This window comes from Brachyhypopomus gauderio, chromosome 18 (genome assembly GCF_052324685.1).
Source record: "Brachyhypopomus gauderio isolate BG-103 chromosome 18, BGAUD_0.2, whole genome shotgun sequence".
Classification (NCBI taxonomy): Eukaryota; Metazoa; Chordata; class Actinopteri; order Gymnotiformes; family Hypopomidae; genus Brachyhypopomus; species Brachyhypopomus gauderio.
In genome coordinates, this window is record NC_135228.1 from 19,263,144 (window position 1) to 19,404,357 (window position 141,214).

At 42.4% G+C, this 141,214-nt stretch overlaps 12 protein-coding genes, 1 long non-coding RNA gene and 5 other non-coding genes across 24 annotated transcripts in view; 7 read left to right on the forward strand and 11 right to left on the reverse strand.

The window, feature by feature from the left end:
- Window positions 1–13,613: 13,613 nt before the first annotated feature.
- nkx6.1 (NK6 homeobox 1) lies at window positions 13,614–16,599 on the reverse strand. The gene is made up of 3 exons (XM_076980154.1): window positions 15,538–16,599; window positions 15,164–15,336; window positions 13,614–14,554 (listed from the first exon to the last, which is right to left on the reverse strand). Exons 1-3 carry the CDS (start codon window positions 16,073–16,075, stop codon window positions 14,309–14,311), a joined length of 957 nt encoding a protein of 318 aa, XP_076836269.1. The 5' UTR covers window positions 16,076–16,599; the 3' UTR covers window positions 13,614–14,308.
- Window positions 16,600–18,936: 2,337 nt separating this feature from the next.
- rpl17 (ribosomal protein L17) lies at window positions 18,937–20,978 on the reverse strand. Its single transcript, XM_076980116.1, has 6 exons — window positions 20,859–20,978; window positions 20,729–20,769; window positions 20,097–20,231; window positions 19,805–19,903; window positions 19,242–19,433; window positions 18,937–19,014 (listed from the first exon to the last, which is right to left on the reverse strand). The coding sequence occupies exons 1-6, from the start codon at window positions 20,953–20,955 to the stop codon at window positions 18,967–18,969; spliced, it is 612 nt and encodes a 203-aa protein (XP_076836231.1). The 5' UTR covers window positions 20,956–20,978; the 3' UTR covers window positions 18,937–18,966.
- On the reverse strand, window positions 19,127–19,192 carry LOC143482480 (small nucleolar RNA SNORD58). Its single transcript, XR_013122242.1, has one exon. It is a non-coding gene; the product is annotated as a small nucleolar RNA SNORD58 (small nucleolar RNA).
- On the reverse strand, window positions 19,593–19,658 carry LOC143482478 (small nucleolar RNA SNORD58). Its single transcript, XR_013122241.1, has one exon. It is a non-coding gene; the product is annotated as a small nucleolar RNA SNORD58 (small nucleolar RNA).
- Window positions 19,986–20,057, reverse strand: LOC143482482 (small nucleolar RNA SNORD58). The gene has a single exon (XR_013122243.1). It is a non-coding gene; the product is annotated as a small nucleolar RNA SNORD58 (small nucleolar RNA).
- LOC143482477 (small nucleolar RNA SNORD58) lies at window positions 20,318–20,383 on the reverse strand. The gene has a single exon (XR_013122240.1). It is a non-coding gene; the product is annotated as a small nucleolar RNA SNORD58 (small nucleolar RNA).
- A 326-nt stretch (window positions 20,979–21,304) lies between the features above and the next one.
- Window positions 21,305–21,373, reverse strand: LOC143482483 (small nucleolar RNA SNORD58). Its single transcript, XR_013122244.1, has one exon. It is a non-coding gene; the product is annotated as a small nucleolar RNA SNORD58 (small nucleolar RNA).
- Window positions 21,374–23,519: 2,146 nt separating this feature from the next.
- Window positions 23,520–24,304, reverse strand: LOC143481378 (uncharacterized). Its single transcript, XR_013122017.1, has 3 exons — window positions 24,150–24,304; window positions 23,814–23,874; window positions 23,520–23,681 (listed from the first exon to the last, which is right to left on the reverse strand). It is a non-coding gene; the product is annotated as an uncharacterized LOC143481378 (long non-coding RNA).
- Window positions 24,305–39,349: 15,045 nt separating this feature from the next.
- On the forward strand, window positions 39,350–44,037 carry nefma (neurofilament medium chain a). Its single transcript, XM_076980235.1, has 3 exons — window positions 39,350–40,503; window positions 41,287–41,411; window positions 41,589–44,037. Exons 1-3 carry the CDS (start codon window positions 39,460–39,462, stop codon window positions 43,135–43,137), a joined length of 2,718 nt encoding a protein of 905 aa, XP_076836350.1. The 5' UTR covers window positions 39,350–39,459; the 3' UTR covers window positions 43,138–44,037.
- Window positions 44,038–46,347: 2,310 nt separating this feature from the next.
- Window positions 46,348–49,280, reverse strand: nefla (neurofilament light chain a). The gene is made up of 4 exons (XM_076980401.1): window positions 48,160–49,280; window positions 47,886–48,010; window positions 47,420–47,766; window positions 46,348–47,315 (listed from the first exon to the last, which is right to left on the reverse strand). Exons 1-4 carry the CDS (start codon window positions 49,207–49,209, stop codon window positions 46,582–46,584), a joined length of 2,256 nt encoding a protein of 751 aa, XP_076836516.1. The 5' UTR covers window positions 49,210–49,280; the 3' UTR covers window positions 46,348–46,581.
- A 1,881-nt stretch (window positions 49,281–51,161) lies between these two features.
- On the forward strand, window positions 51,162–53,154 carry pgam2 (phosphoglycerate mutase 2 (muscle)). The gene is made up of 3 exons (XM_076980248.1): window positions 51,162–51,679; window positions 51,924–52,104; window positions 52,738–53,154. Exons 1-3 carry the CDS (start codon window positions 51,263–51,265, stop codon window positions 52,905–52,907), a joined length of 768 nt encoding a protein of 255 aa, XP_076836363.1. The 5' UTR covers window positions 51,162–51,262; the 3' UTR covers window positions 52,908–53,154.
- Window positions 53,155–53,274: 120 nt separating this feature from the next.
- LOC143482004 (T-box protein VegT-like) lies at window positions 53,275–60,164 on the forward strand. Its single transcript, XM_076980247.1, has 8 exons — window positions 53,275–56,826; window positions 56,949–57,051; window positions 57,584–57,751; window positions 57,887–58,033; window positions 58,128–58,198; window positions 58,306–58,397; window positions 58,657–58,861; window positions 59,018–60,164. Exons 1-8 carry the CDS (start codon window positions 56,708–56,710, stop codon window positions 59,430–59,432), a joined length of 1,320 nt encoding a protein of 439 aa, XP_076836362.1. The 5' UTR covers window positions 53,275–56,707; the 3' UTR covers window positions 59,433–60,164.
- A 6,301-nt stretch (window positions 60,165–66,465) lies between these two features.
- Window positions 66,466–71,245, reverse strand: crkl (v-crk avian sarcoma virus CT10 oncogene homolog-like). Its single transcript, XM_076979497.1, has 3 exons — window positions 70,001–71,245; window positions 68,775–69,246; window positions 66,466–67,069 (listed from the first exon to the last, which is right to left on the reverse strand). Exons 1-3 carry the CDS (start codon window positions 70,309–70,311, stop codon window positions 66,935–66,937), a joined length of 918 nt encoding a protein of 305 aa, XP_076835612.1. The 5' UTR covers window positions 70,312–71,245; the 3' UTR covers window positions 66,466–66,934.
- Window positions 71,246–72,688: 1,443 nt separating this feature from the next.
- Window positions 72,689–79,765, forward strand: LOC143482283 (E3 SUMO-protein ligase ZBED1-like). Its single transcript, XM_076980614.1, has 8 exons — window positions 72,689–72,848; window positions 73,489–73,576; window positions 73,668–73,719; window positions 73,804–73,827; window positions 73,951–74,106; window positions 74,219–74,373; window positions 75,549–76,206; window positions 77,713–79,765. Exons 1-8 carry the CDS (start codon window positions 72,784–72,786, stop codon window positions 78,735–78,737), a joined length of 2,223 nt encoding a protein of 740 aa, XP_076836729.1. The 5' UTR covers window positions 72,689–72,783; the 3' UTR covers window positions 78,738–79,765.
- A 651-nt stretch (window positions 79,766–80,416) lies between these two features.
- Window positions 80,417–87,959, forward strand: med15 (mediator complex subunit 15). 3 transcript variants are annotated; one of them, XM_076980607.1, is made up of 18 exons: window positions 80,417–80,794; window positions 81,456–81,543; window positions 81,635–81,686; window positions 81,771–81,794; window positions 81,918–82,073; window positions 82,186–82,529; window positions 82,697–83,266; window positions 83,507–83,611; window positions 85,004–85,111; window positions 85,699–85,817; window positions 85,932–86,065; window positions 86,226–86,360; window positions 86,442–86,505; window positions 86,589–86,655; window positions 86,840–87,000; window positions 87,136–87,302; window positions 87,397–87,495; window positions 87,772–87,959. In XM_076980607.1, the coding sequence occupies exons 1-18, from the start codon at window positions 80,730–80,732 to the stop codon at window positions 87,903–87,905; spliced, it is 2,592 nt and encodes an 863-aa protein (XP_076836722.1). In that variant the 5' UTR covers window positions 80,417–80,729; the 3' UTR covers window positions 87,906–87,959. The 3 variants fall into 3 exon arrangements, with proteins under 3 accessions (XP_076836722.1, XP_076836723.1, XP_076836721.1); XM_076980606.1 differs by having other exon boundaries at window positions 80,442–80,794; window positions 87,769–87,959; XM_076980608.1 differs by lacking the exon at window positions 85,004–85,111 and having other exon boundaries at window positions 80,439–80,794; window positions 87,769–87,959.
- Window positions 87,960–88,104: 145 nt separating this feature from the next.
- Window positions 88,105–99,059, reverse strand: smpd4 (sphingomyelin phosphodiesterase 4). Of its 5 annotated transcripts, none has more exons than XM_076980610.1 (21): window positions 98,971–99,059; window positions 98,387–98,457; window positions 98,212–98,298; window positions 97,454–97,590; window positions 97,229–97,304; window positions 97,040–97,136; window positions 96,885–96,937; window positions 96,633–96,784; window positions 96,317–96,449; window positions 95,822–95,893; window positions 94,316–94,405; window positions 93,581–93,729; window positions 93,318–93,408; window positions 93,040–93,137; window positions 92,764–92,927; window positions 91,840–92,045; window positions 91,438–91,668; window positions 91,138–91,269; window positions 90,887–91,015; window positions 88,611–90,799; window positions 88,105–88,526 (listed from the first exon to the last, which is right to left on the reverse strand). In XM_076980610.1, the coding sequence occupies exons 2-20, from the start codon at window positions 98,423–98,425 to the stop codon at window positions 90,476–90,478; spliced, it is 2,460 nt and encodes an 819-aa protein (XP_076836725.1). In that variant the 5' UTR covers window positions 98,426–98,457; window positions 98,971–99,059; the 3' UTR covers window positions 88,105–88,526; window positions 88,611–90,475. The 5 variants fall into 5 exon arrangements, with proteins under 5 accessions (XP_076836725.1, XP_076836727.1, XP_076836726.1 ...); XM_076980612.1 differs by having other exon boundaries at window positions 98,924–98,988; XM_076980611.1 differs by lacking the exon at window positions 98,971–99,059 and adding an exon at window positions 98,840–98,956.
- On the forward strand, window positions 98,924–101,330 carry exd1 (exonuclease 3'-5' domain containing 1). The gene has a single exon (XM_076980615.1). It carries the CDS (start codon window positions 99,157–99,159, stop codon window positions 100,720–100,722), a length of 1,566 nt encoding a protein of 521 aa, XP_076836730.1. The 5' UTR covers window positions 98,924–99,156; the 3' UTR covers window positions 100,723–101,330.
- A 17,783-nt stretch (window positions 101,331–119,113) lies between these two features.
- LOC143482017 (transmembrane protein 132C) overlaps window positions 119,114–141,214 on the forward strand; it is a 91,018-nt gene continuing 68,917 nt past the window's right edge. Inside the window, exons 1-2 of the mRNA XM_076980263.1 lie at window positions 119,114–119,154; window positions 119,474–120,561. Coding sequence (XP_076836378.1) covers window positions 120,516–120,561 — 46 coding nt within the window. The 5' untranslated portion in view covers window positions 119,114–119,154; window positions 119,474–120,515. The remainder of the gene's footprint in view (window positions 119,155–119,473; window positions 120,562–141,214) is intronic.

Here is a 141,214-nt window from a genome sequence, read left to right on the forward strand (position 1 = left end):
TTTCATCTGTAAGGATTATAACATACAATACAGCACCTTTTTTTCCTGAGTAGCTTAACTACGAGCCATTGAAAGCATTAGCTACTTTTTATTCCACTAATGCTTCATTAGTGAAATGGGGTGTTACCATCATTCAGCTCACAGGCTGCTGCTAATGATGTGCGTGCTGAGTTTGGAGAGGCAGAAAAGTCTCCTTAGATGCCATTACATCAAGCTATTTATTTGCCTAGCAGCAGACTGACCCCTGCTGACCCGCGAGGCTTACATTTGACGTACAGTATGACTGGTTTATACAGCTGGATGGCTGTCTCTGAGTGCTCGGAGGTGTTAGCAGCACCCACTGGCCCCGTTTCCTAACTTGCTTTTTAGTGGCGCCAACTTTCACTTGTCAGATATTTGAGGAATTGCAGTTTTCTTGCCAGGTTTCCATTTTGTGGCTAAAGAGGAACTATACCCCGTCCAGCACTGGGAGAAGGTGAAGAATCTGACCACATAACCAGTAGTGCAGCCTTGAGGAGCAGAAGGGGATACTGGGATCATGGTGGTGTGGCAAATGAAATGTGTAATTGAAGAGCAACACATGTCAGACATTTAAGTGATGTCTCCTGCACTGTTGACTCCGCCCACAAGTCCAAGCTATTCTCCAGTTTCTTTGAGTCATTCAAAGGGCAACATTCATGGAAAAGCTAAAAGTTTTCAAATAATTTAGAGACCAGCCTGCATCTTGAACATAATAATTATCTGTAGACTAGATTGGACACACTTTATTAGGCTGGCTGTAAATTAAGTACTTTATAATATTTTATAAACTAATTTTAATCACCCTGTGAGAGTCATTGTGAAGAAATTGCATAGAACATGGAGATGATTGTATTGTTAAGTGTGGGGCTGCATTGTTTTAATACTGTCTCTTTATATAACTACCAATAAAGGCAAACTGACATATCTGGCATCTTTGCCATTAATTTTTAGATTCCCGGTCAAATATTTTTAATAAGGCTAAATTAATTGCTTTATTCTTTATCTATGATAAATCTATCTATGATAGATTCATGCTACAAAACACTAAAAACACTTTACCTTTTGTGAATATGCTTCTTTAACTTTTGTGAACATACTCACCACTGTACTACACAGATTAATCCCTTATCTTACATGAATGAGACTTTGGAAGTTTCGGAAGTGTCTGAATTAAAGCTACTCGAGTTTCTGCTAATGAAAACCTATTTATGTAGTTTAAAAAAATCATTTGTGTTGTTTCTGTTATGTTGACAAGCAAAATCACATTATTTATTTATGACACTAAATACACTATTAGCTTCTGTGTCAGAAATGCTTAATAGGCAATAATGCCTAATAAGAGGTGGGACATCAATCAAATGAACAAAGACTTGTAAACTAACTTTAAATGTGTAAAGTTTTTTCCTGTTAATCTAAAATAACTTTACATGTGATAGCAGTGAAAAAAGTTATTTTTGCACAAGTAAACACAATACGGATTCACAATACGGTTCCTCACAATACACTACTTATTCTGTTTCATGTCCAATATCTCACTTCCTCCCTCCCTCCCTCCCCATTCTCTATCTATCTATCTATCTATCTATCTATCTATCTATCTATCTATCTATCTATCTATCTATCTATCTATCTATCTATCTATCTATCTATCTATCTATCTATCTATCTATCTATCTATCTATCTATCTATCTATCTATGTTTAAGTCCTATTTAATGAACCAGAAACTTGAACCACAATCAAAAATCTTCTATTTTACTTTCTTAAAGAACAATACTGAGTTGGTATTGAAACCTGGTTTAATGGCCCTAAACATTTTGATCCTAGTGAAGTAAACCAGTGGGCCATTGGGAAGCCTAATCCATCCAAGTCTACATAATTAGTTATTGTACAACTTATTTTAGATTTTAACTCTGTGCAGCACTATATAGATTCGAGGAAGGGTTGCTTTCTGTGGACTATGCAAGCCATTGCATCCGCAGTGCATTTATTCACATGGGATTTTAGCGTGGGATTTCAGCAAGAAAGACAGATTGATCCATAAGCTACTAATTTTATAATGGTTTGCTTTAAGATTGTCTGGACTGCCTCCCTCTAACCCATTTTCATTATAATTTTTTCATCATTATATTATATATTTCCCATCTGGGCTTTACTTGGCATGGTAATCTAATTACGGATCTTCAAACTCAGTCCTTGCCCCGTGCTGTATTGTCCTCTTCATTCCCCATGACTCCTATCAGGCGGTAGAATTAAGCTGAAAGCTATAAATATGGCTGCAATAAAAATAAAAAAAACACAAAAAAGTAAAAGTTGATTTGTCTGTATGCGATGGGAAAAGGCACCTGCATGTTGCAGCAGTCTACGTGATGGAATTAATGTATACACTTTTTGTGATGTTGTTATTGCTTGTTCTGATAACTTTGTTAACATTTTTAGAAATATTGGATATATTGATCTACTTCAAGCTCTTTTATTTTGAAATTTGACTTTGAAGACTTTTAAGTGGACTGGAGAAGCACAGTTCGAAGAAATACATTTCATCAAGCTTACCTATAAAAAATCTACATATAAACTCAAGGACCTCACAATTTAGAAATGTTTTAAATTCTTCTGAATATTTTTTCAGCTTAGCCAGCAGTTAATAGAATTACAAACAATCTTTTTACAAAATATTGTGTTGGCGAGTTCATCTGGTTACAAACAGAAGTGACTAGAAATTGAGTTTACAGGCATTGTGTTATGGTTAGATAATAGTATATTTTCTTTTTTCACATTTGAAATGCTAAATTGTCTTGTGTTAAGATACCTTTGGTTTAATGGTTGGTTTTTGTAAAAAAAAAAAAAAAAATCAAATTTAAATAAATTCATTTAAATAAATACCTTCTTTTCACAGAATGGAAAAGTCTTTATTCAAAGTCATATTGAATAAAGCTAACTATAAAACAATTGTGACTAAACAGCACAAGTGTCTGTAATGTGATTACTGTATATGCAGACTGCATTAGTATTCCATGGTGTCGTTTGGGTGTTTCCAGGCTGGACCGTGTCTCAGCATCGCGGAGGAATGAGGAAGAGCAGCAGGAGGATTTGCCTCTTTTAACAGCCATTACTGCTGTGAGACAAATTGCTACAAATTGTGAATTTTCCACTTTACAGCATTACAAAGAGGCCCCATTGAGCCTTTCTCCACAGCACACTGACACACACACACACACACACACACACACACACACAAGAGAATCAGCAGGAAACTACTGTGGTGTTTAATGAACAATACAGCTTACGAACCCATCTGAGTGACAACCATTGTGTGACTAGTCCAGAAACAGCAGACAAAAACCCCAAACTAAACTCACACTTAAAGATGGAAGTAAAGGACTAAAACCCTTGTGGAAGGTTTTACTTTTTTCACATGTAATAGTATAACATGGTGTGAAAGAGTGGAGATATTGTCATGGTGAATAAAGTTAACTATGAAAGTAACTATTACTAAACAGGAAAAGTTAGTGATAAGACCATGATCATGGCCAGGATTTAGCTAAAAGACTTATCTGTTTTATGTTTATCCACCACATTTCATAAAATTTTGAGTAAGAATAGTGTAACATATCGCACATAATCAAATTTGAATACTTTATTAAAAAGTTGAAAAAACATAAGAAGTATGAGAGCACGAACATGTCAAATCACTGAAACAGTGTGCTTTGCCTAAGCTAATTGAGAACTCTGGGTTAGTGTTTGCACTGCAAGATCCACAAGAACCCGTCTTGCTTGTGAACAGACACAGCTTGTGTAGGCTACCAAGGGCCAAGGGTGAGAGAGACAAGACCCAGGAGAGCTTGATTTATGGCCACACTCACCAGAAAAGGTCTTTTATGTACCTAATCCTGCCTGGGAAAGTTAGTATATATGATAGAAAGTTGTCAGGTCTGTGTAGATAGGGTGGACAAAACAAGGCTCAAATTGTGTTTTTTTTCCCTGCTGTCAATTTGCTCACAGGCTATAATGGCATTTTCCCATGCTCGCCAAGGCCCAGCCGTTTGCTTTGGGATGTCACAATTGAGTGTTAATGCATCTTTAGTTATGTCACCCCAACCTGAGATGGTGCTACAGGAGCGTCTCAGTGTGTCTCCGCCCAATCCGGGACTGTCCCACATGGAGAATCCGACACGGTGTTACTGGGAGGTCAAAAAAGGACAACGCAGGAATCTGCTGCTCCCCACAGTGACAGTGAGGAATCTGACCAATGCCACGCAGCTAAGTATCTCATTTACGTACACCACTGCCAGGACAAAAATTTACTAATTTGGTCTTTTATATAAAATTATATATATATGCAGACTGGCTCGAGCTGATTTGAACTGGTTCGAGAACGGCAACAGTAACTCAAATAACTGCTCAGTTACAACTGAGGCATGCAGAAGAGCATCTCTGAACGCACAACACATCGAAATGGGCTACAGCAGCAGAAGACCACACCGGGTGCCACTCCTGTCAGCTATGAACAGGAAACTTAGGTTACAATTCGCACAGGCTCACCAAAATTGGACAATAGAAGATTGGAAAAATGTTGCCTGGTCTGATGAGTCTCAGTTTCTGCTGCAACATTCGGATGGTGGGGTCAGAATTTGGTGTCAATAACATGAAAGCATGAATCCATCCTGCCTTGTATCAACAGTTCTGGCTGGTGGTGGTGGTGCAATAGAGATTGGGCCCATTAGTACCAATTGAGCATTGTGTCAAAGTCACAGCCTACAGTACCTGAGTATTGTTGCTGACCATGTCCATCCCTTTATGACCACATTTACCCATCTTCTGATGGCTACTGTCAGCAGGATAACGCGCCAAGTCATAAAGCGCAAATAATCTCAGACTGGTTTCTTGACAATGAGTTCACTATACTCGAATGGCCTCCACAGTCACCCGATCTCAATAGATGCTATCATGTCAATATGGAACAGACTCTCTGAGAAATATTTCCAGTACCTTGTAGAATCTATGCAGGTCCTAGCGGCCAGTGAGTGTGTCTCCAGTACCTATATATATATATATATATATATATATATATATATATATATATATATATATATATATATATATACACACACAAACACACACACACACACACACACACACACATTTTGATCACTTATACAAACTTATTCTCAGGCAATGATGGAGGGACATTGAGCATTAGTAATATAACTACTGGCCAATATGGAAGTTCTTCACAGCACTATGAATTTATAGTAGTGTGTGACAGGAATAGACCTCCGGTTATAATAGTCTGTGCATTGCTCTTCCTGCGAGACACGAAGATGAACCCTCTCTGGAGGCTGAAGTCTTGACCCGTGGCCAACGGCGGCGCCCTGGCCCACACTCCCGCTCCCAGAGCAGCGTAACAGCCCACATTTCAGAGGGAATCTTAACCAGGGTAAACAATGTCTCTGATGCCTCATACGTATTCTCCTCACACACCCAGAACATGCGCGGCCCATTCTCACCAGGGCGGGTGGCCATCACGGCCACAGTCAGGGAGGTCCTGCAATAAAATGTGATTTTGCTGTTTCATCCATTCTCTAAAGGAGTGATTGGCCCCAACACTTAAACTCAACGCTAGGATGCAATATAGCAACTTTCATTAAAAAAAAAAAAAAAACAGTCATACCAAATGAATAGGGAATAAGTGTAAAGTTAATATGAAATTGTTAGAATCAAATAGAATTGAATCAAATGCATTCCTTTCAACCTGTTGTTGTGTAAAGATCTTTAACTGGATGAAACTTTACATAAAGTACCTGTTTGACCTTGTATTCTTCATTGCAAACAAGCAATGTCAGTTTCGATCAGGAATTGTTTTCTGTTTGGTTTATTGACTGACCACAGACCAGCGTTATACAGCCTTTGTGTTAAATGGGTTTTCATTTTTTATTGGCAGACCAATGACTGAGGTGTTTTATTGAAGCTCTTTAGAGTTTAACAGCTTGGACCAGCAATGCGTGTTAAATGGACACGTAAAATAAAATCAAAATGAAATAAGAAATCCAACAAAATGAGAGGCAACACCTCACACACATTAACCACAGGGAATTAACTGATAGCAACGAGTCTGTTGTGTTACAACTTAGCAGCCTTAAATGGTCATGTTGTTCTCATGCCCTCATGTTGTGCACTGTCCCCTCTATTACCCACATGGCATACAGCTTCACTTGTGACTGGAAAATGGTCAAACAGAATAGTTTATCATTACTTGTCAACATAAAGGAGACTCCGATACAGTTACTTAGCATTCACCAAAACAAAAACCCCCATAGATTTGGGTCACTACAGACACAGAATCTCATCATGTCCACCTAACTGGCGTAGAGACAGATCTCAGCATTCTTGTCTTTGAGCCTCATCTTCAGTTTAAAAAAGTACCATGGACACAAATAGTGTTGCCTCCGCTACAGCTGGGAGTCACAGCATTTTTGCTGTTTGATTGCCCATCAAAACCTTTATGAAAAACGAGGAAGGAGCACAGAGTGCTAACCTCCTGAACCTGATGTGTCATCGACTCGGATTACAGAAAAATGCCTGGTTGTGTTGTGAGGTGCTATGAGGTATAAACACTGGTGAAATACATACCAAAACAACTTTAACAAGAGCCAATTTAATAAACGCATCTCCAGCTTACTTGCGTTCTCTTTAAAGGGATTCCATTCCTGTTCGTATATCCTCTGTTCATCAAATATTACGTTAAGACCCAGCAACGTTCGTGGGTGAGCGAACTCGGGCGGTACATTTGACCTCTGACTTTTGACAGCAAGAAGCGTCTGGGACACTGGTCATATTGTGAGCTGGAGACAAGGAGGCAAGAGGTCAGACCGAGGCACTTACGCCCCACTCTCCCTGCCGTGCCGCCTGCGTTTGCATGGGGCCGTGTCCTTTCATTTGGCATTCAGATCAATAGATTTTCAAAGATTGACTTCATAAGTAGGTCATAAGAAGCATTTTTAGATATTAGTGCTGGCCGGAGAGAGAGGCTTCTCCAGGGTTCAGGATCTGGCCTCTCTCTAAAGCTCTCACCCCAGCAATAAAACACAAAAATATATACATGAATCATCTTCAAATTCAATAGGCCGTTGGAGAGAAAGCAGGATGTGAACAATAGCTCCTACTACGGACAATGGTCAAAATCCAGGAATTTCATTATCAGACTATTGCATTTACCCAGTACTTCCCCTTTCAGTGTGCTTATTGTTATGTTAAATTGATTGTTCACAAGCCAATATATATATATATATATATATATATATATATATATATATATACACACACACACACACACACACACACACACTCACACACATATATAAACCTAAGGGGGAGAGAACTCATAAACCAATAGGAATATTGCCCATCAGTGATGGTAATACCATATGCTGAAGTTCTCTTTATCGTCAAGAACAACAGCCAATGCTGTTAGGCGGAATGCACTGGTGGTCGCAGTCAAAACCTTGTCAATGGCCGCATGTGTCTCCTTCTCTCTATCTCTCTCTCTCTCTCTCTCTCTCAAACACACACACACACACACACACACACACACACAGCTGCTATTGAGTGAGCTGTCTCTGTAATGGAGTGACGAGCTAGGGGAGACACCCCCTGAAACACATTTGGGTAATATGCCAGGGCACTCCCTGTTTATCATGTGATGCATTCATGGGTGGGCGCGGTACATTATGTACATAATTCACTGCTTACATTTGTCAAAACATGGGTTTGTATGAGAGCTAATGATCCGCATGAAATTAATGACGCTATAAAAAAGAAAAATCCACCATTCGTGCAGGCATGACAGGATCCACTGGCCTTGATAAAGCGCTAAACGACAGAGAATCAGGGAGGAGGAGGAATTGGCCCGTGTTTCTCACCCCCAAAACACCCCGACAAACAGCACGCCGAGCCCGACATCGCATCCGATACCTGATTTCAGCTGTAGGATCATTTAAACATGTACCTTCAGATGGCAGAGTGCTGCCCTCAGACTCTCTCCACCTCCACGACACACGCAGTGCTGTCAGGAAGGCAGGTTGGGGAAATGCACGTGTTGGTTGAGTGAAAAAGTTGGCACATTCGAAAACTACATGTTTACTATTGATTACATGGTTATCACTTAGATTCGGTCTGTTCTTCCTAAACTTGACCGCGTTTATGAAAAGCTGAATGTCCGTAACTGTAGGTCCTCCTAACGGTTCTGAATGTCCGTAACTGTAGGTCCTCCTAACGGTTCTGAATGTCCGTAACTGTAGGTCCTCCTAACGGTTCTGAATGTCCGTAACTGTAGGTCCTCCTAACGGTTCTGAATGTCCGTAACTGTAGGTCCTCCTAACGGTTCTGCTCTCTCTCAGCTCACCTCGTCTGGGTCGACTAGCCTGCTGGGTTGCTTTAATCATTTCATTCAGACATAATGCATTCACAACACACTTTATCACCTCTTTATTGTCTCTTTAATTCATTGCACTGCTGGTTTTTGTGGCACCCATAACTTTCCTCCTGACGAGTAAGGGCTATGCATGCTGTCATGCAATACAGGCCTAAATGAATGTATAATAAGGCTTTGATTTCAGTAGCAGGCCAGGTCTCCTACAGCAAGCCAGGGACAAATCTATTACTGCACTGCCATTTTCCTAAGTGTTTGTACCCCACCATGACCCTACCACTTTATCTGTTGGTTTTTATTTTCAGAGTGCATTGTGTCCATATGTTACTCTAATAGTTGCTATAATTCTTGGCCGAGAGGGCTCATGTTTTATTGGACCAGAACAAAAAGAAGAAAAAAAGGGGGGGGGGGGTGTACAAGAATGCATTTTCATAAAGCAGCCTTTAGCAATACACTAATGGGCTGACACTGATGTATTTGCATAGAGATGAATTATCCCAGGCTGCCTTGACGTGACTTTTAAAATATGATTGAAGAGGTTATTATTGCTTCACTAAGAAACATGTTAACAGGTTATTTTAGCCCAGCTAACGCTAATAAAATTCAGAACAAAGGACTTGGCCAGTGTCAGCCATTTTCTTATTTTTTCATTGGCCAGAGTCCTCTACTGAAGGTGGTCATTTTGTCATTATTTCTCCAACCTTACCCACCCCCCCCCCCCCCCCCCCCCCCCGCTCCGTCTTTATAACAATAAGCAACAGTCAGTGCAGCCTTTGAACTCGGCCGTGGTACATTCTAGATTCTTCATTAAAGATTTCCTTGGTGGAGACTTTATTTCAATCATAGTTTCAAATGGTGCTAATCAACTGAACAGTGAGAAATATACATCAGTTCACCCTTCTCATCTAAAAACACATAATGCTAATCAGATTACTTTGTAAATTCTTATCTTGTCTTCTTTACCACAATAACATCTTGCTTCTGAATCTGTTTGTAAGCCACAAGGAGTGTAGACTTCCACAGGGTATGAGAGTATCATTAGGAAAGATTAGACGAGATTATAAACGTTGAAGTGTGTTCATCCCACCATGGGTGCCCGAGGAGCTTTGGCCTATAGAGATAAGAGCCCTTAGACTTCACTACAAATATCCCCCTGAGACCACACACCAACCCCAGCGCTCACTCCCAACAACCTCATCACCTGCATCTCACCCTCACCTCCAACCTCAACCACCACCACCCCCCACGACCCACTGAATTACGTGAATGATTAACCAAGTCATTCATTTGCTTAACAGATTAGGTTAACAATCTTTAATTAAGTTCATCCAGCCTTCGTTCATGCTCGTTATCGTTTGGCACACCAGGGACGGGTAGATTACATTCTTATAGAATATAAAATGTGCATGCACAGTGCTCCCCCCCACCCCCCCACACACACACATTAACAGGAATGCACTAACCAGAAAAAAATGACTACACAGAAAATATCCCAGAGTGCCGTTTCTCCAAGGTGGCCAATGAGAGGGCTGCTGAGGTACTTGTAATAGGGAACTCCCAAGGTGCTCTTTATCAGAAGTCTCCAAATGGGTGTGAAGGAGATAAGGCTGCAGGCCGTAAGCCGGGATTCATTTGCCAAGACTGCGGTCTCTCGTGACACATGGCCTTGTGCAATAATCTCTTGTAGTACATGTTCAACTGGGAGCACATCAATAGGCTCTTTATCCAAAACACACAGCAGTCACACATTAGCCGCATCCCCGAAATTCCAAACGACATCCCTATGCACCCATCTCCCAGGAAGCAATGCAGCAGTATATATGATTGAGTGCCACTATTTTACATCTTCCAATTAAGCAAGATAGCACGTTATTGTCTCTCACCATTCCCACCACCCGCAGGTTAATGAATAGGGCCATATCCACACAGCAGAAACGTCTGAACAGAAGACGTACAAACAACAGACAAGACAGAACAAGCTTCTTTCAGAGGGCTGGGAGAACCGCGGTAGGCGTGTTATTTTTCGACTAATTAACCCCGCCTCCAACAAGTGGCTGTCGGGCTAGCGGCGCTGACCCAGGTGCAGGTGGCCATCTGCAGCTCCGGGACCGGGCCCGGATCAGCCCAGCAGCCACACCAAGCGTGCCGGCACGCAGCAGATGCTACTGTCGCTCCCAGAGGAAAACGAGTCATGTTCACCACACCTGGATTACACTGATGCATCACAGGACCCACAGCCTCATAAAACCAGGCATCTCCAGCCCTGGCTTGAGCACTGGCACACAACGTTGTATGGAAAGGAAAGGCCTGTTGGACAAATACATCTACTTGATGAGAAAAAGAAACGCATAATGCCAAATGCACTCTAAATGAAGCTCAGATGACCAGGGGAACTATACACACCAGTTCAGTTAAAAACAAATGACCTAGCACTTAATTTCCTACAGATTTAGCAGATAATTTGTTTTTCATTTGCACTACAAACCTATCTGAATGTATGGAAAGGCTGCTGGTTTTGATGTTATGTGGTATTATAGCAGTGGTGTTAACCTGAAATTGAAAGCAGCAGCTACTAGAATGACAAGTAACAGACCACAAGAACCCAACATAATGCCAGTTACACTGGGAGCTATTGCTTTAGCTGCACAAACGTGACATTGGTCAGTCTTCATACCCTCATAGGCAGTTACACTTAGGAAAACCTACATCATCACTACGGCATAATTATAATAATATTAGAGAATAAAGCCATGCGAGGCATTTTAATTCAAGGTATTCAGTAGTCTGTCCTACTTCATAGCTCTACAACCTAGTATATCAAACTTGCCTTCATTTACGCAGTTAGTGGCTGTTTTGAACGAAATGCATTAAATGGTTATTTTTTTGCATTTCGTTTTGATATGGTCGTTTTAAAACAAAAAAAAATACCGTTTATCTCCTGTCAGTATATATTTTAGCATTATAATCTCTCAATTAATTTAAAGTTCCCCACCAAATGCATTTTCACATTATAATGTCTTAATGTTAAAAACATCACTATACAAACAGACACAAACACGACTGCCACTAGTGATCACGACTAATCATCCATGTTCGCCGCCCTGCTTCATGGCAAAATGAAGCCGCTCTACTTACAATGTTAATGGGATATTAGAGTTTGAAGCTATCAAAGATTAATTGTTGCATAACAGTTCATTAACTCTTTACTCCAAAATAATTTGATACCTTATTGAAACCAATTCACTGGCCTACACGTGTAGTCAACGACGGATTCATTAGAATTTGAAGAAAGCCATTACAAGCCATTAAATCAATGATGATCAGTTGCATAATAAACACAATATTGGTAGCCTTGCAGACTGCCAACGCTTAAACAAAAGCCTTAAAATTTGGGTTAAAGTCGATTATGTTTTAATGTGTTGTGCTTATAAAACATAAATACAAAAAAGGTAAAAAGTTGGTATCACGGGATACTAGAGAAAGCAGGCGATTAACTTTGGTCCACGTACGTCGAGCCCTAAGAATGGACGACAAACCACGTGTCCTTATGGCGTATCGTTAAATAAAGTTCAGATTAGTCAAGTTTCAGAACAATCCAACACCTAGCATTACGTTAACTATTTACACAAACTATTCACCAAGATTTAACGGAAGACCCGAATGTCGTAGCCAATTTATTTTAAACTAATAAAACTAAACTGTGTGTAATTGTGAAATTAATTATGTATGAACGGGTCGGACATTAGTAACAAATACTATCAGAAAAAAAACCTTTTCAGTTAAAAAAGATTAATATGATGTATTTTCATTTATCGTCTCCCTTTAAAAGCATGACACGTGCTCACACACGCGGTTTGAAATGTTTAACACCTGATCCAGTAGGGATGGCCGAGTAGAGAACTTCACATCTTTTTTCTTAGAATATATAACTCAGTGAATGATGAAACACATTTAATACATGCAATCACTTAAAATGTCCTATATTCAGATATCCTAGATGTATTATAGCTAGACCTACTAATTACAACGGAGGAGGAAAAATAATCCGATGTGACGTAGACATGTTCCATCAACCCAAATTACAACGAGGAGATTTTGAGTCCTGATGCACAGTGACCCATTACTGCTAATAGCGCTGTTTGTTCGCGAAACAAACAAACGAAAGTGATTTGGTAACATCCGTGATATCAATTAATTCAAGTTAACCACCTTAGTAACTTAATTTTTAAATAATTTAAATTCAGTAGACCCTTTATTAACCTAGTCATGTAAGTCTGTTAGTGTCTAGGTAGAAGTCTGATCTGTGGACAACGAACAGGTGCTATCTTTTTTATGACTAAAACCACCGAATATTTTCACTAGGCAAAAATATAAATAAATAAAAATCTGTAAGCATGGCATTTTTTTAACTAATCAGGTCATCCAATTTTCTGACAGGGAACTGGGCCTATACTAAGACGTCTCACCTATCGAATGGCTTTGGAGAAGTAAGTGAGATTTAATCCAACGTGCTGCATCTTTCACTCGCATCTTATAAATTAAATATCTTGTATCTAAGAAGAAATCGGTTGAGTGGTTTCCAATTTTCAAAGAACACGCTGATCTAATCATGCGAGACAGATAACATATTGAGACCGCGGCTTCACATTCCAACATAAACATCCGTATCACTTATCTGCTCTTATAATTTGCCTTTTCCGTTACAACTATAGTTTGACAAAGCATGCTTTAAAATACGATACGTAAAAGTGAAATTGTTCTGTAGAATTCAAGATGTCACAGGTCCAAATGTCTTCCATAAATGCAATTAAAATATTTAATCCATATGGCGATAACACTGGCTGAATATGTATTACAAGAAAATGTATTACACATTGCTGATAGCTATGAGGATTATACTGTAGCCTATTACCAATGTCCTCTAAACACATACATTATAATATCATTGACCATTGCTAGGTAGTTTCATGCTTATAATCATAAAATGTTTTGAATGCCCCTAGGGCCAATAAATAAATAAATAAATAAAGGTTTGGTATGGATGCTCGATCATTTTTTAATTATGTATTTGAAACTTGAGTTACCTCTACAGAAATCTACGCGAATTTTCCATGGCAACAAATAAAGCAAGGTTCATAATATTCACTTTTTTTATTAAATAAAAGTGCAATACACACGAATATCCCAAGCGCATTTTCCGGTTTCAAACACTGTTACAAACTTAAATTTTTTTTATAAATTAAGTATGGAAAGTAAAGGGAATATTCTATCATGAGACGAACACTATCCGTTATTTTACAAATATAGTTTAATTGTTAAACGAGGTTTTTTTATTATTTACATTTAAAAAGTTTTAGGCCTGATCAAAATAAAATAATAATAAATTTAGGCTAATTAATTGATCGGCAGGTATGTTTTACCGCAGCAAAAAAATAATAATAATATTTCCAATGAACTACTTTCCAAGGGCGGAAGCTGTTCGGTTTAATTTAACGAGATGCGGTTATTCACATACACTGTATGTGTATGCAAATAGCTCAAATTACAACGAACTGGGATTAGGAACGAAAAGGACCTAATTTCTTTACAAAAAGATATTTTACACATAAATATTCACAGTAATATAGTTTCTATTCAATACAACTCACGCTGTTATTTTACATGAAACAGTACCGTCCTCTTTGTGTGAAACGTCTATATTGCAGTCTGTGACCACCAAGCGGCTCCTCCAATAGTGCGCAGTTCTTTTGCTTTGCATCCTTTCGCAAAAAAACCCGCATTTCTGAATTAGGGGAAATAGCATGTTATTTATGATAGTTCACAGGAACTTCTGTATCAGAAATAACAGGCTATCGTTTTTTTACGAGCTCTCGTTTTCCGACGTGTGGATTATAAGAGCCGAGTTCGGTTTGTGTTTTTTCAGTAACTGGGTAATTTTCTCATCGTCTGAGTTTGGATCTAAAGGCTTGTTGTAGTCGTCGTCGTCGTCTTCGTTTTCTGAGGCCCCCTTTAGCCTCTCGGTCTCTGAATCCTGTTTTTTCTTCGCCGAGGCCATCTCAGCTGCGTGTCGTTTCCTCCACTTCGTTCTTCGATTTTGAAACCACACCTTTTAAAAAATCACACAAGAAAATAGGTCTTAATATATATAACGAAAAATTGCCTAGCCCTGTGCTTTATAATATGAATAATAATTATTATATCAATTATTATTTAATTATTATTCATATAAACGCAAGGATACACAAATCAAATCAAAGTTTATTTGTATAGCGCTTTTCACAACACATGTTGTCACAAAGCGCTTTAATTTTTAACATACGAGATAAATAAATATAGAGTCACTTAAATAAATAATTTAATTAAAAAATAATAATTTGTCAGTGTTTAGCTCTTCTACAATCACAACCACTCCATACAATTTGTCTATATATAGGCGTTATTGTGTGTGTTTGTATGTATGTAAATATATATAATATGTATATAATATAAAAATGTTGAATGCCTTTTACACAATCATTCCTGAATTTTTTTTATTTGCATGTAAAAAAAATAAAAGCATATTTGTCCTGTAGAATATACTCTGCATCAATACTCTGAATTCATGTCGAAAGGATAACCTTTGCATCTGCAGTATAATGACAGTATTACTTGTCAACTGTCTAACAGGTCTGCATCATATTTCGTGCACTAGAATCAAACGCTCTCAGGCGCGTACCTTAACTTGGCTCTCCGTCATCCCTAAGGAGTAGGCCAGGCGAGCTCTCTCTGGACCGGCTAAATATTTAGTTTGTTCAAAAGTCTTTTCCAGAGCGAAAATTTGCTGCCCGGAAAACGTCGGTCGTGTGTGTTTCCTCTTCCCGTCCTTGTCCAGGAGAACCGAGTTCTGATCTAGAGAAGTAAACGGAGATCGCAATTTAGCTTAAAGATACTGTAGCCACGTGCGTAACAGGTTATACAAGAACTTTTTAATTCACAAGTCTTAAGTATCTTTAATAAGTAGACCTACTGTAAATAATAAACCCACATTAAAATATAAACGATGAATTATGGATATAAATCGCTTCAAATGATCTGAATGGTGGTACTTACGAGGTGAACACGCAAATCTTGCGTCTCTCCAGTGTGGACTTTGCACAACTCCAGGCCAGAATATCGGGGTTCTGCCCGGCAGGTCCGTGAGTGGTTTGGGGTATCGGGCCACGGCCACGGCGGCGGCACCGGGGCTGAAGTAGAGCCCGGGAGGAGGCGGACTCAAGCTGCTGAACCGGGGCAGTCCGGACAGGATCCCAGCGGGGGAGGACGCGGCCACCGCTCCGGAGGACACGATGGAGGGGCGGCTGAGAATGTCGTTTATTCCGTGTGGGGTGGCGACCCCACACTGCTGGGTTGATGCGAGGCTCGAAAGTCCAGTTGACGTTTTGATCCCTGGGGAGGAGACTGGGATGCCACCCGGGTTGGGAGACGTGGATGTGGGTGATGTGGATGATGCTGGTCCGTTAGAAGAGAGCGGGTAGGCCGGGTACAGTGGTGTCTTCATCTCGGCCATGCTGTGCAGAGCGGCCAGTGGAGGAGTGTTGAGGAGGAACGCGCTCTGGCCCGACCCGTCCATCTGCCCTACAGCTAACATCACCAAGGAACCGCAACTCGCGCAAAAGATCTCAGAAGAAAAGCAAGCGCTCTGAAAATTGTACTAAAATTATTTTACACTTGTTCGGATTATTTTCTTCCTTGTCTCGTTTTTTCAAAACGCCAGTTTGACAAAAAATATGTTATTCTTCATCAGAATGAGCAAAATTGAAAACGCGAATAAAAACCATCGCAATATTAAACAAAAAAAAAACACGTTTCGCGGTTTCGTTGAAAAAAATCCGAATCAACCAGACCGCGGTGTGATGCCCATCTTCACAAGCGCAATCCAGCTGCTTCGTTAGAACATTGCAAATCTTGAAGATGCAGCATTCTTAACGGAGTCCTTCTGCTCGCAGGAGATGAACGCTGCGTAACTCTGCGCTTTGAAATCTATAAATAAAATGGCAGTCTTTCTCAGTAGTTCACATGAAGACCTGGGAGATAATAAAACATTTTCATCAACCTGCTGTCTTTTGCTGCAAAAGTCAAAACTTTGAGGATGTCCCTTAGAAAGTGGAGAGGCTCGTTCTGGTGCGATTGGACAGACCCAGTAGTGACGTGGTCTATGTCGGCTGAAAGTACCAACTGAATTTAGGAGTCTGTTTCCATTGGTTCTCCATCAGTGCTTTAATTTGCACATTAAAAGAACTGCCATCCACTATTAAATATAAAAAGGAACAAAATCAACCTAGTCAATTTGAGATCCATTTTCTAAATAAAGGGACATCTGCATGTGATCGTGATCACATCAGCTGGGAGACTTTACAAATAAGTCTAGTTCTTTAAAAAATAACCTTTAAAAGCCCAAAACATGGACAACCTCCATCAAGTCGGAATACCCAGATTTGATCGGAATATTCCGTTTATTTCCGTTGTTTTCTTTTTTCGGTTGAATTGGTCAAGAAAGTTTTAAGGTGCCAAACCATTCTCTACCCCACCGCCCGGAAAGGAATTACAGACGCTCTGATTTCGATTAAATAAATATAAATTCAGGTTAAAAAATGAAATTTTAAAGAAACTGTCTTTGTCCAAGGTACTGGGAATACCTGATGAAGATTTGAAGCCACGCAGGCAATGTACAACTACATCAAGTAGACTATTTTATAGCCTAAACATTCCCTCAACGAAGGTTAAAATCAAAACCGGATTAAATATATTGTTTTCCACCCTATGAGATAGTTTTCTCTAGGACACTGAATGGCGACCTAAAATTAACCCAGAGTCCTATAAATATAAAAACACTGAAACGATAACATCAGGCAGGTGCGTATCACAAGACCATTAGACTATAATAAAATAAGGACTATCTATTCAAATATTCTCCAACACAGTTATTTTTTAAATGCCCTAATTTCTAAAAACATCCTATTTATTATAGGATATTTACTATATCCTATTTACTTTACTACTTAATAGGGATATAAACCTGCATCAGTTCAAATCACTGACAACTGACATTTACAGATGATTTTGAAACTGGGAGCGGCCAAAACCTGAAAGCAAGGTTCGCACTGCCCAATTTTGTGGAGTCTGTTGCCCTCTGGTGGTGAGAAATTAGAACTTCACTGCCTCCCATGTATATTTTACACGGACAGCAAAGCTCCCTCCCAAAAGCACATACATGTTTTAAGGATGGAGAAAACACTCAAGCATCATTCACGCAGGGGAGGTCGAGCTTCCATCACGGGCACAATAGGAACCTGATTAATGCTTCCTGTTGTGGTTCAAGTCTGTACAGTTAACCGTAACTTGACTGGTTTGTGAACAAGCTTGACAAGTGACTTTTTTTTTTTACCTTTTCCTCCTCCACAGATAGGATGGATGTTGGACACCGAGGCCCCAAAGCTCACATTACCGACATGGTACCGGAGCTTGTATGGAGGTACCGTTACCACATGGCCACTGACGTCCAAGCACTTGAGCACGGTGGGTCTGGTTCGTAGGTTTAGGTCGGTCCTGTGTTTCATTCCCTTGTTGCTTCTAATTTTCCACATGACATTTTGTATTAAAACATGTCTGGAGATTTCACACGCACGACATGTGTAGCTGTTACACTTTAGTGTGTACAAGTTTCAAAACAGGTCAACCTCTTGCTTCCCAGTATAGCTTGCAACCTTTTATTGCAAATTTTCATATAAAAAGGTAAACTATTTAAAATCAATTTACTTTAATGTATAACACCGATCAAATCTTAATGAAATATGCAAATGGGGTGTTGTATACTTTGCAAGGCCAGTTTTTAATCTATGGACACTAATTTCTGCAAACCAGTTGTAAACATTTTGGACTTGGCCTTAAACACTGATGCTTTCAATCACTTGTACAACAGGAATAAGACCCAACCGCCACACGGGGCTTCAGTTACCCATCAAAGACGGTTGTTTTTGGCTCCGTTTAAAAACTGAAACAAGATTGCCACCTGATGTATACCCATTCTGATCAGGCAGAAATTCCCTAAACCCAAGATTCCCAGTGAAGACACATACAGTTGGCTTTTGTACCCAGTTGACAAATCATGAGTTACACGTATCCACAGACAACCAATTTCAGATATATACCCATTAACAGGATGTCAAAATTGTTTACAGGTGCTTAGTAACCCCGTACAGAACACCATACTGGCAGACAGCAATATTTGATCTTGATAACTTATTGATAAGCACATTTTAAAACTAATATTAACTAGTAAAAGAATGAGATTTATAGATATTTTAATTTTGTTCATATTCATAGAAACTATTATTTGATTTCAAAGTTGAGTAACTCTGAGCGCATGTTTAACATGTGAAACCACAGAATTAATCTGCAGCACAATGGAGGATCGGTGATTAGCAGCAAACAGAACAGACCAGGCCATCATGTGGTACGAAGGGTGGAATTTATTTACATTTACTCCCGAGCCATGAGTTTCTGCTTTTTCAGCTTCTTCTGAGAAACCTAGAAGAGACGAAACGGACAAGGTCAGATCAAACAGAACGTTTCCTGAAGATTCTCCTGACCGACAGCCATGACACACACTGAATAAAGCAGTATGGCCGTGCTGAACGTAGCTGCTCAGAAACTGGTATTCTTTTCATGTATAATCCAAAGGTGTCCTAAGTGGTCATCATTACAGCCACAAATAATAGGTGTACAGCTGGAGAGACTGAGAAATAAGTATATGCCTTTTTCTTCTGGGCCACTTCCTCCTCTGGTTTGGGAACAATCTGCTCCTTCTCAGTGAGGATCATCTCGATGTGGCAGGGGGAGCTCATGTAGGGGTTGATGCGTCCGTGGGCACGGTATGTACGCCTGCGCATCTTGGGGGCCTTGTTCACCTGGATGTGCTCGATAACCAGGGAGTCCACATCCAGACCCTTAAAAGAGAGAGCATGAAGACAAAAACACCTTAAAGCGGATCATTTATAAACACCATACAGCTGCAGTTCAGGAAGACCAAATTATGCAGTTTTTCACCCTCCCAACCAAGATGGGAAACAAAAAGATCTTTAACCCAAACCCATATTCTGCAAGAAGCTGCTCAGAAACTGGTATTCTTTTCATCATTAATCCAAAGGTGTCCTAAGTGGTCATCATTGCAGCTTTAATACATGATTCTACATGCGATTGCCAGCGGAAACATGTGGTTGCCAAGTAAACTGGATTCAAATGACAACTAGGATACAGACAGGATTTTTAGGCCACAGGACAATCATCCTAGGAAAAAGACCCGGTGTGCTGGGATTACCTTAAGCTCAGCGTTACTCTCTGCATTTTTCAGCATATGCAGGAGGAACTCTGCGCTTTTCTTGGGCCAACGTCCCTGGGTCCAGTTGTGCTGCTTAGCCTAAGAAACAAAAGAGAAAAAAAACCCACTACATTCAAAATGGACCAAGCCAATATGCATCTGGGTCCTTGCAATGAAATAGGTTGCTCAGATTAACGTTTTTTGTATTTTCATGGAGAACTCCAAAGGTGTCCTAAGATGGTCATCATGGCAACCAATCCCACAGCGGTCTCATCACAGAGCTCCAGCTCACCTGGGCGCAGCGGCCGACGCCTCCGTTGTAGCGACGGAAGGGAACACACTGGTGCTGGATCACAACGTCCTTCAGGTACTTGGTAGCCTTGCGAATGTGCATGCCCTTGATGGCCTGGGCCGTCTCACGCGTGTTCTGGGGAGGGAACCACACTTAAAACATGAGGAACCTGCTCAACTACATGAATCTAAATTTTTTACCAAACCCGTATTCTGCAAGAAGCTGCTCAGAAATTACAATTCTTTTCATCTTTAATCCAAAGGTGTCCTAAGTGGTCATCATTGCAGCTTTTATACACGATTCTACCGCATTTAGGGAGCTGTGACGATCAAGGAGCAAAATAGATCTACGTGCAAGAGCTGAAGCTTACCAATTAATTTACTGTAAAGTTGAATCAAAACAAGGTGCAACACCAGCACAAACGTGGCATTTAAAGAGACGACTCCTGACGTTACCACTATTTAAACATTTTAGATATATACACTTAAAAAGTGTAAACAATGATTTAAAAGAGTTCAGCATACTCTGGATTTGATGTTCATCAGCATCAAGTCTCTAGCCAAATAACTCAATTTGGCAGTTGAGAGATTTCCCAACTCAATTAGTACTAAATCCAGGGAGGGGGATTTTACCTTGAAGTGAACACGAAGGTTGGAGCCCCGTGACTTGCATGCTGTTAAAACAAACACCAGAAAGTTGTAAATCACAATTTTTCAATGAAGTACATCTTCCTGACAACTCAAAGGAAGCGGAGTTACTCACATTTAGTCGGGTTCTCGGGGTCTAGCGAGTAGCGGACCATTTCTGCCGGTCTAGAGAAGGAATGGCAGTTAGCTGGACTTAGACACAGTTTAAACATAAGTTATCTACATTAGACCCAGTTTAATAACAGGAGTAGTGTCCCTGGCCCTCAGATTAACTATAGACCCAGTTTAAAACAGAAGTAGTGTCCATTAGACCCAGTTTAATAACACAGGTAGTGTTCCTGGCCCTCAGAAACCCACAGGCCGCTCAGATTAACTATAGACCCAGTTTAAAACAGAAGTAGTGTCCATTAGACCCAGTTTAAAAACACAGGTAGTGTTCCTGGCCCTCAGAAACCCACAGGCCGCTCAGATTAACTATAGACCCAGTTTAAAACAGAAGTTATCTACATTAGACCCAGTTTAATAACAGGAGTCGTGTCCCTGGCCCTCAGAAGCCCACAGGCCGCTCAGACACACTGGTTTATTTTCATGAAGAACTCCAAAGGTGTCCTAAGATGGTCATCATGGCAGCCTGTATCAACGCTAGCTCACCACTATTCCTACAATATTAACACTGGAGCGAGGACGAGTGCGTTTAACGTTACCCCATTGGATCATTAGTACTGAACACAACCCGTAAAGTCGTTTTTACTAAATTACTTTGAGTAAATGTAACTGCAAACGTAGAGAAACAGCCAACAGGGCGCTAGCTAAGACATGGCAGACCCGAGTTAAAGCACAAGACCGCAAATACAAAAAAATGCTTCGCTACACAACGTCATAATCACATGTGTTATTAGATATGAGTTAAATAAACATATAAGTATAACACGCAAGTGTAAAAACCTTAAGATGAAATGGATATTGATTGGATATTCCTGTACATTGTATTCGCGGCACCATTTTCTTACACTTACATTCTCGGGCCGCAGAAAGGAAGAGGAAGCGCAAGGCATTCTGGGAGAACAAATCCGCTTCCGTCTTCTTCGGGGAGAAATAGCTGTGGTGATGGGCGTTCTTTAAGAGTGCTAGCGCCACTCAGTGGTGAAATATTATAACTCGTAGTACATAGGCTTTAAATATTTCTAAATGCCTTTTAAACGTTGAGGTCGAAAAACGTAATCTCATATAAATGAATAAACATGTTGTATCATATTTATAATTCATTCAGGTTTATCATAATATTCTCTAAAAATAAATAATAATTCTAAAAGTTAGGTCATTAACGGTAACACGCCCTTGTGATGGGTCCATTGTAAAGTTTAAATGAGCGCTTGCGAACGCCCATTTAAACATTTAGCGGATTTAATGTCAAAAATGTCATAATTTACACGATACAAGTATCTCTGAAAAAGTTTTGTTCATTTGAGAGTGCAAAGTTCGGACGGTTGAGGGGGAAAAACATGCCAATTCTTTGGTGTCCACTAGATGGCCGCCAAGGATAAAATCAAAACAATGTCATCCATAAATAGGCCCATTACGTCTACAGTTTACAACAGGGGTGTTATTTATAAGTCTAATTATACGGTTTTATAGAGGGTGTTGACAATACATTTATCTTATTGTATCTTTATGCCTATTACAGTAGTTCACCACTTACAGCGGTGTACTATGGTCTTTTGCATCTTACATCTCAACCCAAATGACAGTTCATACACACGTGTGCTGACTTGTGAAGAAAGCAGACACAGACTTCTTTCTACCATTGTCCACCTTTAAGTACCCTTCTCACTCTGAGCACAGAAACTTTTATGGCTACTATTAGAAGTCTATTCTGTTACACACTTGACAGTTTCGTGTAGGTCAATAAAGATAAACACTTAATCCTGAGAGACATGGGTCTCGATTTAACGTGATGGCGTACGAGGCATTTCCATTAGGTTATTTCATCAGAATGCGTATCTACTCAATGAATCAGAGCACTTATGGGGCAAAAGGTGTTTGGCAAGGGCTCAGAAATTCTTTCAGAGTGATCCCACTGGAATCAAGACCTCAATACCGCAGCTTTTTCCTGTCAGGAGAAAGAATAGTGCAACGTCTCTCGTTTTCTCTGCACAAGATGCTGATTGGAGGAACGCTGCGTGGCACTCTGCTGCATCGGTCACACGCAGCACAGGCTCCTGTTTCCTGCATCTTCCCCTTTTCACCCTCGGCCTCTCTAAAGCAAACAGTTTAGGTTGTGATTTAGGCCACACTATGCAGTTCTGCTGGATAAACATGGATATTTTCTGTATTCTGTCTGTGCATCTGTGTGTGTGTGTGTGTGTGTGTGTGTGTGTGTGTGTGTGTGTGTGTGTGCGTGCGTGCGTGCGTGCGTGCGTGTGTGTGTGTGGTCCCCAAACCAACCTAACTTTAGCTTTCTGGTCTTACAAGAGCTTTGTGCTGATGCACTGAAACCGATGCACTATCGAACTGCTTTCGTATCCTGCCAGTAAATTTGCTGAACCTGGTAGGTTGAATTACGGCGCCCTATGAGAACCACCCCAGAGCACCCTGGGACAGCATTATCGCAGCTCCTGATCAATGTGCATGGGGCCTTTTTTTTAACAAGCATTACATTACAGGAAATGTATTTGGCTTGCAAAGGCTTACTCTGTATTATGACAGTATACTGATGTCTGAAAGAAACAACGCAGTTATTATTGTTCAGTCTTTTAATTTGCTGATGTAAAGAGTCTTCTTATACAACACCCTTTTTCTCCATCAAGCATTTTCATACATTTACCCTCTGAATGTCATTGAGATGAAGTAAGAAGGATCCAACAGGTTTGTGCCACACTGTGGCTCTTGTCACGTTTTTGCTGAGTTGTGACCTTGTGTTGTCTTTCCAAGCCAAGCACTGTGGAGCAACACCATTTGTTAGAAGCAGCACATTTCAGTATTTTTTCATCAGTGCTTTTCTCTGAGAAGAGCCATTGGATGAGTTTTCAAAGGATTACGCCATCCATTTTAATGAAGTTTCATGAAATACCTTTAACATACGTTTCCATATCTGATGGCCGTGTCCTTGGTGCTGATCCGATTTAGGGTGCCTGTATTACACACACATGCACAGACCCACACACACACATACACACAAGCATATGCACAGCCATACACACATCAATGCACATGCACATATCCGCATACACGCACACACACACACACACACACACACACACACACACACACACACACACACACACACACACACACACACAGGAGACGACAATTAAGCTGATTGATGTGAAAGGTGCTGAGCAGGCGTTGATGTCATCACTCACATGCGTCTCTCTGCAGGGCTGGGGGGTCATGGTCCCACTCTCACCTGCCGAAGGTCAGACGCAGTTAGCCGGGCACCAGAAGGACCGGAGTCAGGGAGCGGCCTGCTGTGTGTCTGTGCTGCTGGACCGTGCGCTGGTAAGCGGAGAGAGCAGCCTTGCTGTTTAGCTGCGTGTGGGGGCGTGTGGGCACACTGCTGCAGTGAGCATCACTGTTTAGTGCAGAGCCCAGCCCCCCCCCCCCCTTCCTCCTCCTCCTCCTCACTGCAGAGAAGCATAGAGGGGAATCGGGGGGAGGGGAGAGAGTGTTGGGGAGGGAGAGACTGCAGCACTGCAGAAGCGGGGCGTTGGCTCTGGATTACCAGGAGACGGGTTGGGGGGGGGGGGGGGGGTGTTGCAACAGGACAGACACATCTAGAGCACTCGCTGGGGCGGGACGGTGGATGGAGGCCGGCTGGTACTGGAGCAGCACTGGTAACAGGTGCAGTTGTCCGTCATCTCTGTGTTCACCGAGCACATCTGGCAGAGAGATCACCCGCCAAAGCAAACAGGAGTCATGGCTCATTGTTGCTGTTCGCTGGTAATCTTTAATAAACAAAAGATGGTCAGTGCTACGTCATGCCAGCACAGCGATGTACACATGCACTGCGGAAAGAAACGTGGAACCCAGAATTCATTTTTAGCTTGTTGATTGTTTTGAGAACAACGTGATGTCCAATAGAAATGAAGGAAAAACGTGGGCATACGTTTCTGGCAGACGTGATACTAGAGCTGAGAAAAAGACCTGCATACCTACAGAGCTCAAGACTTGGATTTAGTTTGTAGATTTTTACAGAATTATAAAAAGTCCAACTAAATATTCAAGCAAATATTCTGGTTAACAGACACACTCTAGTCATCAAAACTGGGCAGACCTGGGCATATTTATTGCATTTGTTGTCCATAAACTCCAGCTGATGACTATAAAACAGTGGCTTAGGAGGGAGACTGTTTCAGTGTCAGTGTAGGTGCAGTGAACGTCTGATCTGTGTTAATGAAAATGAGTGCACACTCAATATCTTACTAATCTGTACAAAAGTGCTGTATGTGCAGTACTTTTCCATAGGAGTGCAGCTTCATTTGGACACAGTCCTTGGTATTAAGTTACTGCAGAAGAGTTCATAAACCCTTTTTGCTTTAGTGGAATTTCTCATGAGTTTGCAAGATCTCTCAAAAATGTGAATAAATCAGAGAATGCAGTATAGTGGGAGAAAGAGAAATGAGATTTTTACCCCGCTAGAAGAATGACCTGTCACTCGACATGTTCTTTAATACGGAAGCACAGGCACTGAAAGGGTGACCTTTTTAATATAAACATCTTCTTTCAGTGAAATACCATGTGTACAATATGTAATCCTGCCAATTGCAACTTTGACTCTTATTGCACGTGAAATCTGAAAGTGCCTTGTGTTCTCTGAAGAATGAAGCAAACCTCAATTTTAGTTTCCAAGGAAAATAAATGGGGAAACTCTATTTAGAGGGAGAAAGAAGGGGAACTCTACTTCAAGATTACTGAAAGCTGCACTTGGAGTTATTAAATATTTAACAGGTGGTGTGTGCAGGGGCTGAATGCACGTGTTGGCTTTCATGCTGTAGGGGTTTGGATGTTTCAAGCCTTTCTCTCATGCTCTCTGAACACTCCCCCAGGGGGGCAGGACACACACGACACGACGCAGAATCTCTCCACCACTGCGGACTGTGTGGAGTGAGCACAGAGGAGCCCTGTTTCTCCCCAGAGAAACCGAAGCTCTGCTCACCCTGTGAGAATCTAGTTCTCAACAACGTGATGCATAAATATCCCTCAGAACATGCAGAAATGTGGAAATGGGCTATGCATGTCCAGAGCTAAAAACAAAAAAACACAACATCTCCCTAAAGAATCAGTTTCAGAAAAGACAAGAGAGACTTTTAGTGATGACAATGAATTTGAAACAAAACTCTTAAATATAAATATAATAACATTATTAATTTTGTTCCTATTTTTAGTTTGGGTGTGACCGGTTCCCAGCACATATGCATATCTCTCCCCGGTCGTAAGTCATCACGCAGCCCCTTCAGTGTGGAGCCAGTTCATCTGTGCAGGGTATGTACAGCACACCAGTGTTGAACATTACTCCCGTCTGGGTACTCAAGACAGATACTCCGCTCACTTCTCCATCACAGTGAGAACATGACTAGTGCACCAAGCAGCAGCTCCAGCAGGACTGATGCCCCCAACCCCCCCCACACACACACACACACCCTCCGGCTCTGTGGCTCTCTCACAAGTCTACCTTTAGATTCTGTATGACTTTAATGGCATATTCATGACTCGATTGATGGATTTGCCATACATGACACTGGCCAGTTTAGGGCAGTTGGGTATTGTTTCATGCTTTTAGGTTACTGCTTCAACATATTTAAGATTTCAGTGACATTTCCTGCTAGGAGTCACCGGTCTTGGAGGACGCTTTTGCAAAGCAGTTTTCCATGAGGGATTCTGATCTTTCAACAGACCTTCTTCCCCCCTTCTGCTCTGGTGTCCTTCTAAAAGACACAAAACCTTTAATTATGTGCTCTTTTCTTGAACAGTAAATGTGAAAGTTGATCAATACATTCAACAGAGCTCACATTTATCATCTCTCTACACCGCTCTCTCTCTCCATTCTTCTACTCATTGTTCTCGCTTTCTTGTGTCCAACGCTTTCCACACTAACACACACACACAGACAGACACACACACACACACACACACACACACACACACACACACACACACACACACACACACACACACACACACACACACACACACACTCATATGCACACACAGAGCCTTTATAAGCGGTTCCAAGGTCACTTCAGTCTATAGTAGTCTATTATCTAAACTAAACAGCAATGGCTGTAAATAGGAAACATACAGTCACCATAAACTAACTCCATTTATGGTAACAAAGCCAAACCTTCTCTTCTTCACAGCTGAATCAGCAATACCTTCTGGCCAAAGACAGTCAGCACTTTACGGGGAAGCTGTTTCAGCGCTTGTGTTTTTACTGACCAACAGAGGGCAGCGTTATCGTTGCAGCAACGTAAAAGCGCATCACCAAAAACAAGCACACACACACACTCTGTGTCTTTCACACACGCACACACACACACACACACACACACACACACACACACACACACACACACACACACACACACAAGCACACACACACACACACACACACACACAGTTAGACCAGCATACAAACGGGGTGGGGGGGTATGAAGGAGCTCTGCGGTGCAGAAACCCGCCCGCACCGTTATCAATTACCCCTCCATCTTTCCCATCACAGAGCAGGCAGCGGGCCTGCGGACGCAGCACATTTCACAAGCCTGGCAGCCAGGACGCTACAGGATGCTGCAGGACGCTGCAGGACGCTGCAGGACTCTACAGGACGCTGCAGGACGCTGCAGGACGCTGCGGGACACTACAGGATGCTGCAGGACACTACAGGACGCTGCAGGACGCTGCAGGACGCTGGCTGGTAATACGAGGCACACAGCCTGAGTTTTCGGGCCGACCACCACATGTTGCAGCTGGCAAAGCAGGCGTGAGCTGCTGGACTTTGACGTGGGGCGTGGTGGCCACCGGCCCAAACCCGCCGTACTGCAGCGAGGAGCAGTGCGGTCAGTAGCACCAGGGTGAGGAAGAGCACTGCACCACCACTGTACTTAAAACTGCCCCACTGCGCTAAAACTGCCCCACCCTGCGTACACACCCCACGAGGTACTAGTGTACGCTACTCAGCACTAAAGGTACCGCATGCAATTACAGTAAGTCCTCTGTGCTATTCATATAGCGCTGCAGATGACAGCTGACACACACACACAAGCGTTACGTAATAGAAGCAGGAGAAGAAACGGTCACGTGGCCGCATGAAGCCACACGTACACCTGCACCATTATGAAGCCACATGTCTGTGGCCTGCTTGGCTGGTCATTGGTAAACTGACACACTGACCACGCCATTCTCCGGCCATTACAAAATTCCAGGGCTCCTGTTTCATTAAGACTCTGTGTCTCTGTGTTGTTCTCTGCCTTCTCTGGCTGGCTTCCGTGACGGCACTAATGTCAGTCAAGAGTTACGTGGTTATGCTCTGCTGTCTTGTCAAAAGAATCACATTTATAGACCCCAGGCTTTAGGTGAGAGTTACAAAGTTACGTAACGGCCTCAGATAAGATTCCATCTTCTGTATCTGCAGAGGGGAAGAATATGTGTGTGTCTGGATGTGTGAGAATACAGTTGTTCTTCCTCACACTCTGCTGCAGAGCCTTTAACTCCAGATAAATAATGACTATCAGCACCAATCAACGCTCGCCTCCCCCCCAGCCCGCGTGAACTCCTATACACCCATCCTATATACGTCTGCAGCAGTAAGCACTCACACCACCGAGACCACTGACAGTCGGGGATGAAGACCTCACCTTTTTTGTTAACTTTAGCTTAACCCACACACCCTGCCTCTGTACACACCGCAGTTCATTTCCAGTGCAAAGACCCTCAGTGCGGCGTGTTTGTGTGTGTGTGTGTGTGTGTGTATATATGTATGTGTGTGTGTTAAGGGGGGGGGGGGGGGGGATCTGACTCCTAACCACACCTAGCAGCTGCTGACATGCAGAAACAACTTCACGAGGACATTAACGCATCATCCACCCTGTTTTCTCCCCTCCGCCATGAAGCTGCAAACAAATGCGACATAACACAGCAAACACAGTCATACAGCAGCAGACAATATTGACATAGGCTGCAAATCATGCTTCCTTTCAAATCCAATTAGAACGGAAGGTCCTACGTTCACTTTATAGCCAAGTATTCTAAATGCGGCGCATATCTTTACCAGTGTTTCCTACAGACAGTCATATAATATAGATTATTTTAAAGCTTATCCATTACTTGTGGCACCAGGTGTTCATTACTGCACTATTAAAAGCTATAGGCAAGAGAAATGCTCGATTCTGCCCAGCACAACTACTATATATTTGATTATTGCTGATTCAGAGGTTTGAAAGACAAGCCAAAACAGACCAACATAGCGGAATTTCAGAGGCAGACAGAGAAAGAGAGAAAGGGTGGGGAGAGAAAAAGAAAGAGAGGAAGAGATAGACCCAGAAACAGAGAAGGAAAGAGAAAGAGAGGCAGAGTGAGGGAGAGAAAGAGAGAGAGAGAGAGAGAAAGAAAAGTGATATGGAGAGAGAAATAGAGACAGATAGTTAGAGAGATGAAGAAAAAGAGAGTGACTCTGCAGAAAAACTGTGATGCCAATTTACTTATTGGCAGACAGAGAAAATGAAGCAAAAGGAAGCAGATGAGAAGAAGAGTTCAACACCGTCAATAATATAATCATCATCCTCAATAATATAATCATCACCCAAAGTTCTCACTAGCCATTTTTTAGAATTTTACTGTGATGCGTGGGAAGAGAGTAATTGTATTTTAAGTCAATATTTGTATGGGAGAAAGAGGGAAAGAGGGAGAGAGAGAGAGAGAGAGAGAGAGAGAGAGAGAGAGAGAGAGAGAGAGAGAGATTAGGCAGTTTTCATGTCCTCATTGACCCTTAGATAGAGATAGAGAGAGAGAGAGAGAGAGAGAGAGAGAGAGAGAGAGGAGGAAGGAATACTCATTGGCAGACAGACCTAGTTTGACAGACAGACCTAGTTTGCTCGAAGCTAAAGTGAACCCATGTCATTCTTTCAGCCCAAAGTTTTACTGACTTTGACACACATTGTAGCTACATTTCTGGTGTGAAGCATAAGAATGCACATCTAGATCACCATGGCTCCTCCAGATTCTGCTGCATTCATTCAGGCCAGTGCACAAATACACAGCAACATATACTGATGCATACGCCCTCACCCCTTACACCCTCACCCCCTGCAGCCTCACCCCTTACGCCCTCACCCCTTACGCCCTCACCCCCACGCCCTTAGACAACTTCCTTTCAGACAATAGATAGAGCATATTTTTTATACACACCCACACACACACACACACACATACACATTATGCATGACCCTGTTTTTATTCTAAGAGATTAAAATAAACCAAACACTCCAGTATTCACATCAAAATGAACAAAGCAGGTGAGACGGCACTGTGGGTGGCACACGAGTGTAGAAGCAGAACATGACAGGCCAGATCTGTCATCTATGAACCAACCTACAGAACTGCTTCAGTGCATTCAGACTACTCCACTGGCCCAACTGCCCTCAAACCCAGACTACTCCACTGGCCCAACTGCCCTCAAACCCAGACTACTCCACTGGCCCAACTGCCCTCAAACCCAGACTACTCCACTGGCCCAACTGCCCTCAAACCCAGACTACTCCACTGGCCCAACTGCCCTCAAGCCCAGACTACTCCACTGGCCCAACTGCCCTCAAGCCCAGACTACTCCACTGGCCCAACTGCCCTCAAGCCCAGACTACTCCACTGGCCCAACTGCCCTCAAACCCAGACTACTCCACTGGCCCAACTGCCCTCAAACCCAGACTACTCCACTGGCCCAACTGCCCTCAAACCCAGACTACTCCACTGGCCCAACTGCCCTCAAACCCAGACTACTCCACTGGCCCAACTGCCCTCAAGCCCAGACTCTCAGTTTACTGCTCAGCCGTGTCACTCACACAAAATGTTTATTGCATAACACATGGAGTAAACATACACCTACCCAACAGATGTAGGACAGGTAAGCAGTGGGAGCCACAGAGGTGGTGTGTGTGTGTGTGTGTGTGTGTGTGTGTGTGTGTGTGTGTGTGTGTGTGTGTGTGTGTATGCAGATGTTGGGTGGCTTCTCAAAACAACTTGAATGCAATATTTGTGAAAATAACCTATTTTCTATGTCTATGCCAATGTACTATAATATATTTAATATGAATCCTATTCTATATGCCTTGTTACTTCCTAGAGATGCATGCAAAAATCTTAGAATAAATGTATAACAATCTCACATATATACCTTCAAGAAGTGATCCCTGCACAGTCAGTAGACAGTAAGGAAAGTACTGTAAGTAGTCATCATTTTAATATAGTAAAAATTCCTCTAACTGTTACATTGAATCAGATTATAATAAACCAAAAAAATCTGTGTATGTCAAATCAGAATGAACCAGACTTAGAGGAGTTTTGCATTGTGACACCATTTGTGTTACTATATTTTAAACAAAACACAGATTATTTTAGTTTCCCCCTGTCTTCACTTCAGTAACCATTATAGCACCCACAGAGGTCTATTTGTACCAAGCTAGGCAGTCACTTCTCTTCAGAAGGCAAAGTTTTTGTCTCACAGAGAAGCATTATCTGATCCAAAGAGCTTGTAGATACCCTGGGAATAAGATGATATAGACCAGTACAAGCATTTGAAAATATGAGTGCCACCCCCAAGTGGCCAATTCCTTACACAATGTATGTCTGAACATAGCATTCGATTTCTGTGTGGTTTGGCCAATTGAAAGCCTGTCAAATGTGTGTTGAAAGCATCCAGCATTTTGTAGATATGATAACACAAACAAAACATGTACTATACATGCATATGTAAGTTGTGTACCCACTCAATGAGTACTTCCTATTGATACAGATGTATCAAAATTGTTAGCCTGGCCCACACTTTGTGGTGCCCATCTGTGAAGTTTGGTATCATTTCATCAAAGTGTTCCTACACTGGAGCTATATACATACGGTATGGATCAGTGAAAGCTCCACCCCTATTTTTGATGACCATCTGGAAACTAGATTTTTTAGATTTTTTTTCCAATAATTTACACTGTTTTGAATGACTGGAAGCCAGAATTGTGTTGGTCCCATGACAAATCTATGATTTGTGGTACAAAATGTGTGATATGGCTTAATATGAATTACCTTGTAATTTCCACTGGCCCAACTGCCCTCAAACCCAGACTACTCCACTGGCCCAACTGCCCTCAAGCCCAGACTACTCCACTGGCCCAACTGCCCTCAAGCCCAGACTACTCCACTGGCCCAACTGCCCTCAAGCCCAGACTACTCCACTGGCCCAACTGCCCTCAAACCCAGACTACTCCACTGGCCCAACTGCCCTCAAACCCAGACTACTCCACTGGCCCAACTGCCCTCAAACCCAGACTACTCCACTGGCCCAACTGCCCTCAAACCCAGACTACTCCACTGGCCCAACTGCCCTCAAGCCCAGACTCTCAGTTTACTGCTCAGCCGTGTCACTCACACAAAATGTTTATTGCATAACACATGGAGTAAACATACACCTACCCAACAGATGTAGGACAGGTAAGCAGTGGGAGCCACAGAGGTGGTGTGTGTGTGTGTGTGTGTGTGTGTGTGTGTGTGTGTGTGTGTGTGTGTGTGTGTGTGTGTGTGTATGCAGATGTTGGGTGGCTTCTCAAAACAACTTGAATGCAATATTTGTGAAAATAACCTATTTTCTATGTCTATGCCAATGTACTATAATATATTTAATATGAATCCTATTCTATATGCCTTGTTACTTCCTAGAGATGCATGCAAAAATCTTAGAATAAATGTATAACAATCTCACATATATACCTTCAAGAAGTGATCCCTGCACAGTCAGTAGACAGTAAGGAAAGTACTGTAAGTAGTCATCATTTTAATATAGTAAAAATTCCTCTAACTGTTACATTGAATCAGATTATAATAAACCAAAAAAATCTGTGTATGTCAAATCAGAATGAACCAGACTTAGAGGAGTTTTGCATTGTGACACCATTTGTGTTACTATATTTTAAACAAAACACAGATTATTTTAGTTTCCCCCTGTCTTCACTTCAGTAACCATTATAGCACCCACAGAGGTCTATTTGTACCAAGCTAGGCAGTCACTTCTCTTCAGAAGGCAAAGTTTTTGTCTCACAGAGAAGCATTATCTGATCCAAAGAGCTTGTAGATACCCTGGGAATAAGATGATATAGACCAGTACAAGCATTTGAAAATATGAGTGCCACCCCCAAGTGGCCAATTCCTTACACAATGTATGTCTGAACATAGCATTCGATTTCTGTGTGGTTTGGCCAATTGAAAGCCTGTCAAATGTGTGTTGAAAGCATCCAGCATTTTGTAGATATGATAACACAAACAAAACATGTACTATACATGCATATGTAAGTTGTGTACCCACTCAATGAGTACTTCCTATTGATACAGATGTATCAAAATTGTTAGCCTGGCCCACACTTTGTGGTGCCCATCTGTGAAGTTTGGTATCATTTCATCAAAGTGTTCCTACACTGGAGCTATATACATACGGTATGGATCAGTGAAAGCTCCACCCCTATTTTTGATGACCATCTGGAAACTAGATTTTTTAGATTTTTTTTCCAATAATTTACACTGTTTTGAATGACTGGAAGCCAGAATTGTGTTGGTCCCATGACAAATCTATGATTTGTGGTACAAAATGTGTGATATGGCTTAATATGAATTACCTTGTAATTTAACTTTGTATACTGGAAAACTAGTAATCACTGTAAACATTTACTTTATATGATTTACTTTATATGATATACATTGTAGGAGTTCTGCAATGTGTTTGGATGCACAATAGCACTACCTACTGTCCAACTGGACTGGTGTGGTTCGCCCAGATCGCAGGATGGATCTACCTATTGACCAGGTTTCATGAGTGATTCTGCTTCATGTACACCTGGAGTTAGGCAGTAGTAACTGCCTGAAGTGAAATCTTGGTGTTGTCAACAATAAGCTCTTGAATGTTTGCTATATTTTCATGCACTGCATAATTCCATATGTGTACTTGCATTGTTCTGCATTTTCACTATTACTCTAAAATATGGAAGCGTAAAAATATGTGTGCATGTGTGTGTGTGTGTGTGTGTGTGTGTGTGTGTGTGTGTGTTGGGGTCTCTGCTGTTTTCTTTGTTGCCAAATGTCATCCAAATGTCATGCAGTATTGGCTACTGCCAGGAACAGAGAGAAAATATTATGGTCCCCAAGAGGTGTGTTGTGCTGACACAGACATCACTGATGTGATCTTCTAAAGCTCTCACCTGATCCCAAACTCCAGCCCTTATTGGTTTTGCTAAATCATGTGGTCACACAACCCATTGCTCTAAAATATACCTCAACACACGATGATGATGCAAGGTCAAAAATATATATACCCCTCCCGCCAAGTGTGGCTGTCTACAAACAACTGTGGGTTCATCTCCAAGCCAGCAGCTTTTCAGGAACGCAGAAAACTTCATAGTTCTCATTATTTGGGCTAATGATTTTTAAATTACTTAGAAGTCGATTATCAATAATTTTTTTAGGAAACTGAGATTAGAGGACTCTAAGGACACTGGCAGAGTGTTTATTCATATTCAATGTTGTTCAGATGTCTCGATGTCACGGCAAATTTAAATGTAGCAGTTTTTGCATACAAATTCCTAAAATAAGGAGAAGAGTAAGAAGAGAGAGAAGAGGAGAGAGGGAGGGAGGGAAAGAGACAGACAGAGAGAGAAAGAGAGAGCTGCTGATGCATTGCAGATAAACTGCAGATCCCGGGCAACCCCTCCCCTCTATCCCTCTCTCCTCTTCCGCCCAGACGCTCCCTATGACATCATCACTGCCTCCACCCTCATCTCCAGAGCCTGGCTGAGTGTGAATCACTGGCTCCCTCTGTGTCCAGAGGCCCAGACTAATGGCTCTAATGACACCTTAGCACACTGCCTAACCTTGTCTGGCTGTCACGGACCTGTCCAGGTCTTCCTTCTGTGACTTTAAAGCACATTCATGACATGTGGAGACATTCGGCTGCAGTGGTGACTGACCAGAGCGGCTCGGTCACCTTCAATCGTGCGTCGGTTTAATAATCAGTGCACTGCCTATAATCGCGAGAGCATATAATATTCTCCTGCTGTTACTAGCTTTATTCCTGCACTGGTCCTAAGACCCTTAAGCTCTGATGTCTGAGATCTTGCATCAGCTTCAGTCAGGGGCAGGATGAAAGCCTCACAGTGCTCCTCTCACATCAGAAGAAATACCTCTGACAGGCAGGGCTGCACTTTAAACACACTCTGCCATTTATGTAGCATTTAGCAGAAGTGACAAGTGTCTGTCTTGTACACCCCGTCAATATATTGTTAGATGTCGTCAGTGCAGATATTTTGTTTGTTTTTGTATTGTCATTGGTGACATTGCCGAAAGAGGTCAAATTTGAATTCGTTTGAGATTTTCCATTAGTTAGTCAGATGGATTTGATGACTCTTCTTATGCTTTGCATATTAGCAGAAAAAGACTCGTTTTTCGAGGGTGAAAAATGCTTCATCATGGTCCTGCATGTGCTCAGCCTCTAACATCTGTACTCCATACTCCAGTCATTGCAGTTCAGACCCCTCTAGAATATCTGGTTCCTATAAAAAATAAGCAATATTCTGTCTTGTGCTGAAATAAAATGAGTTTAATAATTTTCTTCCTTTTCCTTATTACAATATGGAAACTCCATTGTGACAATATAACCACATGAAAGTACAATCCAAAGTACAATCTTAAAGCATCCAGCAGCAGTGAAGGTGTGCCACATCATAGAACATGTGATTTATTGAAGCCCTCATTTCCCAAAATATCATCAGTGTGACTGCTGAGAACACCTAATGCTTTATGCACTAATTCCCAGCTGCATGTTCTCAACAGTCTTTGTGCTGGTGTATAGAGAACCCTCCACATAGACACGTATAGAACCGCCTTCGAAATGAGCTCACCGTGGTGTATGGTCTAGGGTCTTTAACTTGGTTAAATAATTCAATACACATTTGCACACTTTCTCACAGGGCAGGAAAAAAGAAAAACAGGGAGAAAAAGACAGATGAAGAGAGAGAAAAGGAGAGTGAGATGACAGCAGATATTTTAGGATATTTACAGCTGCCTGAGTCTGGCCACCTTTCTTCACACAACTCAATTTTTTTTATCTTTCATTCCATCTTGTCACATTTAAGTACACTACAGTTTCAAAACAGACAAAATGATCTGACACAGCCATGTCCAGAACATTAAAGGGACATGATGCTTTGAAGGCCCATCTTACTTACACACGAAAAGTTTGTGTTTCTGTTTGTGATGCAGTTTTACTCTGCCTAACACTGTCAGACCTTTTTAACCCTACACCCCATCGACTGCATACCTACACATACTTGTCTGACTAATGAGTTTGGGTACTGTTCATGGTATTGATTGTTGCCTTGTTCTCTTCACTTCTGGGCTCCTGTATCGATGTGCTGATTATGTGTCTTCATCTAGACACCAGCCCCTGGGGGACTCCAGTAAGGTACAGCTATATATCACCATCACATACACCTGCAGGACTATCTCTATCCCTACTGTCCCTTATTTTCGTTCTTGCTCCAAAACACACACACACACACACACACACACACACACACACACACACACACACACACACACACACACACACACACACACACACACACTTACACACATGTACATAAATTGTGTTATCCTCACTGTGCCTCTGTAAAGAAATAAAGCATGATGGTCAGAGATCTTTAGCTTAGGCAGGTTGGGTCCTGAGATTAAGACAAGCTTCATCAGATGATTAAATTTGCTTACCATCTTGTCTAGCAAGGTTAAATGTATTTCTTCATGTGTCTTCATTTTTTGCTGAGTCACTGTATCTTGTTTGAATTGAGAGGAGCACCAGAAGCCCGTTTAATGGAAGCTATCGTGGTGAGACTTGAATCCAGAGCTAACACGTCTTTCTCTTCATTTACAGTAGTTCAGTGTATGGCCAGAAACCTTATCTTGCAACCTACAACTCCTGCAAGCCACACTGCAACACAGAGCCAGACTGCAAATCTCTCATAGCCATCCGGTTTTCAGAGAAATAGTTCTCAGAGAAATAGTTCTCAGAGCAATTACTTTCTCAGCAATTCTACAAAAAATAAAAAATAAATTAACATGAGCGAAAGAATCACTGTAGTGGCAAATAAGTAAATATTTAAAGGAAGTCCACGTTTTCAGATTTTTGAGATTGAGTTCAGTTTAGGCATACACTCATACACATGTGAGTGTCTTTTTGATCATATTCTAAGGGCTCTTCCTTGTATCTTCAGTCTCCATTGATATTCCATGAATCTGCACTGCTTGCTGCAGCGATAAATCAGGTCTCTCCCTCTGTGCTTGCCTCATCACTGTCATGCTGATCCCAGACCTGTATCGCCACCGGTCTAACGTCACATTAGCAATAACTCATGGACCACAGCCCGGTTGCATCAGTCAGGTGTGTTTCTGCTGCAGACCCATCTGAAACACTTCCAAGCGCTCTGCAGTGTTCACAGTGGGCCTGCATTGAATCCTAAAGCACTCCAGCCCTCTGCCCAGGCGAAAAGCACCTTGAGCTGGGCTGATCTGCACATTCGGTGGGGGGGGGGGTTGATCCTTGGCCAGGGCTGACAGAGCAGGCAGAGCCACTGCTGAGGGCTGCCTAGAGCCATGGAGAGATGTGCAGTGTCATCAGCCCCAGTGCTTCTGCTGCACCCGCCCTACCCCCAGACCCCCCCCCCCCCCGCCCCCCACACGAGCACTCCCAGACTGCCCTGCCTGGGACCAGGCGGATCTCCCAACCACGCCAGGCTCCTGTTACCAAGGATTAGAATATCACGAGGAAAGGCTACGACGGACATAACTGAATCAACCGAATAATTTGAGGGAGACGTCTTGGAATGTGAAAGACACGCAGGCACTGCCAAATGTAGAGGCCTCGCCTGTATTGAGACGAGGAGATCAGGACGTCCCTGTCCACCAACACTACGCTACAACAGCCAGGCCGTGCTCATCACATGTGTTCAGACTGAGCCTCTCACATACAGTCTACTCACACTGGCATCAACACCAAGTATCAAGGGTTTTTTAAAGATTTTTTTTTTGGGGGGGGGGGGGGTTGTTTGTTTGTTTTTTCAATTAAAAATTGAGCATATTTTGTAAGGTTTCCATGGAGAGATGGGAAGAGTTCAACATGATTTAGATGCTTAAGAATGCATATATCTGTGAAGAGTCTACAACTGCACTTTGCTTGCACAGCTGATGAAGGGTCCCTGTCCAAAACGTCCTGTTTCTCTGGAAACTTTGCGTACTTTAATACAATTTTTAACATATCTCTATCTTTTCTCTCTCTCTCTCTTTATATATATATTTTTTCTCCTGCAGTCAGAAGAGTAATTCATCAGTTTGCTTATACAGCCAAGATTAGAATGTTCATCTACTGAAAGGTAATTACATGGGATTCGGTGTTCTGGAATTAATCTTCCTGTTCCCCCCACCCAACCTATCCATACCGAATCTAATTAAAGTTGACACAATAAACTTGATGAAGGACACTCTGGCCTGCTCGATCTAGTCTATCCCATTTTTATGCCCATATTTTATTATGTAAAATTTAGAGACTAGTTATGCCCTTTGTGTTTGTAAGAGGAATGATATTTGTTGGTTATTTAACTTTATGTTTAACATTTTAGCATATTAAAATATAAATCAAATAAATAAATAAAATTTTGTATAATTCAATTGACTATTGATATACACTATAATAGAGTTAAGGAAAGTGATTAGATTATGACTCTTCAATATAATTTTTAACATTATATTAAATGATAGTACAACTTAAAACGTCCTGACATAAAAACGTCCCATATTCTAGACACTAAAAGCGTAATTGTTACATATATCAATGCGTGCTATTTTATATTTTATTAGCTATTTAAATATTCGCTAAAACATAAGAAGGGTGACTGAACAGTAGTTGCTGTCCTTGGTGCTGGACACATGCTCAGGGGTGTATGTATGTGTAGACGCTGTCCAAGGTATTCGTAATACCAGGCTCTATAACTCTCATTAACGCTTCGGTTAAATCTCGTGGAAGCGTGATATCTACATTCCGCATGTTGCTAGATTCAATATGTTAACTATACCAACCCATGGGTGTATAAGTATTACATAAAATATATGTTAAAGCATTCTCTGTTCTCCTTTATGACATTTCGCTGCCTCAGAGACGGGCCCACCCACAAGACCGTATTCCGCTTGACCGGGGTGCTGAACCACTGATAAAGTGAGTCTATGGATAGCTGTCGGGTCCCTCCCACTTCGGTGGATCAATGGCCCAGTCAAAATAACCCTACGCTTTTTTCGCAATAGCGCCTCCGGTATATAAAGTCTGCAGACGAGCTACCCAGCGCTGTGAGAGCCACACACACCGGCACGCATACACACCACACGCCTCCACTTCACACTGCCCGTTTCATCTGCACGGTAACACTGCGTCTGTCCGGATGAGTTACCCGGTAGACACTTTAGGAAGTCCCTTCCGGAGAATAATGGATACGAGGACAAGCTACAGTCGCAGCAGCGGCTCCCCGTCCAGTGGTTTCCGGTCCCAGACCTGGTCCAGAGCTAGTCCGAGCTCCTCTATAGCTTACAAGAGGACCGCCAACGTCCCCGTCGCGAGAGCCTACAGCTCAGGCGTGCTTAGCACGGCCGACAGCGTTGATTTCAGCCAAGCTTCCGTTATCAATGGAGACTACAAGCGCGTTAACGAGAAAGAGCAACTCCAGGGTCTCAACGACCGCTTCGCCGTGTACATTGACAAGGTGCACTACCTGGAGCAACAGAACAAGCAGATCGAGGATGAGATCCATGCACTGCGGCAGAAGCAGGTGTCGCAGTCCCAGCTGGGCGAACTTTACGATCAAGAACTACAGGAGCTGCGTTCCATGTTGGAGCAGATCCACCATGAGAAGGCACAAATTCAGCTGGACACGGACCACATTGAAGAGGATATTCAGCGACTTAGGGATCGTCTCGAGGAGGAGGCGAGGATCAGGGACGAGACAGAAGCTATTATCCGTGCGCTGAAGAAAGACATGGGAGATTCGACACTAGTTAAGGCAGAGTTAGAGAAAAAGGTCCAGTCGCTCCAGGACGAGATCGCCTTCATCCGCAACAACCACGAGGAGGAGGTGAACGACCTGCTGGCGCAGGTGCAGGCGTCGCAGATCACCGTGGAGAAGAGGGACTACCAGAAGACCGACATCACCGACGCGCTCCGCGAGATTCGCTGTCAGCTGGAGGGACACTCCATTCAAAACCTTCAACAAGTCGAAGACTGGTTTATGTGCCGGTATGCTAAACTGACGGAAGCCGCAGAGCAAAACAAGGATGCCATTAAATCCGCTCGGGATGAAATCGCAGACTACCGCCGCCAGTTGCAGTCCAAAACCATCGAACTGGAGTCCGTGCGCGGAACCAAAGATTCGCTGGAGAGACAGCTGAACGACATAGAAGACCGACACAACTCCGATCTCGCCAGCCTTCAGGTAAATAGCTATTAACTTATTTGAAACATTCACCCATTCAATTGATAATTAAATGTATTTATATTATCAATGTAATGAATTTTAGCAAACGATGTCTAGAATTCCATGAAGACTGCTAACACAGAAAATCAGTTAGTTACATTATTTATAGATGTATATTTGTATAGAGCGTGGATGTTTTTATTCACGTAATAGGCCTCTTCTCAGTTATAATTAAACTAGTTAAATCTAAAATTATAACCAATGCTTATTACGTATATATTGGTTGGGCGTCCACACAATTTGAGTCGTTAAAAATGTGGGGGGGAAATTCTGCATAGCCGAACCCAGATCACGAAAGAGGTGCAGTGGTATCATATTTCAGAGGGTTTAAAGGGGAGGGGAGGGGGGAGACAGCGCTATTGACTCCACTGTTCCGCTGAGTCAGAGCAGAGACGGCGGTTCCTTATTGGACACGTCCTGAAATCACCCCATCCATCCAATGCTTTGCATGCATTCAAAGAATGTCCTTCAAACATTGTAGTTAGTACAGTAATGTACAAATGAAATTGTGTGCTATGTTTAGATATAAAGTCTAGAAGATAAATACATAAATATATAACTACAACGAAAATAACCCTTTGTTCAGTCACCAATAAGTAATTAATCAAATACAGGCCTACATGTAATGACGCATTTTCCTTGGATGAAAACATTTTCAGCAATATATTAATGCATTTACCACCACCTTTTCTCTTGTTTTAAGCGCTTGCTAAACTTCGTATGTTGTGTTTGCAACGATAGGAAACTATCCACCAGCTGGACAACGAGCTGAAAAGTACGAAATGGGAAATGGCCCGACACCTACGTGAATACCAGGACCTACTGAATGTCAAAATGGCGCTTGATATAGAGATTGCCGCTTACAGGTAAACAGCAAAGAAACATAGCAACAGAATTTAAAGGAACATTTATGACAAAATGTAATAATTTAATATGTTTGAATTTTAGGATAATTTCCAAGTCTAGTGTTATTCCTCAATTTTCTTTAAAATGTGTCTTTTTTGCGTACGCTAAACATATCAGTTCCAAATCTGTTCATTTAGGAAACTACTTGAAGGAGAGGAGAACCATTTCAGCACCTTCCCATACCGCCAGGTTGTCTCCAAAGGGCCTAAGGTCAAATCTGAAGCCCCCAAACTGAGGGTGCAACACAAGTTTGTGGAAGAGATCATTGAGGAGACCAGGGTGGAGGATGAAAAATCTGAGCTGGATGAGGCTTTGGCAGAGCTGGCAGAAGAAACCGCCGCAGAACAGAAAGATGATGAGGGCCAGGATGAAGGTGAGGGTGAAGAAGAGAAAGAGGAAGAGGAGGCTGAGGGAGAAGAGGAAGAGGAAACTGTTGCTTCAGCCCAAGCTGAAGTGAGTGCCAGTGCTCCTGCTGAGAAGGCTGAAGATGCAGAGAAAGAAGAGGGTGATGAGGAAGAGGGGGAAGAAAAGGGTGATGAGAAAGAAGAGGATGAAGCAAAGGAGGAGGGAGAAAAGGGGGAAGAGGAAGAGAATACTGAAGAGGGAGACGGAGAACAGGAAGAGGAAGTAGAAAAGACAGCAGAGAAGGAAAAGGCTGGAGAGGAGGGAGAAGAGGTGGCAGGTGAGGAAGAGGGTGATGAGAAAGGTGAAGCTGTGGAAGAAAGTGACAAAGCAGAGAAAGAGGTAGAGAAAAAGGATGAGGTTGAGAAAGAGGACAAAAAGGCAAAAGATGACAAGGAGGACACCAAGACAGAGAAAGACAAAGCTTCTGAGACCAAGGCAGAGTCCCCAAAAGCAGAGTCCCCAAAATCATTGTCCCCAAAGATCCAGTCCCCAAAATCATTGTCCCCAAAGGTCCAGTCACCTAAAGCAGAGTCCCCAAAGGTCCAGTCCCCTAAAGCAGAGTCCCCAAAGGTCCAGTCCCCTAAAGCAGAGTCCCCAAAGATCCAGTCCCCTAAAGCAGAGTCCCCAAAGACCCAGTCCCCTAAAGCAGAGTCCCCAAAGATCCTGTCCCCAAAAGCAGAGTCCCCAAAGATCCTGTCCCCAAAAGCAGAGTCCCCAAAGGCTTCATCTCCAAAGAGCGAGACCCCAAAGGACATACCCAAGACAGAGGCCCCAAAAGCAGAGGACGTGAAGAAAGAAACCCCCAAAGCCGAACCTCCTAAGCCTGAGTCTCCAAAGAGTGAGAGCCCCAAGAAGGAAGCACCTAAGGCAGAGCCCACAAAGACAGAGGCACCTAAAGCTGAAGCAGATGAAAAGGTGAGCAAAAAGAACGAGCCAGAGGAGAAACCCGAAGAAAAGAAGACAGACGAGAAGGAAGCTGCTCCAAGTGAGGACAAAGACAAAGTGAAGGCAGAAACGAAAGAGGCGGAGAAGAAAGACGTGATCTCTAATGGAGTGGATGAAAGCCCCACCAAAGATGACCAGGGCCAGAAGGTGGTCATCACCAAAACCGTAGAGACCATTACCACTGGTGAAGACGGAGCCAAGCACATCACCAAGTCTGTAACTGTCACCGAGACAGTGAAGGAGGTGGACGAGGTGGTGCAGGAGAAGTTGGTGTCCTCAAAGAAAGTGGAGAAAGTCTCCACCCAGTCGGTGAAGCAGGTCACAGAAACCGAGTGAAGAAGCACGTAACGATGACAGACGAGGAGCGGAGGAGGACAATAGCAATCAAATCAGAAGTAACATTACAAAAAACCATAAAGCTAGATAAAGATGTACTTAAATACGTTAACCACTCTCAAGACTTAAAAAAGAAAAAAGAAAGAATTTAAAAGCATAGAGAGAAGCCATAAGATGCGGCAAGCTAAAATTCAAAATGCATGTTGAGTTGCAGCTTTAAATTGGTTTTGCTGCAGATGAGGTAGGAGCATTAGGGGCTTAGATCTCTTTCCTTCTGTCTGCAAAGCTGGGCGGGCCACTAGGGGTGGGGCATCTGCAAAGCTGGGCGGGCCACTAGGGGCGGGGCATCTGCAAAGCTGGGCGGGCCACTGGGGGACGGGATGTCTGCACGTCAGCTCAGGGTGGAGCACCCTCCCCACTCCGTGGGGTACAAAAACAGTATGTATGAAAGTAATATAGCAATTTGCACAGCGTAAGAGTGAATGCAGAGAGAGTGACCGGATTGTATGAGAAGTCGAATAACGCTGAAGATATGTGTTACAACAAAGTAGCCTTACTAATACAAACGCAAGGACACCAACTGAGCCAAATAAAACAAACAACTAAATACAGTTATATACAAGGATAACAATTCTCCAGTGAGCCCATGATCATATACATACAGTACATAAAGCAACTAAGAAACTCCTAGCCTTAAACACGCTTTTTACTGTTGTTGATTATGTTTACCTAATGAGTGCAAATGAATATAAACCTGATTGTGTGCACACATACATTCTTGTATGCATAGGATGGACTTGAATTTAACATATTAATGAGGTGCTACTGTTTGCAGGCCCATGTCTTTATTCATCACGATGAATTTCAGCATTTGCTCAATAAACATCATACTAAAACACACCATGTTGCAGTGTTCTACTTTACTGTGCACGCACCACGAAACACCATAGCTACATTTACTCAGAATCATTTATACTGGACACATTTCTAAATATACTACTTTCTCCTGACATGAATTTGTGTTGTTGAAGATTTTTTTTTGAAAGGCCTTACTATTAAAATTTGGGCACCTAAGCTTTGTTTCAGCTTAATATAGTTTTCACATGACACAATGTACTGAACATGTGGTGATGGCGCAGGAAAAAACATAAATGCTCCTGTTTGAATTCTTCAGGAGTCAAGTGGCATTCAGCCACACAACATCCTGCAACGTATACAATATACAAAACATATCTCATGCACTTTGTGAGTATCAATTTGGAGACCAGATGAATTCCCTCACTGAATTCCTGACTCTTTGTGCAAATATGAATAAATCTATTGAAAAATAAATTCTCTAACTCTTAAAAAACATATAATCTGAAGTGTATCTATAACTAATCAATGTTTTCAGCAATTTGTAAACCTGATTTCTAGGTATAAACACTACCTAAACACATTTCTAGGTAGTCTGACTACCTGCTAGATAGCATTTACCTGGTGTAATAATAGTCTGTTATGGACACAGGGGTTGTACTTATGGTCACTTAACATATGTTTTACTGCTTACCATTATTATATGAATTTGCACAATGATTACATTAAGGCCTGCTCTGCTGTCAGAAACAGGTTCCTTATGAACGAATATAAGGTAAGCTGTCATAACCTGCACATGCATGCTATAGTCTGACAGGTCAAAGTTCACTACCTGCCTAACAGCACTGTAAACAAACACTTCCCCCATTTCCCCAAGTCATCATTATGTGAAGATCATCTTAACATGGACAGAAAGACCATTTATAAATCATCTTTAATTTATGATACCTCTGGGAATCCCAGGAAAGTTTACAGGACCTTTCAAAAACATGTTCATGTACACAGGCTTGCAACAGAGTACACAGGTTTTCAACATAGAAAAATACTGTAGAGCTGTCTTGTGTATGCACTACTAAAAGCAAGTTGGCAAGGACTTATCAGATTTACTTAATTAATTGGCCTTGTATTGGCCTATCAGTGAATCCATTAGTGTTATTGGACACATTCAATACAACAATTCAAGGTCTTATCTCATCTGATTCTCTCTCTCTCTCTCTCTCTCTCTCTCTCTCTCTCTCTCTGTCAAAGTGATCACATTTTTTTCACGTAACTTGCATGTTTGTTTTTTGCATGTTGGGTTATGAGTTGACATACCCCAAAACGTTCTTCATATTCAGAAAATGCAAACCATGTACAGTTATTTTATCCAAGAAAATTGCAAGTAAAACGATATACATCGTGATACTTAAACTGTATGAACTGCAACATAAACTGATGAAGACTGCAACATGGTTTTTTTATGTAATGCTGGAATTTCTATTATCTTTGAAGTCTATATGACTGTAGTTTTATTATCATCTTGGAAGTCTATATGGCAGCAGTTTTTATTTTCTTTGAAATACTGTATATAAGACTGTACATATTTTTAAGTCTATGTGACTATAGATTTTTATCTTTGAAGTCTATATGGCTGTAGATTTTATCTTTGAATTCTACTATATATAATTGTAGTTTTTGTATTATCTTTGAAGTCTGTATAACACCAGTTTTTTATTATCTTTGAAGTCGGTATGACTGTAGTTTTTATTAGCTTTGAATTCTGTATGACTAGTTTTTTTTATCTTTGAAGTCTATATGACTATAGATTATTATCTTTGAAGTCAGAATGAATATTTTTTTTTAATCCTTGAAGTCTATATGGTTATAAATTATTATATTTGAAGTCAGAGTTACTTTTTTTCATCTTTGAAGTCTATATGATTGTATTTTTTATCTTTGCAGTCTGTATGAGTAGTTTTTATTATCTTGGAAGTCTATATGATTGTAGTTTTTTTTTATTTTTCAAATCAGTATGACTAGGTTTGTATTATATTATAAATCAGATTTGTATTTTTTGCAGTTTTGTATTTTCTTTGAAGTCAGATTCACTGTAGTTTTTAATTATCTTTGCAGTCAGTATGATTACGTTTTATTTATTATGTTTGATGTCAGATTTGGTGTTTGGTGAATGACAGACTGTTTTATTTACTGCAGTTCAGTTTCCTGCAAACTGAAATTTACTATCACCATGTACTACTGGCATAATATTTGACAGTACAGTGATGAATACTAAAATGACACATACTGATCAAAATTTTAAATTATAGAGAAAGAGTGAGACATGAGGAAGTGAGTGAGAAATAACTAGTGAGTCTCTTTGATGCTCCAAAAGCATAGTTTTATTACATTTCATTTTGTCAGACTATAATAACAACTGACATCTCCATTCAAGCACTGGTTCAACAGGATAATACATCATTATGCACCGTTTTGAGAGCAGCTAGCTGATTCTATTCTCATCATTGCACTGCAATTTGGACTGAGCACCTTCATTAAAGCACAGAGGTAAATAAGAGCAGGTTAACATTTCTATTCTGCTTGACATCATGTCTACTTCTTCTCTTTGGGCTTCTCAGTTTCTTTCTTTTCCTGCTCTTGCTTTGCACTTTCCTTTGTCTCACCTTTGGCTTTATCACCTTCTACTGCTTTGGGTTTCTCTGGCTCCTCCTTCTCTTTGGGTGGGGCCTTCTCTGGCTCCGCCTTCTCTTTGGTTGGGGCCTTCTCTGGCTCCTCCTTCACTTTGGGTGTGACCTTCTCTGGCTCTGCCTTCTCTTTGGGTGGGGCCTTCTCTGGCTCTGCCTTCTCTTTGGGTGGGGCCTTCTCTGGCTCCTCCTTCACTTTGGGTGTGGCCTTCTCTGGTTCCTCCTTCTCTTTGGGTGGGGCCTTCTCTGGCTCCTCCTTTTCTTTGGGCTTGGCTTTCTCTGGTTCCTCCTTCACCTTTTCTTTAACCTCATCTTTGCCTTTGTCTGCCTCAGGTTTGGGCTTCTCCTGGTCTTCAGTGGTTTCCGGTTCTGCCTTTGGCGTCTCTTTGGCCGCACCAGCGTCGTCTTTTTTCGGCTCTGCGGCTTCCTTCTCGTCTTTCTTGGAATCTGCCTCGGTCTCCTGCGTCACGTCCCCTTTCTCTTCCTCCTTGGCTTCTGTCTCCTCTCCTTCATCCTGGCCGGCCTCCTCCTCCTCAGCTTCATCCTCCTTATCCTCTCCTTCCTCATCCTCTTTAGCTTCATCTTCCTGTTTGTCTTCTTCTTTTACTTCCTCCTCTGTAGCTTCAGCTTCCTCTTTGGCTTCTGTAATACATTCAACATAAAAGTAACCAAATGTTTTAAAAATTATGTACAACAAAAATTACACAGCTAATAATTAAAAAAAATGCATCAGATATAATATTTACCCTCTTCTTTTTCTTCTTCTTCCTCTCCTCCTTCCTCCTGTTCCTCTTTTCCCTCCTCTTCCTCCTCTTTCTCTTCCTCTTCCTCCTCTTTCTGTTCTTCCTCCTTCTCTTCCTCCTCCTCCTCCTCCTCCTTTTCCTCTTCCTCCTCTACTTCCTCTTCCTTTTCTCTCTCTGCTAGGAGAGTTGAGGTGACCATGCGAGAGCTGAACATATAGGGTGCAGCAGAGCTCACACTGGACTGCAGGGCAAACATGGGTCTAGAGTAGGAGGGGCCCATGGAGTAGGCACTGGTGAAGCCTCCACTCACACCCACATTGAACCGGGATTCCTCGCCCTCTAAAAGCTTTCTGTAAATGTCAAGAACGTCAAGAATTGACAGATGGTTAGTAAAACTGTCCATGAATGGCACATAAACAATGCACATGTCTGTAAAGAGGTCAGTCTTCTTCCCTGACCAATTTCCTACCTGTATGCAGCTATTTCAATATCAAGGGCCATTTTCACATTGAGAAGATCCTGGTACTCCTTAAGATACCTGGCCATCTCACCTTTAGTGGCTCTTAGATCACTTTCTAACTCACTGATTGTGTCCTGTTGAAAATGTAAGGGACAGATATTGCATTATGAGTAATCTCTAGTCAACAAAACATAGAAATGTCTGAGAATATTTAATAAAGTGGATGTTTTATCAGATTTTCAATGTGCATTAGTTAGAGTGGGAGTGCAGTGGTGAGACTGACCTGCATGCCTGCGATCTCTGCACTCTGCTTGTCCTCCACGTCTCTCAGTTGTTTCTCCAAGGAATCATTCAGGCTCTTGCAGGCATCGATCTCCAGAATTCGGGCCTGCAGCTGGCGCCGGTACTCGCCCGCCTCGTCCTTCGTGTTCCTCACGGCGTCGGTGTGATGGGCCACGCTCTCAGTCAGGTGACCCACTTTGCCACGGAACCAGTCCTCGGCGGCCTGCATGTTCCGGGCCGCCAGCCTCTCGTACTGGGACCGGATGTCGCGTAGGGAGCTGGACAGGTCGGGTTTGATGGTTTCGGTCTCGACGGCGATCTGTGCCCCGTACTGAACCTGCGCCTGCAGCTCGGATATCTCCCCCTCGTGGACCTTCTTCAGGAAGGCCAGCTCATCCAGCAGTGAGTTCACTTTCTTCTCCATCTCCACCTGGAACAAGGCTCCCTCGTCAGCCTCCTTTCGGGCCTCCAGGAGCCGGCCTTCCGCGTTCTCTCGGGCCAGCACCTCGTCCTCGTAGTGGCCCTGCATGATCCTCAGGGTGTCTTCAGCACGCTCCCTCTGGCTCAGCATGGCCTGCTTCTCCAGACGGGCCTCCTCCACCGCGGCCCGCAGGGTGCGGGCCTCCTGCTCGTACAGGGCCCTGAGGCGGGACGGCTCGCCGTGGCGCTGTCGGAGAAGCAGCAGCTCGGCCTCCAGGGCCCGGTTCTGCTGCTCCAGCTCGTGGACGCGTTCGATGAAGCCGGCGAAGCGGTCGTTCAGCTCCTGCATCTGGGCCTTCTCCTGGGTGCGCACCGCCCGGAACTCGGAGCTGACCTGGGCCGCCTGGCCGAGGTCCAGCTCCACCGAGCGGGCGGGGCTGCTCAGCAGCAGGACGGAGGAGGCGGAGGTGCGGCCGGGGGAGGCGTACTGCAGCCGGGCTGTGGACAGCGGAGACGAGTGGCCGGCGTAGACGGCGTGGGAGCGGCTACGCACCGGAGGCCGGGCGCTGCTCTCCACATACCAGCGCCGGGAGGAGGAGGAGAGGTACGGGTCAAAACCGATACCACTCATGGCTTCTAGGACAGGATTCCCTTCGCTTCCTCTTGCAGACAGCTTGCTAAAGACTGATCTGCTGCCTCTGCTGCAGTACCCGCCGCTTATATAGCCAGGAAGGGGAGTTCTGACGCATGCGGTTTTCTAAACTCTGACTTTGCAAGATCGATGGGAGAGAGAGGGAGAGGGAGAGAGAGAGAGAGAGAGAGTCTATGAGAGGGCGAGAGAGAGATATAGAGAGACACTGAGGGAGGGAGGGAGGGAGGGAGGGAGGGAGGGAGGAGTGAAAAGCAAGAGAAAGAGAGAGAGAGAGCAAGAAAGGAAGAGGGAGGGGAAGGGGGAGGGGAGAGAGAGATGGAGCAAGAAGCAGAGACAGGGAGGAACATAATGAGAGGGGGAAACACTCTTTCGAAGGCAGAGCCCAGGTCAGAAAACAAAGATTTCTGCAGAATAATACTATTCTCATTTAATCAAAGAATTTTGAATATTTGGTTGACCATGATGTTAAAATGGCATCATGACACGCTTGTTCTCACCATTTTAATCTACTGCTTCAAATCTTCTCAGAAGTAATTTGTTGCTTTTTAAAAGAGTTTGTTATTAAAAGCTGGTTTTCTTCATCTTAAATGGTAATTATGTGCTCACAGCCTAAAGTGTATGCCAGTATCAGATAGAGATGGGAAGATACCAAGCTATGCTCATTACGCCCTCTACTGGTTCTTCTGAGTAGTCCATCCAACAATCTAAATTAAACTAAATCCAAAGGGCTTTGCTCATCTCTTCACCTGCATGCTAATCAGGTGTAATGCAAGTGTTTGTTTGATGCTTACAGTAATGTGAATTTACAGTAATGTGATAAAAAAAACTTGTACATGAATGGACTGAAAAGGAAACATAATGTAGGTATTTCATGTACAGGCAAAAGAGCAACATCATCTTATCTCTTCATGTACTGAGTTCAGATAATTCTATACTGCCACAGATCCGGCCTGGTTAGTTTCGCTTCATGTTCTGGTTTTATAGTGTAGTCTAGATCTGAGAGCAAACTGTGCTAATAATACTGAATTCATTGTCCAATATCCTGGTCCGTTTGTGACCCCTGCAAGGCGATGCATCACTGACTGCACCAAATCTGACAAGTTTTCCATTTAGAGGAGCTCTGGAAATGTATTTGCATAACGTGTGTGGCCTGTGTCTTTTGTTCAGTAGTTCCTCGAAATTTCCCGTGGATTCCTACATTAGAATAACTGCAAATCATTCATCAACTAAAAGCCTTCTGCTACACAATAGTTTTTATATGGCATGACTTTCATAAAGCTCAAAATCTGTTTTGTTTTTTTTTGTTTGTTTCCTTTGCAAGATTTCATTATTATCTTTGTCGCAGCACTTGGCTTTGATATATTTGCAGTGTCTGTTCTCTGGGAGGGTTGTCTGACAGCTCCATGCCTTTGCAGATGCAGAACACCAATAAGCAGGTGATACAGTAGCTCGTCTTCACTGAAATTCTGCCAAGCTCAATACTTGATGACTCGTGTCATTCACAGACACTAGCACACGAAGAGTTAGGAGATTCTCATGACTGATTTTGAATATTAGGCAAGATTCTCATCATTGCCTTCACAACATTAGATAGAAATGGAAGTGGTTTTGTCAATAAAAAAACACCAGCTAGTGTTTTTCCTTAGTCACCACAAGCAAACGTCTCTTCAAGTCTCCTCAACTGTTTGCTCAAGTCTATCTGTGATACTTGTACTTTTATTCTGTGGCTCTCAGCTTAAAAGTCATGTTGCTATTTTAAATCTATTGGTAACCTTTGCCCTTACAGTGCATATCCAGCTTGGAAAACAGTCTAATTGGCCAAGCATGGCTGTCAATCTTAATATGAGCTACTTTGATTGGTTTAGAGCGAGTGGGCCTCTGTAGTCCATGCGGTCCTGCATTCCGGTGTGTTATAAAAAGGGGGAGGCATGTGGTCTCAGGGCTCGCTGTCTGTCACAGTCTGTGTGTCCAACAGTGCGGAGGACTTGTGCTCAAGGTTTTCCTCATCAGCCGAATTGAAACACACTCCACCATGACTACCGTGTACCGTCTGGTCATCGTACGCCACGGCGAGAGCTCATGGAACCAGGAGAACCGCTTCTGCGGCTGGTTCGACGCCGACCTGAGCGAGAAGGGCGTGGAGGAGGCCCGGCGCGGTGCCCAGGCCATCAAGGACGCCGGCATGAAGTTCGACATATGCTACACCTCCGTGCTGAAGCGCGCCGTGAAAACCCTCTGGACCATCATGGAGATCACGGACCAGATGTGGCTGCCCGTGGTGCGGACCTGGCGCTTGAACGAGCGCCACTACGGAGGCCTGACGGGCCTGAACAAAGCCGAGACGGCAGAAAAGCACGGAGAGGAGCAGGTGAAAATCTGGAGACGCTCCTTTGACATCCCCCCTCCCACCATGGACAAGGACCATCCCTACCACAAGATCATCAGCGAGGTGGGAGAATCAGACCCTCTATTGTAATAACATCCTTCCTCTTGGAAGAGGTGTGACCCTGAAGCAGTCACGTGACTCAGCGGTCTCAGTCTGCCATGTGATATCGGCATTTATTTCACTAGTTTCGGTATAAGAGGCGTTAAAGCCAAAGGTTTGCTGTGCTATATTGACATCACAGATCTCACAAAGCCCAGGTGTGTGCTAAGCATGTAATGATCGGGTGGCTTATTTCTCCTTTCATCAGTCAAGGCGGTATAAAGATCTGAAGCAGGGTGAGTTGCCCATCTGTGAGAGCCTGAAGGACACCATCGCACGTGCACTCCCCTTCTGGAATGACGTCATTGTACCTGAGATCAAAGCTGGCAAGAACGTCCTCATCGCCGCCCATGGCAACAGCCTGCGTGGCATTGTGAAGCATTTAGACAGTGAGTCCTCCCTGAAATGGTATTGAAATGTAATTTCAATAATAGGATGTTACACCAGTATATATTGTACCTGCAGAATGACATGAAAGCAGATTTCTGAATTTCTGAGTGAACAACTCAATAAGTTGGCAAAGAAATATGAAGCTTACATAAACCACTCAACTGGCCTTTCAGCCTAATGTACGGCGAGTGGTCAAATTGCTCTCTCAGACACATAGTATACTGTAAATCTGACCGTGAGCTTTTAACATTCCCAATGACCCTGCATCTAAATATAGACCCTCTAGCACACAGAGGGAAAGGCCATGGGCTAGATTCCTGTTACAGTCACGACCTTTCTGCAGAAAGGTCCTGCATGCTCTGTCTGGGAGACGTAATGGGCGTAGAGGTGAAGAAAAGATCAGGGCTGCCTCTCAACTTCACAGTCAAAAACTTTATTTACACACACAGTGAGTAAAGTGGAAGACTGAAAACGCACCAGGCACAGATGTGTTGGACTTTTGAGCTCTTGAAGTCTTAAAAATCTGTCTGGCTAGCTTTTCTGATGAAATTTAGGCATCGCATAGCAATTGAGCTGATGCACTGATTTAGGGTCCTTCTCTAATTAATGTGAGCTAATTAATGCGTTTTCAGACATGTCGGACGCAGCTATCATGGAGCTGAACCTTCCGACCGGTATACCCATCGTCTACGAGCTGGACAAGGACCTCAAGCCCGTGAAGCCCATGCAGTTCCTCGGGGACGAGGAGACGGTCCGCAAGGCCATGGAGGCTGTGGCCGCCCAGGGCAAAGTGAAGAAGTGAGACACAAACCGAGACCCTCCTGACACCCGATACACTCCTCCCCCAGTTCATTCCATCGTGGACCCACTGTTGACTTTATCACAGAATCGTATCTCTTCAGTGGCACAGGAAGAGTGAGCCGGTCTGCGGCTCTTTCTCCAAACTCGCGTTACATTCTGAAGCACAGTCCACTGCTGATTCATAAATCCCTTGTGTTGGGGTGCAGTCACTCTGACACAACAAATAAAACTCACAGCCATTTTGTGTACATCCATTTTTCTTTCCTTCGTCTTTTTCTGCTTAAGTCATCCCCCCCCCCCCCCCCCCCCTTCATCTCCTCCCAGAGTTTAATGGGCAGTTTCAGCAGCGCAGTGCAGTGTAAGCTAAGACAGAGGGCACTGTGGGAAGGTTGCTGGGTTCAGTCTGGCAGATGGCCCGCGCTGCAGCGTCTCCTCAACACCTCCCTGTGCTCCCCGCCTGCCTCCTCTCAGACCTCCCCCAATCAGAGTGGCCCGAGTCGGCCGGGCGACGTGCCAGCACTGCGATTAGCATCAGCTGAGGCTCTCAGGTGGCTAAAGGGGGGGGGGGGGCTACACAGATGTGTATGTGTGTGAGTCTGTCTGTCTGTGAGGTGTTTGTGATTGGACAAAGGACAAAGTTAGAACCAAACACTCTCTCTGGGCATTACCAGAACCACAGGATCACTTTAGGGTCTTATTCATTATGCAGGAAGACTCAGTTTAGCTCTCTCCATACTGAGTTTATGACAGTGGCATAACAAACGAAGATGCACATCCATTTAGAGCTATTAATGGATCAATGCCCAAAAATAAGAAATGGGGGGAAAAAAAGTTTGGGTTACCTTCAATTATCTGATACTTTTAGATGTTCATTATGCAGATCCAAGTTCAAAAGGGGACAGTTATTTTCTTTTTATTATCTTGTTTCTGTTGAACGTGGGGTTTGTGACCGAACTGGTAAGAACTAGAAATAAGTTTCTATGAGTCACTGGATGCTCATCAATAAATATCACACAGCACTAGACACAGCGGAAGCTGTGCTGGACACCACAAAGACTCTTCAGCAGAACCCTAAAAATAAACCCAGCACTGCCATCTGCTGCTTAAATGAAAGCATCGCTCTCTGCACCATCATCAGGCTGCATGCTTAACCCTAAATACATGTTCCTTTTTGTATTTGTTTGAATTTATCTAATGGTACTTAACTTGTCAATGCGACACTTCTATCTTAATCCTATTATTGGGTAACAGACTGTTTGGCTGATGACCACTAGAGGGCGCTGTTTCTTTACCGAGTGCATGCCACGGGAAATATTCTAGAACTTCTAGGATTTATTTATTTATTTATTTATTTATTGGCACGCCTCCCTCAGAATCATCTGTCATAGTTATTTACTTTTACTACTCAGACGTGCTCATGTCCTCTCCCCGTCTCCTAACTCTCCTAGCTGGCTCTCGTCTTTGCTGGATTACGTCTTGTAGTTGGTCACAGAATATTTCACAACGCTGCTTTGTAAAACCTACTTCTTCTGCTTGAACCTCAATCTCATATGAAGAAGAAGAAGTCTTTGCAAAGCATTTACGTGACTCGGACAAATGGTCTATGACCGACCTAAAGACTCATCCCAGCAAAAACGAGTGTAAACACGTCAGGAGATGAGGGTGGAGGTAGGATTTATGCCCGTAGGTACAAGCTGAATTCCAGAGCACTTGCTGAGGTTGACTTTAGCAGCACTGAAACGCCTCTACTTGCTGCTACAAGGATCTTCGGTCTTCGTTATTCAAACATCCCCCCAACACATGTTGAGAAAGGTAGCTGGCAACCTTTCAAAGGTATCTTGAATGTGAGCATTTGGTGTGCTGTAAAATGGAACCAATAAATAGAACCATTTGCAGTAAATAGCCCACACGGAGGTGTGAGGGCATCCTGTCACGGCCAGTGCTGGGACATTTCTCTGGTTACTAGTTTAGGGGGAGGGGGCGTTTTTAACATTGGGACATTGCATAATTTGAAATGACAATCTCCTAATTTAAGGTTCACAACCTTTAATACTCCAAATACTGTGGGAACCACTGTTGCCTTCACCTTTAAAGGAAATGTATTTTACCTTAGATTACAGAACGACATGCAAACATGTATATATATATAAGGAGAGGGAGAGAGACATTTAAAATTGTAGTGAAGTAAAGTTTATAGAGAAACAGGATATTTCTGATAGAGGTCCTATCTGTGTGTATGTGTTCTTCCTCCTGTACATGTTCTAGAACATACAGATGATCTGAGGTATGGCGTTAATGTTGAAGATTCAGTGAACCCACCATATCTCATATATTTGACTCTGCTGGCTGGCTAAATGGCAGAGAGGATTTGTTGAATGTGTGTGAATGAGCCATTGCAGCTACACCATGTCACCACTTAGCATGTGTATAGACCAGCAACTGAGAACTCCAGGCCTGCACTGTGCTCACATATCAGAGGAGCCAGAGTTACATGAAGACAGCTCTCCTCCACCATCTGGTCCTTGGGCACTAACAGGCCGCTAAGTACCAGGCCAATAAGATCTCTCTTCCAGCATGGCTGCGTACCCAATAGGATTAGGTGGCCCATCTTCCCACCGTCAAGAGAAGACAGTGTCTAATACACAAGTGTGTCTGTCTGTAGGGGGAGGAGATCTCAACTATAGACACGGCCTTGCTAACAAGTATGCATGCATATATGAAGGGTGCCACTACTAAAGAGATCATGAAAAGAACCTCAAGACAAACAACCTTAAATATCTCGGGCCAACATCAGGAAAAGGCAGCTTACAGCTCAAAAGAATACATCCTGTAGTAGTGACCATTGGTGAACACAGGGGGGCATGGTTTATTCAGCTTTTCAAAACAGAATAATGACTGAATTTAAGGAACATTTCTGAGAACATCTGACCGGGTTTTTGATATATGGTGTTAAAATATTCAGGTTATGTTCGATCTAGTCTTTGAAGTCTCTGAGTAAAAAAGACTCAATAAGAGTCTCAGCACGCTTGCTCGTGTCCCATCTCTACATCAAGTGACACAATTCAGTCCTGTGAGACTTCCTGTTAGATATCTGTTTAGATTCCTTTAACCTCTAACTCCCCCACCCACTAAACAACTGCAGACATTAAGCCTCGTTGCTAATAGAGCACTTCAAAGTCTGCCAATAGGACCCCTAAACTCCCTCTCACTTTTGTGAAACAGACACTATTCCATGGTAGGCATAGGCCCTGCCCACTCGGCAAATGTCTTTAAACTCAAGGCTGAGCCAAGCCCTTGGCCTTTGTCATTACTTTTAGATAGTAACCAAAAATTCTGCACCTCCTCACATCTGCTGCATATTATCTGGCTTTAGTTCACAGATTCATGGACTAATTGAAGTAAATGGACTAATTTTTTACCACAATTTTAGCGCATATTTAATATTCACATAAAAATCAGGACCAACTGAAGGGTGGAACTAACAGAGGCTGAAGAATGCAGCAAATTACAGGTGAGCACCTTTCTGGAGTATAGATCAGCTACTTCACAGGTGAGCACCTTTCTGGAGTATAGATCAGCTACTTCACAGGTGAGCACCTTTCTGGAGTATAGATCAGCTACTTCACAGGTGAGCACCTTTCTGGAGTATAGATCAGCTACTTCACAGGTGAGCACCTTTCTGGAGTATAGATCAGCTACTTCACAGTGGAAACAGATACACAGTCTAGATTTACACAGCTATTTCTGCACTAAACTGGTTACATAATATCTATATTCTATATTCATCTGTATTGACCCTCCATGGCTTGTGCAGCTCATGCCTATCAGCATGGAAACATCAGAGTGAACCTGGAATACTCTGAGCTCTGGAGGTCCTTTCACCAGATTGGGACTGAAATGGTGATAACCAAAACTGGCAGGTAATGAGCTCTGTCGCTAACCAACCAAGCAGATCACAATTTCTTTAGTTTTTGTTTGTTTTTGGAGAGTTCCAGGACTGTGTTCAGCTTTAATGTTCATGATATCTCTCCATGTAATCCAGGAGGATGTTTCCATACTGCAATATCAGTGTGTTGGGACTAGTACCCTATGCGAAGTACTTCATCATGGTGGACATGGTGCAGATGGATAGTCATAGGTACAAGGTAAGATGGAGTGAAAGCTTAAATCATTGGTACAATTACAAGGTCTTCAGATACATCTAAACCTGCAGATCTGTGCACACACGAAGTTACAACTTACAATTTCTGAAATATACATGGTAAAGAATAAGGTAAAAGATAGGAGTGTAATAAAACAGGAATTTCAGAGAATGAAAACCATCAAATCCTCAGGTACAGACTGTGGTCTTCCTGTGGAGGGCCAATTACTGCAGACAATGAATAGCTAAGGCCGTTATTACTGCCTGTTTTTCTCCCCTCAGCTGGGGGTCCCATCTAGCCCAATGGCTCCACTCCCCCAGTCTATATAGGGCAATCACCTCACTTTACATAAGGCGATCACCCCAACATAGACATGCAAAGAAGGAAGAAGAAAATACACTTAGCAAATACTCATACTGGAAGTGAGAATTCACCACATTTTATATCCAAGAACTCATCAACAGGGTTGAGCATATTCTGAGGTATAATCTGAGACCAGATACATGCGACTAGATTAGTGTTGCTTGGTTTGCAGTGGGGTAATGACGAGCGCTGGGCAGTGGCTGGAAAGGCGGAGCCTCCACCCCCCTGCAGGATGTATGTCCACCCAGACTCCCCTGCGCCCGGCAACCACTGGATGAAGCAGTCCATCTCCTTCCTGAAGCTTAAGCTCACCAACAACCCACTGGACCAGAAAGGCCATGTAAGAATCCCCTGCCGTATAAACTCATTAATGCAAACTCCAGGATTAGTTGAATCCTTGTGTGTCGAGTAGTGAACTGCATATTCATGATGTGAACATGAATATTCATTATTGAGTATGATTCATCGTTTCTAGATCATTCTGCACTCTATGCATCGTTACCAGCCACGGTTCCACGTGGTGCAGACTGACGACCTGTGCTGCAGGCGATGGGGGGTCTTTCAGACATTCACGTTCCCTGAAACCGCCTTCACTGCTGTCACGGTCTATCAGAACAGCAAGGTCAGGTCGCATGCTACACAGATACAAACACATTAATTTTTTTGTTTTTGGGGCTGCTGAAACCTTTTATTAACTGCTAATTTCTGCCCCAAAGATTACAAAGCTGAAGATAGACCACAACCCCTTTGCAAAGGGCTTCAGAGAAGAAGGAACCCATGGCAAAAGGTGAGGAGAAAGGCGACGTCTGGCATGCAATAAATCTGTTAAGGCAGAAAATGCTTCAGTTTGTAAAGGGGAAGATATGTAAAAATATATATTTTATTCTCCTGCAGGCACAGAACTCAGAAAAGTCAGACATGTCCTGAAAGTTCAGCAAAGAAACTGAAGTCATCTGTCAAGGAGCCAGAGCTCACGTGTTTTTCAGGTGTTTACTTCATATAATCCCTGTGGGGAGAATTATATATATATATATATATATATATATATATATATATATATATATATATATATATATATATATATATATATTTTGCATGTAGTTTGAACTGTAAAAAAGAAAAAAAAAAGACAGACATTTCCTTTAAACAGTAATTACAAAACAACAGACATTTCTAAGTGATATTAAAGCGTGAGCGGAGTAATATAGTACAATGTTAACAATTTCGCATCTTCTTCACACACAGATATGCCCAGGCTCCCGTATGATCCTCACAGAGAGGAACCTGAAGGCCTGCTGCTCCCCAAAAAGGTCATGATGGCTCAGCACGACCACATACCTCCATGGGGAAGGGAGCAGGAGACGCTCCAAAGTCTGCACAGTGAGGAAACGATGGAATACAGCACCTCAGAGCAGCTGGTACCGGGCCAGGCCTGCTACCAAGCCCAAAGGTACACGCCACACTGCAACACCACGTACTGGGAATACATCACTTAATGAACACCCAACATTTAAATCGTGAGCCTCTGAGCCTAAACCACTGTTGCAAATCTATTGTCATCTCGGTCTTACCTCGTTTCCTCTTCATATCTGTGTTCTCCGTGCAGTAATAATAAATTCAGGAAGGTGGCTTCACCCTCCTCCTCTGTAGACGATCAAGCCGATCACCATAGTTTTGAGACTGGGTCTACAGACATGGCCACTGTTCCAGAGTCAGAAGTATCCAGACCTCTTCCAGTCCTGAGCATGGATTCCCTACAGTGCGCTGCCATGGACGTCTCCGTGGCCCACGACATCCCCAGTGGTTCTAAAGGCAGGCCAGGCCTTAGCGGTCACGCTCTGTACGGCCATTATAACACAGATATGCCATTAGGTCACTGGAGCGGAGCTCCACCGGGGCAGTACTCGAGCCCGGCCTACACTCATCCCCATCCTCATCCTCACCACCTTCACCCACCTGGATATCGTCAGGGCAATGTGACGGAGTGGAGTCAGCGCTCACTCTTTTCCTACTCCTGCTAAGTAGACAAGGAGCAGAAAAGCCAAGCAGCAAACAACTGGTGAGACGATGAAGAGGGGAAAGAAGCCTTGCCTTCTCCCCAGGTCTCTGCTGTTGGAGCATTCAGTAGATGTTTTGGACGGCTGAAAAGACGTTGGGATAAGGGGGTTTTGTGATGCCGGGATCGTCAAGCTTCCACTCAGGCTTGCATTTCCTTTTCTTTTTATGCTCATGTCTGACTGAAACGCTGACAGCAAACAATGACACTCTGACAACACGAAGGACTGTATTGAACAGAAGACTCAAGAACAAACACAACAGTGAAGGCAAATGTGTGGGTACAAGTATTATTTAAGATAAACCGAGACGTATAAAAACCTAATTTCAAATAACTTCAGTGAAACATGGAAATATTTCATCTTTGCAACATGTGAGTAACATTATAGTATAGTTGACTACCCTACTCGTGCATTATTTACAAGAAGGCAATGTAGAGAAGGGGTAAGTATGAATGAAAAGCCATCATTGCCTTCACTGTTATGGCAATTATGAGCTTTGTGTTAGATCCTAAATAAGAGTCAGTTATGACCCTGTCTTTGGTGGGTAATTGTTAGTTAAGGCTGAGCCCTGTTTTACTATAGATATACCATTTGTCTGGATGAGTGTCTGCTGGTCTTCTTTAAGCAGACTTTTTGATCAGCCACCCACAAATCTGAAAGGATAACTGAACCTTTATGAAATATCCAAATGTACATGACAAGGCACAGTACATTGATGAATTTTGTCTTTGAATTAAAGTTTACATTTCTTTGCAAAGCAAAAACAGTTGCAAGACAATATTTATGAACTTATGTCATTATCTGGATTTCTGAATGGCTGCCATCTGAAGCCAGCTGGCATTTCCTGCCACTTGAGCAGCAAGAAGGCGGCATGATGGATAGCGTGGGTACACCAACAAACGAAAGATGTTCCATCACGTGTGACTGTAGGGGAAAGGGCTCAAGGAGTCAAGTGTGGTCATATTTTGCCTACATCGCTGATGAAGACTGTATGCAAACAGATGCAACAAAACCAGTAGGCAAAACGTTTAAAATCTCTTTCATGGCAAATAGTCACCTACATGGATTGATTTTAGACTGTAGCATATTGGTGTTTAAAGCGGAGCTTTGGGTGTACAGTTTAACCTCACTACACCCAGGTTGGCTTCCTTTACATATGTGCTAGACACAAAATATCAAACTCCAAAATACAGCGGACGAAACTTGTTCTCCATAGAGAACAAGGCACATGGGTTCTCCTAGTTGAAAACTTTACATGCTTTATTTAGCAAGATTTCATTAAAAAAAAATCTGTATTCAGTCCAATAAACATTTAACATACAGACATTAGAAGGACTGTCTATTTTTTGTGGGGTTATTTATACCGAGGTGTGGTATTGGTGTCGCAATACTGTGACAAGCCTAGTTAGTAATTAGTGGTCCTTCTTTAAAGGATTAGGGTCGTTTTTAGCAAACTGAAGTCTGGCAGCAATGTTTGTATGGGAGAGCAGTGTTTTTATCCTGTGTTAAATCTCAACAGCACTCTTCCATGGTTTTCTTATAGTAGGCACATTAATAAAGATGTTATCAGTTGCAAAGGAAGTGTGCATAGTCTTAGCCGTCACTGTGGCGATCTTTGCACTACGAGTGTGTTCTAATCTTCGGCATCAGTGCTGAATTTCTTCCTTTTGCCAACTACCTGCCTTTTAAACAAAGATAAGTAACAAAATACACATTTATTCTCAAATATTCTCTTAAAGAATTGCTTCTAAAACATCATATAAGTTATATTTATTGTTTAACTTTTTTACCTTTACATTGAATTCACATTATGTAATTAAACTCCTAAAATACAGCTATAGCCTAGGTTTAACTTTAGTCTTATCTTTTGATTCCTTGTCAACAGCCTACATTGCACTATACTGCAACATATTGTATAGAACAGATAACCAACTGTGCTGTTTATTGTTTTATATGGCAGGTCCACACAAAATCATATGAAGTTCCCTAATTTGAAAAGATAACGTACCTGGAGATACTTGCATATAAATAAGTTGAAATATTTATTATTATGTGGAGTTAAACAACACCCAATTCATATTTTCTGGAGCAGTGCTTAGTAAGGACTAAGGACTGGCTGTACATATCTTAACCTCATTCTTACCTCAGCTCCCTAATGAAGACAGTGACAACGGCAGTGTGAGGACAGGTATTGGAGGAGAGACACCCAGAGATGAGTGAGCTCTCTGGAGGATGAGTCAAAGCCCTGCTGTGCCCCAGATCCCACAGTGAGAGTCACACGATTACACCATGGCCTTGTTTCCAAAGCAGGCAGCAGGAACATATGTTGGTATTAATGTTTCATTGCTCACAAATGGGGCATAAAGATTTAGAAAGGGTTCAAATACGAACCAAAGAAATTGAGTACATCCATAAAATAATTTCACCTGTAGATAATATTTCATCCATTTGGTACAACATAAGAAATTAATATAAATTTATATCATTTTTGTAGACTATTTTAGATAATTTTAATTGGGTTTATGTCGAATTAACAGATCATGCATATTCTGAACATCCAGTAACAACTATATGTTGTCTGTGCTTGGTTTCAATCAACGTATGCGACAGATTTGGCTGTTCTAGTTAATATGCTACTTAACAATACTTTATTGAGATGTAGCATGAACTCTTGATTAAATCTAACTCGATTAAAACTAAACAAAAAGGAAATATTTGCCTCGGTTCTATATCAAAAATACCCAAAACTAAACACTTGACCAGCCCATTTAATTCTATCAATTAAAATCCTCAGAAATCAGAAATAATATGCAGTCTAATATGATTGGATGTGTGCTTCTGTACTGAGCAAAGATCTGCTGTAAAAACATAGTGATTACAAAACAAATTAGTTTTGTTTGAATATCAGTATTTTACTGAACTTGAGAGAGTATATTCATTAAATCCCGGTAAGACATGGATGAATCAGAATTAGGTTCCCCACAAGTGCAGTGTGCATGCAAAATGCAAATCTGCTGGGGTTTTGTCATACTATTCTTTTTATATGCTATTAATAACTAGTTTGCGAGGCTCATTAGACTGTCTAGTCATCTCCCGTGTTGTAAAGAACAAAGATTAATCACCATTATGGGTATTTCATATCCATTTTCATATGCTAGCTCAAACATTATTATACATGGTTTAATCCAGAGCCATTTAGTGGACTATACTTTAACAAATACCTCAAAGTTTAAGACCTCACTACAAAAGAGTGAGAGAGAAATGGGCAGAAATTTTGACTAATCTAGTAGCAACTATTACAACAGTCATGGCCTGGGCAGTCATGGCCTGGCGGTTAGGGAACTGGTCTTGTGACCGGAGGGTCGTGGGTTCGATTCCCAGACAGGCCATGACTGAGGTGCCCTTGAGCAAGGCACCTAACCCCAACTGCTCCCCGGGCGCCGGGCTAGGGCTGCCCACCGCTCTGGGTATGTTTGATCCACAGCCCCCTAGTAATCACTAGTGTGTGTGTGTTCTGACTGCACAGATGGGTTAAAAGCGGAGGACAAATTTCGATTGGGGTGTAAAAATCACAATTGACAAAATATGGCACATTTCATTTCATTTCAACAAAATGCAATGAGCTTGTTGGGTCTACAGCACAGTAAATCTGTGGTCCGACTGACTAAGGTCACAGTTATTTTATTGTTACTGCAGTATATTACTGTATAATTAATCATTAAAAGCCACTGTTATACAGTGAAATACTGTACGGCGTACAAAAAAAATGGGTGGCTATGCACAGATAGTGACATGCTGTAAAGGTAAGAAGGGTTTAAAACTTGACAGTCAAATGTTGCCCAGCCTTTATCTTTTCAGTGTCTATACATATCATGGCAAGAGATGTAAGCTGACAAAGTGTAAACATTTGGTAGGAATTCTATGACCGATTCCTAGGCCGCAACTTTCGGCTCGGTACTGCCGAAATTTTGTAAATTAGCTCTATTCTTTTGTTGGTAAATTTTATGAAAAAAAGTGTTTGCATCTAATTTTCAATGTACTATGAGACTGAAATGGATTTGAAAATTACTGCGCACCATGCAAAATAAGTGTAACTCGAATTGTGTTGGGCCCAAGAGTTGAAGGGAAGAAAAAGGCACCTCAAATGCACTAAGCAAGAAACCCTCTACAGGTAGCTTCCAGCATCATAATCAGCATCAGATCTATTTAATGGGTTTTGCAACATGCTACACACCCAGAGTTTCTGAAGAGCTGTGGTGTTCACTTGTGGCTCGAGTGTGAAACCATTTTGAAAAACAAACACACCATTTAAAGTTGTGCAATGAATCATCAGATCATCCATCATTCGTCTCTCTCTATAATTGTATGGAGAATCCTCATAATAAAAATAATAATAATAATTTAATTAAATCCATAAAAGTCCCTAAAGAGTCTTAATAAAATAAATAAATCCCCAATTACAGCATATGCCATTAAGTTTGACTGAAGAGTAAATACTTATTTGTTTTCATTTGGCACCTGACCTTTGTTACTAATAAAAGAAAGGAAAAAAAACAGATGTGCAAACAGTATTATTTTTAGCTTCACCAGTGCTGCACGTCACCCTACAAAAAAACAGCTACACTGGGTCCCAGTCAGACGCTATCATGCTTATCTGCACCTGTTAGCACAAATCATCAAAGCGGCACTGACAAATTGACTTGACTGCATTAACCTCTTCAGAATCTTGTTGTCAAACAAAAACTGAATGAATCCCTTTCAGAATTAAAGCACATTACACATGCGGACATTTCAAATATTCAAACATTTGCCCTCCGTTATGGTTTTTGTGGTGTGTGTGCATGTGGGTGTGCACGCTCGCCATTAACAAAATGTTACCATCTTCCAAAAAAGAGAAACATAGTGGGTAAATGCGTCCTCCAGGGGGCAGCGCACAGACCTTGCATAAATAATATCCTTCTGTCACCAGTTGCTACACAAAGTTCTCAGAAATAGTTGAGGCAATCTGCCATGAGATATTCATGCCAAAATGACTAGAAACACAAGCACTGTATCAAATCCCAAACACCCATCCAATGAGGTCTCACAATTAGCTGCAGAGAAAGACTCTGCACTGAGTTTCCAACTAGAAGATCACTTCACACTTGTTTGTCTGAAAGGCACACATGAGCAGTTTATAAACTGTGTTACACAGTGCTTGCGACTTTAGTGCCAACAAGTACGAGCACAACATAGCACATATCCCCTCCACCCCCAACACGACTGAAGAAATAATCCAACTTTACTGAAATCCTGACCTTGAGAAGTTTCTCTAGGTCATCAGGCCACAGGATTCTTTTCTTAGCACTTCATTAAGCTACTCTAATTACTTCCCTTCTCCTGGGCACAGCCACCATCACAACTAGCGCTAATAAAAATTCAGAGATTGAGTAACTGTCCTCCTGTTCCAGATCCAAATCTCTCTCTCATCAAAACAGCCTCCATTTAAAAGTGATGCATTTTAAAGATTAACATGAGAATTAGTTTGTGCTTTCATAACATGGCTCTCACAAACAATGAGATCCTGTTGCAATTCAATGGGGCACTGTTTAGAATTTACATTCACAAGAAGCAGAACAAAGTCATTTAAGAGAAGTAAACATAAATTTTATTTACTCACTCTGTACACGGGCCATTCCCAGCATGGGTGTTAACCATGGGAAATGTTAATGTGGAAATGGTAAAGAAAATTAAAAGGCATGTTGAACTAAGAAGACCTCCTATCTACTAATGTGAAACTATAGCACGGTAATACTGTTAATGTATTAAAAATATTAAACGTTTTTGGAAACTTAAATTATTTTGACCACTTTTAAAAGGACTGGGCTTGATAAAGATTAGCCTAAAACTGAAGTGGGCAGAGAGAGAAACCATATGACGAGATTTTCTTCACTGATGTAAATAAAAAAATAAGTTCAATGTCAGGACAAAACAAGATGACAAAGCAGCAATAGGCTTCAGAGGGAAGAAACCTCTTGGTCAGGAGGTCATGCACACAGGCCACCAGCAGGCGTTTTGTCCCTTTTTTAGAAAATTACCCTCAGTTTATTTTAAACACGCAGTAAATGCTTGATTCAGTGGCTGGCTGGCAAAAAATAAAATAAAATCCAGGGATATTACACTGAAATCAAAATTTTACAAATGAAAGGACATAGATTATGTTCACAATATTTTTGCAGAGAACTGTTCATGTGCAATATCAGCCGATAAAGCAGGTGACACTAAACTGACACTGGGTGAAGTGTGTGTGTGTGTGTGTGTGTGTGTATGGGGGTGCGTGTGTGTTTGTTGGGGGTTTGGGTACAAGGCAGAAAGCAGTGTTTATCAAACAATCTTCAAATGGTTGCATATACTACAGTCATGATTGCTTGTGCGAATGTTCCTGCTTACATGAAAGGCATAGATTAGGTAGAGAATTGTCCTAATAGTCCAAGCTAGGTAGAGAAATTTGTCCTAATATTCCAAACCTACTCCCAAATCCCCCAAGCTAGCATGACTGCATTCAAGAAACTTCTCTAAGCCCTTCACCAATCTAATGTTAAAGCCTCCATGCCACAACCATCAAATCACACTACCTCTGATATTTACAGATTCCGTGTTATTATGGCACAAACGAAAAAAAGGCTACAACTGTAGACTAGTTTCACACACACTGCTTCTCAGGGAACAAAAGAACCACTGAAGTAGGCAACTAGACTGTTTCTGGCGCGCACACACACACACACGTTACAGAATTAACATTTGATGTGGTTGTCTCCACTCAATGTAGCTCCTCCAGGGCTGAGATGTCCCAATCGAGCCTGCTCCCTCCACATGTCCATGTTGCTTTGAGTGCCAGAGACCAGGCAGTCTCCCTATAGTTAGGCTTTTCAAAGGAGGAGACAAAAGGTAGGTGCGTGGTGTGATGGGCCACGCAGGTAAGGGGCTGGCAAGAACACATTTACTACAGAAAGCACGATCTGCTCCTCACTTTAAAGAACTTTTAATTCCCTTTTTTTAAATTGTCATGTTCTCTCAAGTGTTTGGCTTGCAAATAATCAAAGCTTTAAAAAAAAAACTAAAACATCTCAATGGATAAAAAAAAAAGAAAAGGAGAAAAAAAAGTAAAATGGAGGGAGGAAAAAGACAAGAAACACTAGGCATCACAGAGAGCCACAGCACTCGGACCTCATCTTGGCACACGGACAAACGGCCAACGGCGTGGAAATAACAGGACATTTAGGGCAGACAAAAATACCGATTTGCCTGTGACCAGGGAAAGGGAGTAGAGAACCGTTTGAGTTTGGAGCTGTAAACAGTCAGAAGCCGCGCAAATGGTTTGCTGGAGAGATGCTGTGGCAGGGCCTCAAGCAGGCGAGCACAAACCCCGTGGTGCAGACGTGGGTAAGCCAGCAGGTCGCGTGTGCGCTGACGGAACAAGGCCCAGGTCATTCACTCTCGTCCAGGTTCTGGGAATCCAATATTTTCACGTGGGTGAAGGGAAACAAACCTCTGCGCCCATTCACCTCTCCTTCCCACTGGCCACTGATGTTCATACGAGTCACTGTCACAATATCGCCCACCTGAGGAAACACAAAAAGGGGAAATTACACAAACACGTTTTTTTAAAGAAGATTTAAGAGATCCCTTGATTACTCAAAAGACACATGTAAGAAAGCTTCAAAGACAGGTGCTTCATAGACATAACCAGGAATATGGGAACATTATAGAACAAACTACACTAAGAAAAAGTATAGCAATTTAATACAATGGGATAAAACAACTATATTCTATGGGATGCGAAAATGCAGATGAAAGGTCAAGGTAGAAATGTGCATTCTTTACAAACACTGCTCATCTAAAAAATAGGTAGTGTACAAAATCACTGCACAAAACCATTCAAATATAGATCAGCCCTCATTACTTGGTTTAGCAGATAACCCAGAAGAGACAGCATTCGTGAATAAAACAAACCCAAAAATAGATGTTCCAATTTGAAGCCTCTCTCTTTAGGTCACAAAATGCACTAGGCTGTATCTTTTCTGTACTCTCGGGGAAAAGGCTAATACATATAAAACCTTTTAAAGTGTTGGATCTATATAAACACATACATGGTTTAATTTGCATAAAGAATTTGATGAAAATACACGCTCATTTTAATTAAGTAAATTTTTTTATTTTAATTTTGAATAAAGGGAAATTAAAAGAAATTTAGTCTTCATGAACTGATTCTACTCATGTATCTAATCAGTCAGGTAATACCTTCCTACATTTCAAATCCATGACAAGAATCCTAAAGTGGGGAATGTTGTGTACCACTACACTGTCCGCAAGTGAACACCAACACAAAAGGATGCATCAAAAAAAACATGGTCCACATCACTAAAATAATCACATAAATAGGACTCTTCATGACCAGAAACTAACTTGAGAGCAATACAGACAGCAGCCATAATGACACTTTTTGTAACTTAAATCTCAACTTCCTCATGTCAGCATGAGCAGAAATACATCTTCTCTCTCCCTCTCTGATTACTAAGAGAGAAAACAGAGAGAAGGGTGCTGCAACATGACGGGGTGAATGACTTGAGGAATGGAATTCCACTCAACACACAAGCCAACCAGTCCTAAACTACACCATAGCATCACTATCCAATGACTGCAAAAACCAACTCAGTCTGCCATTATCAGAATGTTTCATTTTAGTTTAGTGAAAATCTGCTAATGCTGCCAACATTAGACTATGCACATACATCAAGTAAAACACATTATTGAACATTTATGTTTTTAATTATTTATATTTAAAAACCTGCTTAAACAAATATTTTCTGAGATTAAGTCAGCACAAAAAAAAAAGCTTTGGCTGATGGGTAACAGTCAAATAGAAACAAGAAGGGAAAAAACTGCAAAAATAGAGAGGCAGCGTGATGACTGAACAGCACAACTAGATATAGCTCATGTTGGATTAGTTCATAGTTCATATTCACATAACACAGACAGCCATTCAACTAAAAGGGCTGGTCCTCCCCAAAGCAGTAAGATTATAATTAATCAGAGTTGAGAAACAACAATTTGTGACCAGTTTTTTTATTATTATTATTTTGTCAACACTGAGTTTGAACTGTGCAAGTGATGTTCAGACATCAGCGTATAAGATCCTATCACCAACTTCCCCTTAGGCAGTAATCACTTCTAGAAGGTAGTTCGAGAACTCTTGAAACTGAATCAGGCATTCATGGATAATTAACACCCAACAAGTACATAAGGATTAGCAGTTAAAGGGTCTACCTCTAGCGCCAAGGCCGTCTTGTCATAAGCACAGGGTACCCGCTTCTGGATGGCTCTGGCCTTAACAGGCCCGTTCTGCATGGATGGCAGTGGGTTGATGACTGCACCAGGCGTACCAGGGGGCAGAGGAGATGGCGTCTGAGGCTGAGCGTAGGCGTGTGCGGGCTCGGGGATGCCGTAGCTGTTGGAGTTGCGGGATCCGTGGCCAGGCTGCCCAGTGTGCGGCAATGGCCTGACCAGCTTCTCTACGTACGGCACAGGAATCATACCAACGCGGCCCTCTTTGCTCTTGGCACTCCACCACTGCTCCTCGGGTTTGTCCAGGATAATCAGGATCTCGCCCTTCTTGAAAGGAAGATCTTCTGCATCACTGCCAGTGAAGTCATAAAGAGTCCGCACATACTCCAAATTCTCATCTCCAGGCCCACCAATTGTGTGAATAGGACCGCTGGTTAGAGCTGTGCTGGGGTACCTGTTGAGACATATGGTATATACGCTCACAAAGACAGACAGGCACCTAGGAATGGAGTCATAAATTCAGTTGTCTTCATAATGCAGGAGATGGGTGGGTGTTGTGTCTAGTGTAAAATCAAAAGTTGTGCTAGTCTTACTAGTACTTTTCAAGTTAATCTACTGCAATTACCTTATATATAAAAGGTAACTATAATAGAGGGCCAGTGGTGGACATAAAACTTGATTGTGCAGAAAAATAAATGTGGCAGCACATCCAATATAACTGTATAATTTGGACATGAATTGCATTTCACCGACCAGAGTCACTGGTCTCATTAACCAGGACTTAAGTGTTTTTAGTCAAAAGCTTGTAGCCTACATGAAGAGCACTTTTCATTTCAGAGACAGTCTCTACATTCATTAGAGCTGCACAGAGCATCAGCATCACATCAAAGTGAAAATGAACGCGCAGATCACACCCATAGCTCTGCTAGTTGTTCCTGATGCGTTTGCTCTGCCGATTAAAACGCAAGACATCCGACACATCGAGCACCTTTAACCACGAGAACTGTAAAGTCTTCGCAAATACACTTTAACTACATCAAAATGGGAATAAGTAGCAAAAAAATCACCCGGGTAATTTTTTGCTAGTGGCAAACGGGGGGGGGGACACACAACATAGTTCATAATGTAAGTCCTTAACAGTTAAAATATTAAAAGGACATGATTATTCATCTCAATTTCCAAAAACAAGCAAGAGAAGACAGTCTTACCTCGGGGCGGGCTCTATCAGGGTGGTCGTGTCCAGGTAATGGATCTTGTAGAACTCCAGCAGCGCGGGCAGGTGCTCAAACTCCTGGTCGCCGATCTTGAACCTCTTGCTCGGCAGAGAGTTGATGATATAATGGGAGACCTTGGAGTTCTCGGACACCGACAGCACGTAGTCCCCGGGACATGTGGACGAGTCCCTGACCAGAAACATGCCGTGCCTCTGCCCCTGTAACCTACCCTGCGTCTCCTGCCTCGACAGCGACCCGAAGTACCAGCTGTTTCGGTCCGACGAGTCGAACCGTGCCGACGACATGGTCTGGGTTGAAATAAATAAAGACTGGGGCTATACTCCAAACTGTGTTTAACACCGCGCCCTGAATCACGAGTCGGGTGTTTGCAACGAAATATTAGTTAAATTTAATAAGATTAAACAACCGAACACGTCGTTAGCTTAGCACAAGAACCGCGACCTGACGTTTCACACGGAGGCTGCGACCGCCACCAACCAGCAACTTTGTTGCATTACGACAACTTGGCCCAACAAACCGATGTTTTCGGATTAAAAATTACAAAAAAGGGCCCACCGTCTACACGTTACCGACACAAAATCAAGAGAATACCCCCATTAAAACTCGAAAAGTTCCCCTTTTCCGTCTCCCTCTTCCGCGAAAGTACGCGGCAGCTAGCCCGCCTAGCCTGCTAGCTAACCCCGGCTAACGAGACAATATGACGCTCCGTCACCCTCACCACGGAGAAACGGTCGCCATCGCCGATAAAGTTAACCGAACCGGGTCTACATCACGACGCCGAACGACACACGGCGGACGACTCCATTAATAAGTCATTATAAAATATTTCACCCACGTAAGGCGAACAAAAAACGAGGTTTAAACGCGTGCGGTGCGGCTCGTTAGCTCGAGGCTCCGCCGACAGACGTGAATGGCGAGCTGTAACAAAAATGGCGGCCTGCAACACGTCCTCACACAAACGAATACACAACTAAGTAGATAATACTTGAAAGTACAGATTTTTTTAGGACCTTGAGAAAATATCCCGTTGCGTGTGCGCGTTTTATCGTCTAACGACGACCAAAAACGCGGTGTGCTTCGTTAAAATGTCTTTTTTTTTCTTCCTGTTGTAGCTTAAGTATTAAGGCGGCTTCGGAAACCTCGTCAACCAACGGGCTGCTAAGGTGGAGAAATGGCGTCTGGAGGGCGGGTCTGCGGATCTCCCTGTCTCCCTGGGTGTCGCTTCAACACGAGGAGGGGGTTAAAAAAGCATCTGATGGAGGGCTTTCTTAAATCAGTGAGCTGTGCTGTAGTGGTTCTGCACGGAGGTCCATCGTGAACGTACACTGAAGTGATCCGTGCCCGAGAGTGAACATTAAAGCTTGCAACTGATACACTTCCAGAACATGTTCACAGGCACAGGTGCCCTGGGGCACATGTTCACATATATAATGTTCCACATTTATATATATATATATATATATATGTGTGTGTGTGTGTGTGTGTGTGTGTGTGTGTGTGGAACACTTCCCTTCCCACTTCCCGCTAACAACCACCTTTTTTGGGAGTCATGGTATCATGGACCCTGTCAGAACATGTAGATCATAAGAACACTTAGTGGCCTCTGAAAAAGCTCATAGCAAAAGCATCACATCCATTCTCTGCTAACAAAACAAAGCAACCTTCTAATTTTTCTAATTAATCAAACTGTGTAGCTTGTATGACAGTAACAATGTTCAGATTTTTGATGATGGAGTCTTTACCAATCCTGCTTTTGGTGTTGTAATATATTTTATGACAGCACTCTCACAAGAATAACAGTCATGAGAAAACTGTGTTTATATGTGATGTATGTACCATTTGTTCCTTCGATCTTTGAGACCAAAAGTGGGATTTCAAAGCAATCATTTGCCCTGACTAAAATAGTGAACTATTAGGAGCAGTAAAGTTACCACACCTTTTCTATGATGTATGTATATGAAAAAATCTCTACGGGGCAGAAGCTGCAGTCGGCAAGTCCTGGCAAGCGTTGCAGAGTCCTGCCTGTTAATAGTTTAGCATTCATTTCAACATGCTTCCACTTCCGTAAATCCTGGATCAGTGGCGCAATACACTGGAAGGAACATATAGAATGTAAAGAAGAATGTAACAATGTAAAAAGAATGTAAGAATGTAAACTAACATCATTCTCTGTACGTCATTTCGTGAACAGATGGCAAAGCGTGTAAGTCGTTCTGAATAAGAGTGTCTGCTAAATGCCCAAAATGTAACTGCAATGCAAAATGTAACATTACACAGCAAAGAATAATTACAGAAGGCACAGTTTTATATTTATCTTATTCATTTGATTGCATACATTTATTCTTAATAATATGCTAATGTGGGTAGTTGTGTTTAAGTTCTTTTTTAATCTAACTTAATTTTTATCTAACTTAATGTGTGATTTAATAAAGACTCTGATAATTAATTTGCTCTCTTTCCATCTATTCATCCAAGTGATCTAAAGAGGCCCAATCATATGTGCCAGGATAAACGATTTTTATCTACACCTTTGCTTACTTGATATTTGAACACATTTGTGGTGTATACAAACATACAATTTTAAGTTCTGATTTTGCAATACAACCCATATGACACTGGACACAGCCTGTGATGGAGAGCTCTGGAAAGAGTCAGTGAGCCAGCTAACTTTACTTCGCCACAGAGGTGGACATTCCAGGTTCAGGAAGTAAAAGTCCTCACCATCATTGTACACCGCTTGAGATACAGTGTCTGCTATGGAGGTCCCGCCTTATAATGACTGGCCTAGTTCAGGATTTCGACAGAAAGTGGTGGCACAAATGTAAGTGTTTATTTAGACACAACTGGACAGTCCAGTGGTGTACGTTAGTTTAGTCAGTGGGTCATCTAGCTGGATAACTAATATCGATAGCACATCGGTATTAGCGGAACTGCTAACCAAACAGGATTTGGTCTTTACAAAATATAAACGGATAACGTATCTGTTAATCTATTAGACAGCCGACCTAGCTAAATAATAAACTTATTTCAGATTTCAGACAGTTAGATGTTAAGAGAAAATGCTAAGCGAGGTGCTATCATCCGCAGAGTTCCGTGTAGTTCGCTCACCAGAGCTTAGCTAACTACATGTCTTTGGGCCAGGGCAGGTCTGCCTAAATTACAGGATATCTTACATAATATCTACGTTTCTAGAGCATTAACTGTGTACAGAGAGAGAGAGAGAGAGAGCTGTTTAGGAACTGAAGCTCTTCAACAAAGTAAAGAAGTGGGAGTCTTGACTAGGCCCGTGTATTAAACAGGTCGTAGGTGAAGTGCCTCAGCTAACTTGATGTAACTCGCTTCATTAAATACATTGTATGTTACTATCTACATGTGGCTTTAGGCATTTAATTTGTTCATCATTTTATTCGAGTTTACGTGACATGTTTAGAGTACGGCTTGACACAGCTGTTTTATTGCAGCGAAGAAGCCATGAGGAAGGCTGGAACAGCACATAACAAGTCCAGCAATGACATGGAGACTCATGTTTTTACCAAGGCTAAGACAAGGGTGAGTTGGCTGACACCTTTGTTACCACACGTGTAATGTAGTGCGTTTCTAAACATTTAGTGATGGGTTTGAAATGACTGTGTTTGTATAGGAGGAGTACCTGTCCCTTGTTGCAAGGCTGATCATTCATTTTAGAGATATCCGTATGTACTGTTTTCATCTTGGTAATCAAACTGCCTGTATTTGTACTTAAATGAGCAATAATCGAATGTTGAATATTTTTTCAGATAAAAAAGCACAAGGGGGACCTGGTGAGTTAAAAAACCGTCAGTGAACTTTGACGGGGTATAAAAGGAAGTTAAAATCTGTGCAACATGAAGTGCAAATTAGGTAGTAAAATGTATTTTATTTATTCTCCTATCTGCCCATATCAGATCCAATGAATGCTCTCCAGACTCTAACAAGTGTAGGTGGTGGTGGTCCTGGTCCTGTTGGCATGGGCCCTCGTCCTGGAGCCCCTATGGGGGCCATTGGGCAGATGCCAATGGGACCACACGTCATGCAGGGAGTGGCAGGAAACCAGCAGGGTGGTAAGTTAACCTCTGCTGGCATGTGCAGATGTATTTTAATCAAACCCACCAAGAAGCAGGTTGTTTTTTTGTGCTTGAAGAGCTTCTTCCAATCACGTGCACTTTGTGATAGGGGGGCCGGCGGGTCAGATGCAGATGCAGATGTCGCAACAGCCACAACCGCAGCAATCCATGCAGTTCCAGCAGTTCCCACAGCAGCAGCAGGGCAACATGCAGGCGCAGGCTCCCACGGCCATGCAGCAGAGCGTCAACCAACGGGCTGCTAAGGTGGAGAAATGGCGTCTGGAGGGCGGGCCTGCGGATCTCCCTGTCTCCCTGGGTGTTGCTTCAAGATGAGGAGGGGGTTAAAAAAGCATCTGATGGAGGGCTTTCTTAAATCAGTGAGCTGTGCTGTAGTGGTTCTGCACGGAGGTCCATCGTGAACGTACACTGAAGTGATCCGTGCCCGAGAGTGAACATTAAAGCTTGCAACTGATACACTTCCAGAACATGTTCACAGGCACAGGTGCCCTGGGGCACATGTTCACATATATAATGTTCCACATTTATTTATATATATATATATATATATATATATATATATATATATATATATATATATATATATATATATATATATATATATATGGAACACTTCCCGCTAACAACCACCATGTTGGGAGTCATGGTATCATGGACTCTGTCAGAACATGTAGATCAGAACACTTGGTGGCCTCTGAAAAAGCTCATGGCAAAAGCATCACATCCATTCTCTGCTGACAAAGCAAAACAACCTTCTAATTTTTCTAATTAATCCAATTGTGTAGCTTGTATGACAGTAACAATGTTCAGGTTTTTGATGATGGAGTCTTTACCAATCCTGTTTTTGGGGTTGTAATAGGACTGGGCGATATATCGAGATTTTGAGAAATATCGATATATTTTCATACGAGATATAAGATGAGACAATATCGTTTATATCGATATAGTCTATGTCGCGTTAGTTACACGTGTAAATTCCAATGTTCATTTACAGTGATGTCTGCCATTCATGACACATAACGTGAACTAATTCACGTTCAAGTTCTTTATTTAAAAATGTGTTGCGTTCAGTTCAACGTTCACGAAACAATGAGCGTGTCCAATTTACTTGAGTTTCTTTTTTAACAACGTCCGCCCTGCCCCGCCTCTCTTCCTCGCGCAACTCACCCCGCCCCCCCCCCCCCCCCCCCCTCCCCCAACACACACATGCACACACACGCAGCATAGAGACAGATAAAGACACGAAAGTTGATAATGAAGTACTGGTTAGTAAAACGAGAAACAATGGCTCAATTATTTGGAGATGGTTTGTGTTCAGAGTGTCAGATGAGCAGCAGAACAACGTTTTCTGCAGAGAATGCTGAAAACAAGTCCCAACAAAAGGTTCGAGCACTACTAATCTTTTCCATCATTTCCAACAGCACCATAAAGTGCAGTATGAAGAGTGTGTGAAACTGCGCGCTGCAGCCCCGACCGTGAAGCCTTCTCGGCCACCTGCCCCAAAACAAACGACGTTACAAAACTCATTTACATGTGCAGTGCCTTATGAGAAAAAAAGTGAGAAATGGGGTGACATTACTAAAGCAGTGGCATATCATATCGCCAAAGACATGGTGCCTATCTCAACTGTGGAACAAAAAGGCTTTGTGCAACTGATAAAAACCCTTGACCAAAGATACCAGTTACCTAGTCGGAATTATTTTGCGAGAGAAGTACTGCCAAAGATGTACACTGAAGTTGGAGAGAGTCTCGCCGGCCAACTCGCCAAAGTGCCTCACTTCGCACTGACCACCGATATGTGGTCCAGCAGGACCTGCGAGCCATACATGAGTGTGACAGTACATTTCATGGAAGACTGGGAACTGAAAAGTGCCTGTCTCCAGACCAGCTACTTTCCTCAGGACCATACTGGAGAGCATATAGCAGAAGCCCTGCAAGATGCCCTCACAAGCTGGAAGCTCAACTCGATGGGACTGGTTGCTATAACTACTGACAATGGGGCTAATGTGGTCAGGGCGGTGCAACTGAACAAGTGGATGAGAATGCAGTGTTTTGGTCACAGACTTCATCTGGCCATTGGTGAGTGCAATTTTCAATCAGTTGATTTTAATTAAGAAAACAATATGCAAGGATGGATGGATACTGTCAAGTATAAAGTTTATATAATCACTTACAGAGCTAAATACATCTACTGACTAGGGATGTCCCGATCCAGCTTTTTGAACTTCCGATCCGATACCGATATTTATTTGCACTTCCAATCCGATACCGATATCGGCCGATACCGGCTTATCCGAGCATGTAGTTACGAGCAGTTATTTAGCCAACTTACTTTGTTGTCAAACTCATGTTGAAAAGCGTTTTACTCTTGATAACAAGTAGCCAGCTGAATTAGGTGTGTTTGAATAATACACAATGGTTGGTAAGGAGAAACTGACCTGTTTATTTAGCAATTAATAAACTCAAAATAGACAAAATATTAAATAACAAACAGAAATAGCATCAGTAAACCAAGGATTAAAAAGCCACAAGTGCAAATAATATTGTAAATTTTATATATATAAAAAAAAACACACAACCTGAGTGGAAAATAGTCTATTATTAACATTAACATCCATCAGTGCTCTTGAACAAGTGTAAACCAAAGCTTAAAAAAAAATCCGTGCACATATCGTAAACTAATTAAAAGCAAAATGCCTTCTACTCCACACTTTGCTGCTCCATCCCCATCTATACACTCCCTTCAATTCAAACGTTTCTGCCAGTGTTAGTTGTGTAGGACCTTTCTTTTTGTCTTCGGTTTTCATTAGAAACTCGTCATGTTGTTTATGGTGGTATTTCGCTAAATGCTTGATTAGATTGGTGGTATTAAAAGTTCTTACAGCTTTACCACAATGCTTGACTTTACTGTGGCATATGTTGCACTCTACCTCTTCGTCTTTGTCATCCTTTAAGGTAAAATAATCCCACACAACTGACCGATAACTTCAAATTTACACTGCGGTCTACGCTTGTGTGCTGAAGGTGTGCTGGAAAATGCGGACCGGATTTTACTCTCACTAGCAAAAACTGGAATGGATTATCTAAATGGGTGCGCAGGAAAACCGGGATCGGACTTGAAAAAACTGGATCGGGAGTCCGATACCGATACGCATTTTTTGCTAATATCGGCGGCCGATCCGATCCAAATATCGGATCGGGACAACCCTACTACTGACCACAAGATAATTTATTTTTATAAGTGATAGCTGGCTTATACATCTGCTACTTATGAAACTGAAACTAAATAAAATGTGAATTTGCTTATATTGACATTGAATGAGGACCCCAGCTGAAAAAAAGACAGATGCATTTTAAATACATAAGTTTGTGATTGAAAACATCTAAAAATATGCATGTTTCAGTCATTTGCTCATGACTTTACCAAGATAGTTGATCTAAAACCATTTTGGGTTACATTTTAAACAATACTGTTTTCAAATGTAGTTTAATCTTACACATCCTTACTAAACAGATGAACGTTTGCCTTTGCATGCTTTGCCTTTTTATATAAAAATGAAAGTGTTTTTATTTTGTATGATATAGGACATGGTATGGATGATGCTCGTATCACCCGGGCCATTTCTCTGTGCAAGAAGGTTGTTAGCTGCTTCTCCTACAGCTGGAAGAAGAGAAGAGACCTGGCTGAAGTGCAAATGCAGCTGGGTCTTCCAAGTCACCAGCTCATCACAGAGACCACCACTCGCTGGGGATCAAGGCTGTTAATGATAGAGAGGGTTCTGGAGCAGGAAAGAGCACTTTCTAAAGTCCTGTCTGCTGACATAAAAACCAGGCCTCTTGTTCTTACCCGGCAGGACATAGAGGTCCTGGAGGCAGTCCAGAAAGCTCTGAAACCCCTTCAGGACTTCACTGATGCTCTTTCAGGAGAAGAGTATGCGACCCTGTCATATGTCAGACCTGTGCTACACCTATTTAACACTAGTCTCCTGGCACCTGGAGAAGAGGAAAGTGAGCTGTGTAAATCCATCAAGACCAGCATTGTGGATTACCTCAACAATAAATATACATCCACCAGTGACTTGTTGGACATTGCTTCATTGGTTGATCCACGGTTCAGGGCCAAATACATCCAGAGTGAGAGAATGGATTCACTAAAACACAAAATCATCTTGGAGGTGGAATCTCTGCTCAGCTATCAGGACAGATGTGTGTCTGAGTTGCCTGCACTAGCTGCTCCCGAGTCTGCAGACCGAGAAGAAGCAGCAATTGCACCCACAGCTAAAAAGAGACGATCACTTGCAAGCTTTTTCCAGCCCAGCCCAGCAACCAGCACTACTTTCACACATAGGGAGGCAATAGAAAGTGAACTTTCTAGCTATCTATTGTCAGTTTGTGTGGAGAGTGATGCCAACCCTCTTAAATGGTGGAAGGAACATGCGGTTACCTATCCAGCACTGAGCTGCCTGGCCAAGAAATATCTTTGTGTGCCAGCCACCAGCTCCCCTTCTGAAAGAATTTTCAGTTGCAGTGGGAACATTGTAACCTGCCACAGGGCATCCTTGAAGCCTGACACTGTTGACAGGCTAGTTTTCCTAGCACAAAATCTATAAGTGTTAGTGTTAATCTTTAGTAGTGTTATTTGAGATTTGCTCAAAAGTTGCACTTTATTGATTTTATTCATTCTATTTACATGTTTTGTTATAAATAAATAATAATAACGAATAAAAGTGCCTGTGTGACATTTGGGACGTAGATTTGACTTATTACTGCCTCTTTGTTATTACCCTTTGGGAAGAAAAAATATCGAGATATATATCATATATCGCCATTCAGCTAAAAAATATCGAGATATTTTTGCTCCATATCGCCCAGCCTTAGGTTGTAATATATTTTATGACAGCACTCTCACAAGAATAACAGGCATGAGAAAACTGTGTTTATATGTGATGTTTGTACCATTTGTTCCTTCGATCTTTGAGACCAAAAGTGGGATTCCAAAGCAATAATTTGCCCTGATTGAAATACTGAACTATTAGGAGCAGTAAAGTTGCCACACCTTTTCTATGATGTATATGAAAAAATCTCTACGGGGCAGAAGCTGCAGTCGGCAAGTCCTGGCAAGCGTTGCAGAGTCCTGCCTGTTAATAGTTTAACATACATTTCAACATGCTTCCAGTTCCTGCATCCTGGATCAGTGGCGCAATACACTGGAAGGAACATATAGAATGTAAAAAGAATGTAAACTAACATTCTCTGAACATCATTTCGTGAACAGATGTCAATGCGCTTTGTAAGTCGCTCTGAATAAGAATGTCTGCTAAATGCCCAAAATGTAATTGCAATGCAAAATGTAACATTACAAAGCAAAGAATAATTACAGAAGGCACAGTTTTATATTTCTTATTCATTTGATTGCATACAATTATTCTTAATAATATGCTAATGTGGGTAGTTGTGTTTAAGTTAAACAGGTCTCTCTTGTAAATGAGACACCAAGTCTCAATTACATTACATTACATTTTTTTTATTTACATGGGACAACCTGTATAAATAAATGTCTGATGAAAAAAAGTTCTTTTTTATCTAACTTAATTTTTATCTAACTTAATGTGTGATTTAATAAAGACTCTGATAATTAATTTGCTCTCTTTCCATCTATCCATCCAAGGGGTCTAAAGAGGCCCAATCATATGTGCAAGGATAAACGATTTTTATCTACACCTTTGCTTACTTGATAGTTGAACACATTTGTGGTGTATACAAACATACAATTTTAAGTTCTGATTTTGCAATACAACCCATTGCGCAAGCGCAATATGACATTGGATACAGCCTGTGATGGAGAGCGCTTGAAGGAGTGAGAGAGCCAGCTAACTTTACTTCGCAACAAAGGTGGACATTCCAGGTTCAGAAAGTAAAAGTCCTCACCAAGACTTTGCTCAGGCTTCCTGGATTGTGATGATTGCACACATTATACCTGGTTGCACTAATTACAAAAATCCAGCAAGCTTGAGTAAAATCCTCAAAAGGAGTTTTACTTTCTGAACCTGGAATCTCCACCTCTACTTTCTGATATACTTTATTAATCATTGTGCAACGAATGAGATAAGATGTCTGGCATGGAGGTTCCATGTCCTGATAATCTCTGTCGGAGTCCAGTAGCCAGTGGGTCATCTGCAGGAATCCATGCAGTTTTCCACAGTTCCAGACGTAGCAGCAGAGCAGTATACAAGCGCAGTTAGTAGATGAAACGTGATTTAATAAAGACCCTGCCAATTCTATCTATATATCCATCCATCTAATCAAGATTTTGTTGCTTCAGAATTCAGACATGGGGCTTAATCATATGTGCAAGGGCCATGGAACATACATTTGCTAAACTTTGTTTTACATCTTTGCTAACTTTGATATTAGAACACATTTGTAGCAAATACCGTACAATTTTAAATTCTGATTTTGCAGTATAACCATTACGCAAACGGAACAGGACATTGAAACATTGGACAGAGCCTGACGGCTGTTCGGAATCGAGCCACCCGTCGTTACTCCCCGACGATAGTCCCCATTAGTCATTGTACACCGCATGAGATACAGTGTCTGCTATGGAGGTCCCGCCTGATAATGACTGGCGGAGTCCAGGATTTCGACAGAAAGTGGTGGCACAAATGTAAGTGTTTATTTAGACACAACTGGACAGTCCAGTGGTGTACGTTAGTTTAGTCAGTGGGTCATCTAGCTGGATAACTATTTATTATGCTAACACTCTAGCTGGGGTTAGCATAGTAGCACATCGGTATTAGCGGAACTGCTAACCAAACAGGATTTGGTCTTTACAAAATATAAACGGATAACGTGTCTGTTAATATATTAGACAGCCGACCTAGCTAAATAATAAACTTATTTCAGATTTCAGACAGCTAGATGTTAAAATGCTAAGCGAGGTGCTATCATCCGCAGAGTTCCGTGTAGTCCGTCCAGCTCACCAGAGCTTAGCTAACTACATGTCTTTGGGCCAGGGCAGGTCTGCCTAAATTACAGGATATCTGACATAATATCTACGTGTCTAGAGCATTAACTGTGTACAGAGAGAGAGAGCTGTTTAGGAACTGAAGCTCTTCAACAAAGTAAAGAAGTGGGAGTCTTAACTAGGCCCGTGTATTAAACAGGTCGTAGGTGAAGTGCCTCATCTAACTTGATGTAACTCGCTTCATTAAATACATTGTATGTTACTATCTACATGTGGCTCTGGGCGTTTAATTTGTTCATCATTTTATTCGAGTTTACGTGAAATGTTTCGAGTACGGCTTGACACAGCTGTTTTATTGCAGCGAAGAAGCCATGAGGAAGGCTGGAACAGCACATAACAAGTCCAGCAATGACATGGAGACTCATGTTTTTACCAAGGCTAAGACAAGGGTGAGTTGGCTGACACCTTTATTACCACACGTGTAATGTAGTGCGTTTCTAAACATTTAGTGATGGGTTTGAAATGACTGTGTTTGTATAGGAGGAGTACCTGTCCCTTGTTGCAAGGCTGATCATTCATTTTAGAGATATCCGTAAGTACTGTTTTCATCTTGGTAATCAAACTGCCTGTATTTGTACTTAAATGAGCAATAATCTAATGTTGAATATTTTTTCAGATAAAAAAGCACAAGGGGGACCAGGTGAGTTAAAAAACCGTCAGTGAACTTTGACGGGGTATAAAAGGAAGTTAAAATCTGTGCAACATGAAGTGCAAATTAGGTAGTAAAATGTATTTTATTTATTCTCCTATCTGCCCATATCAGATCCAATGAATGCTCTCCAGACTCTAACAAGTGTAGGTGGTGGTGGTCCTGGTCCTGTTGGCATGGGCCCTCGTCCTGGAGCCCCTATGGGGGCCATTGGGCAGATGCCAATGGGGCCACACGTCATGCAGGGAGTGGCAGGAAACCAGCAGGGTGGTAAGTTAACCTCTGCTGGCATGTGCAGATGTATTTTAATCAAACCCACCAAGAAGCAGGTTGTTTTTTTGTGCTTGAAGAGCTTCTTCCAATCACGTGCACTTTGTGATAGGGGGGCCGGCGGGTCAGATGCAGATGCAGATGTCGCAACAGCCACAACCGCAGCAATCCATGCAGTTCCAGCAGTTCCCACAGCAGCAGCAGGGCAACATGCAGGCGCAGGCTCCCACGGCCATGCAGCAGAGCGCCCTGCAACAGCAGCACATTCAGGCCCAGCTGAAACTCCGTCAACAACAACAACAACAACAACAGCAGCAACAACAACAGCAACAGCAACAGCAACAACATCATCCCAGTCAAGCACTGCAGCACCAGAACCAGCAACAACAGCAGCAGACCCAGGCACAACAGCAGCAACAACAGGCCCAGGCACAACAACAGCAGCAGCAGAACCAGGTGAGGAAAGGTTACTTGTGTCAAAGAGAAGGGGGCTCTTAGAAGCTTCTTGGGGCTTTGTGTCAGTCTATGCAGTGTTTTGTGGATGAGTCGTGTAGCTTTAGTTTCTGGTTCAGTCAGTGGCGAAATTGAATGTATAGCTGTTCCATGAAATGTGTCTTTTTCAGTTGCACCAATCCAGGTTAGCTCAGCTACAGCATCTGCAGCAACAGCAAGCCCAAGCGCAAGCGCAAGCTCAGGCCCAAGCGCAAGCTCAGGCCCAAGCTCAGGCCCAAGCTCAGGCCCAAGCTCAGGCCCAAGCTCAGGCCCAAGCTCAGGCCCAAGCTCAAGCTCAAGCCCAAGCTCAAGCTCAAGCCCAAGCCCAAGCCCAAGCCCAAGCCCAAGCTCAAGCTCAAGCCCAAGCTCAAGCCCAAGCTCAAGCCCAAGCTCAAGCCCAAGCTCAAGCCCAAGCTCAAGCCCAGGCTCAAGCCCAGGCTCAAGCCCAGGCCCAGGCCCAAGCTCAAGCCCAGGCTCAAGCCCAGGCCCATGCACAGGCCCAGGCTCAGACCATTCAACATTTGCAGCAGCAACAGCAACAACTACAGCAAGCCCAGGCCCAGCCAGGCCAGATGCCCCCCCACTCCCAGCCACAGATCCTCGTCCCCCAGTCTCTAGCCGGACCAATGCCTCCCGGGCAGCATCAGGCAATCAGTTCACTCGGCCAACAACCACAGCACCCACAATTGTCTTTGTTCCAGGTGAACGCTACATTTTATTCTTGTTTAACAGTACTTCCCCATTGCAAAAAGATTTTTTGTCGAACATTAAAGTACATATTGCCACATAGTGACCTCAGAATGCAGAGTTTAGGCATTAGGTTTAGAATACATTAACCTTTATTGGCCAGGTAATACATTTTCTTATATGTTCTTCAATTTACCTGTGTGTGTGTGTGTGTGTGTGTGTGTGCGTGTGTGCGTGTGCGTGCACCTGACCAGGCTAGAGTGTTGCAACAGCAGCATAACCATCAGGCCCAGCAGGCCCAACAGGCGGCGGCTCAGGCCCAACAGGCGGCGGCTCAGGCCCAGCTTGGAGCAGGATCGGTAAGAGCAGTAGAGTCTGGAGTGGGGAAACTTGGATAAGTGAATGAATGAGCCCGGAGTGAAAGCATGACACCAGAGTGAACGTTAAAACTTGATGAATGGTTTCCTTTTGGTTGTTGTTGAAGTTTTTTAATTATCTTATTCAGTAAAAAAATAATGTTTAAAGGAAGGAATGAAAGAAGAGTATTACTGGAGAGATAATTTTTTCTTTAATTTATATCACGATCAGAGTCTGTGCCCTAGTGACAACAGGGACCCATATTTTCCAAAGAATTGGATGGTGTAGTGGATGGAGGGCTTAAGACCGTGAATCTGAGACCCAACACTCCCAGCTGATATCCCAGAAACCGCCATGATTGATTTCTGTCATCAGCAGAATATATGACCTAAGGAAAGAGACCAAAGAGAAGAACCTTCTGGAAAGATGTTTCTTCTGTTAGCCACCTTTCCTTTAACAAGCCTCCCGAAATGCCAAGCGCGCTGAAATGCCTCCCAAAAACATTCACTGTGTGTTCACATTCTAGCTTTGTCATTCCTCGAGAGGGAATGATGACATCCATGTTGCTTTCATGCATTCGTATCGTCCCGTACATGTGTCTCCGGTTTGACCTAAACGCCGCAGAGATGGAAGGTGTAAAACACCAGAAATGCTTGTTGTATATTACAATCTAATTTAGTGGAAGAAAGCAATGCAAACATGCAGAGATTCTCAACGTGTTCATGGCCTAAACAGGGTCCTGTTCTCTCTTGCATTATGCGTGCCATGTTTGTAGCTAACAGGACTGTGTGCTTGCTTCTTCTTTCTCTCCTGCAGCAAGCCTTCACTCGTACATTATCACGAACCAATCTAGTGATACTATATTTATTTTAGCTTTGCTAGACAGTATGCTATTACTGTCATTGTCAGTATGCATATAACATTCCTTTCCCAGTCATTAAAATGCATCTGTATTCGCTAAGACAAAGAGTCTTGAAGGTGTTGAGAAGTTTATATATAGACACATGCATCGCATCTCCTCCCGTTCTGCATGTGTACTGGGAGAGAGCATGCAACACTTGGCTTGCAAACTGAGCAGCATGCAGCAGCACTGATCTGATCTGTCAAGGACTTTTTTTTTTGTGTTTTATACCTTTTGAATGAAGAAAGACACAATAATGTCATGTAGGCATGTCTTTTTATTTATGTATGTATTTATTTTGCATAAATGAATGATTGATTATTATATATATATATATATATATATATATATATAAAAGAGTATGCTGCTTGCAACCCTCATGAAACAGTTCCTGTTATGCATGTGTGCATGTGCTCACTCTCATATCCGCTGATGCACTGCATTTATTGTTTTGCTTGTGACATATCTGTTGTCCCCTCTGTCCTCCTCAAAGATGATGCCCCGTACTGTGATGCAAATTCCACCCCGGCTGCCTCGTACCGCCCCGAACACTGCCATTCCTCAAAACCCTGCTGCCATGGGAGGACAGCAGATGCCACAGGTACTTACCCCAGGGCCGCGTGCTGGCCAGCCAGTCCACGGCCACGTCTGTGGCTTTGGCCCGGAGCCTTTACCACACAGAGGCTGTCCATGAACCAGCCCCCTGTGCCATAGCGGCCATCTGCGTCCCTTTCTGCCCGTCTTCGCCCGACTGGTGCTCACAGCGAGAGCCTTCTGTTAATAGTTACCCACGTGCCCCAGTGGGGAAGGTAGTATAAGAGAATTTCTCCCCTGTTGGACGCTAAGGGGTGATGTATCTGCTTCTGAGCAGAGCATGCACACAGTGAAATGTGTACATCAGCAGGGGTTTGTTTTTGAATAAAATCATACGGTGCAGGTAAGTGGAAATGTGAATCCCAGAGTTGTCCTTATTCAGATGGAGGGGAGCGTAGTCCTCGGATGATAGAAAACATACCTGAACTGTCTAAAGAGCACCAGAATGTGGTGTGTCCCAGGGCTTTAAAAAACAAGAGGGCTGACAGGCTCTGGGTTTCTCTGTGTCTCCACCGCTGCTGTAACTAAGAGGCTGTTGCAGTCACTCGTGCTCCTTGTTCATTCTCCTCGTTTTGGTCTGCACCTTCCTCGTAGGCCCAGCAGATGTCCTCGCCCTCCCCCGTCCAGGTGGGGGGGGCTCAGCCTGCCATGCCTCCTCCGCCCCAGCCACAACCTTCGCCCCAGCCGCCCACCTCGCAGCCCAACTCGGTCAGGTACGTGTCCGGGTGCAGCTCGGGGAAACGAGACCAGGGCGAACCAAGAGGGCGGTGGCTCTCGTATGTCCGCTGATGAGGTGGTGGTGGTGATGAAACGTTTGTCTCCTTCAGCTCTGGACCAGCCCCTTCACCCGGAGGCTTTCAGCCCAGTCCTTCTCCACAGCCGTCCCAGAGCCCGGCCACAGCCCGCACCCCTCAGAACTACCCCCTCCAAGTGCCCTCTCCAGGACCTCTTAATACCCCGGGTACGCTCGCTCGCCCCTGCTCCTTTCATTTAAATTATTGGCATTTAGCAGACACTCTTATCCAAAGTAACATACATCTTTAACACTGACATGTTTTTGATGATCATATTAAATCATTTTACAGCTTAAAGTACACGTGTGTGTGTGTGTGTGTGTGCAGGCAACCCTAGCTCTGTGATGAGTCCAGCAGGTTCTTCCCAGTCAGAGGACCAGCTGTATATGGACAAGCTCAAACAGCTCTCCAAATACATAGAACCCCTGCGAAGGATGATTAATAAAATCGACAAAAATGAAGGTATTTGTTCATTTTTATATTTTCATTGGCATTACTTTATTTGTTCATGTTCAGCATCTTTGTTTTGGTTTTTTTTTACAGACAGGAAGAAGGACCTGAGTAAGATGAAGAGTCTGTTGAACATTCTCACAGATCCCAACACAAGGTAAACACAGTCACGCTTTATACTTCTCTGTTTAGGAGCCGGGTGGGCAGGACTAACCTGTCATTACCTTTACCTTCCACTAGATGTCCCCTTAAAACACTACAGAAATGTGAAATAGCTTTGGAGAAACTCAAGAATGACATGGCAGTGGTGAGTTGTTTGCAGTGATTTATGTGATTTATTTTTCATCCATGGTCAGAATGATCTGTCTAGACACGAAGCTGTGAAATGAGGATCGGTATGCAAATGACGTCCTGTGATTGAACTGAAGGACCGTTTTAATTGGCTGTCCAGATGGTTGTGATCATGTTCACTTCTCTCGTTCCTCCTGCAGCCCACTCCGCCTCCACCCCCAGTGCCTTGCACCAAAAAGCAGTACCTGTGCCAGCCTCTCCTGGACGCTGTCTTGGCCAACATCCGCTCGCCAGTTTTCAACCATTCCCTGTATCGAACGTTTGCTCCTGCTATGACGGCCATTCACGGACCGCCAATCATGTCAGTGGAACTGCTTTTAAGTAGCTCAAAAAAATGCAGCCGCCTCGGATCCTGAATTTGTTAATTTAAACGAATAACGGTATTAGTTATAACAGTAACAATAATCTGTTGATTTACCTCTCGCTTCATATACAGAGGACCCATAATTCCGACTCGTAAGAGGAAGTACGAGGAGGATGATCGTCAGACCATCCCAAACATACTTCAAGGCGAGGTAGCACGTCTCAACTCCAAATTCCTGGTCAACCTGGACCCCTCCTTCTGCAGCAATAATGGGACTGTGCATCTCATCTGCAAATTGGGCGAGTTTGCATATGACATTATGCAAATAACTTATACAAATGTATGCCCTTAATTTGCATAGATTCTGATTTCTGTTCTGTTGTCCTTTTTCAGATGATAAAAATCTTCCCAGCGTTCCTCCTCTTCAACTGAGTATTCCAGCAGACTACCCTGACCAGAGTCCTCAATGGGACAATGATAGTAAGCAGTATGGTAAGATATTGCAGTTTTGTTGTTGTTGATTCGTTTTCAAGGCCCAGGACCACCTGAATAATACAACATCAATCTGCCAAGAATGCTATTAAAGTTAGTAAGAAGTGCATGCTAGTTAATCCCAATTATTATGACATTGTATAACTTGTTTTCAGGGGCCAGTGGATTTCATGCTACCCTGTTATCGTGCAATACCCTAGTTAGTTACCCTGCAGTGAAAGACCAGGCTGAACTGACCAAACAAATAAACACCCCCCTCCCCCTTCTCCCTAGAAGCCAACCCCTTCCTGCAGACGGTGCACAAGACCATGACCTCCAAACTCCTCCAGCTTCCTGACAAGCACTCTGTGACCGCGCTGCTCCACACTTGGGCCCAGAGCGTGCGGCAGACGTGCCTGTCTGCAGCGTAGGGAGAGCCCCTTCCCCACCAGCGCTTCTTTCACACTGTAACTCCAATGTCCTTCCACGACATGTTCACTCATAGCCTTTATATGAGCATGATGAGTGGAATATGTTGCTTTTTTGTTTATATTTGAATCAGTAGAGAATATGTACACATCCGTAAATGATTCGCTTTTTAATTTACACATAGTTTTTTCACTCAAGTAGATTTAGCAAATCCCTGTGTTTTTTAAGGCAACCATTAAGCCAAGATTTTGCATTTATAATTTGAAATGTGTTCTGTACAAATAACATTGCATACTTGGCCAAAACCGTCCAGAAACACAGTTGGTAACTGTATGAATGGTTCATGTTGGCGCTCTTTGTAAATGACTTCTTTGAACAGCTCGATTTCTCCGCTGTCTGTCGGCATAGCTGGTGCTGAGGCTGTTTGAGAGCTGGAAGTATCACTCACTCTGGCACGTTGGCCTGACACACGGGTCTGTCCAAGAGAGTCGGCCAGTGAAAGTAACTTTAAGACAGGTAGCCATATTGAAAGATACTTAATATAAACTGGAAAATGGCAACACACCTTCTTTTGGGCAGTGGGAAGAAAGGTAACTTGGGGAAACTTCTCTGTCTCTTCAAGTCTGTGAAAGAGTGAAATTGTAAAGAATGTAATTTGACTTTTATTGAAGTACATTAAAATGTGAGAAATAGAAATATTTGTTTACCTTTTCATCTCTGTAAGATAGGCTTTGGTCAAAATTGTAATCCTCTGGGCTGATTTTCTTGTTGACGACAATGTTTCTGAGAACAGCCTTAAGGAGCGTTATCTGGTAAAGGCACAAACCACTCCTGAGGTGTTTCTGCACAGCATGAAAATGGGCGACGTCAGGGATTGGTACACTCACTTCCTGGGACTGCAGGCTGTTGGCATTGTAGAGGTGCTGAATGATAAATGCATTCTCCTGCAGGGCGGGTGCTCGTGGGGGCTGGGCTGAATTGTAGTGGATCCGTAGGGGGACTAAGGTGACGATTCTCCTTTTGGCCTTGGGTGCTTCCTCGGCCTGCTGCAGCAGAGCGCTCTGATGTTCTGTGGCCTTGCCTCTGCATCCTGTCTGACTGCGAAAATGTTTTCACAGTCATTGACAATGTGCTAACAAGCCTGGGTGTAACTCAGTAAACACAACTGCACCAACCAGTTTGTATATCATATCATTTCACATTTTTGACATTCTGTGTTAATGTATTGCATTGAGCTTGCATTAGTTACCCAAGGTCGGCATCTTGGGGCAATGAAGTGTCTTTTAATGTTTGCTCACAGAACATTCCTCTTGCTGACTGCAGTGTTGTCCTGGGTCCAGTATTTTTGCCCCTTGTTAATGGACCCTAAGTAGCTGGTTCCAGTTTCCAAGTAAGAATGGCTTAGAAAAAGCAATTGGAGCAAATGGAGTGCTAAAGTCTCCACGATCATCCTGAAGCAGTTCTAATAACATACGGCATTGAAAGGGCCACTAAAGATTTACGCCATTGTAAAGTACGTTTTAAAACCTTATCAGTCAGGCGACACGTCACCCTTTTTCCAAAAAGGCAATTTCATGTAAACATCTCATGAAAAATCTTGCGACGGTGTCTGTGGTTTGTCAGTTTCGTAAAGTGATACCAGACGAACCGTGGGCTGTGGCTACATAAACCCTTTTTGCTGATTCATACTGGGCCGCCCCACAACCATCATTATACAGTGGCATTCAGTCAACATGAAGCTCTGGTGTTGGGGCAAGTTGTATTAACGCTAATGAAAAATTACTTTAACCAAACCTGCGGTATTAACTGTGCAAAATAATCTAGGTTCCACATTTCTTTCTAGTAAAAAACGACTAGAAAGAAATTGGTACGCGTTTGACAGATTTAGTGCTACTTGAAGCTTACCCGTTTGAACTGGTCTATTTCAAGCTGCACGAACGTTCCTCCTGCAGCGCGTGCGTCTGCAGCCCCTTAAAAGCCTCCAAAATGTGCTTCAACACATTCTCCCCATTTTAAAATCTTTGGTGTGAAAAATCCTGGCAGTAACAGTCTAAATCTAATGGTAGAAGATGGATCTTTGGTGGAATAAAAAAAAATTCATTGTTTATTTTTTAAAATTAAAGATTCAAGAGTGAGACATTAGGCTCAAATTAGAAAGTCTTAACGATACTGGCTCTAAGGTCAGCTCTGCATCTCTTAGCAATGAAGCACATCTGAGTTATATCGAATTACCAACAACGATCATGCCACCCTGTTCAATGTGCATATTTATAGTGAATGTGAGAGATGGAGGCAAAGTTTTGATCAAATTCGACAAGACAAATGTATATGAGCAGTACAAAAGACAAGAACATCTGGACTTAAATCATAAGTAAAACTTCAAAATAACAATGAATAAGTATTGAAACAATTCACACCTTCCATTAAAACATTTAAAAACCTTCTGACGTCCAAGTTCTGTTCGATCTCTGGCATAATAAATATTCATTCCTTAAGTTTAGGCAGATGCATCTCCCTCCCATGTACAACAATGAAAGGAAAAAAATAATAAAATAAAAGAAACACTGGGTAGTTACTGTACTTTGGGTTTATCAGCAAACAAAATCAACAGCAGTTCATAGAGAAGTCCGACGAGCAGAATGAGGGCGGTGCTGGAGAGAGGCCCGAAGGAGAAGAGAGCCAGGAGCAGGTAGAACATCAGTAGCGTCAGCAGCACGCGGTAGCTGGCCAACGGACGCAGGCTGAGCCGTGCTCGCTGGGGACATCCAGGCACCCGCCGGGTCACCGGGCTCCTCCGTCGCTGCTCCGGCCCTGCGGACGCGCCCTTCAGGTAATATCCGGCCACACGGCCCAGGAAGTCCCGCCGAGAGCACAGCGCCTCCATGTGGTCACCCAGCTGCGTGAGAAATAAAAGTACGTGAGGGACATCGGCGACGGGTGCGAGGGCCGTATCCGTGGTAAAGGAGAGATGGAGCAGTCTTACCCTCTCGTTGACAAAAGAGGAGACCCTGAACATTAGCCGCACCAAATGAGCGTTTTCATAGCTTCTTATTGGCTGAAGCTCTGGATCTCCTTGATACTCTATCTCAAATCGACGAAGACCATTAATGATCTGCAACAAAACAATCACAGACAGAAGATTATACACACACACACACACACACACACACACAGCTTAAACCCAAGTTCAACGAGGGGCAAGTCCTGGTATAATTGCCCGTTCTAAAGCCTTACCTGTAGTCTACCCAAATCTGTGAGCACACAGCCATTTTCGGTCTGGATGCAATCTGGCAGCTGCTTGGATCCCCCTTCATCTTCTGATGATTCCAAGTTTGCCATTAGCTGAGACAGCTGCCCTGAATTCAACTACAAAAACAACCATCACCAATTACAACGGAACCATTAGGAAGATAAATACATCAAAGTGTACGTGATGGATCCCATATGCTCAACTGATTAAAATGGTCAATAAAACCTGCGAATGTTTGCATGCAGACAGATCATGCAGGGGCATTACGTCGTGAACGGACCTACCCGAAATATCTGACACAAGTAGTCCAGGGCCTTGTCCAAGAATTCATGAGTCTTTTTAACACATTCTCCCATATCTTCGGCCTCTCCTCCATTAAACGTGTAGCTGGGATCTGAGGAGCTCATGCTAAACCAGGAAAGAAAGGAGTTGTTTGCGGCCACTTCAGCCGAGTGATCAGAAATTCGCTTGGCAGTCTGCCGGGCCTGAGCTATGATCTGGACCAGCTTCAACACCTGCGGAGGATCAAGGGAACGACAAACAGAAACCAAGGCCCTCTTTCACACTACAGTCCACCTCTCCACGCAATGAGTTTGTAAAATACTGCGATCAAACATTTAAGACTCTCGTTAACTCCGTGGTCGCGTCTCTGTACCATACTGCCGTGTCCACATTTCTTTGCTCACCACTGCACGCAGCTCACTGCCAAACATCTGCTTGTACTGGCAGTCCTGCCCCTCCAGGCTGTATACGTGACTCTTGACTTTGAAGACGGCGTCCGTCCCTGAGGGCTGGCGGGACGACAAGAAGCTGCCTCCGTGTGCAGGTGTGAGGAACACCCGGGCCTGGCGGTGGTGGAGCACATGTTCAGGTTCCAGGAACAGCTGTTCTCCTGAAGACAAAAGAGGCAAAAATGTATTTCCTTGAAAGCACTTCAGGATGGATCTTCATGAGAGTGGTACCTCCATCTGTGCCCTTTTTCAGCACTGATTTATGAATACGCAATAGCGTTTCCGCTCCACGTAATGAATGCAGTGTAGCCCAGTGACTATTTTAAATTTCAAGTGCCATTTCTTTGAATTTATAGATCCTTAGCGATTATTCCCCCAAATAACCCACACTTTCCCCCCCCCTCTTTTTCTCTCTCCTCAACACGAGTGAATCAAATGAACAAAATGGAACACATCACCATTTACCAATCACTAGTGGCTCAAACTACGCTCTCCAACCCCAGCAGAGTACACTTGCTATATATTCCATCTATATATCAAAACTCACTTCAGTGTTGCTGAATGCATGTGTTTTTCCTCAGGGGGAAAACTGATGAGGTACCACGCATGTGTAGAAAAATGAAATGTATTGTAGATCTTGATTGCAAAGAGCAATGAATGAATGTCTTCATAATTAAATAACCACGAGCAATATATATTAAAGCAGTGAACAACTGAAGACTAAAAAGAAATAAGACAGAATCTAGATATTCTGGCACAAAAACACAAAGACTAAGGTAGATGTAAGCAGTGGTCAGAGGAACGCCCTGCTGAAGCAGCTGGTGCTACAACAGACACAAAAGTTCACTAATGAGCATTAATGGGCATCTTTCCTCTCACCTTTCTGTATCATCTCTGGTAGGTTTGGCTGAGCAAAGACTTTGGCCACCCTGAAGACCATCAGTGCATTTTTGGCATTGACAAGATCGGTGCGTATGGCTCGATTGAGGAAACCCTGGAAGAGCTTTGTGTACATGAGCAGATTTTCCTGAACAAAGGAAGCCCTGTAAAAATAAATGAATAGCAACTAGCAACATGACTGCAAGCAAGCAGTCTTCAGTGATTGTCAGTGAAATACAGGTCTTATTTGACAGTGCGGGCGGTCACAGACGTTACCATTTATCAGGGACAGTCCTGTTCTGGACATCTGGCTGGGGGTTCTTCTCTCCTGTGTACCTCCAGGGCTGGATGTAACTCAGCCATGTTTCCAACACCTGCAAACATGAGACAACAATAAGCTTGACATCCCATAAATACTGAATTTCTACCTGAAAACTAACAATACAGAATACAACAATCCATATTCATAAAACAGAAGATTATATAATAACTTGTATTCTACAATACTTCCTAAAAGGGGGGGGGGGGGGGGTCCATATTGTTGAAACACTTACCGCTCTGAAGGAGGCATCAAGAGGCCAGTGACCAAAGCAATGTTGCAGGAAGACATACAGCTTCTGCTGAACAAATCTCTGTACTACCACTCTGGTGGACGAAGAGAAGCAATAAACATATTGACAGAGCAGTAAAGGCAACCGTACTGCATCAACTCTGCTGCTCCCAGAGGGGACAACACCTCCCCTTATGACTCTGCATTTAATAGTTACGGCTAAGTTGCATGTTTGCAGAGTTGGTGAGAACCACCAGCGAAGCTCACCTCTTGAACTCCTCCAAGGGGCTGGCGTGGGAGTGCGTGGAGGGAGAGGAGGAGGCCTGCTCCTGTTTCAGGCTGTTGGAGAAGGCATGCAGGTGTTTGACAAGGAGACGGACCACCAGAATGTGCTCCTCTGTGGGGCTGAACGGCTCCTGGGGAATTGCCGCACAATTACACAATCACAAAACGAGTATAGGCTTACATAGCCATATCCTTTACATTTTATATATTTTTATTCAATTTAGAATCACACTTTAATGTATGCGTCTTACAAGAATTAATATTGTGCAAAAATGCTAAATGTGCAGAGGTTTAAAACCATCTAAACCTGTTTGGGCAGTGTGTAGTGTGAAGTGTAGTAGGATTTGCATACAAGCTATAATTAAAAGAAAAACTGAACACAAACCACAAACACATAAGACATGTTAAAATCACAACAAAAACCACACATGCACTCCGAACAAAGAACTGAGATCAGAAAAGCCCCCCCCCCAGATCACCACATGGCCCTTAGAACCACACCAAAAACGGCTTTTTTGGTAAACCACATTCACAGCAAGCACCACGTCCACATGAACAGTAATCCTTAGCTATGACAAACACCCCTGTCTTGTGTTTTTGGGCATGAGTAGTATACAAGGGCACTGTTCCCTGCTCCTTCTTCAGGAAACCTGACCTTCTTGCCCTCTAAAGTTACCTCCAGGAAGCCCTTACAACCAAATGAAAAGGTAGAAGTACTTGGTATGTGTGCAGGGTCCCAGAGCCTGGCGGGGCGGGGGGTTGGCACAGCATGCTGGACATACTGAGGCGGTACTGCAGCAACGCCAGCTGAAGGACCCATCATCACAAAGAGGGAAGGGGGGACACAGAAGGGGAGGAGAAAAAGAAAGAGAGAGAGAGGGAGGGAGAGAGAGAGAGAGGAGGAGAGAGAAGGTGTGGGAAGGTGAACATGAGGGGAGAAAAAAAAAAGGATAGAGTGCAATCCAAGAATAGGTTGGATGAGGTAAGAATCAGAATGGAAGTAAACAAAGATAAATGACAAGGAAAAAACAAAAACAAAAACAATATTGACCACAGAGACACAAATGGCATGAAAATGATGCAGCAGTCCAGTCCTTTTCACACGGTACATTTACAGTGGCTTTTATAATGCAATCGCTATCGACAACACTATTAAAAATAAATACAATTAAACCCACAACCTTCTGTACATTATTGAAATACTGCGCCAGATGACTCTCCCCAAGACAAAACGCATCCCATAATTTTGGCCAAAGAAGAAAAGGAGGCACTGCATCGTTTTTTTTAAATACAGATGAACCATAATGGAGGCAGTCGCCAGTTTATGTTTGTCATAATCTTTAATAGCTCCATCATATACACTTCATAAAACAGGCTCTGTCCAACAGAATCATAATGAAGATACTAGATTAAACTGGCGATTACCTATTAATCTCTGCTACGCAGTAAAATGTGCATAAAAGCAAAGCACCTAGAACACTTAGGTGCTTAGGGCTGACTGGAGGCAGTCTAATCTTAAGAAACACTGACTAGATTAGCGGACTCACAGAGTAAATGGTCACCACAGCAGCTCAGAATCCAGCAAGCAGAAAAAAAACAACTTCAAAACGATCCACAGCCAAAGAGAGGAACGGTCAAGGAGCCAAGACAACACATCATGCTCAAGAAAAGGAGACGCTGAAGCAGAATCACATGCCAAATTTGTGCAATGCAGCATGATTGCTATGCCATCTGCTACACAACCCAAAGGGAAAGAAAGCCTGCCTTTAAGTAATGGAAAATGGTCAGAAACTCCAATAACCAGTCCACAGCTCGGTTAGGCCCTCTCTTAAATCACAAGTGTTTGATCTACCAGCAATGAGAACAAATACAGAGGAATATCCTTTATATGCTGAATTCAGCCCAGTTGAACCTTTGAAGCATGTAGAGTCTTAAAAAAATGGGGAAAGAAAAATGAAAAATGCCCCCAGTAAATTGATTGACATTACATTTGTCTAGCGGTTACAGAAGAGAGGCCAAGAGGAGACTGAGCAGGAGACCGAGGAGGAGAACGTGCCGTCTGCCCATGTCTAAATATGTGCGTGTCGTCATGTAGCATATGAGGTGGGGAAGGGCGTGTCTGTGTGGGAGGTACTCGTGCTGTGACCCCCACGCAGCGGGGAGGAGGGTGAAGGTGCCCAGCCAGCCGTGCGGTGGTGGAGGAGCAGTGGAGAACACTCTTACCTTCACCTGAGGAGACTGCAGCTTCTGGTACATCTCTAGAGAGTAGTGATGGAGCCACATCTCCACAAACACCTGTGCAGCCAAACGGGGAGAAGATGATCTGAAGCTCGCATGCTGGGTCTCTCAACTCCATTCATCATCAACAGCAGCGTAAGTGCATAATAGAAAGTAAATTATAGTTTGGAAAAAGAGTGTCAAGGAGAAATGTAACAGCGTTTCAAAATGGGAAAAGGATTCAAGAACATGATTACACCTCCACTGGAGATGTATCCCCACCCCCTCCCCCATCAATGTCAAATAAACACCCCACATTCATTATTTACTATCTCCTCCAACAGTGCTCTAGTGCGGTAGGGAACTCCTCCAAGGAACCATAAGGAGCTGAAGTTAGAATTTATTGAAATTCACAACCTTCACAGGCCCCTCTTCACACAACTATAAATTCTTGCTTAAAGATTAAATGTACGCCAGAATGTGATGTGCACAAGTTTTTACCTGCAAAAGAGTTTCGGACCTCCAGATCTCCTGAGCGGCAGGGTCAGCATTTACAGAGGGCTGATGGGAGATGTGACGCTTCAGGAGGCTGGTGCTGTGCCCACCATAGCCAACGAAAGGCACGCTGGGGGGCCTGGGACACAGAGCAACAATAAACACTCCACCCCCGTTGTGCCCACATGCAATCTTTCAAATGCAATTCAAATTGCACCCTCCAATTGTCTAATGTCAATTTGATTTGGTCATGCCAAATCACCAAAAAGGTTTCCATGCACCCAGGTAACTAAGATTGAACTAAAACTGAAGAGTAAAATACCTCGGAGCAGGCGGTGCCACAGACCCCCTAGGATCAGAAAACGGAGATGGGGGCACGTTGCCCTCTGTAGGTAAGAAGTGCTTGAGGTAGGCATCAACAAGAACAAAGTAAGCACTATCCGAATAGCTTCCTTGCTGCCCAGGAGGGAAGTTCTGCAATTTGACAGTGAAGCCCTATTAGAGCTAATACAATATATATAAGAAAACCTCACATGTTAAAGCACCATCACTCACAGACATCAGAGAAAGTTACCTTTGGTGCTATGAGACTGGAGGCAAAGTTGAACATGTAATATTCAAATGGATCTTGGAGAGATGAAAGGATGGCGGTCATTTGAGATACAGACTGATATAATAAGCATAAAATATTAAACATGGAAAAGAAGAAAAAGACACTAAGAGGCATACTTAGTGTTAGCAGGCCTGATAAGGGGAACTGAAGCTTGTTGTGAAACAGGAGGCAATCGGGGAGGACACCCTCCTGAATGGACGCCTTTACAGGACCCTAAAGAGAACACAGCCACATTATATCAATTTTTCAGATAAACTGATAATGCAGAGCAGGAAATCTACTATCCAAGTACTGTTTAGACTTACTGGCAGATAACTAATGGGGATATCATATTTGTAGTCCTCTGCTTGCAACTTGTAGACCAACTTCATCATGGGGCCACTGTTGAACAGATATTACATACCCACTCGTGTTTAAAACCTACACACTAGCATTACCATACTATATTTTGTAAATCCATTTCTGGCAGGCAAAGGTCACAGCTGCTAGGACAAAACAGAGAATCAATCACACAGGCATGCAGAGCTGACCTTGGTTCAAGGAATTCCATGACGACATTGTACTCGTTCATGCGGGTGTGCAAAAATCGAAGGTTCCAGCCCACAATCACACCATCTAGGCTGCCAAAGATACTCTCAACCAGCCAAGGGAAGACGAGATGCAACTCCTATTCATTCAAGAGAGTCTAATTTAGACATGAACACGTATGCTGTGGCATTTTATCCACCGAGTGCCAAAATCACACATAATTACTCAATAGTAAATACAAGGGATTGAGCATGTGCACACAATACATGTGACATTTCACATTAGATGTTTATGATTAGATAAACAACTGACTCTTGTGCCCAGTAATGTAGTCAACTAATTCTTTGTAGCACTGATGAATTTAACAGCTGCATCACTGAAAACTAAAATAGCACTGTTTATCCACGGTTCCCACTGGATTTTTGAAATCACAATGTCAAGCTCACTGACTTTTCCTTTACTTTCAGACTTAAAAGTTTCATCTCCATGACCTATTTTGTATGTAAAAATAGACCACTCAAATAACCATAACAACCACTCACATTGCACGTGGAAAGAGTGAACATAACATTTTGATAAAATAGATGTAAAAAGTAAAAGATGCAACAAACAAAATTCCCCCAATATCCCCAATCATGTGACCCAAAAATGATACCTTGGCTTCTATGCTTGTGATATTAGAGAAGCTTCATCAACAGTGGGAACTGCACATTTTAGACTGAAGCGGAATGCTATGAATGCACAACGCACTTATATTTACCTTAGCAGGATAGTCATCTATTACTTTCACCAACTCCTGACATCGCTGAATAAGTGGTTTGATGTTCCAGTCAGCTTTTAGATTCGCCTGCACGACACGTAAGGAAAGTAAATGAACGGTCTGCCTGTGTTTCTCAAATGGTACTTCACACAAGCTGTCATTCTCCAACGTTTACCAGAAGATAACTGGGTTGCTGTACGGCTGGCGCAGTCATCGCTGATCACAAACTGCAAACCAGTGCCTCCCCTGAGAACAGATAACAGGTTAGATACCACAGCCTTACTGAAATGATACAGCAATTCAGAGAAGTCAGTGTCAAGTGATTTAGTTAACTGACGAGCTACATGTGCTAGCGAGGCTGGACTACCCAACAAGCTGCCACGCTATTGGCTGTCTGCTTTTACACCCTGACATAGCTAGACGGAGCGGCTAGCCAACCGAAAATATTGTTTATTTACAGATTACGTCTACGGTAATTTACAAAAAAAGTACAACTTTGACTGAAATGAGGCACGTTAACTAGCCAGCAAACTACACCGCTGATAGTTAGCGAGCTAACCAGGCTAGCTATCCGTTGGTGTTAGCTTAGCCGTTACTGTTAGCTAGCTAGCTGGTTAACCAACGTTACCTCAGTCTTGGTTAAAAAAAAATCAGCAAACTAACGTTTTTTTTTTGTTTATATGATAAAAAACACGTCATGAATATTCATTACCCCACTACTAAACAGTGAACAATTTTAAGCATAAAAGTCTAAGATACCGCGTTCAGGTCTCAAATGTTTTTAAAACTGGAGGGGTGTCGTGACGTCACTTCCGCTCAAGGCCTCCATTCGCTGCAGAAACGAACAGCGACGTCGGTCGCCGGTAACGTGAAGTACAAAACCATCAAACTGGCTTATGGACGTCTACATTTGTCCATTAATTTACATTATTGCGATTAAAAAAAATGGCGTCTTTGGATGACTACCAGTTTTTAGATTCCTTTAAGAGAAAGTGTATTAAGCTTACCACGAGCAGTGGTGCGTTTGTTGGCGTGGTGCGACGCATTAATCTGAACAAGACCATCATTTTAGAGGACGTGGTTGAAGTTAAAAGTGGCACAAAGCTTCTCGGGACGAAACTCTTTTTGGGGCACGAAATTCTCAACGTGGAATTTCCCAGCGCTTTAAAACAAGACCCTGCAAACCCCAATGGAGACCAAAACACTGGACAACTCACTGTAGCAGAGTTTCAGCCATATAGGAGCAAGCTAATAGTTGATGATGAAGATGAGCAGTATGTAAATTATGTGGTCATTGATGAGTTCCATGAGAAGTTTGGCCCTGCGGTGATGCATATTCAGAAACAACAGGCAGTTGGAATTGGAATCGATGGAATTGGTGCATTTCAACACGAAAGACTTTGTTGGCTGCAAATTGCAACTAAAAATAAGGTCTACCTATTTGACATCTTGTTGCTTGGGGGTAGAGCATTCAAGAATGGACTCTCCATGATTTTGGAAAGTAATCACATACTGAAGATCACGTACGACTCTTGCGGAATTGCTGGGTGTCTGATGGCACAGTTTGGAGTGAATCTCACCAATGTGTTTGACACGCAGATTGCAGACGTTATGTGCTTCTACACAGAGACAGGTGGGTTCATGCCAGACAGGCTCAGCACACTGGAGGAGGTGGTGAGCCTTCATCTGAAAATGCATTCATCCCACCTTTCCTCTCTCAGGATCAAAGCCCAGCTCACTAGTGAGGATAAAGAGGCTTGGTTTGTCCGCCCTTGTCCTGCTCCCCTGCTGAAGGTCATGGCCCTGTCAGTCATCCATCTGCAACCCCTGCGATTAGTGTTGCTTGATGCTCTCATGTCAGACTACACCGGCATGGTGAACTCCTACCTGCGCTGTGGTCGAGAGGAGTCGGTGCATACGCAGCACATTGGTAAGAGTGGACTGGCACTCCCCAGGGAACTGCGAGAGCTGGAAGTGACTTGGAAGGAGAGACAGGAGTGGGCTAAAAAGCACTACCCTGTAACAGAGGATGGTCTCCTGGAGCGCTACAACTGCAAACCTGCCTCAGAGCCAGACAAGGAGAGTCAGAAGCACGCTGGCCCAGGAAAGGCCACTGTTCCTGGCCACGCTCTTCCGGAAAGAGCCTCGGCCTCTCCGGAGCCGCTCGTAGGCCGTTTCGCCACACCGCCCGAGTCAACACAAGATACCATTAATTTCACAGCACTTGGGAGAGGCAGTCTGCCAGGTAAAGAGATTGCCTTCACCATCACAGCTGTCCCTGGGTTAGGGAGGGGCCTCACACTTCCTGCACCTGTAATGGCTTCCAGAGATAGCCTGGTGTCCACGCAGAGTCTAAGAAAGACCAAGGTAGACGGAGCTGATTCTGATGGTCTGGAGTCAGTCTCACAACCCCTCTCCATCATGGCAGGTGTGGCCCAGAGTGCAGCATATCCTCCTGCAGTACTGACCATGGGGAGAGGACTCTTCAACCTCCATAGCAAGCCATGTTAAAACATGGTTAGGATGGTTCATAGTTATAGTATCACATGTTGATTTAAGTTATCAGTATACATTACCTTTACAAAAGCTACAAGTCCTTGGTTGTATTGCTTATAAATGATAGTTTCAGGTGTTTGACAGTAAGTTTCATTATATAGTTCAAAGATGTAATAATTCTGGTTCGTGAATGTATGCTTGCAAGTTCTTGTCAAAGACATATTGGTGGTTTTAACATGAGTACATTTAAAATGGTAAAAAAAACGTATCACTAGAAAAAAAAATCTTGTTTTGTAATATAAGAAAAGCGTGTAATTTTCACTTATTTACATTTAACATTGTGATGCAAGAGGTTTGGATCATCGTTTTTCAGTTTTTCAGGTCGTTTACGTTTATATGACTAAACTGCAATGCCCTTTTATGTAGATGGATGGCAGTATTATCTACAAAGTAAACAAATAGGGCACGTGGAAAATTTCATCACCTTAGTTAATGAGTGACAGAAGAATAATTTGTTTTGATTGTTGCTTTTGGTTATCTAAGTGACACAGAATATATAGTGTGAATATTGCTTTATACCCATTTTCATTATACTGTCTTGTTACAATAAACATGTGCGTCACATTCAATGATGTGCCATTCAGTCATGGTAAATAAGACCAGAGGTCTGTAGTTACCTGAAGAAAGATGGGCTCCCCGCTGTCTCATCAGCTCTTACAGAGGGAGGATGAAAAACAGGTTCCATTATATAATGAGCCTCAAGGCATACTTTTTTACAGCACAGTTTTCTTTACACTCGAAAGTGTCAGAATAAGAGCATCCAGACTACACTTTACATCACACACTAAGACATGCACTCCGCTATTAAGGGACTATGAGAGATGTCAGTGAGCAGACGCTTGAGTGAACATAACGGATCCCGTTTTTATTTAACTTAAGTCAAGTGTGTTCATCCGTCACAAATGTCTTTGGAACCTATTGTGCAGTTGGAAAATTAGACACTATATCAGAGTGATTAATCAATGACTTTAATTCCGTTACATTACATTTCAGCTCTTTAATTGTAGTGTTTCTGTGCTGTGATGTTCTAGTTCCAATTATACAGTGAATGCTGTGAGTTTGATGGACTTTTAAAATGTGGAGTCTCTAGGTACTCTTCCTCCCCACAGGGTCTTTTGTTGCAGACTAATTTGCTTTGAGCACTTTAGTCTGACTGTGGGGGGTTAAAAACGATGAAGCAAATAGCAACTAGTGATGACATAATGGTGCTCAGCACTGACATGCTCACACATTATGACCAGTGTGACACTGCTGTCAAAATGTAATTCATGTATGCAATATTGAAGTTTAGCTTTGATAATGAGCAACACACACTCTTCTGCTGTCATTATCCCTTGGCTTCACCATTATACCAGTGTGGTGTGGTAAATTATGCATTACATAGAAGCCCTGCTGAACCATGTCTTTGTAAAAGACTTTCCTTTCATAGGTTATTTTTTATAACCTCGGGCATTAGTGGGGGGAAAACATTGCTGTCAGAAAAGCTTCCAATTCCGGAGTGACCATGCTGTGTTGTCCTTAAAGAATAAACAAAAACAACAACAAACTTTGATGCAAATGAGCAAGTTATAAAATGGAGGGAGACAAGTGTGAGAAAAGTTTTGTCAGCGCAACAACAGCCTTCGTTATGCACTTGATGCAGTGTCATTCAAGCTGATGTCATTAACAAAGCCATTGTCTGCACCACACAAGCCTGTCAGATTACACAAAGCAGAAAATGGAACCAGAACCTGGTTAATTAAAAAAAAACAGCTCATTAATCTCAAAGAGGACGATTCATATAAAGTTCAGGGATACATTATTATTAGATAATTAGCACTTCAACATCTGCAAACCTGTTCATGAAGTAATACATCTCACTCTAAACAGGTGGATCGCAAATGAAAGAAAGTGGTATGCAAAAATAAATAAAGATATCTATTAAAATGTAAAAATAATGTACCAGAAAATAATTTTTTCATTATTTTGTTGCATATAAAAAAATTAAAGGATATCGGCAATATGTCAAAAACATCATACATCATACAAATCCTTCAGTTAAAAGCATGGGCATGTGCATGTCTTTTAGAAAGAGTCAACATCATTGTGTTTGTGAACTGAAGAATATGAAAGATATGTTGTGGACTGGTTCCTGTATGCGAAAATAGCTGTAGTGTGTGTGTGTGTGTGCGCATGAATGTGTGATGACTTTATAATGTAAATATTATATACACTATATTGATCCATAGGGTTCAATATGACGTTGGTTCACCCTTTGCAGCTAGAACAGCTTCAACTCTTCTGGGAAGGCTGCCCACAAGATGTAGTGTGTTTATCGGGATTTTTGACCATTCTTCCAGAAGCGTTACATACTGATGTTGGACGAGAAGGCCTGGCTCTCAGTCTCCACTCTAATTCATCCCAAAGGTGTTCTATCGGGTTGAGGTCAGGACTCAGTTCAGGCCAGTCAAGTTCATCCACACCATCCATGTCTTTATGGACCTTGCTTTGTGCACTGGTGCACAGTCAAGTTGGAAGAGGAAAGAGCCAGCTCCAAACTGTTCCTACAAAGTTGGGAGCATGGAATTGTCCAAAATGTCTTGGTATGCTGAAGCATTCAGAGTTCCTTTCACTGGAACTAAGGGGCCAAGCCCAGCTCCTGAAAAACAACCCCAGAGCCGGAGTGGCTAATCGGGAGATTCGGGAGGATTCCCGATGGGCCGGCTCATGTCAATCTCTAGTTTGGGCCGATTGGGAGGGGAAAATAATTTTGGGCCGGATTTGGGCATGAAACTCCCGGGCTGAAAAAGTGTCCCACTCCGGCCCTGAACAACCCCATACCATAATCCCCCCTCCACTAAACTTTACACTTGGCATAATGCAGTCAGACAAATATTGTTCTCCTGGCAACCTCCAAACCCAGACTCGCCCATCAGATTTCTAGAGAAGCTTGATTCGTCACTCCAGAAAACGTGCCTACACTGCTCCAGTGGCAGCATGCTTTACATCACTGCATCCGACACGTTGCATTGTACTTGGTGATGTATGGCTTGGATGCAGCTTCTAGACCATGGAAACCCATTCCATGAAGCTCTGCGCACTATTGAGCTAATCTGAAGGCCACATGAAGTTTGGATGCCTGTAGTGATTGACTCTGCAGAAAGTTGCCGACCTTTTCACACTATGCGCTTCAGCATCCGCTGACCCCGCTCCGTCAGGTTACGTGGCCTATCACTTTGTGGTGTCGTTCCCAAACACTTCCATTTTCTTATAATACAGCTGACGGTTGACTGTGGAATATTTAGGAGCAAGGACATTTCCTGACTGGATTTGTTGCACAGATGGCATCTTATCACAGTTCCATGCTGGAATTCACTGAGCTCCTGAGAGCGACTCATTCTTTCACAAATGTTTGTAAAAACAGTCTGCATGCCTAGGTGCTTAATTTTATACACCTGTGGCCATGGAAGTGATTGGAACACCTGATTCCGATCAATTGGATGGGGGAGTGAATACTTTTAGCAATGTAGTGCAAGTGATTTTGAAATGAAATATGAACAAATGGTTGTGAAAGAACTCCAATTAAGCAGAAAAACGAATCTGATCATTTTGTTTGAGAATAACCCCTATGGTGATTTTAGCAAGGTGCTTTGAGATTCAGAAACAATATGCACAAAAGAATAAACCTTTATCACTCAGCACACGTGGTGTACATGTACATTATCTCATTTATTTTATCATGAGCTATTCAGCTTTTGTAAACGCAGGCTATATTAAGTCATACTGTATAAACAGAGAGTAACAAGATAGTTGATGACACATTGACTCTCTCTCTCGCACTTTGTGTGCAGAGCTAATGGCATTTCATGTCCATGGCCTTCGTCCTCCCTTATGATCTAATTAGGGAGATAGGAAATTACATACCTCCATGCCATCGTGTTTACTCCACCAAGACTTGTGCTTTCTACCACAGCACGATCCCAGAAGATTTCCACTGAGACGTGCTATCGCATGGTCTCACTTGCACAACATTCTGTTATTTGTTTGCCACAAATCCCTTGTGCTGAGGGTTAAACGCCTGAAAACTCCCCACAGGCAAGACTCTTATTTAATGAAGAGATACCTTTGTCTCTGGCCCTGATAAGAAGACAATTGTTATTTAGGTTTCCTCTCCCTCTGACTTTGTGTTATTTTTCTCACTGTTTTTCACCTCGAGTTCTTTCCGAATTGTAGGACGGACCAAATAAAGGCGACTGCTGCAGTTCCATCGCCATTGCCCCTGTGGCAAATTGGCTCTTTATCAAAGGCAGGCCTCATCTATCAGCGCAAAGACAGGTATTGAAATTGCTCTGCTGCCCACAAATCAGGCCAATGGATCGGACCCTTATCTGGAACAAGGCCGTCATCACTCTGGCACTGGCGAGAGCACAGGAGGGAGAGAGGAAGGGGGCATGAAGACCTTTTTCCACTGGTGATAGATGTGACCTTCCCTTGACCCCTTGGTTGGCCAGATCACTTGATGTGGAAGCAAATCTTTGGTAATGAAGACTATCCACTCTTTTTTCTGCTTTGTCTTCTTCTTGTCGATGTAGAGAGATAAAAAAGACATTTGGAAAAGAGGGTGTGATGGGAGCGTATATGTCGGTCTGTATATCAGTCCATAGTATGGATCAGTTTCTTTTTAATTGGGTTATACTGTAATTAATTCATGATCTATCCCTATTTTACCCCCAAAATAAAAATAAAAATCAATGCTTTGCAACCATCGATGTAAAGCATAGATGAAAAGAAAATTAAAATGTCTGTTTATAGGAACTTCTGAAGATTAAACTTTGAAATCTCTTATAACTGGTATACTTTACAGCATACGCCAATGTAAAGTAGTGGTGGCATTGCTCAACTAGTAGAGAGGCCTATGATCTCAGTTGGGAGGTTGTGGGCTTGAATCCTGGCTTTGCCATGGAGGATGTATGAAGAGAAGCATTTTGTTGTACTGTACACTTTATATGCATGTATGACCAAATATAGGTGTATTCGAGTTTAAAATGACAGAACATTTGTGCAAACACAGAAGTGCAGGATGATGTAGCATGGACTCAAGTAAGAAAGGTTGAAGAAAGATAGATGGTTTACGTCCCTCATTTCAGCTGGCTTTCCATCAGACTACCTGTTGTGCCTGTCACGGACGTTTGTGTAACGGTAATGTCGATCTGTGATCTCAACAACAATTTTTAACAACGTACATGCTTAAGTATAAGTTTAATGTTACTTGTCTTGTATTTCAGAATTTGCATTTTTATTTTTAACATCAAACTATTTTATTTTAATAAGGATAGTGACAAGTATACTTTTGATACATTTGCAGTTTACACGATTGGGGAATTTTACATTAAACAAATAACAAACATCTGAGATATTTCCAGCAATATTCAAATACATATATCAGTACTTCCCAATCTAAAGTCTGCAGATGAAATATGTTCACACCCACTTTCCAAAGACAGCTCTAGCCAGCCATGGTAGAAGACTACTTGAACTAGAGCAGTGAAGTGTGACAGGGCCCTCACTTGCCCTTGGTGCTTAGAGATCACTGGAATTATTATGGAAATTCAAACAGGCCATTCTGGGAAGCTGTACCCATTTCTCCTTCTTTGTGCGAGGTGTTATCAGTCTCTTGGGATTGGAGAAGGACCTTCCCTCTTTTCAGTCTGAATGTGGAAGGGAAATGTGTGGGGCAGAATTTGACTGGCAGTGGTGCCTGCAGAGAGTTACGCAGGTTGTGACTCAAACTCACTGATAACAGTGGGATTCATAAATGAGAGCAAGGCTCAAAATACATCTATTTTCCTTTTCTATTCTCTTATCGGCGCTATGGCCTGCCATTGAAATTATCTTCTGGGGGGTGATAGCAGGTCCGTCAGGCACTCACTTCTCCACAAGTGTTTCAAATGAATAAGGGCTGAAGGGCAAAGAAACTGTGACTCAATTCCATCACACTAATGTGCAACGTATAGATGTAATTACACTGTGATGAAATGTAAGATATTCTAATTTCTGCATTTAGTCCTAATACAGTGACTTTAAGGGTAGGGTTGCTATACGTATCATGACAACAGTGTCTTATGGTGTATTATTCTCACTGCAAGTCATACTCACATGTGCACAATGGCCTTTGTGTCATATGCAGTTTGTGAGGGCTCAAGAAAATGTGGTGATAATTGAAAAATGTGGATTGCAATATGTGATTTGGGGTTCACCCACTATTGCAATACAGTCGTTTAGACCTAGCATGTACATTAACACTAAACAATTGTCTTGGTTTGCCAATAAGATTAAGGTAGCTTTATTGGCTGTATTTAGTTAACATTCAGTGTTGTATTAAAAATCCCACAAAGCTGGAATAAAAAAAAGAAATCTGTCACAGTAATCCTGAGTTGTGCACCTGTGGAGACCATGTGGAGTCTGCTCATGGTTAAGGAGCCCACCTCCTGCCTTTGGGGGGATGGTATACAGCCCAGTATGTAAACCCTGGTAAGGGACAAAGGTGTGACCCTGGATGATGAAGAGGTGGAGTGCAAAGGACCCACAGAAGGGGTGAAGTGGAGGTGTGTGCTGCCCAAAGGGAAAAGCTCTGTGGTGAACGAGACTGTCACCCCTGAAGGAGAAGGTGATTTTGTGCGGATTGTCACTTCAGGCAGGTGAAACGGGAGCTCTGACTGCTACGCCAGGGAGCTGGCTCTTTGGTTCGGTGCTCAGGTCACATGTTTACCACCCGGATTTGAGACCTGTGGGGTGGGTTGCTGCTCTCTGCCACAGTGCTGTGTTGTGCTGTTTACCCTGGTTCTGGTTGATCCACTGTCTACTTAAAGAAAATCGACTTGCACATCCTGCTTTCACAACTACCATTACCTGGTTAAGTATGATAAAACACTACTTGTCTGAGAGTGTAATATTATACTGTGCATATGTGATTGGCATCCCAAGGACAAGGTGCTTCAGTGGCAGCCGAGTAGAACTACACACAATAGTGGATAGTGAATCAGGACTGTTGACCACCACATGTGCATGGACCTTCCATTACCTCCTAGTGAATGTTGGGGCAACACAGCAAACATGAATACAACTTGCACAATAGTGGATAGTGAATCAGGACTGTTGACCACCACATGTGCATGGACCTTCCATTACCTCCTAGTGAATGTTGGGGCAACACAGCAAACATGAATACAACTTGCACAATAGTGGATAGTGAATCAGGACTGTTGACCACCACATGTGCATGGACCTTCCATTACCTCCTAGTGAATGTTGGGGAAACACAGCAAACATGAATACAACTTGCACAGCAAAACACCTGGGAGGCACTGGTAAGTCAGCAAATGTTCATACGTTGTATACATTCTATGCTCTCAAAACCATATTACTGTGAAAAGCAGGCTTTGAAGAGCTTTTTTAAATCCAGTGCATAAGATATCAGTGCAGATTAATTGAAATTTGACAGTATATATTAAGATACAGAGAAATTATAAGAGAACTGATTGCTAGTACAGCTAATCAGTTAAATTTGGAGGAATAAACTCTCAGGGGAAATAACTGAGAACTGCTTTGTGATAGAAAAAAGATCACACATGCACACACACACACACACATATATATATATATATATATATATATATATATATATATATATATATATATATATAAATATATATTCTGTATATATATATATATATATATATATATATATATATATATATATATATATATATATATATATATATATATATATATATATATATACTAATGCCTCTACTCAAGTCGCCAACCTTAGTCAGTCAGTTTCCAAGCAAAGCCGAAGAAGACTGCATTGATCTGACTCTCTGGACTTCTAACTGCCTGTTTCCTATTTCCCCAGTCACCAAGAATGCTATTTAAACAGATCTACACCTCCCATTTAATCTTTCAGGCATTTCTCAGGCTCTGCCTAGTGCCTACTCCTGAAAACCTTGGAACGGAACAACCATGAACTTAGACCAGCCCCCTGTTGAGCTCTTCCTTCCATCGTACTCACTTGAGTTCTTGAGCTCCATACCAAATAAACTCATTCCTTCTAGAAAAAACACCCCTGGCACACCTTTGGATCCTGTCTGTTTGTTACAGCTACAAATGCCTGGATATTTACCAATCACACAGGAACTATGAGGCAGAAATGAGAAGCACAGCAACATTTTAATAGATCCATGGTAAGGTAGATCGTGAAGAGTTGAACGGGAGCAATCAGATCATAGCCATAAACATGAAAGATGCACAATGCTGACCAGGAAAACAAGTGACAAGGATCATGGACAGGCATGTACGCATTTGGACTAGACACCCTCAAGTCCACATGTAACTGCTCAGAGTTGTGGAGAACAAGGCTAAGATCCTGTGGGACCCCCAGATCCAGACAGTGATAAATCTACCAGACATTGCGATTAGAGACAAGAAGCAGAAAACAGCAGTGGTATTAAATGTGGCAGTTCAAAGTGATGGACGCATTCAAAGGAAGGAAAAAAAAAATCCAGGGATTGAAATAAAGAGAAATACAGAGAAGATGGAAGATTAACACCATGGTTGTCCAAGTGGTGACAGGGACACTTGGGGTTGTGACCCCTAAGATGGAGGAGTGATTCCAGAAGATCCCTGACATGACAACATCATTATCAGTCCAGAAGATAACAAGCCTAGTGTCACGATCACTTATCACAGCATAAGGATCACGATCACGATCATTTATTCTTCACCCCCTCCTGGGCGTCGCAGTTCACGCGGAGGTTGACATGGAGATTCAAATGGCCACGCCCCTCGTGTCTTTCCTTTAGTTCTCTCTTCATTCATCCATGTGCTTCTGTTTTGGTATCTGTTGTCACGCCTCTCATTTAGTTCTCTGGCCCTCGTAATCGATCATACCTGTGTCTAGTTTACTCTGTCTTAGTGTATTTAAACCCTGTGTTTTTCTTCACATTTTTGTCAGTTATTGTCATATCTTCTGTGTGTTCATAAATATGAAGTTATGTTTGCTATTTGTTGCATTTCTGGTTATTGTTTCTTTTATGTGTCTCTGTCCTTTTCCAGAGTTTACTCATTAGCGTCTCAGCTGATTCTGTTCTGTAGCTATATAATGTGCAGTGTAGCGTTAGATGTCCTGTGTTAGTGTTTTGTTTCATTATTTTATTAAAAAGGTTCCTGCACTCTTGGCTCAATCCCTAGTGCATATCACACCTAACTACAGCAAAAATGCTGCACCACACCCTCTAAATCCAGAAGCCCTGTGTAAGGACAAAGATAAGTTCACCCACTGGAAGGTTAGACAGTTTTTCATAGGAGGATATCTAGAATAGAGTTAGGCATAATCTCCAGTCATTGTATAACTCCATATGGAATACATCACAAATGCTACAAAATACTCTACAAAGTCTAAGTGAATTAATCGGAACACTCATATGTAAACTATATGTCTCAGTTTGTATGATACCTATCCACTAGCTATAATTAAAGAGCAGAAAAGGATTGTGGAGAGGAGACTTCCATTGTTATTAACATTGGTCCAGCATCTTAGAAGATATCTTTATTATTATTCATTACCCATTACATGCTAATCCTATATTACATGCTAAAGAGGCAGCCATCCTTAAGCCCAGTTATATTAAATTGCAATACTTAGATCAAGATGTGATTATACAATAACATATTCCTCCACTTCAGCAGCCATGGTACTGAATAAATGAAATGGATTTTATTTTGGTTCAGCAGTATCAACTCTTTGTAATATTTATTAGTGATACATTAATGCATGTATGCTCATTATCCAGACAAAAATTCAAAGCAAGCCAGAACTAAAAATGAACTGAAAACCTTGACAATTTTTTTTTTTACTGTTTCTTCAGAGGGCGATGAAGATCTCAACATCAGAGCAGTATGCATCGTAGGTAATGGGACAAGAAGTGTCCCAGAGTGGATTTATTTTACAAAAGAATACAGCACAAGGAACAGGTGTTGCTGAGGGGATGCAGAAGTACTAGGGCACTAGGACCATGTGGAGATCATCTCCCTTCCCTACAGTGCAGAGGTGAGAGTCTGATAATGCAGCCCAAATGGGACAGAAGGTGGGGGGTGGGGTGGCTGTGGGGGAACAGGTAGTTCATCTTCAGCCAGTAGTGATTATTTTAGCAGTGCAGTGCAATAATTGGGTCAGACACTGCAGTGTGCTTGAATTGACCGGACCACGGTTGTCTGAAGGTTGAGTGCAAATTTAGTCCACAAAATCTGCTTTGTCTCAGACTGTAGGAATAAAGAAGACACAGAATGATCGCGGAGCGTCAATAATTAACACCAACTGCTGAAATGTGGTGTTCCTTTGCTTGGACCACCCTAACAGATACTGCATCAGCATTCCACCACTGCATGGAAGCATCTAGACCTGTCACATTAAAACCTTCTAACATGTTCGCCTGAATAACCTGAACAGACCTGTCCCTAACACCTCTGCAAAATGAGAGGTCACTGGATGTTGCTGTAGTGGTGTCCCTTCATGCATTATAAGATTTCTAAAGGTTGAATTCTGAGTTCAAATTGTGTTAAACGTCATTGTTGTTTCATCAGCCAATTCATAGAGTCAGATAGAATTTCTAAAAACTGGGAGTATGCTGCTTTCTCCTTTTTTCTATCTCCTCACCGGTTGAATATTAACAGTAACTGTGGAACTGTATTCTACATTATTCATATATCAGTGTGGCTATCTCTAACAGTTTATTACTTTTTGGTTTTGGCATGTCACCACCTCCCCTTCTCTGGAGGACAATTTTTTTAAACAAAAGATTAAAGATCAAATATCAGTATGGTCAGCACTAACAACAATGTACAGAATAACAACAAGTTAATGATGAGTGTGGTTAGTTTTGTGTGTGCGTGCGTGAGTGTGTGTGTCAGTGTAAGCACACAAACTGAAATGGACAAAAGACAGACTAATGGACTGACAGGTAGACATGCAAACGTAAGATAAACACAGCTTAGCATTACATTGTGAAACGGGTAGTGGTGGAAAAACTTTGTATGATGGAGACTAACCATTATATATGTGTCTCTAGAATGCAAGCCATGCATAGGTGTATAGGTAATCACTATAATTTGTATCCGTTGGTCTATGAATATGCAAATGATAATTGATGTATGTGTTTTAGTTTAGATTTTGCTAGAAAGGGAAATTGTCATCATTAAAAAAAGTCTCAACATTACCGGTACTTACTCTGGATGCTCATCAAAAGCAGCTACTGTATTCTGTCTGTATACTTTATACACTTTTTATAACTTTGTAAAGGCAATTAAGTGAATCAAACGGACCCCGGGAGCATAGTGAGACCAAGCAAAAGAAAAATTTTTGAGTTTTAGAAGGTCATCTGGTTCTGTTGACGGACAAACAAAGTGGGGCCAAGCCTGGGGGACATTATGAGTAAACAGCCTTTGTAATGGGCTCTTAATCGGACCAGGCAATCTGGAGAGAAGGCCCCCGGGCTGTGCGGCACCAGCGGCATGCCGGAGGTGACTGTGTGCCGGAGGTGACTGTGTGGCAGTTATTATTAGTGCTATCATTGATCAGATGGGGGAGCACTGCGGATGAAGAGCGATGATGGATTTTGGGGCCCCGGCCCAGTCGCAGCAGCTGTCAGGCACCAGTGAGGGTTTGCAGGGAGGAGAGGAGAGAGCTCAGAGCAGTCCTGGGCCTTGGGGAGAAGGTGCCCTCCATAAGGTAATCCTGCAGTGGTGGCAAACTTTAGATAACGTGAACCGTGTTGATCAAAGGATATCAGCTGAGGGTTTTTTATTCTCTTTTTTGAGAATTAAAAGATATGCTGTTCATTTCTTCTCTTCTGTTTCTGTGTCAAGCCTTTGAATGAGTATTGGACAGCTTCACCTCTCTGACTTTAGGACACAGCATCATTATGAAAGGCACAGATAGAATTGTGATATGATGGGCCAATTTTAACTGAATCATTTTTGAAGCACCTCACTTCATCACCAGTGTCACAACCAAACAATCGTATGATGACAAAATTATCATATTTCAGTATTGGTAAAATTCTCAGATGTCAGTATTGGGTTTCATTGGTTGCCTTATAAATGACTATAACTTGTATATAATTAGCTATAACTTGTTCAATGTATTTGTATTTAAGCTTAATGTACTGTATTTGAGATAAAACAAAAAAACACAACATTAAAAATCATACTCCCCACCCCCTGCTTTTATATTTATGCATTAAATCAGCAAAGTCAGGTCTTCACCATTAGTCTACTAACTAACTCTTGGTCAGACTTTTGGCCTGCTTGATGGCCTCCAATACAGAGCAAAATATACTATAAAATACCCATTATATATTTATAGCTGAAAACTCCTCATTCATACCAGACTCACTAGACTGAACAGGAGTTCATTTATTTTAAATAAACCAGCTCAGCAGTATGATTGGTTCAGACATAGATCTAGTATTTCTTGGCAATTGAATTTTTGGTCACTGAGCAAGACTGACTCAGCTCCATGGGTATTGTCTTATAGGGCATGGCTGAGCTCTCTTACAGTCAAGCTAAAGTAAGGGTCAGATTAGATGGATTTTTGGGATTTTAATAGATCATGCTACTGTGCTCTTCTGTCATTAGCCTTAATATGAAAGGTTTTACTCTGGTTTATTTTAGGGATGAATCTGGGCATGCATATAACTGAACTGTCATTTCTACATTCAGAGTTATTGTGGGAATTTCAGAAATCAACCTTTTTTATGCTTTAGAGACCCCAGTGGCTGGACTTTATATCACTATATATTACTGTTGTAAAATTCCAAGCTGTGATTTTACATACTGATGTAGTATTCTTAAGCCTAACTGATCAAACCTTAAATTCTTAACAATAGATCTGCATAACTTGATAGTCATCCACATTTAACTCAAGTTGATATATAATGTGTTACAAGATAAAGCCATCTGCTCACAGCTGTCTCGATAGCAGTATTTCACCATTATAAGTGCCCACTTTCAAAAGTCCTTTTATAAAGCACACATGCATCAGTGTAGTCAATGTGGAATGAAATTAGACCCATTACCACAGAAAGAGACATCAAAGTGATATAGCAACATATACATAAAGGGGAATCCATTTGATATAAAAAGAGATGCCTTTATTTGCATATAATTTCCATTTTGAAGGCCACTTCATTATTCCATTCAAGGCCCTGCTTTTGCCATTCAGTTGAAGAGATGTTCGCTGTGATGAAGTAGAGCTTTAATTACATGACAACTTATGAACCAAATTAATCATAAGATACACTGAACCATGTGTTAAGGGATCATTTATGGATGATTGAACAATGGGTGTGATTACCTCACTATTTGTAATGGTGATCAGACCGTTTGTATATGCACATGAATGTAACGTTAAAAAAAATGGATGCAGTGCTGTTAGCAACCTCTGTTTATTGTTTAATGTCAGGCCTGATTAGCCTAAATGGTCTCAGAGAGAGAGAGAGAGAGAGAGAGAGAGAGAGAGAGAGAGAGAGAGGGAGGGAGAAAAGGATGTTCCCATGATCCACTGTTCTGCAGTTGACATACAGTACATAGACTGATCTTTTCTAACATTAAGGCAGATTAACTGCAATTGTTCACTGAGATGAAAATAGAAATGAGGAATATGTTAAACCTCTCTGCTGATGCAGTAATTAGATTTTCTTCTAAAACTCTTGTGCGTTGTGTATTGCAATAACATTCCTTTCCTCTAAAAATATTTCAGTTGCTTATTTGCATGTCAAGTTGAGGTGCATCTCTAAAACTCATTCTTATTCAAATTTGTTAGAATGTGTGCATTTTGTAATGGGCCAAACAGGCTTTGTCTATGATTATCAGTAAACTGCCTCAGAAGAAAAAGAGTAGAGGATGTGATCTAGGTCTCTTGAAAGTTTGAAAGATGGTATTTTCTTTGTGAATTTGATTAGCTAGGCAGGAGTTTATTGCCCACTGTAAAACATTCAGCAGCCTAATGTGCAATAGACTCTCTTCTTTATGCTCTGCAGTAGTTCGCACTCCTCATTATAAACATGCAAGCCCTGCAATTCAACACCCATTGGGTTCTCTCCAGTTTCTTCAGCTCACCAAGGTTAAGCACTGGTATATTTCACCCTGACAGTAGCCAGGCCCAACTTGTAAACACCTCATCCGGGCTACGTGTAGGATGCAGACCACAAATGAATTTGTTTGATTGTCGAATGCAAGTGAGAAATTGAGGTGTGAAAGAGGAAACTTCTAAAAGCAGTCCTCGAGCCAGGAAATGTGATATTATATGAGGTGAAGAAGAAAAAAAAATAGGTAAAAAATATAAAATGAATTCCATACAGTGCTCTACACCTGCACACCTGAGCTCTTTTCAGTGTTATTCCCCTCCTGGTGCAGGTCTCCGAAGTGCTTGGCTAGTATAAGAGGCAGTCCTTCCACACTTTAAGAGGTGTCTCCATTCTGAGTGTTACTGATTGGCTTAGTGAGGGAAAGTTTTTTAAAGTTCAGGAAAGGCTATGAGGGGCACAATGCAATCTATTTGTGTCCGTATTAGTTACGTCTGTGCTGGATTACAAGCAGGGCAGAGTGAAAGGCTTCTATGAGTCAGAAAGTGCCACAGCTAGCTCAGAGCACAGCGCTAATCTGCTGGCCTGCTTTTGACAAGGCAAAGAGAAAAAAGAGGAACCAGCGTAACCATGAAGTCCTTCTCCAAGCTCCTAAGGCCTCATGGTCCTTATTTTTTGCTGAAAGCAGCATGTACTATTTCCATTTTGATTTGGGTTTATTACACTGGGAACATTTTGTAGTTAAGTTGAACATGGAGTAACTTTGACACATAAGTGTGAGTAACTGACTCTATTGTAGAGATTTGTAAATTGCAGGCTTAATGGTTTAGAACTCTTTCTTCATATAGGTTACATGACGTTTCATTGAGATTGAAGTTATAATGATGTTGGATCATCATCTCTCCATAACATTCTTAAAATCTTTTTTTTATTATTAACATTAGAAATTGCTAATTGACTGATGTATTTGAAAGCGATCAGACTACAAAGTGTATAGCAACTAGTCCTGATTTATTTAATTTAAAAACTTAGTAAGAGATTAACAATAATGATGTTAATAGTCAATTAGAGGGACCTTACAAATAAACTACATACTCTAATGATTCATTCACATTTTAAAATCATTTACTTTTTGTAGTAGTCTAAACATTGTTTTAATTAATTTTTCTTTTGTAATACTAATTGCTATATGCCAAGGTGTAATTTCTCAATGAACAGATATCATGCTTGTGATAGTCAGTATTTATTTTACTTGAATACCTTTCCCTCTAGCGGTTCCCAAAGGCATCATGGTAATTGGCTTATGTAAGTTAGATAGAAGTAGCTTCAGGGAGTGTGTATTAAATCCTGAACAGGACAGCACATTAATTAGCTAATGTCATTAAGGTTGCCTATCTTTATAAGACACTGATAAAATAAACAACTTTGGATGCTGGAGCATGGTGATAACAGTTATTAGCTGAAGTTTGAGTTCTTTGAAATCACATCATAATGACATCTATACAATGTCTATAATACTTTTAAATGGATGAAACAGATGAAATGTGACAAAAAGTATAATGGCCATTAGACTGATATTATCAATGCATTGTTATCACCACCACCCTCAGGGTGGCTGGCACATAGCACAAGAAGCTTTTCAGCAAACCTTTGTAGGAATAAATATTGTCTGAATAATCTCACTAGAATGTCTTACAAAGGCTTATATTATTTAATAAAGATTAATTTAACTGAGCATTTACATAAGCATTACCATGCTATGTCTAGCCTACATTAGCAAATAGGCCTATTCCTATTTACTCATGTAGATTAAATAAAACAAAAAGAAAAAAGTTTTAAAGGAGTAATTTTGTAGAAGTTCTAACACTAGACATTTAACTGTGAATCTGAGAACAAGTAATATAGATTTAGAAAATGAAAATCACATACAATATTTTGTTTTGCTTGCTATTTTTGGTCATAGTGTGTTTTCTATTAGGAAATTCAATGCCAGAACCACCCAGAGACCAGTGGTGGACAATAACGAGGTAAATGTCATTCGTTACTCTAGTAATTTTTAGTATGTTTCTTTATTTACTTTACTTTTTTACTTTTTACTTTAACTCTACTGCATTTCAAAGTCAAATATATAACTTTTTACTCCACTACATTATGCAAAATCTGTCGTTTCTTCAGGCGCTTGTGTTAATTAAAAAGTAATGTAAAAACAAAAGAAGCGGGAAGCACGCGCACCAATCAGGGTTCGGTTCAACGGCAACGCAATAGCGTAACGGTCAATGACTTAGTTACCTTGAACAAGTACTAAAAGTTACTAAGTAACACGTTACTGACATCACTGGTAACGCTTAGGGAGAACAAATCCCTACATAAAAATGGACGAAACTGTCACTCATCGCAAAACCCATGGCCTTGTCTGAGTGAAATTCATTTTTGAAGTAGTCGAAAAGAAAAACGACTCCTTGCTAACTAACCAAGTTAGCTAGCTAGCTAGTCCATAGTATTTGGAGCTTGTAGATAGCTAAATGCATTGATATTGTGCAATAACAAACTTTTGAACGTAGCACTTTACGCTTATAAAACAAATTCTATTTTGGCAGGTTTTACATGATGCTAAATATTAGAGCCTTAACTTTAGCTTAAATACTTAAGCACATTTGAAGGCCAGTACTTTTGTACTTTTACTCAAGTAGAGGACTAAAGGACTTCTACTTGTACTGGAGTAATGTTTTACCTTGGGTATCTGCACTTTAACTGAAGTATGTGGGTTGTGACCTAATAGTTTTCCATATAGCATATGTTAAAAATGTGATTCTGATCTCCAGCTGGTTCACAAAACAAGCCAAATCCAATATCCTTAGAAGTTGTTTACTAAAAGTAACTAGAGAAACACAATAACCATCTCCTCCAGATGCTTTAGTGGTCGCTACATTCACTCTCTGAGAAAACAAACAACAACACCAGCGAAAACATACTGTATTGTGGATTGGAAAGGGCATGGCATGAATAATGAGATCAGCAGTCTTTCTCTTCTCAGGATTAACAAGGTAACGAGAAACCTGAAATCAGACCTGTGCCGTCATCCAGTTACCCACCCTAATATGTGCATAAGACAGTTGTGCGGTCTTTTCGCTCAAAGGAGGGCTAGTAACGACTGAAATGCAGGCCAGGGATGCTGGAAAAGAGCAGGTCAGTCGAGACGTCTCTTCGGGGGAAAGGTCTTGCTCAGAAACTGATAAATGTTAATTACCTGACATTAGCGCTAAGAGACAAGGGTCACGGCAATCAGCCTGGGGAACGCACAGAGACGAAGGAGAGACGATTCAGTGGTGGGAGTTCAGGCTGAGGTATGCCGACGTTTGGAGAGATCTGCCAAGTGTGTGAGAGGTTCATTTCTTACTTCATTTCTTCATGGCTGTTCCTGCCATTACGTGCATTATTCCACACACTGAGAAGCAATTCTTTTCATTACATGAAACATTCACATGGGTCCATTATAAGATAACTACTCTAATACACTAAATAGCCTAATTTTGTTACATCGGTGGGAGAGAGCGCTCCGTGTCCTCAGTGTGGACTGTTTAATCTTGTTACTTCCACTAAGTGACCTGCTTGCAAATGTGGTCCTTTTTAGACTCCTTTTCTCACCCAAATCTAGACACATCCTGTGACCTGACATTAATTGTTCCCTGGTTGTTTGTGCCAGTGCATTTGGCACCGTCTGTAATAGTACATTCTCCCCATGTTCAGCAGAACATTCTGGAGACAGAGGCTTACTTGCTATGAATGAATTCAGTGACCACTTATGGCCTCATGGAAGAGATATGGATTTTAAAAAAATCAGTACTTTTGCTGATTCAGTTTTAACATTATATATTTAACATTTTTACAAAACTCCATTTGAAATTTTTTTTTCTGCCAGTATAAGTTTGTACAGCACAGTAAAGGATTTGATTCTGTATTTAAAAATGTTCTTTAAAAACCATTTGATTTATTGATAGAATATATTTTTATGTTATTTAACCTTTATCTGTAATACACAGCTGCGCAATGTGAGCTGTTGAAGAAACGTAGGCTACATTTTGTGTGGCAGGTTAATTTAAATGCTTTGCAAAATAATTCTTCATAACTTGCACTAGTACACACGGGAAGGCGGACAACAATTGCATTAATGAAGGATCTTCAAATGAGCTCCACTCCGTTTTTATTTTATTTTTTACACTAGATGGCGACGTCGTTTCTTGGGGCATCTTCAGTCGGCGACCTAAAGGTAGGCTGCCTCCAGACCACCAATAAGAAACTGTTTTAAACCTCAAACATCAAGAATCTAAACGACAAGAAAAGTGTTTTCGCCTGAAGAAATAAACCGCATTATTGCAATATTATTAAGTTTAAAAATCGGCGTAGATTTATTATTTTCACAAACACTTGCAAGTATTTGCAACGAAGTGTTTCGGTGAACGTAACAAACGTGTGGGGAATTAAGAATGAATGGATTGGCAAGTTATTTTAGCTACACACAGACGTGTATTGGTTTTTTTTATTATTATTGGGATAGGCTGTTAATGGCATTATTCATGGACCCGCAGTGTGGTCTCTCCTTGACGCGACGCCCCCAGTTCAACGTTCTCCAATCCAAGTGGTGAGGCGCACTGGGCTCGGTTCTATCACAGCGAACCCCCCCCCCCTACCATGACTCACTGTGGCTGTCGCTGCCAAGCAGGAACGCCAGGCGAATGTGTTTGGAATAACCCGGCGTGGACTTAATGGACGAACTGAGAAGAGAAGAGAAGAGTGAGAAGAGGAGCCTATTTGTACAAACTTTCTGAGCAGCTCGCGCTCATCCGCGCCACGCGCCCGACGTTTGTTCCACAGCGCGCGACGGAAGAGCGACAGCCGATCATTTCTTCAGATATACTACATGAGTGAAAATTGTTTTTTTAACGTCTTTTTTCTTATAAGTTAGGATATTAAAGATGTAGGCTACTAAACGTGCTTCACATTCTCCAACTGTCATATATCCTGGTGAAAGTCTGGAATAGACGTTTTTGTTTTCCTCTCAGGCGAGGACGTGTCGTCGGGATCTGGAGGTTGTATCGCCTACGCACGACGCACTGGCGACTTTAAATAATTGAGCTGGGCAGTTATTTAATTAATCTGTGGAAATTGTACCGATTCCCAGGAGTGCTTATGAACTTTGCGCTCAGGTCTTCTCAGCCCCTCCTGGCGTGTAGGCTCATCAGGAGGTTCAGTCTTGAGCGCCTTACGGATGCACCTGTTATCACCGTCAAATAGCGGACACTTGTGGCTGTAAGCGGTTCCAGGCGAAAACTGCTGCATATAAGATGAACAACTAATTGGTATTTCGAGTCATTGTTACTCACTGCTTCTATGGCGCAAGACTTCCAGGCGTTTTCATCAAACACTAGTCTTTAATGCAAATAACAACCGTGTAGATCTTGCGGTGTAAGTAAACTCTAAATTGCTTTATGTGAAAGACCAGCGTTTTAGTCACTGAAGCAGAAATGAAAGCCTCCTACATCACCTTGTGAGCGGGGTTGGGTGGCGTGAGGAGGAGGGGAGGCAGTAATCGGACCTCTGACCTGTTCTTCCAACTTGGGGGTGAAGAAGATGCGCTTCTGCATAACCTGGCTCATCCACTCTCTGCTCTGCAGAGGTGAGTCTGCTTAAGTGTCTTTCTGTTCCAGGTATCGGCCTACTGTACCTGTAAATGTGTTTCATCTCCCTAACTGCTGTACTAACGATTAATGCATGTGGCTCCTTTGACTGCATGTGAGAAACAGGCTAAAGCGATTTAAAGTGCTAGACCACGGTCTTTACTATGTACTGCGTGAAGCACTGTATTCTGGTAATGGTTTTTCGTTGGTAGTGCTGCTACCGTATGTTCAATTTACTATTAAAACGTAGAGCACGCAGTTCTGGGTGTAATGGCGGAAATAGTTCTGCACAACTCTTCACTTAATGCCAATAATAATGAGACAGGGTGTTACCTCTCTGTGAGTCACCACGGGTAAGCACTGACAGAAATGTTCATTCTGTGTTATTGCTGATGTACGCAGTACCACAAGTGGCAAATACTTTGCAAATACCAAATGCCATCAGATGGGCTGGACCTACAACTCTTGCTATAAAGATGATAGAACTTTTGAGTTACCTCCGCATATAAAATGCGCTTTCCAAATAAGCTTGCCTAGCCTTGCTCAAAGTAAAAGGCATGCAATTTTAATGGAAGTACAGATTTCGTGTATAGGGTGCTCTAATTAAGGCAAACTGGGTTAAGGCAGTGTACATAAATGTGGGATCTGTATTGCAAAATTTCTTTCCGTGACTCTCTCCAGAGGTCATACTGCAAAAGCTCGATTTTCAGTTGATGTTTTGGTGAAGGAGGAGACAATAATTCATATTCTTAAAGCAAATGAATGTCACTGTAAACCTAACTCACATAAGAATTTTCAGTTAAGAAATGGCCTTTATATACTGGATATGACATTTATTTGGCAGAGAGTAGACAGTGGCTCTATATTTCCTTTAGACATCATCATTCCCTCATTCCAGAAATAAAGGTGTGAATCATTTTGCCGGTATTTGAATCTCACTCACTTTATTGAGTGCTCATTTCCTGTACTGGGCTTTGATTTATCATCTGCTCTAAATTGGCCTAAGACCAACTCATTAGTTGTGTTGCAAAATACGACTGGTTAAATACATGCCACAATGCTTTAGACAAAATGGCCAGTAGCTTAAAATCATAGAGGTGGTTTACAAGAGACAAGTAAAGCAACTAGAAAGCCGGCTAGCAAGCGATTTGATTCCCATCATTAATTTAGCCAACAGCACTACCTACAGTAGTGAAACAGTTTATGAGCTTCATAATATGGAAATAGAGGTCGTAAACATTGGATGCAGAATATAGAGGAGTACATTACTCTGATTGGTCCTCTTCAGATTAATGCCGGATCATAACGGGTCGTTTCCCCGCCACAGTGAGTGGTGATGAGCATGGTGAGAGGGGGAAAACACACACGCACAAACAAGCCAGCCCCACGCAGGCGTGCAGAGGAAGGCCCACCACTGCGCCGGCTGCCCCAGAGCGTTGCACAGGCACCTGTTGTTCTGCCAATGCACGGCCAGCAATGCGTCGAAACGATAGTGGCTCCCCTGTGAGCTGCAACCAGGGTGCCTGCGTCATTACCCACACACGCTCACAGAAACAACAAGGCTATTAAGAGTGATTACAAGAGCTGTCTGTCTCTGTCTCACTGATCTTTGGCTATGGAGAAACGGGGGCTGTAATCACCTTCCTCATAATGCAGGGCAGCTGCCAGCAATCTTCTGCTGCTTCCTGTTCAGTACCAATAAAAATAAACACATAAGACAGTGTGTGGTTGGACCCGGCCCAAAGAAATCAGCAGCCACCTGACGGCCTCCTTAACGGCTCTGCGCAGCAAAGCTGTGCAGTTTGTTTGCATCACACGTTTTCCATGTCCACATTTTCCATGGCTGCATTTAAGCTTGGCCCCACCCTCCTTGTGGGGGCGAACATGTTGGTTTTCACCATCAATCTTTTATTTCTTTATCTTTGGATTTTGAGAGCATTAGACAAAGTGCGCGCTGTTGATCAATCTTCAGAATTTGCATTATTATATCAGAGAATAGATTTGGCCTACAGGTTTTGGTTTGTGAAGAATATATTTTTCCACTGTGAATTTTTTATCAAAAGACATTCCACATCTTGTTGAGTTGAAAGAGCTAGCAGTGTGCATGCATTAGCTTGACGGTGTGTGTGGACCCCTTCCAGATTGCTGGAACCAGTAGCAATAGGGGAGAGGAGAGCATGTGCACACACTCATCACCACTACAAGACAACACCAGAGCCAGCGAGACAGGCGGCACTCAGCAGGCAGCCTGGACACATTACCATAGCTAACTCAGCATTAGTCAGACAGCTTACCATTTGCACTTCGCATGCCCAGATCCAGCATGGCCTGGGAGAGGGTTCATGCTCGCCTTGCTCTCTCTCTGTCTGTCCATCTGTCTGTGTGTCACATGTCTGTCTCTCTCTCTCTCTCTCTCTGTCTGTCTCCCACTACTGAAATCTATCCTCCTCTCCACAGTTTCCTCATTGCGATTCTTCTCTCTTTCCTCCTTCAATTCTCCCGTGATTCCAGTTCAAATATCTTTCTTAACTTCCCCGGGGAGGGGGCGTGTTTAAAACAGCATCTGTCAACCTTCTGTCAAACTTCTGGCAGCAAGATGACATACTAATATCCCAGCATCCTTTGTTAAAGCAAATTAAGCCACCTCAAAAGTCTTCCTAAATCCTCAGTAATGAGTGTGGTAGGGAGATGAAGACACAAACACAAAGCTGACCCGTAGCTAGCTATCTCTCCCAAGAGGTGACTCAGAAGGTTAAAAGTAAGCTATACATGAGGTGGTGTTGCTGATGCATTATGGTGTGAGTTGTTTGAAATGTATTGTGTCAACGGATTCAGTGTTTTTTCTGGGATTCACAGAGACAAAAACCTATTTTAATTAATTTAAACCAAACTTAATTACCCGTCACATGTCTAGCGAAAGTTTCGCCGGATAGTGCAACACGAGGTAAATCTGGCATGCTGTTTGCAACCAACTAAAAAATCTAAACCACAGGAAAGTACTGCAGAGTATTAAAAGCTTTTTCCCAATTTTCAGCAACACTGCCTAAAGGAATCAAATAGCAGCTAAAGCCTCCAATTTAATCGGAGAAAATGGAATTTCTCTCACTAAAACTATACAAATTAATTAAGTTTCTTACCCCGCAAATATCTGCTATATTTCATATAGATTTCAACATTTACAAGTAAAAACTCATTCTAATTTAGCAGACCTTGGAGAAAATGGGAGGTGTCATGTAGTCTACGGTGTCTGTTCTCACAGTGTCGTTTGGTGAATTGGTTTGCCAGTATTGTCAGAAAATTGATCTCCTGATCAGAGACAGAACATGTAAGAGTGGGCAGACTTGGACTTCCTCCATACAATACAATTCCTCCAGCGTACCGCAATATGCTGTATTGCTTCTGCCATCTTGTTACGTCCTTGTGGAGTTCATCTGTGTGTTGATATGATTAAGTGTGCACACATGTACGTTGCCCAATGGATTTCAAATTATAACTTAGGCTTGACTGCAGTAAAAAAACCAAAAGATCTTCAATTGAGACTCCATTTTATACTACATCTCTGTTATTCAGAGTTGTTAAGCTAACTGCAAACGATCTTTGACTCTGCACAGCAATTCCAAAATTCATCATTTAGCCACACCCACTGGGAAATCTGGCCAAACTTTGCATCATTTATGTATTCAGTGTGGTAGGTTGTGCCTTATAAAATATGCCTCCTCCTCTTCCTGTTTGGCCTTGTCTCTGCCCTTCCCCTGATTGTTGAACTGAATGAACAGGAGGAAGGTGGCTGCTGCAAACCTGGAGCCTGGCCGCATCTTAGTGGAAGCGAATGGTTTCTGTTTCTCTTTTGAGTTACATGTTACAGCTCCGTTTATACAGCTGAACGCCACAGCAGCACAAGCAGCGTGGCACCTCACGATGCAGTGTGTCGCTAATTTCCTCTGCCACCTGCTTCCTCCGGATCGCCCACGGTCGGCGTACCTCTCCCCCTCACTGCACTGCACCTAGCAAAGCCTCCAGTCGGGATTGTCCTCCAATCAGGACAGGCCAGGGCTTTGTTAGATGCTTTCCTACGCCTTACAGTGCAGCGGGAGCCCCAGGTGTCTCTTTGGTATTTCCTGTGTGAGCCTTTTGATGTTTGATGTATTTGTCGCCTCCTAGTCCATCTGATCCACTCGCCATAAGAAAACGGGCCATTCCCTCAGCAGCTTTTGGCCTAACTCATTAAGTCCGGGATGACCCCCAGAAGCCGTACTAAGCAGCAGGCTGTGGTGCCTCTGGCTTGCCTTCAGGTCTGCTTTAAAACCAAGGAGATAAATCAGATTTTAAAAGGCACACGTAGAGGGGCTGGAGACAGGGCCAAAGCCCCTGGATTTAAATTGAGCCGTAAAATCCCCTTTTGTTTCACTGTGGGCTGTGGTGGACTGGAGCTTCATGCAGTGCATTTGCTGCAGGTAATTGGGCTCTCTGCACCCGTGTGTGTAATCTCCATAAACACAGCGCTTTGGTCTCTCAGGAGGATGGATGAGGTTGGGGGGGTGGGGGTCCAGCAGGTGGAGAAATGGTACAGTGGCTTTGTTCATACTAAGTGATGAAGAGTGTGCTGTCCACTTATCCTTGATTTCCTTGATTGCGTGGTATTAAACAGCTGTGGTTGGTTTAATTGGTGTGTCGTTGGTGTGTCTTGTTAGTGTGTGTGTGTGTGTGTTTGCCCCCACACACATTTACATGCTTGGCTACAGTTAAGTTTCATATTATTATAGGCTACATGTGGGAAAAATATTAATTTGGAGAATTCTGATTGAGGCTTCAGATATACAGTCAGAGAGTTTAAAAAGAAATGTTCTAAATGCATGTTATGATTTATGGATAAATACTGCATCCAGTTAATTTTGATTCATTGCTCTGAAGTAAGACACTCTACACATGTTCAGGGGTAATTAGCTTTTTTTCCTCCCATGCCATTGTCGTAGATTTCCAAACCTCTTTCATATGTTAATTTGAATAATTTAAACCGTAGTGACTTGTCAGGTGAAATTTACATCCGTGGGAGATTGACTCATCCTCTTCTGAACACTGTTGCGTATGCAGAAGCAAAACACTGACCACAGATCTGAGATCAGTCACACCAGTGCCCTTTTCATGCATGCAAAAGAGAAAGAAAGGTATGATTTCCCTCAGGGCTTTTTTTTGGTACGTTCTCCTTATTAACGTTAACTTTCATGCTTGTTTTGTTTGGGTTTTAATGACCATTTCTGTGACAAAGTTGTAGAGATTGTGTGCACGTCCTGCAGACGAATCAGAAATACTGAAATCTCAGTTCTCAAAGTCTAGCAGAGTGTAGCTGAGCAGAGTTCCCACAAACCCCCCTGTACCTGGGAGGCACATGTGACAAAGTAGCCAACCAGTTACATTAACTGTTCAATTAACTAACAGTGATTACAAAATCGAGAACCAGGCCTCGTAAATTAGAATGTAAATGAGAATGAATAGAGACTGCAGATTGGGGTACTACATCATATCTTTATGCCCACTTTTCATTCAGACTGCTGTCTCACACTTTCCCCAGAAGCTGTGCATGCCAAGAATATAACTTAATAAAAATATGGCTCAACCGGTATGAAAAGGTTTGTGAAAAAAACAACCAAACAAAAAATACTTACACAACACACATGTGTCTTGTCTGGTTACCCTTGCAAATGGCCCATGGCTCTGTAAACAGCAAGCAGGGACTCCACCATGGACCATTTGCAAGGGTGACCATATGTCCTCTGAATGGGAGAAAATAGAATATATATGATTTTGTATTTGTGGAATGATCATGTAAAGGGTTTGATTTAGCATTAGAGTATAATCACAGAATCCATTAGTTTCTAACCTCTCTTAGGAAAGTAGCTCAGTGCCAGACAGCTCTGCTGTATGCTGTCATTAACACATTCTAGAGCAAGTTCTCGTATGACCCCAGACAAAATACAGATACCATAGGCGTAAGCATCTAAAGAAACCTCTCCACTGAAGAAGTTGAAGACATCATGTAAGCTCTAGGTGGGTACAGGGACAACGTTTAGTGGTGATATAGAGATATTAAGAGTAAGCCTGACTAATTAGATCAGTCAAGAGACAGTGATTAGGAGAGAATTCTAGCCATCAGACATTGGGAGAATGCTGCCCCTATGTAAAACCAATTGAATATTTAAGATTAACGCAAAACATTAAATGTTAGCTTTTCCTCTCGAGACTCAACTGCTCCTTGTTTCATAGAACGCAGTCCTGTCCGGACTCAATCTCATTCCTGATTAACTGGATACGGACCCAAAATAACCGTAGCATTTATTTCAGGGCTATTGAAAAAACACTCCGTCATGAGTGTTACGTTCGCCGCCACCCCCCCCCCGGCTCAATAACTTACGCTCGCCCACCCCCCCACCCCCCCGCTCAAAAACTTACGTCCGCCACCCCCTCAACAACTAACGTTCGCCACCCCCGCCGCACCGGACCTCAGGTCACAGGTATCTGCCAAAATTGGACCGCGGACCGATTTAGTTGAGTACGCCTGTTCTATATGATCTATTGTATGGTGCAGAAACAAGGCTTAAAAACACCCAAACACTGAACTGATGGTGTTGCTGTGAGGGTGGCCCTGTGTTTTAACAGTGTCTGAGTCCATGTACGTATATAACATGCATGTTAAACAACTTGACATAAATCAGTCTCCTTATACTCACACCTCATCACCTACATTCAGATTAAAATATTTTTAGGCTTGTATGTCTGATTAAATAGAAATTTTAAAATAAATCTGCCAGAACTGTAGATGTGAAGTAGGCAGCGTTTAAAATCTAGCATTAGACTATGTTCCCACATGTAGATTGCACATCTGCTTTGCTAAAACTGCAATTTCATATGTAATGCAGATGGATCTTCAGATGGACCTGGGTACATCAGAACTGCTGAAGTGTCTAGTGAAGTAATGGATTTTTATGGCAATTGATTTTCATTTATTCTTTGACCATAAAAATAAATAGTAAGTAAGTATTTTATTTACAAGGAACAGCTTAATGGAGAACAATATGAATATTTGGACACATAGACTCTAAAGTCAATCGTTGTTGGTCCTGTAAGTAAGTCAAATAAATGATGCAGTGGCTAGCTGTTGGGTCTGTTTTATTCATAATCTAAAAATAAAAAACCAAATAGATATACATGATATATTAATACATTATTTCATCATATGTATTGTAAAGTATAGCTTTAAATAATATATAGCCTAGAGGTATTATTATAATTTATTATGTTATAGTCATAGTCAGATAAGGCATTGTATCTTTTGGAAGCAAATGATGGTGAAATTCTGTATCCCATCTTCTCTAAAATATTGAGAAGTCACCACATAAAATAAATCTTAATCAACATATATTTGTATTATTACAAAATGAAAATATGTTAATAATATTTAAATCTGCCCTCAAATAAAAACAATTAGTTCCTCATCCAGCTGTGAACATACTTCTGAGTTGTCTAAGGTCTGTTTCCGCTCAGTGAGAATAAAACTGCCCAGCTAATTAATGAATAATCAAACTCAAACTAAGCAAACATTAAAAAAAACAAAACTTGAAATTCACAGAGATTAAAACAAATGCTAACAGTCTGTTGCCTAACTATGAAGCCTGGTCTCCTTCTAGAAGACAAAGAGCTTGCGAAGAGGTAGTAAATCTCATACCGAGCATGATAAATGAGTGTCAGCTCGAACTTGACCTTTATCGGCACTCTCATCATGACGTGTCCTGTGGTCCGGTCCCGAATGGCGCCCTCATGGTCCAGCAGTACACAAATGTGTGTGCATGTGAGGACTCTGAGGCTGCAGGGTGTCACATTTCTCATTTTGGTGATTAAAGGGGTGTTCACCAGCGCCCTCTATGGGCAATTACTGCACTTATTGGCCAGACCGCATCAACGGTTTGGCACATTACCCAACATTTCGAGAGATATATGTAAGAAGCCCAATCCCAGATTGCATCCAAAGCCTCTTCCTTCTCCACAATTTGGTGATGCCAACAAAGTGCAGGACTGCTTAGTTTAAAAGTGTATCCATAAGGCAGACTCCATACTGTACCTGTATTATTTTTGAGCTCTCATCAACTAATAATCCTTAACAACTACTAATAAACTAGTGGAAAAATAGATTTAGCTCACATTTGAATATTTTCTTCTCTCTCGCGACCTTCTGAATGCTTGACACGAACCATTCACTCTGAGTGGGCCTTCTCTTTTGACTCACAGAATTTTGGGTAATAGGCATTACTGAGGCAGTCGCTACAGGCCACTGTAAAGGTGCATAGTTCTGCGCAGGCTTTGACAGCATAATTTGACAGTATTATTCCAGATGGTAATGTGAGCAGGTGATTTTAACATTAGACTATTCAAAATAAAAACCTATTCAGTGATTGGATACTGGATGAAAGGAGCGTGATTTGTTTTTCCCCTGTTAGCCAATTGGAGTGCAGATTTTATTTAAACGTGTAGAGAAAGGACTTTTTAGTCTGTTTTGAATTGACTGCTGATATTCAGTAAATCAGTTTCGGTTTCTAATAACCTCTGATGAAACCATCACACTTGGCTAGCCTTGACAACGATTTCCGAGTCCGTTTGAATGATGTCGGCACAGAGACAAGATGAGACTGAAGCCATTAATTTGCGATTTGAGATCAAGACCGGACTCAAGTACAAAGCTAGTCACAGTAACATCTTCTAGTCATTTTAAGAATATGTTTTCAGACATTGTTTTCTTGATAGGAATTAGACTTCATGGACAAGCACTCAGGTACATAACATTAACTGAGACCTTTATCCCTTGAACGTCTGGTTCCTATTATATGAGCTTGAACGGTGACAGGCGGTGATATTCAGCCCTGCCAGGCCTGCTTTGCATTTGGAGCCAGAGTCCCTCCTGAGGTCTGAAAAGGCCCGCGTGTCCGCTGAGACACACCAGATGGGCTGCACGCGGGGAGTGAAAAGGTAGCAGGTGATAGGCTGTCCTGAGGGATCAGGGCTGAGCGCACGTCTTCACCGAGCAAATGGACAGGTAACCTAGAGCCCAGCACGGGTAGCTGTGTCTCCCGCAGGCTCCTCTGAGCCGCAGAGAAACAGCAGCCCCCCCTGCCATGCAGCGAAAGGGCAGGGCAATTCAGAGAGGCAGGTATAAGCCAAAATTTAACACTGTATTACAAAGGCCCACATTGCAGCTAAGTAAACCGAGACCAGGGTTAATAGGATATTAGTGCATAATTAAAAGTTTCCGTTAGCAATTAGAAGTCTCATTTGTGTTATATGTGACTGGCTGAAAATGAAAATGACTGCGTGGCAGAGCAGTAACGAGCCTCATCAGCTCTGGTCGTGTGGTGCTTGTTAAAGAAACACAGAACACGACGGTGTGTTGTTCTGGCAGTGCAGTAAAGTCCACGTCATGTTTCTGAGCTCATAAACATGAATGTAAAAATGTTAAATTATATGATGCATGTCAATGTTTGTTATATGATGCATGTGAGTGCATGTGTCTCTTATTTATGGGTTGCTTTTAGGCAAATATTTGGCATTACAACTGTGTGTAACATCCAGAGACAGCATTTTCCAGAGACAGCATTTGTTGTTTGCGTACAGACTAATGATTATTGTCATTTATTATTCCTGGAGGCCACTGAGTCAGTCAAGGCAGAAGACAGATGTGAACAGAACAAACTTAGGAATCTTATTTAAATGATCTCGAAGTGCATCAATTATTTTTTTCAGTGACATAAAGGTCTACAGACAAAAACAAAAACAAAATCAGTAGGAAAAATGAAAACAACTCTAATACCAAACACAACACCACTATGTTTTCATCATATTGTAATTATATTTCAATCATGCAAATGAGTCACTTTTGGTAGTTAGGGGGGTGTTCATGTGTGTAATTGAAAACGGGAATATTGTCTCGCATCAGAATCTCAGGGAATGCGTTTGTTGGAGCCTAATCAGAGCAACCACCATGAGCAGCTTGGGCCCAATCGGCCCTCCATCGTTGCAGAATTGAATCGTTTTATCTTAATTAACTGTGCAGAAACGGTCCAGGTTTTCTGAGCATGCCAATTTCGGTCCCCCCACATGGCAAAATCTTTTCTCCCTCATTTAATAAACATGTCTAAGGCTCGCTGTGATATGGAGTCACGTGTACACAGTCCAGCGTGCACCTTCTATCTGAAACAGATTATCTGCTCCTACCATCCGAAGGAATGGAAGCACGTGGCTCTGCTTGCTAACTGCATAGCGTACATTCAGCAGAACCCCTGCACACCTTTAGCCCCCATGGGCCCAATGCCTGGCGGGCCTTTCAAAGCCCAGGTGAGCAACACAGCCAAAGGTGTGCAAAAGTCTGAAGTTGTCCTTTAGACAAATTTACCAAGCTTTCATCATGTGGCTGTGATTTGAAAATGTAGAAGAAAGCAGGGTGACATATTAATTCTGTTGTCCTCTATATCTGACTGAAACATGATGATGTGATGTCCCCTGAGGCCTAATTAAAATGATAGTAAAAGTGCATATTGGAATAAAATAATAATCATGAAACCCCAGAAGCAGCACAGTCTGTCCCCCCCCACATCCACCTCCACCTCCACCCCCACCTCACTCCCTCCATCACCGCTCTGGTTTTTCTCTCCCACTGTGCTGCACGAATTGACACAAAATGTTACCTCGGGTTTTCTCTGGCCTGTCTCTTTTCATTGTGAAAACCAGACATAGGAAAATAGATCAAAATTATTATAATTTTAACAACTATTACTCACCTTCTCGACTTCAAAAACCCATTGCCCACATACTCAAGATTATTTCCCAGATAATGAAAGCCAATTATATAAATTATGTTCATACTGAGATCATGCAGGCTGTGTCTGTGTGGATATAATTCTCCAGGGTAATTGCCCTGGCCATTTAATTGCCATCACTTTTTGCTCCATTAGATCCATATTTGTACATAATCAGTGTGAATATGAGACAGTTTTTACATAATTCAATTGTAAATGTTACATGTAATATGTTTAATGGGATTTTTAAGGTAATAACCAAGGCATATAATGTGAGTGACATTTCACCTGTCAAAATAGGTTTTCAGCATATAATTGAGTGTCTGTATTAGGGGGCGAGTGGTAATAACACTAATAAGATTATACAAAGCGTGTCCCTTTTAGCAGAGTGGTATGAGACATCCACCCGAGCTCTCGTCATGCTCCGACACCACGCTGGTGATGGAGAAGCCCTTCCTGATCCCCACTCCACCCGGCAGTCCATGAGCAAGAGAGGAGATGATTGAGCGGCTGCTAGCGTCTCTCTCTTTGACGTGGAGATCGTTTAGCCCAGCAGCTTTTAGCCCGGAAGAGGGTGAGGTTGGAGCCACAGAACTCCGAGCTCCTCCTTTCATTTTTAATAGTCTCAGATCGGGTGGGAGCGAGAACTTCTGAACATAATAAAGCTCCTGGCTCTCACTGTGCTCTCCTGTGTTTTGGTCCTGGCACTGCGACTTCACTGGTGAGGTTCCACTGGGTCGGCTGGATCTGTTACTGGACTTCAATCACCCCTAAACGAAAGACAAATGTACCCAATTAGTCAGACAGCCTGTGCTTGCAAATGGTTGACTTTGGCTTCTGGCTTGCTCTGCTGGCATCCTGTAAATATTGACTCTTGCTGATTTGGGGAATGTGACCATGATGGGGAAGTGGTTCATGGTGCATGTACGTGTGTGTGTGTGTGTGTGTGTGTGTGTGTGTGTGTGTGTGTGTGTGTGTGTGTGTGTGTGTGTGCGTGTGTGTGCGTGCGTGCGTGCATATGTGTGTGTGTTCGTGTGTGCACGCCGGAATACATGAGTGATGGAGCTGTGTGTGTGTGTGTGTGTGTGTGTGTGTGTGTGTGTGTGTGTGCGCGTGCGTGCATATGTGTGTGTGTTCGTGTGTGCACGCCGGAATACATGAGTGATGGAGCTGTGTGTGTGTGTGTGTGTGTGTGTGTGTGTGTGTGTGTGTGTGTGTGTGCATACGTACCTGTCTGCGCGAGCACTCAGCACTTAGCTCGGAGGCAGACGCTTCTTCGAGAAGCCACTGGAGGCAGTGAAGAGTGAGGGATGTGCTAAGCGTTGTCTGCTAGGACACGGTGTCAGTGCACTGCTGCTGCTGCAGTGCTGATGCCATCTCCACCATCTCCACCAGCTCCACAATCTCCTCCCGCTCATTACACCACCAGCAGCACGAGGCACGCCAGCTTCTCCACACGCAAGACATCAGTGTACATGTAGGAGCTGAAAGGAATGGGAGTGTGTCTGTGGGTGAGAGCGAGAGAGGGATGGGAGAGAGAGGGAGAGAGAGAGAGAGAGAGAGAGAGGGAGAGAGCAGGCATGGGCATGTGTGTATTTGAATCAGTGCTTTAGCATTTAGCATTCTTTTGTGCATTAAAATACACAATCACCACTCACTTTACTGAAAGTGTTATTTATTTGAGGTTCATATTGAGAGACTCCAGCCACTCAGCCTCTTCAGTCTGTTGCCATGCAGCATTTTGTGTTAGTGATGCTCCATCTCTTCATCGATAGCCATTGTGTCTCTTTTTATTCTTGAGTGGCAGTGTTACGTTCAACCCAGCAGACACACTGACACATGTAAGAATTCCAACTACACTGCTAGACCTCTTGTACTCGTAGCAGCACAACACCCACTAACATGCCACTACCATGTCATTATCCTTGTTCATAATGACCCACTGTCCACCTAGCGTCTTGTCCTATGGGCTGAACCAGAGTTGATTACCAGGATATAAGGGTGGTTGACACACTGTGTGACAGCAGCCTGTAATGTAATTGTCCTTCTATAAATGCGCTCTTAAAATGACTGCCCCTTTTGAGGAGGCCAGTTCGTAAAGGTGCACAGTAGGGGTGTCTAATAAAGTAGGTAGTAAAAGGTAATAAAGTAGGAAGTAAGTCCGAGTTGCTCAGTTTGAGTGCACTTATATGTGCACTTCGTAAGATGTTTAATTCACTTTTTTTTCCCGGTCCTTCTGGTTTCTCTCTGTTTTGAATGCCACAGCTGCCGGTGTGGGATGGCAGCACTTCCTCTGAGCTGTCTGTAGCCTGCCACGTCTCTCTGAGCCGTCAGGAGCACTGTATTGCGGTGTCTCAGCGTGCTACTCTGAGGAGAACACGACCGTTCCTGCCGTTCAGGTCTCCTTCAGGGGCCATTCACTCACATGCCTCCATGACTCCCACGGATGGCACATGGCACAGCTGAGATTCAGCCCGAGCCCCTGGGCACGTCTTTGCTGCCTCTTTTCACACGGCAGCATTTTCACCAGCGTGTCACTTGGGAGCCTTTTTATTTACCCTCTGTTTACAAAAAAAAAAAAGAGCTTGCCCTATTCATCTCATGGAATCGTTCATATCTTCACCAGCCCTGCATCTGTGATGTGTAAATGTGATGTCTGATGTGAAGTAGCAATATGACAGGACAGCTGGACTTTTGAAGCCAGTAATAGTCGTTGGGACACGCCAAGGCGCCTGCACTGAGTTCAGTGGGTAAGTGTGTATTTAAATAAAAGGGCTCTATCATTCCTTTTCACAACACAAAGTAGCACAAATGCAAAAACATACATGCCAGCAAGAATGTCTGAATGCGCCATGCTATAAATGTGGACGTGTCAACTTGAAAGAGAGCATCCATAATGGTCTTGGGCTGCTTCTCACTCTGGTGGGGGGGCAGGCCTGAAGTATGAGCATGACACGGGGCGGAGCCTCTGAGTTGGGCTGAGTCTGGTGTCTGCCTGCAGCTTGCATTAGCAGAGCGTTCGCTGGAAGATTTGCATGCAACTCTTGGTGTGTTTGTGACGAGAAACCTGACGTCATGGCTCTGAACAGTGACATCCTGGTCTTCTCTCCATCATGAGGAAAGAAGCAGAAAGGAGCAGAAATGACTTCAAGGCCAGCAGAGGGCTTCTGGATGAACCCTAACCCTAACCCTAGAGTCTGGCAGATGATCACAGACAAAAACACCAAGAATTTTTTGAAAGGTGCTACTGAGAGTTGAAAAATTCGTGGTTAACTTGTGCTTAGCTTTAGACGATATTAAGAGGCTTACGTATCGATCTCATAATTAAGGCTTTTAGTAGAGCTTTGAGAGCTTAAAAAGTTTAGCGGAGCAGCGAAAGTGTTTCTGCAACCCAGTGATAGACAATAACACCAGTCAATACTTGATTTTGGCCACAGTGTGAAATAACAGCACCTGAGATTGCTCAGCAAAGTTCCATTACCATCGCTGACGATCTCTGCGTTTTGATTGGTTGCCTGGTCATCTTAGTCATGGCCACTTTCTGTCCTTTATTCACTCCTGAGCAGCACATAGGAGGGAGGGAGAAAGTCTCTGCATCCCCCAACCCCACCCCCACACCCACGAGTCCCGCCTCCCACATCCTTTCTGCCCTTATAGAAATGGAATAAAGGCAGCCTATTGTGGGCTTAGCTATTTCCTGATAAGGGGCTGTCATTTTAAAACCATTTTCAAATCATTTTCTGCTCTTTGTAGTGCTATTGTAGTGCCACTTGAACGCCCACTCAACCTCACCTCCTTCCCTGCCGAGTGCTGTTTCCTGTTGCTGTGATGGTCGTGGACGGTTTGCCTTGTATAAGTGCTGAAGAACGTAATTTGTAATAGTCCTGCAAATGAGACGGACGTATCAGCAAGGTTGTCAAAAGTTCCTGTTTTGAAGCTCAATTAAACCCCAAAATAAACCTTTCCTTGAAGTGAGTGTGTGCATTGTGCATAAAGTTGTGAGAAGAGGTTGGTGAACCTTTTGAAACTATCAGGATTTCTACATAATTGGCTTCTAAATTGTGATTTGATTCTCCTTATTTTGATTATTATGCCTAAGTTATAATAATATTAAATAAATAAAAGTGGTGCATATTGTGCATGCAACACACATAATATTTTGATTGACCATATTCTCATAGAACAAATGGTTTAAACAAAGACACTGATGAAAAAAGTTTGTGAACTTCTGGTTTAATGACCCCTTGAAAAGAGGTTAATTGCAATATATCGTTTCAGTCAGTTCTGGCCTAGCTGTGACCTGCTTGGCTATTAAAAAAACAATTTTGGTTTCCACTCTTCTCAACCAGAGTCTGTTCCAGTGCAATCTGGCCTGTTCAAAAGAGATTTCAGAGGACCTTAGAAGAAAGGTTCTTTTCAGTGTATTAGACTGGAAAGTTTTACAAAGGGCATTTCTAAGACTATGGCCATCGTCAACCAGGCAGACATTTTAAACATGGAAGAAGTTCACCAGTGATGCTGCTCTCCTCAGGAGTGGGACTCCTGCAAACAGCAGTGAATGGGGACATTGCAGAACTCTCAATAACGGAGGATGTCAATAAAGGTTTTCTAGCCATGACTTTGATTGCTTAAACCCTTAAGCAAAGATATGTCTGTGCAAAATGTTTTTTTTTTGTTAGCATTTCATTAAATTTATTACCATACCTTAAATGAAGACCTGGTCACATTTTAGATCCTGCCCTTCATACAGGAATCCAGATAATTTGAAATGGGTTCCCAAATGTTTTTCATATTTGCAATGAATATTTCACTGCATCAAATTTCTTGGAGGGCAAAAGAAGAAATACTTTAAAGAGTGACTTGCACACACTCTTAACACTATGGTGGGGCTTTGATGGAATGAAGACTCTTATCTGTAAAGTAATGCAGCAGCAAATTTACTGAAAAAATATCCCCAAGCAGCGCCGATATGTAACACTTCAGCACGGGATCTCCCCGAGTTTTAACAGTCGACTGTATTTGTCAAAAGACGGCATGTTGTAGAGGTGAACTGAACAGTAATATCATAAGTCAAATAAACAGGCTTAATTGCACCCCTGAGGCACACGTGCACCACAAACCGCACTGTAGTCATCCTGCTCCGTTCGCTGGTGTTAATATGCTTCCCGTTTTCAATAACAGATTGCTTGCACTTTTTTTCCCCCCCTTACATGTGTGCTGAATTTTGGCTCGTTTGAAATCCCACAGATGAAAGAATTAAAGTGTTATGTTTGGAGGCTACGGCTCTTTCAGCCATCGCTGGGGCTCCCTCCGGCTCCTGTCCTTAACGTGGATCTGTCCATGCGGCAAATGCAGATTATTTCACAAAATCCATCGCAGTTATGTTGGTGCAGCATTGCTCCTCCAGAGTCTCCGAGGGATTTCAACAGGAGCTTCACTGGCGACCACATGCTGGTTGGGTTGCCAATTCTAGCTACAGTTCTGGCAGGCTTGTCTTTCCGTGCTGCAGGTTGGTCCCATCGGCAAAGTCTAAGATAAATTTATCGGCCATCTAGTCAGTGACCTTGGGTGAGATGCCCCCTAATTCATGCTGGATTGATGTTCAATCAAGAGACGGGTTTTTAAAGAATGCCACGGCGATATAGAGACATTTTATGAGGCGGTGCCCCTATTTTATGACTTGCAATAAAGAGAAGGAAAACTCTGAAAAGCTTTTCCTCAGCAAAACCTGAGGCACCAAGAGATAATTATCTGGCTGAACTTTCTTCGCTCTTACTTACAACGTCTGCAGGGTGGGGGAACGGGGGCTGATAGATAACGTTATCCTCGCGGTCCAGTTCCAGTGGAAATGGGGAATTGGGGAGTGGTGGGGGAGGGGGGGGGTATACCCTGGAATAAAGAAAGCTTCGATTCACTGTGGTACTGCATCAGAGGCCAGCATGTGTTCCAGAGCACAGGCTAAAACCCGCTGGAGGCCCAGAGATCGTCTTATTTCTGTGAACAGAAATACAAAATGCTCTTACTCCATCTCCTCCCTCTTGCATTGCTCTTGGGGCTGCTGTGGTGTGTCTGAGGGCCATCTCAGCCCATGGTTGCTCACACAGGCCTGCGAATGGCTCGCCTCACCGTCAGAAGCACATATTAGACGCAGGTCCCCGCAGATCAACACTTTGGAGTCGAAGGGCAGTTATGTACTGCATTACCACACATAGGCTGCAGTGTTTCAGTGCTTAGTTTGTAAAAATTGGGAACAAATTATTCTATTTTTCATCTGTACCATTTGTGTGCGAATTCTGCCAAACCCACATTGGAAAGGCAGAATGAGCCAACAGACGAGCTGCGGAGTGAGTTTTTTTAGTTTTGCCAGCCTACGCACTTCACTGGAGTGCAACCGAGTCTGAGTACTCGGGGGTGATTTATTGTGCCCTTTGCACTCTTTTTTGGCTGATCAAATATCTGAATAAACAAGTTTTGCTGTAAACAAAATTATATCTGTCATCCTCATTTATGCTAACACCGAGAGCCAAAAGTGGGATGGTGACTCGGCTGACCCGGCTGTGCCAGCTCTGACCTGCACATGCCACACCATTTGTGTGTGTGTGTGTGTGTGTGTTACCCAGAAGCCCAGTCTAAAGTCTTCACATGAGCCAGACTGAGGGCTGGGCTGGAATGAGCTGCAGCTTGGACCTGTGCTGTCCTGATGCTCCCATAGCCACTAGCTGCTGTCAGACAAGCACAAAGTCTGCATGAAAAATGATTTGAATGCTTATTATGCAGGGTGAGGTGGCCAGTCTTAAGAATGGCAATATGTGGATGGAAATAATTAAGACTGTAATTATCCATTGTTCATCGTTGTAAATGTGTCTCGTCCCACTTAGTTCTCAAGAAAGACTTGAAGACATTTGCAGGAACTTTGTGCTGTGTTTTTAAACTCAGAAGAGCTGTTTAATTGTTTCTAAATGTGCACACTGAATGCGCAATCCATTTGAAGTCTCATCAACATAGTCTCTCAACATGAGTCTCTCAAAATGAGTCTCTCAAAATGCATTCCCTCAAGCTGAAGACTGGTAAGCAAAGAATAAGCTTTTCTTGATGCTTCTGATCTTATGGGCACAAACGATTTCCATTATTTCCCAAAACTACTGCATAGCGACATTTCCTTGAGAAGGTTTGAAGTGAAACGAAGATTTCATGAAAAAGACAAAAGTCCATGTGTACATTTTAGCTACAGCTACAGCAACCACTCTAGCAACAACATAACCTACAGCAGACAACAATGCTAAGCACATTTGTCATGGATATTGCTCAGGCACAAAACATCAGCGTATCAGCGAGTGAAATTTTAAGGCCCAGTTATAAATAACTAAAAGTTAAACAACAGGGTGTAATAATCAGTGTAGAATAAAAGTGGAATGCAGCAAAATGTAGAGCAAATTAAAAATGTAACTTCAAATAAAATTCTCTTTGTATGTTCATTTTCATTTGAGAGGTTCACCAGTCTCTCTTTTCATCATTCCCATTCCCTTCATTTGTCTTGGAAAACGTATCCCTGGAGGCATGATCGGAAGTGAAAATTGACCTTAAATGACTTAATACAGCTGTTTATGTGGGGCTGTATCCATGGCCGGAGTGGGCCACTTTTTCAGCCCGGGAGTTTCATGCGCAAATCCGGCCCAAAATTATTTTTCCATCCCAATCGGCCCAAACTAGAGATTGACAAGAGCCGGCCCATCGGGAATCCTCCCGAATCTCCCGATTAGCCACTCCGGCTCTGGCTGTATCAGTCTTTATGTTCCAACAGGTAGAGTTGGTTCAGAGTTTGACTGGATCTGATCAATAACTTCACCTCTGCACATTTCTCTTCTGTGTGGTTCCTTCCTTGTAAATCAGGCGTCAGGTTGCATTTGAGATCAACAGACAGCAAACAGGACTGAAGTGTGTTAAAGATCCTGTCCTGTTCCTAAATACACCTTATATGAAACCCAGGGGTTTTTTTTGCGTCTAGCTGCTGGAGTCGTCACTTTGTTTACTCACAGGAATGAGTACCCTGATAGCGTTAGTGCCCTGAATGATTGCGTCTGTTTTGATAAAGAGCTGCCTAACAGGGAAGATAACGGGGAGATGGATTTTTAGCATCCTGCAAGAAAAGCAATTAGCTCCGAGGTTTGATTAAGATGGGTCGCTGTGAGATCATTACGAATAACACGGATGTCATCACAATGGCCTGGCTGTTGTACGTTTTCCCCCAATCATTTAATTTGGATTCATGCTAGTTGGCAGATAGTGCTGAGAGTAAACATCTCCAAAACGATGTCCTCAATAATAGCAATGCAACCCTGTTCAGAAATCTTAAGATGGTTTTTTATATGCAGAGGATAAACGATGAGCCACATAACTAGGTTATGTTTTTTTTCACTACTGCATTTGAATATGAGACGGAGGCTAATTCGTTTTCTGAGATATGTCTGTCACCAGCATTCCTCTGGAGGCAAAAGCATTTTTCATTTTTCTTTCTGCCTGTTTCACATCTAACAACATTGAGGTTCAGCTTAATTTTCTCCCCCTCACTCGACAGGCTTGTCTCAAACGAGGCTTACACACTCGGATTCCTGCCCCTCGCTACATAGGCAATTGGACCTGGGTGTTTGATGGCCGGCTGACTGGGGTAATGGGACCGTGTCTACCGCTTACTGTCAATTTGGGAACGGAAGCATATGTGGCTGAAACGGATGAAGCCATAGGGACCATGCAAGACCTGCATCTCAATAAAAACAAAGTGAACCATAACGCTGTAGCCAAACATATCTGGCGACTTATTTCCCATGTCCATAAGAGATACTGTTTTGCGTCTCATCCATCATCTTGCATGCAAAGCATCTGATATTCCAGACATGTTGTTTTCCAGACAGGCTAATGTATGATTTTCTTATTGATTGCACTTTTAATCTGCATCCACAAATGGAAAATGTAGAGTGTACCTCTGCTTGATGGTATTGACCCAATACTCAGTGTGCTGTTTTCTGATTCACCATGCCAGTATACCAGTCTGGGTCCTCTGAGTGATTACCATTATTACCTATTAGCTCAGTGGTTGGCCATTATCCAGAGCAACTCACACATTCACTTACAGTAAGATTATATGGATTTTTATTGAAGCAATTGAGGGAATGGTAGCCCAAGGGCACTCCAATTACGCTGGCCCAAAACCCAACTGGTGTAAGATTCCCTGAAGACCATAGCCAGCAGCTGAAGGCAGAGCTCCCTTCGGGACTGTATCTTAAATTAGTTAATAGCTCCCTTGCCTCCACTTATTTTGCACTCGTTTGCTGTTGTCAGCACGTATTTCAGTTGCTTTGCAAGTGTCCCGGACAGGTTTACCACACAAACTGTTAAAATAGATGGAAAAAATCAAACATACGGTATGTGGGTCTTAGGGCAAGTCAAGTGCATCACATTGAACACATGGACTAGCAGCGCTACAGAAACAAACATCAAAGCACATGTATAATTTCAATAGGTGTTTATTGGTAATTCTTTAGTCCACAATATCTGCAATAGACTGTGAATTTTTAGCAAATTAATCTACATTGCACTACTTAGTGAAATCAAGAAATCAGCAAAGGTTGATCTGTCTGTGTTTTGGTCTATCTACACCCCAAACTCTCTTAAGATGCCTCTGATGGCTAAGCAGGTTTCCTACATTCCCTTCCTGCATCCTCACTGTTCTTTAGCAGGGACATTTTTGACTGATTAGTAGAACATTGTAATATTGCTGTGACCCAGTGTTGGTGTTGCATTTCTAGTGGCAGCTTCA

Coding starts and splice junctions, on each gene's coding strand:
- nkx6.1 (XM_076980154.1), bottom strand. CDS start 16,075: ATGTTAGCTGTAGGGCAGATGGACGGGTCGGGCCAGAGCGCGTTCCTC. Junction 15,337..15,537: donor AAGATTTGCGTGTTCACCTC/GTAAGTACCACC, acceptor TTACTTCTCTAG/ATCAGAACTCGGTTCTCCTG. Junction 14,555..15,163: donor TGACGGAGAGCCAAGTTAAG/GTACGCGCCTGA, acceptor ATTTTTTAAAAG/GTGTGGTTTCAAAATCGAAG.
- rpl17 (XM_076980116.1), bottom strand. CDS start 20,955: ATGTTTAAACTGTGTCTAAGTCCAGCTAACTGCCATTCCTTCTCTAGA. Junction 19,434..19,804: donor AGAGTAACGCTGAGCTTAAG/GTAATCCCAGCA, acceptor CTCTCTTTTAAG/GGTCTGGATGTGGACTCCCT. Junction 19,015..19,241: donor AAGTGGCCCAGAAGAAAAAG/GCATATACTTAT, acceptor CGTCTCTTCTAG/GTTTCTCAGAAGAAGCTGAA.
- nefma (XM_076980235.1), top strand. CDS start 39,460: ATGAGTTACCCGGTAGACACTTTAGGAAGTCCCTTCCGGAGAATAATG. Junction 40,504..41,286: donor CCGATCTCGCCAGCCTTCAG/GTAAATAGCTAT, acceptor TTGCAACGATAG/GAAACTATCCACCAGCTGGA. Junction 41,412..41,588: donor ATAGAGATTGCCGCTTACAG/GTAAACAGCAAA, acceptor CTGTTCATTTAG/GAAACTACTTGAAGGAGAGG.
- nefla (XM_076980401.1), bottom strand. CDS start 49,209: ATGAGTGGTATCGGTTTTGACCCGTACCTCTCCTCCTCCTCCCGGCGC. Junction 48,011..48,159: donor CAGAGATCGCAGGCATGCAG/GTCAGTCTCACC, acceptor CATTTTCAACAG/GACACAATCAGTGAGTTAGA. Junction 47,316..47,419: donor AGAAGAAGAAAAAGAAGAGG/GTAAATATTATA, acceptor AATGTATTACAG/AAGCCAAAGAGGAAGCTGAA.
- pgam2 (XM_076980248.1), top strand. CDS start 51,263: ATGACTACCGTGTACCGTCTGGTCATCGTACGCCACGGCGAGAGCTCA. Junction 51,680..51,923: donor ACCACAAGATCATCAGCGAG/GTGGGAGAATCA, acceptor TCCTTTCATCAG/TCAAGGCGGTATAAAGATCT. Junction 52,105..52,737: donor CATTGTGAAGCATTTAGACA/GTGAGTCCTCCC, acceptor ATGCGTTTTCAG/ACATGTCGGACGCAGCTATC.
- LOC143482004 (XM_076980247.1), top strand. CDS start 56,708: ATGGCTTGTGCAGCTCATGCCTATCAGCATGGAAACATCAGAGTGAAC. Junction 57,052..57,583: donor TGGATAGTCATAGGTACAAG/GTAAGATGGAGT, acceptor CTTGGTTTGCAG/TGGGGTAATGACGAGCGCTG. Junction 58,199..58,305: donor GAAGGAACCCATGGCAAAAG/GTGAGGAGAAAG, acceptor ATTCTCCTGCAG/GCACAGAACTCAGAAAAGTC.
- crkl (XM_076979497.1), bottom strand. CDS start 70,311: ATGTCGTCGGCACGGTTCGACTCGTCGGACCGAAACAGCTGGTACTTC. Junction 69,247..70,000: donor CTGATAGAGCCCGCCCCGAG/GTAAGACTGTCT, acceptor ATGTCTCAACAG/GTACCCCAGCACAGCTCTAA. Junction 67,070..68,774: donor AGACGGCCTTGGCGCTAGAG/GTAGACCCTTTA, acceptor GTGTTTCCTCAG/GTGGGCGATATTGTGACAGT.
- LOC143482283 (XM_076980614.1), top strand. CDS start 72,784: ATGGAGGTCCCGCCTTATAATGACTGGCCTAGTTCAGGATTTCGACAG. Junction 72,849..73,488: donor CAGAAAGTGGTGGCACAAAT/GTAAGTGTTTAT, acceptor GTTTTATTGCAG/CGAAGAAGCCATGAGGAAGG. Junction 73,577..73,667: donor TTACCAAGGCTAAGACAAGG/GTGAGTTGGCTG, acceptor GTGTTTGTATAG/GAGGAGTACCTGTCCCTTGT.
- med15 (XM_076980606.1), top strand. CDS start 80,730: ATGGAGGTCCCGCCTGATAATGACTGGCGGAGTCCAGGATTTCGACAG. Junction 81,795..81,917: donor AAAAGCACAAGGGGGACCAG/GTGAGTTAAAAA, acceptor TGCCCATATCAG/ATCCAATGAATGCTCTCCAG. Junction 82,074..82,185: donor GGCAGGAAACCAGCAGGGTG/GTAAGTTAACCT, acceptor ACTTTGTGATAG/GGGGGCCGGCGGGTCAGATG.
- smpd4 (XM_076980610.1), bottom strand. CDS start 98,425: ATGACTGCGCCAGCCGTACAGCAACCCAGTTATCTTCTG. Junction 96,938..97,039: donor ATCAGGCCTGCTAACACTAA/GTATGCCTCTTA, acceptor CATCTCTCCAAG/ATCCATTTGAATATTACATG. Junction 93,730..94,315: donor GGACCCTGCACACATACCAA/GTACTTCTACCT, acceptor GCAATTCCCCAG/GAGCCGTTCAGCCCCACAGA.
- exd1 (XM_076980615.1), top strand. CDS start 99,157: ATGGCGTCTTTGGATGACTACCAGTTTTTAGATTCCTTTAAGAGAAAG.